Source organism: Chaetodon trifascialis, chromosome 6 (genome assembly GCF_039877785.1).
Source record: "Chaetodon trifascialis isolate fChaTrf1 chromosome 6, fChaTrf1.hap1, whole genome shotgun sequence".
Taxonomy (NCBI): domain Eukaryota; kingdom Metazoa; phylum Chordata; class Actinopteri; order Chaetodontiformes; family Chaetodontidae; genus Chaetodon; species Chaetodon trifascialis.
Window position 1 is genome coordinate 2,069,918 of NC_092061.1, and position 144,179 is coordinate 2,214,096.

Here is a 144,179-nt window from a genome sequence, read left to right on the forward strand (position 1 = left end):
CGGCGATCTGCTGAACTTTGTTGGCCCTCCTCTACCGCCCACCCAGTATCTGACCGTCTTCATTAACACCATTACAGCCAGCTGTGGGCTGCATGTAGAGCCCCTGTGTTAACGTCACGGCATCACGTTTATACACCATGAAAAGATGTGAGACTGAAACACTAACATGCATCACATTCATCCTCTGCAGCAGGTTTTGTAAATGTAGACATTAGAAACAGATTTTCTCCGTGTTGACTTCACTGACCCACTTTGCTCACTGCATTAAATTTTCTCTATTGTTTGGCCTTGAATGAGCAAAGGCACTGTACAAAATTATCTGAGTCAGGCCAACTCTTATATCTTAGATCATAAAAAAATCAAGGCCTCCCACAGCAGGATTAATACTTTCTTTGGATCCTCCATCTGATTTAGAAAATACTGCAATACCCTCCCCCAGTATGTCGAAATGATAAGCCAAATGACGACAAAACAGTCAAACTAAATGTCAAAAATCCTCATCGAGAGGTGTTCAAAAGAGGTTTCCAACACAAGCCACTCTGTGGTGCTTAAGACAACAGATCATGATATCTCTAACGTCCACCTTAAAAATCTGTTCCTCCTTTCAGGTTGTGGTCTCCGGTTGCACTTTTTGGTGCACTCAGATTGTTTTCAGCATCTTTCTGTGCAGCGTGGTGTGCCACAGGGTTCTGTTCTTGGTCCCATTTTATTCTGTCTGTACATGATTCTGTGAGGTCATGTCATCCAGATGAAATGCTGTTATTGTTAATGTTAATGTTGTTATTATTATTATTATTTTCATTGTTGCTGCGAAGTACTGTTTCCCAGTTCATTTGTCATTCAAATAACCTTCATTGTTACACAAAAAATGCTTATATTCACTTTTCAGTCTTACATCAAGTCATCAGTCAATTACAGCATAAGAAATACCTAAAAATACATGAAAATGTATCTTAAGTCTGTAAAAAGCTGCTAATTAGCAAATAATGTGATGGACTGGCTTTTTAAAAGCTACTGGCTTTTTGCTATGAAATAGTATTCGTGCAGAAAGCTGCTTTAGTTCCACAAAGCACCAAAGGAAGCAGGTTAGCAGTGAGCATGTTTGCTCTGAGGCACGGAGGGGCTGGTTGGGGGGCGGGGGCTGTTTTCAGCCATCTCCTTGATGGGTTTGCATTTCAAAAGACCTTGGTCCAATCCATTAGGGGTGTAGGAAAACAAGATGTTCCTCTCCAGTTGGACTAATTAGGTTTTTTTGAGGGAACCTTCCATATCCTTAAATTGCTGTGGGGATCCAGATGTGTAACTAGGCTAATGACTGACTGGCTAACAAAGAAAAATGGGCTTCAATCCTCGAGCAGCACAATAAGTCACCTTCTGTGAGGCAGTGAACAGTCACTGTCCATGCAGCGCCGCTCGCTCTGCCAACCTACAGCATGCAGCCAACCTTGATGTACTCTGGGGTCAAAGCATATGCGAGCTCCCCATTAGAAACACTCTAAATAGAGTGATTACAAGTCCATTTACATGTGACAACATCCTGCGCGCAGACACAGAGGAGATGAAAAGTGACCACGAGAGGATGGGAGTGGCCCGGGGGGTGAAGGGTGAGAAGGAGCGGCAGTGTTGTGCTCAAGCCGGGTGTCTGCTTTGAAGAGGAGTAGAGCTGACAGAGGCCACCTCAAGAGACTCTTCACTCTCCATCAAAGAGCTGAGAAGAAGAGGCAGGGTCTGTCAGGGGTTCCCAATTCCAACAGAGCACCCACATGCTGCACCTCCCACCCTAAACACCTTTAGTCAGTCTCGCAAAGCTCCTCACGCTGCCACAAGCCTCCAGACTCATTGGCAATGCATGACCAATCCCCAGCTCAACCACCCAAACATCAGCAGAGTTTAGCACTGAGAACATGACAGACAGGTCCGGGGGCTTCATTTCCACACAGTCTGCAGACACTGGGATCATATGTAGCTCAGCGTGCAGCATATGATAAAATCTTATTACAGGCAGCATCAGATAAAAGGCACAGTGGTGTTTCACAGCACAATTATCAAACAATATTATATTATATCTGATAGAAATCCTAAACTATTGAGACAACTACGATAAGATTTCTCCCAGTGGAAGCAGCGCGGCCATATCTGCACAACCAATTTGACTTGTTCCCCCTGCAAATTGAGATTCCTTCACCTCCCCACCCCCCTCTTGAAAAGGGGCCATCAGTTTTAATTTTCCAAACTTTCTCTTTTCCGTCAAAATTGGGTGGGAGGAGAAGGGGGAACGCAGAGGCAGAGACCACCATTCCAAGTTTTATCTGGTCTACAAAATGCCGTTATCTTAGCGCGGTGTCAAGAACTCTATCTCTTTTTTTCCAGGTGACAGGCACAGACGAGAGATAAGATTGGAAAAGAATCCCACTCCACTGAGTAAATAAATAATCAATACTCATCTAAATGTAAATGAGAAAGTAGCCCTCTTTGATAGGAGGGTTTTTATCAACCAACCAATTTTCTACAGGCACTCACTGGGCCTCAACCAAATCACCATCATTCAGCTCCCATGTAATGGATAAGAAAGGGGGGTGGGGGTGGGCTGTGGGGGGAGAGAAGAGGAAGGGTCATCTGAGATCAGCCACGTTCAGAGGGCTGCATCAATAGCACAGTCCCTCTGACTACTGTATGCAAGAGATCTCCACATCTGCAAGGATTTCTCTGCAAGGATCAGGAGACGATGCTAACGATGACAGAAATAAAAAGGAAGAAAAAGCTTTGGGTTGAATGTTTTTCTCTGATTGGACGTTTTTATTGCTAAAGGGCCAGAATCAGATAATCTGAAGTGACCTTCCTGGATATGTCATCAAGGTTAGATGAAACATTAAAGGCTTCTTTAGCTAAAAGCAGGAGACGCCGCATTAAGAAACAGCTTGATTATTTGACCTTTTATCAGATCTCCATTTGGATCATCTGTGAAACCTTATTTTCTCCATGTTTGCTGAAGCTAACAATCACATTCACATGTCAGGGTCCAGCTGAATTTCCCTAAAAAAAAACCTCTGCAGATTATTCTTTCTCACGCTCTGTGAACGTACCTCTGCACTTTTCTAACCTTCGTTGACGTCGTATACGCGGGACGATATTAGCATTTTATTGTCATCAGAACACACTGCTCTGACTTTAAATTGATCCAATAAAAACCCTCAAATACTATTTTCCTCATCCTCATTGCATTAGGTTTTATTTCATAACTCATAGATGTCAATAATGGAAACCATTATAAAGCAGTATACTCAATAACAGAATTTTCCTGCTTGAAATGCATGCAGTATTGATTTCATGTTTTTCTGGGTCCATGAGGGCAAGTAGCGTGGCGGAGGTTGTTTTACTGTACTCAGTCAGCAAAGCAGAAAACAACATGGAGAGCACAGCGAGAGCTTGGCTGCTAAAAAGAAGACGAAAATAAAAAGACATGCGCTAAATCAACTTTCATTTCCCTTTGTGTGTGAAATAGAGGACAATTCAGACATACTACCTTAAAATCTAGGTTTTCTGTGTTGTGCACACATCATGCATGGGAAATTCAACCCACTGCAACATCAAAATAATAGCAATCAAAATAATGATGTTACCTCAGATCTAACATCCAATCACATGCTGTTTAAACCACAAAGTTTAATATTTCTGCAAATGCAGAAAAAATGTGAGTTATGAGCTAAGAAAATGCTTATTTTCCAATGATAGTCGTTTGTTTTGTAAAGTGAAAAATGAAAGTGGACAGCGGCGTTCTGACGACAGCTGTGCAGCGTCTGAGGCTGGGCTGCGCCGTGCAGGGCTCCAGGTGAAGCTGCGGTCTGCGGCCAGGCTGCGTTTGATTTTTATTGTGCTGAATTGGAATGACAGAGCAAAGCATTTCACAGTGTGTCTTCCATTTCTTCCCTGGGATCCCTCCAAGCTAGCCTCGCGTGTCCCACGGGAAACAGACCCATCCAGCTAATGTGCCATAAGCTGACAGCCCTCCTCTGAAATGTGTGTTAAAGAGCCCGGTTTGGAAACATAAAGGCATTCTTCAGAAGCTGACGCAATTGCTTTGGAAAATCACACCTCTCAGTGCACGCAGGACGCTCGTCGCTCTGTTAATGCAGGACCGGGCTTCAGGCACGTCCACGTGCATGTAATACAACTGTCCGGATGGCGTGCACGTGCTTTTCTATTCTTAACAAATGATATCATGTTTGAGATGAACTGCTAAATTCAGCACAGAGGCAACAAAGTCGCTTTTAGTTAAGAAAAAAATGGCAAGAAAATGGACTTTACAGTATTATACAGCTCTGACTCGCTCATATCTGTGCTGTTTAGCAAGTACGTGAAATTGCCCCAAGTTTTCCAACCTCAGCTGTAATCCGCTCAGGGAGGATTTGCCGACTGTTCCTGCAAACCATTTTAAATCAGACAGAAATGCGAGGGTGAGAAATAACACTTTAAACGGAGATCTTGACGGGACGGCGCGACGTTAACATTACACCACAGCTGCCTTTGTTTAAATCCAGCGCATTCACACCTCTTAAAATATTGCATCACTGCTGGTTTATAATCTGTGCGCAATTTCACTCTTTGATGGTCTTAAAGAATAAAAGTGCCGCTTCCTGACTTATTTCCAGAAGAATTACAGATACCTAACGTGAGCGTTTATCACGCCACACAGGCCAAGCTGAGCTGAACACTCAGACTACATCCACACCTACTGAGACTGTGCCGTTATTCAATTTACACAAAATATTAAAGCCAGAACTTTAAGTACAAGGGGCAATATTGCTGTTTCATAGAGCAATCTTTCACCAGCACATTGTTCAACAACAGAAGCAGCCTCCGTTTAAAGACCAATACCAGAGACCATAACGCCTTTATAGCTGGTGTTGTCAACTCAATTTTCAAATTCCACCCCACACTCTGGCTCTTCTATTGAAGTGTCATCTGATCTGCTGAATTACTGACAAGGCCACAGTCATCACCGCGTCGCTCTGCCTTTCTCTCCACCAACAGCCATCAGCGGCTGCATTACATTCACCTTAAAGCAGGGAAATAACAGCTCGGCGGGGAGAAAAAAAGCTGCTCGGCGCCGTCGTGCCATCAAACTCTACCAGCGCCGGTGTCTTTTATCTGAAGGAGAGCGTTTCTACCTACTGTTGTACGTGTTTCTTCCTGTGCTGCAGCTCACAGTATAAAGATTAAATTTATTTAGAGGCGAAATCAAGTAGATGACAGTGGCAGCCAATCAGCGCAGATAATGACAAACTACCGTAACAACCAGCAAGCTTCAGAGGGAAGACCTTTAAAAATAATCTAAAATAAAACGTGATTCACTGTTTTAAGCATTTCTGTTAAGATTACATTTGAAATGTTCTTTTTCTGCCTTTATTAATGTAAACTGATGTATTCTGAGGTCACAGTTTGTGCAGTTGCAGTTTATTGAAAGGCGTTCCTAATAGAGGCCTGTGGTATTGCAGTATATAGTACTGTACAGGTGTATTTTACTGCACATCAAGCACGTCTGTATATAAACAGAGATGAGCTGTGCAGGTAAATAATCACTGTCTACCACTGCTAAATGACATGTTTTTTAACTTATAGGTCACAGGGATGAGATGACTTTTGCAGCACTGAGACCAGGACGGCCCATAACTTATCACCTCACACTGAAAGGCTCGGCCGGCTCGCCTCAGACTTTGGTCCCAGGGGCGGCAGAAGGACTGAGGGAGGTCCTCCGGGAAAATATCGAGCTCACTACCAAACAAAAACTCAAGGACGGTGAGCGTGGAGAGGAAAGTTTGCCAATATGACCACTGGGGTGGAGGAGCGACGCAGTCAGAGCAAAGAGAGGAGGCTCCACGAGCTGGCAGCGCCCTCACTTCTCATTGGTGAGGCTGTCAAGCACTCGCTGGGATTCAGCTTGTGACAAGGACACTGGGACACTCGTGTTTTTGTGGGTCAGTGATAGTGACTGTTTGTCCTGCAGTGGGTTACTATAACGCTGCTTCTTATCATGCAAGAGAGCACTGCCACCTTCAGAACAGGTGCTTCCAGGTAAGAGCACCCAAAGACGGTGTGAAACAGTGTGAAGCTAGCTTTCAGTGGACGGGACACTTCCTCGTTACTCTCCATTTTATTATTAAGATTTCCACTTGCCACATCCGGTGGGTGAAGAAGCATCGTGAGCTACAGCCAGTTTCCACTGTGGAAATCAGATTTAAGTGATGTAGTCTCAGTTAGTTTGAGTGGAACTTTCAGACTCCTCAGCTCACTGAAGAAACAACATCCAGGACTTATCCTCTCAAATTCAACTGTTTCTCCGCCGCCATCATCCCAATGAAACATCTAAATATGATCTCCTGCAGATTAGGAAGCCCCTCTGTGCTTGTTTTTCTTCTTCTTTTTCAAGTAATTGCATTTTCTGCCTCAGGCACCATCGCATTACAGGTCATGAGAGACCTATGTAACCGTTTCATAGACTTAAGCCCCTTGAAGACTGTCAGCACCTCTATTATTCATCATCAAATGGCCGAGCTGATGCACTCATGCTGAGAGAGGGTAAAGAAGACTTTTTGACCTGCAATATGGAGAACCAAAATAAATGTCCTAAATACTGTACATGCAGTAGAGCTGTGTTTTTTAGTCATTTACATGTACTGCAGGAAACCGAGTTGCTGTCTATTTGCTGGTGGGCTGTTCAAGATATATCTGCATGATTTTTATAAGAAATCTATGAATGTTTAGTTTAAAATAACAGAAAGCACATTTAATAATCTCTGACAATAATCCCAGGTACAGTCCTCTTAGAAATACTCTTCTCAGTACACTGCTAAAGGACCTGGTGGAGTTCAGACTACAGTGTTAGTGAGGTGAAATGTTTTCATGAGTTGGCCCCTCTTTGTTTGCATTAAGCACTGAGGACAGCACACAGTGGTTGGACAGATGGTTAGAAAATGTAATGTTAGGTCTCGTTTTGGCAAGAAACACTGCATGTTGTTCACAAGAAAGTCCAAACTCACACCTGTAATATTCTTAAAGGGTCCGTTTGTCATCTAACCACGCAGACAGTTTGGGTCGCTGAGGTTTATCCTTCAATGAGACTTCAGACTTCCCCTGTTTGAACCAACATCTCCCATTTTAATGTCACTATTCTAATTTAAATTTCATTTGTTTTACCGGACGTGTGAAACACAGCTGACAGTGAGCTCTGTGTGTGGTGAATTCAGTCTGAGCCTAGAAATGAGATTCCATTCAGCTCCATTGTATTACTGCGCTGGGAGAAGACTGCGGCAGCGATCTGAAAACCTCGGCTAATGCGGCTGACATTATCTACATGGCTGCTAGCAGAAGGGGTAATTGAGGAAATATGGGCTGTTTTTTGTGATTTCAGTGAACTGACCCTTTAAGTCGTCTGTGTGTATGGAGCTCGTTTTACAAGCCGGTCCTCCTCTACACATCTGCTCCTGTGATGCCGCCTCCTCGCAGCATTCCTGATGCTCAGGTGAGTGTTCTCCTGGTGTGAATTGCAGACCTTGTGCTGAACATTGATGCACTGCCTCCATTACCGCCCTGCCTCCTTCCGAGGAGTCGACGCTATTGTTTATGACACTGACACATGCAGTAATGGGTATTTCACTTCTGCACCTATACTGAGCGCGTGTTGAAACTGGAAACACAGATAAATATGGTGCGTATCCACAACATCAGTAAATTTCTATTTCATCAACTGAAGCATTAGACTGATCACTGGAAAAGCGCGGTGCAGCGGCAGCATTCCTCACCGCGCACGCCGCTATTAGAAACTGAAATCAGAACGTTGCCTTAAAAGAGCAGAAATAATCCCAGGGGTGAAACAGTTGCTTCTACAAATTCGCCATCACTCTGTGTTTGGTCTCTCTGTTATAAACGTTCGGGGAATTCGAGGCGCAAAACTTCTGAAAAGATTTAACTGGAAGCTCTCTTCAGGAAAATCATCAAACATGTAAAGATGCGTCTCGGGGGATTTGAGGAGCTTCAGACGTACTGTATCCTGCACTACAGTGCGTCCCTGCAGACCGAGGAACATGGCAGCTGTCACTAACAAGGAGAGTCACATGCCACTCTTCTCCTTTATATTCAAATACAAACACAGACTCTGGAGTATTAGCGCCAGATATTTTCAATTATCTCGTGTCAACCTTTATCTCTTCACATTTACTGCCGCTCAGCCGGATTGATGCCTTCCTCTTTTCATATTTCAAGCACTGTTGTACTTCAGAGGAGAAGATCACAACAGTTCCATCCAACTTTTATGTAGGTCCTTCAGATTGTGCTAGCCTCGGGGTGTACGGCGCACGCTGTAAAATTCTTTAACAATGCTTTTAGCCGAGCAGTGACTGTAAACAAACACGAAGGCTCCCAGGAAATGTTTGTCTTGAAGAAATCTTGTTCTACAAACAGGTCATTCATTTCAAACGCAGGAATTATCAGTGCAGATGAAAGAGTCTGCAGATGCACAAAAAAATCCAGCGCAGTCGCGGTGCTGATGGTATATATTTGTACTGCAGTGTGGAACGCAGCATGGTTTTACATCTCCTCAGTAGTTTTCTATTACAGTACAACAAAAAGCCTTTTCTGTTTACACAGCCAGCTTGCATCAAATGGAGGATTGTGCACATACAATTACAATAATAGGCAGCCGCCGAGTTCGCTAATGTGCTTCTCCGGATGAGAGGGCGTGCAGAGGCTTGCTGAGGAGCAGACGACGAGGCACAAACAGAAAAGCCTTCAGTATATCCTCATTTTTCCAGGCCCTGTTTAGGACATGGGTGTGCAGCCACCCCAGGAGCAGAGAGGTTACCCCACATCTGGAGAAATGAGTTTGACCCTCTCAAAGGGCACAGGAAGTTGCCCCTGAAAGCTGCAAACAAAAGCAGCAGTGGCGAGCAGGAGCCCAGAGCGCCATTCATCGCGGCTAATGACTTGTTCATTAAGAGTGATGATGGATAAAGACTTCTCACGCTGAGATGAAATCAAGATTTATATGCGTTGTTTCCTCACCCAACTTGTGGGAAGATCATCATCATTTAATTCTATCTCTGCGGCCGGTGATGGGCATCCAGAGAGCGGGCTATCAAACGGTGCAGTCAGCTGGCAAAATCCAAAACGTGCCGTTGGCACATCTGGAGCTTGCCGTCGCAGCTGAGGGTGAGCAATGGCTGCTGGCGGGTGGCCAAATTACAGGCAGAGACGCTTCAGGACTCCACAGCCTCCACCCTGGCTTCTCCTCGTTTAGATCATCATCATTATTTATTTGCTTATTTATTATTTTTTCCATTATGTGTGCTGTGTTGCATTTCAACAGCACTTTTATTTTTTCCTCAGCATCAGCGTATTATCACACTGCTCGAGACCCTCGACCCACCTCTCTCTGTAGGTTCTTATCTCTAGCTGGAAATAGGCCCCAAGACACTTCATCAGTGTCCTTCACCCAGCTATCTGCTGCTCCCAACTTTTATTAAAACTTCAGCCTTTATCAGCTCCTGGGTAATTCAGGCATGACAAATTGGGCACCAGATGCCACCTCCATTTGAGGCCGCTGTACATCTCGTGCTCCCCTATCAAGACAATGGGAGGTGGCGGGCTGCGGCATTGTGGGATATCCACCTTCAGCCCACCGCATCAGGTTACTTCCACAAACTTCCTGCATCCATCTGAGCGCTGACAACAGCGTGCCATCGTCTTTAGGATGCACCTCCTCGACGTCAGCGCAGTGCCACATTTAAAGGAGAATTACTCAACGCTCGACGTGTTTCAATAACCACGAGCCAAACTAAGATTTGAAGAAAAGTAAAAACCATCTGAAGTGTCTTCTCACTGTTTCATTTTCTTGTATCAGGCATCAGACGCAGTATTACTTACATACTGTAAATATAAATTACAAAGATTTACACGTGTTTTTCACATACTGATGCAAGGCTACGTCATACATCCACGGCCAACCTAAATGAAGGTGTTATCATAGTGTATTATTTATAAGTTAATACGTCCACCTCTATGATTTCTGCAGTGGATTTCCGGCTGAAGGGTGTCAGGTGACTGAGCCACGTCAAAGTCATTATTTCATGTTTGAGCGCCTGTGCATGGACTTCTTAGCATGAACCTATTTTTGCCTTGAGAACATGAGCTGTGCAATCATTAAAAACAACAAATAAATAAGAAATATTTATGGAGGGTTGTGTTTCTGGGCCAGAAATCCACAATTAGCTTTCCACGGCGCTTGGGGATGCACTCATCTTGATGACATGGACGAGGAGAGCACCGGACAGCTCATATTTACTGTCTCCTCCTCCTGCACATTTCATTTTGGGCATGTTTAAAGATAGGACATAATTTATGATGCATTTAAAAAGAGGGAATGTGCAGCAGAGTTGTACGCTCTGTTAAATAAAACCACAGCAGCTCCGGGATATAGAAAAAGAATCCGTCAATGCCATTAGTTCATTTATATTACAAAGATTAATAATCTGCGGGGTTTTCGCTGACTGTAGCTCCTGAGACAGACAATAGACGTCTACTCACATGTGACATAACCTCATTCTGGAGTGAAAAGGTTGTTAAGTTGACAGCAGTCATTGGCCGGCAGCTGGATAGGTTATCCAACTCCTGAGTGGGATTCATTGTGATAGGGACAGTATTCATGGGATATGGTCTCTACCTAGACCTGCACATCATCTGCTCCTCGGGGGATTCAGCGAGGGTCCTGCCTGTAAATAAGAATCCATGATAGAGGGGCAGCAGGCGTGAAGCATGAGATTGGAAACCAAAGGCATCACACTGGGCTGCTGGATCTTAGTGATGTTTAGCAACACATAACTCTGCACTCAGACCCTGAATTTGGCATGAGCTGGTACACACTCATGCACACAGGGGCAGCCATGCATGTGAGCACTCTCTCACACACTGCATTACAGTGCACTCCCTCTTTCACAAACGTATAATGTCTTTCAAATTAGTCTGAAATAATCAACGCCTGCTCTAGCAACGACTTGTTGGTTCAGACAGCGAATGTGCTGTGAATGAGAAGCGCACCAGCACCACAGCATAGATCCACTCTCATTATTCCAACTGGGTTCCATTTTAATTTCTCTCCAACATCCACGTTTGGTCCTTCCATGCCCAACACAGCAGTGCCGGCCAAGATGCCAGCTGTGTTTCAGGGCTAAAATGTGTTTTAAGAGCTGCTGCAGGATGGTAATGTGTTGTGCAACCTGCCAGCCCATGAGCATCCTGAGGCAAATGGGAGAAGCAGTGGTTAAAAAGCAGGCTTTTTTGGGCTGGAGCCAGGGAGTAATCTACCACATAAAGGCACGGCATAACCCGGGGCTATCATATGGGATATGTTTCCCAAAAGACACAATTTTTTTTAGGAGACCTCCCATTATTTGGTGCCAGTGGAACTTGGCACTGAAAGCCTCTTTTAGTCAATTAACATTTAAAATTAAAAAGCACTTTACATGGCCATGTTAAGTAAATTAGCAAACAATGGATTCATTTGTCAGAGCGGCTGCAGCCATCACAGAACCACCACGGAGAAACAGGAAATGGAGACCGACCTCGAGGGCGGGACTGGGATGTGCTCTTCTCCCCTCACATTTACCTATTGGTTTGAAAAATATACCAATTCCCTGGCTGAAAAGCCCTTCATTTTGGCAATTTGTTATGTCAAATAAGTTTGCTGGGTAAACTGGACTTGGGTACAGAAGCCTGTGATGAATAGTGTCCATTAAGCTGGAATCTCACAAACCTTAAAGTGAAAACATACCTAAAACAAGAGCATCATTAGGAAAATGAGCAAAGACCTGAACCTGGAGTGTTTCTGAGCGGAGATGAATGATGGCATCACACCTCGGTCCATTATAGACTCTATTTATACACAGGGACGCAGAGGAGCAACACTAGTTAGAGGCTTCTCTCCAATTAGGTTATTACTGGTCTGGGAGCCTTTCTACTCAAGGAAAATTCAGAATAGAAATTGTGTCTTTAATCAAGCATAAGGAAATCTGTCATGGAATAGCTCGTGTCTCTTGCAGTTTATTCTAGCTTCGAATCAAATTATGTGCTTCCCACTTCGCCGTAGAACTGATTATTTTCCAGTGTTAAATGAAAGCAAATATCCTACTGATTCAAACCACTTCCACGCTTTGATTATTTTCTTTAAAGTCGCTCTCAAAATGAGGAAAATGCACGGCTGGAACGTCATCCTTGGAGGATGCTGAAGAATAAAGACACAGAGGGATTATTGTTCTCCAGTTTCCAGAGATCACAGATCAATTAAAGAACGCTCAGCATCCTCAGGAATGACTTTCATACTGGACGATCAGCCAACGCAGGAAGCTGTATGCACTTTACACAGCGGGGCAGAGTAATGTGTTGAGGACCAGTGTGTCAGACTGTCACACATGAAGCCAAACAGCCACAAAACTACAATCAGCATTCAATGTTTTCAACCATAACCACCTTCCTTAAATCTAAAAACACTGTATAACCGTGCATTAAAAGTGTCTGACTGTGAGCAAGAGCATCAAAGAGGACATTTATTTACACCAAACCCACGAAGACGCAGATCTTCGTAGGAAACGGGTCACAAATACATGCTTTTATTTCTTAAGAAAGCCTCGTCGTTTCCTGGAACAGCTGGGGGGGCGTAGTTTTCCACAAACAACAGGATAAATAGCGTGTTTGCTGGGGACCGTTTTCAGCTGTGGATTAATATGCAGCAGCGGGTATTTACGGCGTTTATGTGGGATTGAGTCAAACAAATACAGTCTGCGTGTCCATGAGAGTGAAACATATCAGCATGTTTTTGTTTTGGTCTTTTTCTGGTATTTCTAATCAGGAAATATTTAACGCAGTCCATCACGGTCTCGTTTCGAGGGTTAAGAGCGCCGTTGTGTTGCCAATAAACCGGAGGCTAATGCGAGGTGCGGTGTGGTCCCCCGCACGCCGCCTGAGTGACAGGCCGGCGTGCAGCCCTGGAATTCCCCCGCGCTCCTCCTCATCGCAGGACATGGTGGCCTCACTTGAAGTCGAGCGAGGAATAAAGGATTGCCTTCTGTATTTTTTCATTAGACTTTTCTTTTGTTACTGAATACATAAATCCATTGTGGCAAGATGCAATATGTATCATGGCGCTCCACCTGCGGACGTCTCATAATGGCTGCCATGTCCCTCCAGTCAGGGATGATAAGTGAACCCCCCGTGAATGTTAATGATAGTGATCATTCTGAAGCAGCCCGCCTCTCCGTCTTCGCTCACAGCCCGGGTGTCACGCAGGGGGTGGCAAGGTTCAAGGGACTAAAATGAAAACAAACACTCAGGGAGATATATAAATAAATAAAGATGGAAATGAATGAATGAGGCTGAATGAGTGAATGTGCATAGCTGCACCCGAGAAAAAACAAGTGACCATGGGGTGCGTTCATTTTTTACATCACTTTTACTTTCTGAATGTTTTCCTTTATAATGCTGATTAATTATTGTGCCATTTAATTCAAACTCTGTGCTGCTGTAATATTTCTTAGGCTGTAATAGTAATATGCTGGACTTATTTCATTATTTACAGGGCCGGTAAACACTGGGGAGCAGGTGGGTTCAAACAGATGTGGCTGTTTACATGACCGCAATAGTCTGGGCATCATATCTGGTCATTGGCTGTAAACAGCTTTGACAACAGGCACACTTGCATGGCCAGACAAAGGCTTGACTCCGCTAATCAGAACTGACAATTCTGAAATCACAATGAGCCTTTTTCTATCAAGCACTACGAGTCAAATGGAAGATGAGCTTAAGTATCCCAGTAATCCTGAGCAGCACCCGTGCAGCAGAGATAACCTGGACAGTGGAAGGACTCTGCCGCCCGTTAGCAGCATTAGACAAACGTGTAACGGAAAGCTCGTTGAGTCGCACTTTCACCCCACGACTTTCTCCGCGTCTGCGTTGGGCAGATTGTTTTGACCAACGCAGCAGCCTCTCCAAGCAACACGCCCAGCTCGAGTAACAGGCAGGGGAGAAAGCAAACAGAGTCCATGCCAGCTCATCCCCCGCTCTGCATCTCACCGCTTCCTCCTTGTCTAACTTTGCCAAAGTCCTTGGAACTTGCCAAATCCGGTCATGCCTGCTTAGCTTGCTGGACTGATTGTGCCAGAAAAGAAAATAAGACACAGATGTATACAAACTCTTGGTGGTGCCAGTGGAGAGACAGCTAATGGCTTCATCTCGACCCTCCCATTGTATCCGGGCACAGGTGGGGATAATTAGAGATCTCTCTCCGCTCCCAGTCGATTCTTTTCCAGTTGTGACAACTGAAAGGAGGCTCGGATGCTCACATCATCAAGCTCCTTCCCCCCATCGCAGCCTTGGTAAGAACAACAAAACGTCACCCCTGCAGCTTCTCCTTTATAGTCAGTGACACCGCTGGACCCGACCTATACCGACGGTTTGTGTTGGCAACAATGGAGGAAAGTCTGAGTTTTCCAAAGAGACACCATGAAACATCCCGCTGGAAAAAAAGCCTCCTTCGCAGACCTTCTCCTGTCAGGCCGGGCTGTGTCACGGCAGTGGAAGAAGCGCAGCAAAAACCACATGCAGGAGGGACTCGGGGAGCGTTTCATAGCCAAAACTAATCTACTGCTCCAAACAGCTCAAGCTCGGTCGACATGAAACGCAAAGAAATGTCAGGAAATGTAATGTTTTTCAGCCTTTGGAAATCCAATACCTTCAAGTGTACCATGAAAAACAGTGAGGTGTCTCCATCCAGATTGCTGCCTCATTTAATAATTTATGTTCCTGAACTCCAGATGTTTGAATGAGCTCCAGAGTGTGACCTCTGTCCTCTCTCTGGGAGACTTGTAATGAAATAATCCCGCATGAGCAATTCCTGATGCAAAGCGGAGTGCGATCATATAGCTGCGCGCTTCAAAAGGCTCGAAAAGCCCTTTTTCCTCCGTTAGCCTGAGTGACAGCAGAGAGACATGTGTCTTCAGATGAGAGGAGGCGAGTCTCATTACGCCGTATTTGGTTGACACTGAGTGATTCAAGTGTTCCTGGACAATTCAGACACACTGATATAAAACACATTAAATGTCTTTCACAGCACTTTACCTGACACCGCTCATCTGTGCTCATCTGTTATCCCTGATGAGCCGACTTTTGTCGCCGCTTCACGCCTGGCATCGGGACTGCGGTGAGTAAAAAGGCGCTGCGATGAGATCCAAATGCTAAAAACAAGTCAGAATTTGAGATCTTAAGATATGAAAACTCAAATTTTCCTTTGAGCTGAGGTTTCAAAGACAATCTGCAACTTTTATCTTCCTCATTACCACAATATTGTTCCGTTCATAAGCATGATATCTCGATGCTATAATGCATAATTGGAAATAAACAGCAGGAACAAGCAGATACATACTTTGTCAAATTTGATAGACCGCATGCAGATACAATCAAAAACATCTTAGCTGATACATAAATGGGCGTGCGACAAGGTAAACCTTCCACAAAATGGTATTTGTAGCTGCACAGTCATCATATGTGACACACCATAACCTTATTTTGACATCCTGGTTTGACAAACACGAGCAGTAACACAGGCAGGCGTGGATATGATGCACAGCTCCTGCAGGAGTGACAGGCATGCAGACGTGATGACACAGTGAACTGAGCAACCTGAGAGACAGCCACTGTGACAATGACGGCGTGCAGCTCAGTCAGGACGAAGAGGAAGCTCCGTCTCCGACAGACGCGTCCAGCAGGACTCTGAATGAAAGTTGTCTGGCTAGCATCCAAGTATCGCACTGTGGCTACGCTGTACATGCAATCACAACAAAAACTATACCTCCAGAAAAAAGCCTGCACTCTCTCTGTGAGACACTTACGTTTAAAGTGAAGGTTTGTCACTTTGTCAGACTGGGAGAATTATCAAAAACCAACAAACCGAAGTCAGCACCCGGAACGATGCTTGTAAGTCCGCAGTCACAAATTGTTAGCTTGAGTCTCTCCTCTTTGACACCGAGGCGTTGATCCTCATTCTTGCTGCAGAGACTTTGAGGTGAGAGTGAGGCGAGGATAGAGATACGGCGGAGGCGGTGATAGGGCAGGTGAGCGGAGAGGATGCCAAGCCCAGTGGTCAGCGGGTAACAGAGAGAGGGCGGCTGTCACATCCTGCTGACTTAGCCAAGACAGATGAGACAATCAGCAGCCCAAGGCCCGGACAGTTCTTCAACCCTGCCTGCATCCTGTGTTTGAGGGCAGCTTTCCACAACATCTCAAAGCTGAACTCACCTTTCACTCTGCTGCTACGTAGAGGTGAGGCCACTGAACGTTCCTGAATTCTTATACATGATGTCGGTAAAGCTAACTCTTAAAGCCGCACACAGAAAATGATCAGCAGTCTGAGTTCCTCTCAGCTCATCTGGGGTTTTGCTGTTTCCAGCCACAGCAGGAGGCTGCCTTTATGCTGATAAACCCACTCTGAGCTACCTGCCCCGCACCAAACTGCTGACAGGAAACATTAGCGACTAGCATGGTGAACATAGTGAAGCATTTAGCAGCGCGGGAGCCGAATATTTGCTCTCAGGAGTCGGTGGAGGCCGACACACTAAAAGGAGTCATACTCTGACTGAATGAGCAATATTAATAGTTAATATTGCCCAGAAACACAACTCCAACTGCATGCTAATGTTGCTCCAGGTTTGCTGGATGTGTAAATGGGTCATTTGTTGGTAACATGTGGCCATTAATGGTGAATGTAAATATAAAGTTTTTTCTTTTGTCTCGCTCATGTTTGAACCTCGTCCATCACTTAAAGCCTCATAAGTCTTTGTGAACTAAACAATACACAGTAGGTCTCTGTATAAATACATATATGAAATGTCTTTCACAGTAAAATCTTGAGCCCTTTGTCGCTCTGAACACGAGGCAGTTGGTATTCAGGTTGAAATGTTGATGGCAACGTGTGGACCAGAGTGGAGGCTTTGTAAGAAAAGGGGTTTATGGGAGAATGTGGGCTTAATTTTGATTAACGCTAACATCAATAAAGGTGGTGCGGGACAGGGGCAACCAATCATGTGGACCGTTGTCTCATTTGTTTGTGGTAATTACACCAAGACGTCACATTTAATTTGACAATGACGTATTGATGTGTGAAAGCGCAGCACAGTGCACCTTTAAGCAGCGCTCCACACACGCCGCTGAGCGCGTGCTGGACAGTCAGTGTTACTGCTGCTAACGACCTCCATGTGTCTAAGACTTCAAAAAAAGAAAAAGTTTTGGACCGTGTGTGTGTGTGTGTGTGTGTGTGTGTGTGTGTGTGTGTGTGTGTGTGTGTGTGTGTGTGTGTGTGTGTGTGTGTGTGTGTCTGTGTGTGTCAAAAATTTCCTAAAGACCACGCTGGACCCCAGGCCAGCTTCCAGCCTCTCTCCTAATTGCATTGATTTTTAGCACAGTAAATCTCGCTGTGTCACAATCTGCACTCCCCAGGCGTGATGTACTGCTCCGACGCCAGCCTGCACGCCTGCTCCCAAATCTGCTGGCTTAAATTTTGAACAGTAATGGCGTGATTAATGGTTAAATTAATTAATTGCTAAATGTATGCTAATTGTTTAATTGGTTGCCTGATCTATATAAGATCATTTATAAATTAAATGAGTGATTTACAAAGTTTATTGATTAAATGTGACAATGAGTTATACGGCTGACTACCTGATTTGCAATTTTACCAATTAAATTCCCAAAGTGTGGTTTTGCAAAGTGTGCCCTATCCAAGTGATCTACACCAGACCTGACACCGCTGTACTTATTTATGAAATCAGACAGCTGATAATGATGCATTAATATTAATGCAAACTGTAAATTTTCGTATTGCTCTGCAGAAACCAATCCAAGAACGTTTGTCATTGTAAATCCATCTATAGTTCACATTTTTAATGCAAATTAAAGTGGAAGTCCTCAGTAAGGTTATGTCTCTGGGAGGAATCTGGTTTTTTGGTTCTACAGGTGAATTATCTTGGGAAGACGTGTGAAGGACAGTCTGGAGGAAATGTCCACGAATAAGCTGCAGATTCCTCTTTCATGGTAAAAAGTACAACACTAAGTAAACAAGGACACTCTTAACAGGCTGCTTCAGCATCTCCAGCACACTGAGAGCACGACGAGGAGCTTTCCAAAATGTCTAACTTCCCTTTAAACAAATCACTGATAACATACATCAGGACTGCGCTCTGGATTTGTTTACAAGGCCCAACAATGGCGGCTGTAAATTAGCCTGACTGCCACCTCAGCGCTGCTTTAAAAGACCTCCTTTAAGACACGACACAGCTCAGCTCTCAGCGTTTAGGTCCTCTCAATAAAATAAAAAAGCCACAGAAACAATCATTAAACTCCACTTCCTGTCTGTGAATTTCCATTTCTGCTGTTTCTCCCTTGTGGGCTGGAAAACAGGCAGGAATGATGGGAAATATTGCATTATGGCACCTTTAGGTGATGGAGAGGGGCTGTGTGGTGATACAGCTCATATATTATCACACAATAAGATCAAATGTGACTCTCAGCAGTGGTTCAGCACCAATGACAACACATAATGCAGCTGTAAGCAGATATGAGGACAGTTTTAAGTGTTTATTAATGTATCATTTAACAATTCTGGCTCCTATCTAACTACAATGATTCCTAGAAAGCAGGAAGCACGTTTAATTGTCCACTTATTGCATTATTAACTATCATGTTTAATTAATGACTACATCGATCGTGTTTATTATAAGTGACTGCATGTTGTAATTACATTTATTAATTAATTATTAACGACTACTTCACTCTCTTGACAACTGAGCAATGTGGCTGAAAGCTCCAGAAGAAATCTAGCAAGTGGACAATGAGTTTCTTTGCAAAGAATTATTTCCAAAACTGTGAAGCTCAACATGAATTCATGAGTTTCATGAGCACATAAATGCTAAATAATGCTACGAAGCTAATGGGCTGTGAGTCAGATAACAATCAGGTCTGAATTCACTGACTCGCCTGTTGATCTGTTGATATCTCCCTCAGCAGCAGCTGATCTTAAGTCTCAGGACAGATAAGATGAAGTCCCTCCTCTGCTGCTCGTCCTGAGCTTTCCTCCACTTTGTCCTCCTTAAAGGGATTTTTGGGGAGTTTTTCTGATCTGAATCGAGGGTCTGTGGACGGACGTGTCCATACTGTACAGACTGTAAAGCTCCCCGAGGCGCGCTGTGATTTGTGACGCTGGGCTATATAAATACAAACTGACTTGACTTGACTTGTCACTCTTTTGGTAATGGGCATCCCTGCCTGAAGTTGGGTTTGGCCATCAATACACGTCTGACAGATCATACTTTTTACGAATGTGCACTCATGTAAATATTCTACATAAATACTGTAGGTAATAAATTAGAAGCTGGTCCAATCTTGCTTGCTAAGCTCAGCGCGAGATTGATGGCGACGGTAATTTACAGTATTGAGCTACATGAAAACACTTTCAAATAAGCTCATGCACTTTGCGTGTCTGCCACAGCGTGCAGGGCGGCTGCTGTCTGCTGCTTGCCGTCTGGATGGGTTGGCGGCGTGACGGCACGGGGATGCAGAGACAGAGGCCGGAGCTGAAAGCAGCGAAGAGGCCTCATGGTTCTCAGGTGGTTTAAGCAAATTTCAGCACTTTTTCCCCTAAATGATGATTTATTGTACACTGTAACTGTACTACTGCATCTATCACAGTCTTAACAAGCACAATGATGATTTCCAAAACGTTTAGTCCAACATCACAGACGTCCTGACACACTGAATGAAATACATTTCTTAATGCATGTCTTTTTACCTTCATCCGCCATACTGACCAAAGCTGCAGCTGGCAGGAGCACCAAAGGTGATAAACCCAAAGAGAGACAGACACTCGGTCTGTCCATGACCAGTTTGGCTAATCTGTTTAAGTCTATGGCCAAAGCCTCTATTTATAAAGCGTGTTTGTCCTAACAAACACTGGAAGTCCTTTTCATGGAAACAGATGAATTCCAAAAATGAAATCCAGGTTTTTCACTGAATTCAGAACTGCCAAGAATCCTACCTTTCAGACACATTCATCTTCTTCTTTGTCTTGTCTCCCACCGTCTGTTTATTCTGGCATTCATCAGCGCCATTACTGCCATGCCCGTCAGATCCCTTCGAGGGAAATGAAAAACAGCAGTCATTTCAAGGTGCAGGCTAAGGGTTAGTTCATGTACCGGCCGTCTGGCACGTCGTGTTGTGTGTGCATCTTCCCATGCTGGTATATTCTGTATTGCGCCGTGCATACCAGAGCAAAATGTACAATGAGAGTTCATGAAATGTCTCTGGGTTTGGAAACGATAGTGGAAAGATGCAGCAGGAGTTCTGAAACTAACCGACACAATGGGTTTGATTTTACAGTCGGCAGGTTTAATTCTTACAATGACCAAAACAGTGAAAGAAAACACACAAAAAAAGTGTCAACTTTGTACTCGACACTTAGGAGGAGATTTAGTTTGTGGGAAGCCGTTCCATGAGAGAAAGTCATATTTTCCATCTCAAATGCCTCATTACATTAGATCCATCCCGCCGCGTAAATGAAGAGCAATTAGCGCCGTTAAATTCTCCGAAAGGCCACGATGGCAATAAAAAGGACTGATTGTACAGGTGGCAAACATCGCCTTGTCTTCAGGAGAGGAATGCACTTCGCTAATGTTGGTGCTGTTGGTCCAGAGCATTCACGGGTAGCTTGTGGTGAATTTTTTTTTTTTTTTTTTTTTTAGCTTTTTGTAGTTCCTCGGAGGTGATGAATGGCAATGGGTATAGTGCCAGTAGCGATGTCTCTAGAAGTAGCTTATTCTGTGCTGCCAAGCATGATTTATGACAAGAAGGGGAGGGGGGAATCTCTGACTTCACCATTTGCCCTCCTGCACTTTTCCATATTGTCCAAGAGGAGTTTGGGGGTATTGGATTGACACAGCAACTGCACACATCTGGTTTGGAGATACAGCCAGGTCCTTCTCCAGCCAACAGCCATTTAAAGGAAATAGGTGGAAATGGGAAAATGGAAATATGATGTGGCAAGAAAGGGAACAGTATCCACGACAAAGATTATTATTGCTTTTTTAAAGGCCCCACGTTGGTGGATTTCAGGATTTTGTTGTCAAGTCTTCTCTGACTTGGAATAGGAATAATGTGGCCGTGAGTTAAGATTACAGAGAGGACATGTCTCTAAAGCACAGAAACACTGGACGCCGGCCGGTGACTCGATAACGCTGCTGACTGCAGGTTTTCTGGAGGCTGTGCCAGTTGAAATATTACTGCAACCGGACAGACTGGAAGATTTAAGTCTGTTTTTACTGAGATGGAAATCAGGTCAAAACGTGATGCATTCATTAGCCGGAGCTAATCCAAATCAGCAGGACTTTGGGTTGTTTTTTAAAGAAAAGCCGTAACATCAACCTTCTTTTGTCATATATTTCATTTAAAGTTAAATAAAGTAAAATCGTACAATGAAACCATTCCCTCTTCTCTCTCAGTTCTCCTCTAAAGTCATCTCCTTCCCGCCCATTATGCAAGAAAAGTGACGGCCACTCAGACCACAGGACTTATCGATTAATCTAGGAAGTAATCAGCAGATCAATCGAATTTTAAAACATCATTTCATACAACTGGAAGTACAGTTTCTGATGCTTTAAGTACATTTTGCTGATCATACATCTCCACCTTTACCTTTGAATGAGGATTTTTCCGTATTGTTGGAGAAAGTTGACATTGTAGTAAATCTGTTTTCACATTTTCCACCACTGATAAATAAGTAAAAAAATGGCTGAAAACAACAACAACATCAGAAACCCTCCTCTAATGACTCAATCTGAACAGATTTCTTCCGCACAGAACTCAGATTTTCATGCTTTATTGTACATGAGAGAGAGACGATACTTCGGGTCAAGTACTGTATTCACACTGTAGAAATATGGTAAATATTATAACCCGTGATGCCACAGAGCTCCTTATCTGCCCCATAAACTTTGCACTTTAACAGATTTGTAGCATTAAAGGGGAACTCTGTGTCCCTGTAACCTCAGGCCATTAGTCCACTCAAACAGCAGCTCAGAATTTACTTTGGTTTGTTTTTCCCTTCGACCATAAAGCTCAAACCTCGAGCGACGGACCTCCAAACAATCCGCCATCACACACGGCAGCTATGATAAATTCAATGCTAATGATGCAACTTCAGTCTCAGGTGATTCTGCCTGAGCATTTTATTGTTCAGACACGCTTTTAAGGACCTCTGTCTTCCTAAATAACATTCATCTAAAATCAATGTGGTTAAAATGCTCAAGGAGGATTTTAGCACCATAAGGATGAATTAGACATTCAGAAACTCTATTAATTTCAGCAGAACGTGGCGTCATATTTAGATTTAATAGAAAGTTTTTAATGAAGCAGATTGGAAAAGGGATCCTTGCCTCCATTACTGGATGATGGATAACTGGGAAAGGTTAGCACCAACTCATTAACACTCTCTTAAATTACCAAAGTACTTGCCGCTTTTTTCCCCACCTTTCATTTTTTCCCTTAAATGAGATAAAATAATATTGAGAGGATGAGCGTTGAATCAAGTCCAGCCATAATTAAATACACTGATGGGGTTAAAGTGTTCTGCAGCGCTGCTGCTGTTTGAAAATGTTGCTGTGAGTTAAGATCATGTGAAGCACTTATGTGTCCGTCCACGCCGCTGTCTGCGGAGCGTAATGGAGACGAGCACGGTCAAATCTGAAATATGGTACAAAAGCACACACCTGTACGCGCTGCTAACCCTTTAATGACCTCGTTCTGGAAAAGAAATGTATGAATATGAACAGATTTTTTTCTTCAACATTTGACAAACATTTTTTATTATGGGCCTCTACTCAGTGATAAATATGTCAATTTACAGTAAAGGTAGAAGAAGTCTCACACTACTTCCATGTATGAGCCTCTTAAAGTTTGCCATTATCTTCAAATTATGGCACATCTCTTTTAAAAATAACTAGGAGTGATTGAGAATTAAGGTTTATCTGATGTGAATATCTGCTAAGATTTAACCCGCTGGTCCACCGTGTCGCTGTCACGTTTGGTGTTTCCTCGGCGTGAAAACATCATCTTCTCATTCTGTGGTCAAATTTCTAATAATAAATATGCAACGTCAAGTTAGACTTTCAAAATAAAGCTTACTGAGAAACATTTGGGTCACGGTTTGTTTGGTTTGGCACAAAAACTACTTGGTTTTACTCAAATGAAACGTGTCAATAACAGCTGAGACTTCATGGGTGAACTCTCAGAAAATGAATTATTCACAGAAGCATCACAACCATTAAATAACAGACATACTTTACAGCCTCTTCCTCCATCGAGTAGAATCACTCAGCTGACTGATGCACACAAACAGGGGTCTGATATGTTGATTGACAGTAAGGCAGACCAATCCCTGTGCAAGTTTCACTTAAAAACCGTGTTGCAGTTTGAGTCAGCCAACAGCCATCTGCTCCAAATTAATAAACACGCTAAAAAAACAGGACGAGGCTTAAATGTTTCCGATGTGTAAACTTTGGGAATATATACCGAGCATAAATTCTAACCTGTCAGATTTATTCTCACGGCAGGTTAAGAGCTACAGCGGATGCATGAGGAGGAGACGAGGGCAGCGGAGCATCTGATAAAAATAGAGGTCATAAGGTATTCTTCATTTCGCTGAGTGCTACAGAACTGGAACCACTTGGGATGCTGGTATATAGGACACCCGCTGCTAAAACACCGCCATGCAGCACCATGATTACGACTTGATCCTTCCTCCGCTGAAAGCTCATGCTGGCGGAAATCAAGTACCCCGAGGCTTACAGCGCGCAGCCCAAGGCCTAAAAGGTAATAGCATGAAATATAGATACGGAGGTGACAGATGTTTACAGTGCGTCGCGAGATGGCATTGAGACACAACACGGTGGCTCCCTCCATTGGAGAGGAACCTGATGAGCGTATAGCAGAGAGATGGAGTGATATAGGAGGTGCTCTGGCAGTGTTTGCAGGCAGATCATTAGGGCCCCTCTTTAACTCAACCCCCAGTGACAATCTATTGCTCTCCTCCCCTGTCAGCGAATCATTATGGTCTGATCATTAGTGACATCGCCACATGCCCATCACTCAGGCTGGTGCCATATTGGCAGATGAACAGCCTCTGCCCCGGGCCCACTAATCTAGAGACTTCAGACAGGGAGGATGAAGGAATGTTCGCCGAGCATCAAAGAGGCCGGACTGGCTCGTTTTATGGGATCAAACGTGGACTCCTCGGCCTCAGTGCGCGTACAGAGGAGCGACGGTAGCTGCCATGACGACATGGAGCAAAACCAAGTGCAGATAATTCTGACCTGGTTGTTTTGTTTGCTTTTTGTGAAGCGTCTGCAGAGATGACACGCAGGTACGCATCACATGACTGCATCTGTGCTAGCCTCCTGTGGCACCTTCATAAAGCGCCCGTCTCTCAGGTCAGCCTGACAACAGCAGACGAGAGATCGAACTCACAAACATCATCTGAGACAAACCGAGCTGATGAATCTGCTAAAACCCCTTCGTGACCCCACAACTGTATCCAAAATGCCAGAGGAGATTCACAGAGAGCAAGCTCTGCATGTCAGGCTTTAAATCTTTAAAATGATGCACAGGAACTCTGAGAGTGTTTCATTTGATGGAGCAGCCATAAAGCACATGAAGTCTTGGCTTTTGATGCGTTTCGCTCAGCGTAAACATCACGTAGCTTCAGTCAGGAGTTGATACAGAATATACACGCGTTGCTGTCACACATTGATTTTTCCAACTTTAAAGCTGCTTAGTGGGAAAGCTGTGCAGTTGTTTTAATCATTCTTTCTAACTCACAGCTCCATTTATCACTTAGGTTTCGGCAGGTTGAGCGTTAATCATTTTTCGTTTGTGCTGCATGAAGTCATGAGCAGCAACAGTTTTTATTTCAGAGAGTTCACCTGTTCAACACTGACTTTAGCTTCACTTTTTGGGAAGTCGCTCAAATTGAGCATCCACAGGGCAGGAACATGGATGAGAGGACGGTAAGACAGACCTGTGATCGGCCCAGCTGAGGAGATATTACCCTTCAATTCTACTGTTTGAAAAATGTCACCTTCAAGTGTACTTAAGTGTACTCAAGTAGTCCTTGAGTACCATGAGAGTATACTTATATATAATAGTATGCTAAACTTCTTACACGCTTCAAGCGTACTGAAGTACACCAGTGACTCAGCAGTCATGAGCCTTTAAAAACACACTTGCAGTACAATTGTATTATATCACCAGTGCGTTGGAAATATACTTAAATATACTTCAAATGCAGAGAAATTAAAGTACACTTTAATGAAGCATGCTGATAGTGTTTCACAAAGGACCTGAATATAAGTCTACTTTTCATAAGTACACGTTATTACTATTAGAAGCATTTGTAATTCAGTACACTTTAAAAGTACACTTAAGCACAATTTAAATTTGAAGTACTTTGAAATACCACTTTAAGCACTGCAGAATTAGCATATTCATTTTTAATAAGTTTAAGTAGAACTTAATGACATGTGTTTAGAAGTACATTGTGTAAAAGTACATGTCAGACATACTTTGAATTAAGCACAAACAGTAGGAGAGTACTCCTATTGACTTTTTTTTTTATACTTAAATTATATTTCTAATACACTAAAGTTTACCACAGTTTGACCTGGGCAGGCTGATTATGACAGAAACTGCCTTCATACATGTTTCTGCTGTTTGACGGACACACACACTGCACTTAAGATAAGATAACGTATAACTTTATTAATCCCCCGTCTGGGAAATTAGGGAAATGACACGATGCATCAGCGTGAACGCCGTCATACAGACAGCTGACTCATGTTCATCATGTCACTCTTCTTTTAGATTAGATTTTAGAATTAATGCACGTCAAAGCAAAAATAAATCCAGGTCAAACTACAGTTCATTTATTCTTCACCACCTTTGTAATAAAGGTTTAAAATGCACAGCTTCATTTATCTATGGATTTACTTTTTGCTGCCTCTTTCTTTGTATAATCAAACAGTCCCATCAGTAAAAAAGCAGACCATGCTCTCCAGTTGCACATGTGTACCAACACCAGCACAAACCAGTAACTGTGAACATAACACACACGTTCTGACTGATTTCATGAGCAGTCCACAGATCTCAGCTCGGTGCTGTTTTGAGATGGTGATGCAGTCAGAGCAGAAATGCTTGGCCTCTGCTCTGTGACCTGTAAATAATTGATAAATCAATTTTCTTGACTAGAACACCAAATAACGAAGCAATGCAATTCTTATCAATTACATTTTCGTCTTAATTGTTGACTTCACTTAGCGCGGAGCAGCACAGTGAAACACCACGCCATTTTTCAATTAAAAGGTCCAGATGTTTTTGGAGGCTTCAGTAGACACAGGCAGTTGTGAGAAATGCTTTATCTGCATTGTAATAATCACTAGAACATCAGCTCCAGGCTGCATTTACATACTCATGTTTTATTCCAGCCCTCTTTCTAATGCACCGCTTAATTATACTGAGCGCAGACAATGTCAGACCCCCATAGCCCCAAATTTATTATTGCACTGCGTGAAGCAGCAACCATCAAACCTAGTGCCCCTCATCCTCATCCCAACATACCACACTCATCACTGCTCTCACACTATGAAATACATATAATGCTCTCAGTGCTGAGTTCACATCAAAACGTCTTTAGATTTACTGAGTTACCTTCATAGAAAAAAAAAAAAAAAAAAATCACCTGTAATGTTAAAACACTTCATATGTACAGTATGTTAATATTATCAGTAATGTCTTTGTGAAGTGTCCAAACAGGATAATTCATGAATAAACCTGGAAGTCACATCATTTATTCATCTTTCGAGCCCTCAGATTTGGTGGATTATGAAACATGCAACCAGCAGCAGACCTGAGAGGCGTCAGAGCCGAGTGTTGGCGGTCAGCGTTGACCCAAACACGCTTCATGACGGCGAGCTGCATGCTCATTAACGTCTTCAGGGCGTCTAAATAATCACCACTGAGAGTTCGTATTGTTAACTGCGTGTGTTGTTTTTCATAAGAAAGATTACATTGTTCTGAGATTCATAATATAAATTGGATTCAAGATGTATAATCATGAGATCTAATTACTTTCAAAGGCCAAGCAGCAGTCCATCACGAGGACGGTCTGCCTCCAAACCGTGGTCTTTGTTTCAATCATTTCCTTTGATGGGGACATTTCTGTCAGCAGTGAACACAGACTGCACTTCATCATCAACGGGACACTTTCTGAGTCGCCTTCAAGGAGGAAATATTCACACAAGTCGCAGTAAAAACACTCATTAGAAGTCAAACTGCTGCACTGGAAATGTTTCTATTAGCGAACTGCATTTAAAGTCTCAACAGAGTTCCATTATTTCATATTATATTATTGGATTATTATTACTGATGCATTCATACGTAAGCAGCATTTTAAAGGTGTTAATATTTATGATGGAGCAAATTTCCACAACTTTAAATACTGTTGGGCTGTTTGATGCAAAACAATGGATCATAATTTAGAAATGTATCAGCTGTAGCATAAATATAGTGGTGCAAAAAGGTACAATACTTCTGTCTGCGGTGTGAAGAAGATGTACAAGGTAGTACAGAACGGAAACACTCAAGTAAAGTACTTCAAAATTGTACTAGTACAGAGCTTCAGTAAATGTAGTGAGTAATATTCAGGCACTGATCCTTCATATTTGGCATCTGTAATGTTGAAAATGTGTTTCAAGTAATCTTTAAACGGCCTCCTTTGTTGTTGTTGTTGGTAAACATTTACCTCAGGACATCAGGGGATTGTGATTTTACCTGGATTCACCTTCAGAGACATACTGTAAATCAAACAGACCGAGCAAACAAATAAAAAAAACCTACAAAGACGAAAAATAAAGCTCTCATCCGACGATAAGTGCAGTCATGGCAGTTTCTATAAAAGGCTGATCCGTGGATGAAGCAGACATCCTAAGTGCACAGCACATAAAAAACTGGTCTTACAGCCACACAAGCCCACATCTGGGGTGGGTAAGGTCACATAAGAGCGAGCAGCCCCCCCTCCACCGTCCCCCGTTCATCCAACAACTCAGCACTGCTGCACACCAATCCTTCTGAGGACAGCCAAGCATGGAAGAAATATTCCTATTTAGATGAGGGCTCTGTGAGGGGCAGAGTACGGGATAACAGAAGAAGAATACAATGTACTGTGGCGGCATTGAGAGCGACTCCAGCACAGCCCCTTTACAGAAGGCAATCAAATCTGGCAGTCAAGTGTAAAGATACTTATCTGCCTGGAGAGGATTTCAACACCATATTTCTGTGAGAAATGGAAATCAATGCTGACAGCAGCATGTCAGTGTTATATATTCAGAGCATCTGATCTCAATAGAGAAACTTCCTGGAGAAAAGGGAATAATGAAGAGATATTTGGTAGTGAAAGGTCAATCCTACATTGTGAATAAAGTTAAAACACAGAGCAGGAAAGACCTGCCGGAGCTGTGAGTATTCAGAGATATTTCAGGAAAGCTGATCCCACGTCCGACAGCTCCTCTTGTTTTTGGGTGAAATTTGCCATGTTACAAAGAAATGCTGAGATGATTTTCAGATATGTTGTTGTGCCGTGTTCCCCTGACATATCTGTGAATTTAGAGTCAAAAGCAAGCACAGTGTCGCCTTCTGGGGACTCATGAAATATGACAATACTCCAGCAAAGAGAGACTTTGGCATGGACAAAGGCACGTTTTATGAGCTGGTATTCCTGCAAATGTGGAATTATCGCCCAACCGGCGAAACGACTTCACAATTCCAGCAAGCGGCGTTAATCAGATTTTCCCTCCAGAGCTGTAGTTCATTGTCATTGCTAATGGAGCCTCCTCTGCAGGTTGTTGCTCTCCACTAAATTAGTGTGAAGTCTTATCCCAAAAACATTGACTAATACTGCAGTTAATCTTAGAAACTCTCAACTCCCGTGAAAAATCTCATCTGGAATGACACTGATGCATCGGAGCGTCGGCCCGCGTTACATTCATCATGTTCCTGACAAAATTAATCTTGATAGACTGAAACCAAATTACACCTGAGCTGACACCCATTGCTCACCACCACCACAGAATAAATATTTATTGATGATATGTGTAATTTCTGCTGCCTGTGGTGAAGTTGTTTAAGAAAATAAAGATGAAATAAGAAACTTTCAGAACAAAATGCTGAATATTTGCGCCGGCTGAACTCAGAAAACGACGCCGCTCGCAGGCCAAACGCAGAGAAGAGCCCAGGGCATTTCCTCCAGGTGGGAAACTTGAAAGACTTCAGTGAAGGTGAACTGAAACGGAACAATCAGACGCTCAAACGCTGCGCTGCGCCTCGACCAGACTGGATGCTGGAGTCGTTAATTATTCAAACACGAAGCGGCCTCTTCAGACGCTTTCTGCCTTGATGCTGCTCACTGTGGGAACAGAAAACTCTAAAAATGTAGAAATGTGTGCTGCGCTCGCAGATTAAGTCAACGACAGAAGCAAGTTAGCAAAATGATTACGGTCTGCTTTTTTTCACAGCACGGAGCCATTAACGAACGTTTTAATCAAGCAGCTTTGGACATGATTGCACATTATGCTCATATTTTCAGTTTTCAATAAATCCCTTCCTCAGACATTACTATTGTATTTGCAGCCGACTCTGTAATTGTATATTATTCTAAAAGATTATGAAACCATCAGCTTTCCCGTTGAAGTAGCTTCGTAAGATATGCAAATTGCGCCTCTCTCCCCTCTGTGAAAAACAGCCATCTTTAGCCCTGCCAACCAAAAACAGACATGCACAGCTCTCGTTATTTATCTTCCAAATGAACTCATTCTTCACTACTAATTAAAACATGTTGAGATGAGGAAGAACACGGAGGAAGGGGAGCATTTGTTTGAGAACTGCAGAGTCATTCGTTTCGACACGTATGTTTGGCTTCTGTTTAAAGGAAGCAAAGTGATGTACGAACACAGAGCGACTTGTTGTCACTAATAGCGAGCGGGAGTCGTTTGTATTGCTGCCGTGACGCTGACGCGCCAAACGGATTGACGGATCTTAAAAATATTGGGAGGTTTGCCAACCTTTTCAGCGGCCATGTTTTAAAATAGATCATCCCGTCGCTTCTTTAATGCACCTTAATCTATTAGGTGCACAGCAAACCAACAAGAATATTTTTAGATGACGGGTTTTATGGCTTTGTGTTTGTGATTAATTGAATAAAAAGACGGCATTTCACAAATCATCCCTTTAATTAGTCTGTGAGCGTTAGAGTGACACCGCCTCTGTCTAAAAATGAGGAGACGGGGCTGGAGGTACCAGCCAGAGCTCCAGCAGGGGCCGGGGGCGGTTAGGGGGCTTTGGGGGGGGGGGGGCGCGCTGGGGAGCGGTGGCGGTGGTGGGGGAGCCAGAGCAGCCCCAGGCAGCCTGTGCTGCACACCCAGGTGCTGTTGTCAGCTGGAGTCCTGCTCCAGCTGCTCGCCAAAGATTGATTTAATTATTTCCATTCCCTCTGTCCCCGTATTTCTTAAATTCTTTGTCTTCTACCTTGTTGCCATTTGGCTTCTCGCTCAGTCTTGACTGTGTGGTGATATGAAAAGCTAACGTCTATTGTTGTCAAAACAATACATCATATATATTCAAATCTACGCATTTAATTTCATTCAAACATAAAGCCCCCCACCCACACACCCACCCACCCCCATCGTGGTCCTCACGTTTCAAAGCAGCACACAGAACGCTAAATTGAAAAACACTTAATAACTCACATTTTCTAAGCCAAATTTTGACTCTGGTATCACTTAATCTACCTCCTTTCATTGGGTTCATTTTCACCCATAATGAGACAGATTCGTTCTATAATTACAGATGTTCTGTATTGTTACAGTCCATAAGTGCTGAAGGAGATTTAGGCTCCGCTCGCCGGGTTTGAGGTCGCACGACTCGTGTTATCAATTCTCAATGATTTAAATTAGCGAAGTTCTTTTTCTCTTATCTGATCTTTTAAAGGGCAATGAAAAGGCCCATCTTTTCACTGAAACCCGTCCTCAATCACTGTTAATGTTAACTCCATGTACATATAAGAGGGCTGATAAAGAATCATTAGTCTCCTTAATGGAATCACAGGTCCAATCCCTCTATCCTTTTCTATTGAAAAGCGCTCTTCATTTCAAAGTTGTTCTGCTTTATTAAAGCTCATTACCATTTCTCTTTTAATAAGCACTCTTTAAAGTCATTACCTGCAGTGGAGTTAAAGGCTCAGCTATTAAAAGGTTACTTTAATGTGAATAATGGCCTCCCGATATACTCAAGTTAATTACTATTGGATACTGGATCTAGTTTAATCTAATGCTTAAACCTTAATGAAAGATATGTCACAGTACAATGAAATGGCACGAGAAATTGTTCCCGATCAACAGAAGTATTTGTGCTATCTCTCCTCAAACAGGTAACGCTCCTCCATCTTCAGCTCCACAGCAGCTTTCCAATACTTTGCTCTGCAACGAGCACTATATCCTCAGAGCGTCCACAGACACATGGTTAGCATGGCTGATTGCAGCTGAAGTCCATCTTATTAACGCTGCCCTCATCAATCACTTTTTCTAACATTATGTTGCAGTTACCTCTATTTCCTTTTATTCCTCAGACAAAGACGTTTTATTTTTTCCCTTTTAAAAGCAATCAAGCTGACCGTGCTACAGTACGATGAAGCTGCAGGCGTGAACGCTGTGTTCAAAAGCACACAAGAGTTACTTCCTGTTTTCAAATATTTCAAAGGGTTTTTGTTGGTCTGGACTCAGGGTCCTGAATCCTTAAACTGCGTTAATGCCTACAAATTTGCAACACAGATCGAACAAAATATGTGTCATTTGATTTCCCGCATGTCTGCTCGCATGTAAACTTATAAGACTTTTTAAAGAGTATGTAGGCTAGAGATCGACCGATATGGATTTTTCAGGGCCGATACCGATAATTAATAATCGAGTGAAACCGATAGCCGATATTTAGAACCGATATTCGCTTGCAGCAAAAATTAAAATTTTGGTGTCAAAATTTAGATTAACACACCTGGGATTAGAATGAATACAGTATACTGTTTGTTTGTTTTGTGTAAAATAACACAAACACAAAATCTTCATTGAAATGCCTTTAAGTTTAATTATTAATAAAAAGTGCAGGGGCCTTCCAGCAGCATTTCTTAAAACTCACTCAAATGAATAAATAAATAAATAAATAAATAAATAAAATAGCTCCCTGAATTTTTGAAACATCAACAAAATAAACTGAACTGAACTGTTCTGAAATTTGGGTCTGAGTTAGTTCTCCCAATTCAGTAGCAGGAGACATGCCAGCGCCACAGTTTTCATATCTTCGAGCTTGGAAAAGCGTTTCATTACACACGTGAGTTGTAGACGCGACGGTAAATTTATTGATTGAAAATAAAACACACTAAGAATAATCTCCTCGACGTGTGCTCTCTGCCTCACTCATATCCCTGGGCGAAAAAAAAGGGCCTATATAATTATTGTGCATCTGACCACAGCTATAAAGCGGTTGCGGCAGGTATAACAAGGTGTCCATTATCAGAAATGAATGGACGACGCTGCGGCGTTAACCGTCCGACGTGAAGCGCTGGTTCAACCAGCGTTTAAGCCAGCGCGATAATTTAGAACAATCAGGCTATTTGACCGGAACTTTTTTATTGGTGTCCTAATAACGGACACCCTGCAGCCAATCAGAAGCGAGTATTCACCCAGACCATGGTATAAGCCTTGTTGAAGTTGTGAACAGTTTCATCTCCAGAGCCAAACAGCGGAATTCAGCAGGTTTTCCTCCCTTACACTTGCTGTAGTCTACCTACCAGTATGTCGTTATGTCTTTTTTTTATTAAGTCAGGAACTTCAGGTCACGTTCACTTGGTTACGTCTTTTTTTTTCGTCGTATGCTTGATGTGATTAGACAAGAAGATCGGTGAAATGTCAACTCTGGGCTTGCATGTTATCACTGAAATTTATCATGAGGTTGTAGTATTTTTAAAACTTCATCATAGAGGGTTTTTCTTGCAAATTCAACTGACTCTGTTGCCTTATCTCCGCTGGATCACCGGAGCAGTTGTCTGCTTCTCCTTGTCTGTGGCGCTGCATGTAGAGGCTTCAGTGTCGATTGGCTGTCACTGACTCACTTGTGCCATGTAGCCAATCAGTGAGAGCTGTGGGCGGGACATTGTTACACAGCCAAGAACGGTGACTTCAAGCAGAGAGACGGCTGCATCGGAGCCAACGGAGCAATTTCCACAGATATCGGTTATCTGTGGAAAAAACGGCCGATGCCGATGATCGAAAAAATGCCAAATATTGGCCGATATTATCGGCCAGGCCGATAATTGGTCGATCCCTAATGTAGGCACTCACAACAGTTTCCTAAAGTGGCTGTAATCAATATTTTTATGTTAGTGATGAATTACGTCTTTCAAACCCACAGAGACTCATCACTCTGCAGTCTCCCTCAGCTCTACAGAGATTTTTAGCGTCTCTCAGCTCAATGTTTTGCAGCTTTACTGTTTCAGTTCACTCTCAGTGTCACTTTCAGCCCTAAAAACTGACACAGCACCAAACCACATGCAGACAACATTAGCAACTAGCCAGTGAAGATAGCTATAACGCTAGATATTTCAGAGCCGGAAGTAGCAAAACAGAGCAAAAAGGAGAGTGAATATTATTGTTGTTCACTGGGAAAAAAAAGCATCCCACTGAATGTAATCCTGGCTGCAATGATGTTACTAGGAACAGAAATACATCATTTCTAGGGGACAAAGGAGAAAGAAAGGGCCATTGAACACACCAAATATTTGCACAGATTTGTAAGTAAAGCAGCCAAAACCCAGAGTGAGCACATCAAATTATTCAGCACTCCTAATCCTAGGCCTGACACACCTCTGAACTCTGGGTTGTCCTCCTGTTTGGGGGCGCCTGGTCAGACGAAGAAGGCCGACCTCGTCATTTCAAGCAGTTTTAATTCACACGTGAAAAGTCTAATTGCGGTGATCTGCACAGAAGGCCAGAGGTAAACGCTCCCGAGCAGCATTAACCTTGACAACTTTGTGCACAACAGGCAGCAGAGAAACTGTTTTGGTGCCGTGACTCGATGAAAACTGAGATGAAATGTAGAATAAATTTTACCTGAAACATTGAGTCAGGCTGATGTAACTCCACAACTTATCTCACAGCACTGTTAAATCACAAACCCAACAGATTTCTTCCAGCACATTCACAAACTTTCCACTGCCCGTCTAACACCACTGACACACACACACACACACAGAGTACAATTACCAAATTCCAAAATGCTCTCGCTGACACGTTGAAAACCTTTCAAATCAGCAATTTTCCCCTAATTTACATATCATGGCAAGAAAAATAATTATAGCCACGATGATATCACCAGTTAACAAATGACATGCAGACCTAATTGCAAAAGAGCAGATTCCCTTAATGTTTAAGATAGAGAGAAGAACGCATCACTCCAAAGCTCCATTTTTATTTTTCCTCAAGTGAAATATGTGTCGTATTCATGCACAGAATTAATGTGCACCAAATGTACCACATTAGCATTTTCCAGTGATACGTTTCCCTCTCTCTTAAGGTCATGTGGCTTTAACGGGAGGCTTAAGTAAGACTCATGTGCATGTGTATGACCCATTTCATAAATCCCATCGCCTCCTCGGCGAGATAGTGGATACTAAATGTCACAAACCAGTGGGTCATCTAATCCCTTTTCCTCCACAAACTGCTTTAAAACAATGATAAGGAATGAGCAGCGGTTGTGTTGGAGGGCCTCACCGTGCTAAAATGCTCTGATGACAACAAACATTTTCCATCATGTCAACAACAAACGCTGCATTCATGAATAGGTATGTTGAGACGTGGTGGACAGATGTTGTTGTAGTCATCGGTCTCCATGCTTGACAGATTATTTGCAGAACTTCAATGTATCTTTGAAGCCCAGGGGTCGCCCACTGCCAGCCAAACGAAATGGCACTGTCAGAGAAGGGATGGACAAGCGACTTCCAGCAAAGAACGGCATGATGAAAAGACACAACACTGATTCTTGATCAAGAGCGTGAGGCTTCTACTGCATTGGCTTTTAAGATCAAATATTTCAGCAGAGGATTGGCTGAAGCGCGGGCTGTACGGAGGTGCGCTTCATAAATATGGCACCGTATGTTTCACATGAATGCCTTGCTAACAAGACGAGCGGGACGCAGACAGACATATTCACCCGGAGACGTTTGAAGAAAGCTGACAATAAAAAGTATAATCTAGTGACTTCATAGAAGCTAAAAATAAAGACTTTTGCTTTTAGCATTTATTAAGATGCTCCTGATTACACAAACCAGGCTGACTGCTGAGATGCACGTGGTCTTTCTCTGGCTTTCTTTTTGTTTTCATTCTCCTTTCCTTTGAGCTCTTCCTAAGGACACTTAAGAGAAAAAAAGACAGCTATTGGTGAGTACGGTCACATTCGCACCGCGGCTTGTCAGCACTCCAACATTAATGAACTCACCGCTGAGTTGTTAGGTACAATAGGATTGTTTTCTGTCTGGTGTGTTTTCATGAGAAATAAAAGATGACAAATGTTTGGAGAGGGGAAAAACAACTGACTCCACTAGTGTCTGACATGTGTGTCAGCATGTCAGAATGAAATGTTAAAAGCAAACCTCCTTATTACTGGAGAAGGATACCGTGTGCTTATTTTATACCAGTTTGTACTTAGGAATGTGGAACAAGTTGTAAAAAAGGATTATTTCAAGGCAGCGCACAATCACTGGATGGCAGTTTGTGTGCAAAATCTGTTAAATTTAAAGGAATAGTTCAGGAAATACACACATTTATTGTCTTCTTGAGGGTTAAATGGGAAGAATAAGACTTTCTTGATCCCACAGCAGGGAAAATAAGTCATTACAGCCAGCAAATATTACAAAAAGCATAGATTAAAGATAAGAGTTTAAAAAAAGTGTAAAAGATACAGAATATAAAAACAACTATGTATATGTATATTATGTACAGATTATAAAAATACTAAATGCCATAAAAATCTTAACAGTACTAAGAAGTACTATTGCCAATATTCTTATCAGAATAACTGCTAATGTTATATGTTGAATTGAACTAAATACTAAGTCTATGCAAACACACAATATAAAGAGTTTCTAAAAATACTGCTGCCAGTATAACACATCACATCTGGTTTGATAAGGAAGGGAACTGAATACACAAATCTATTCTAAGCGTAGACTATGGGCTCTTTGGCACTAACAGCATGATGGTACGACAACACACACACCACTTGCTAGGCTAACAGCCGCCACACACACGCACGCGCGCACCAGCCCGCGGATGCCCCATCGAAAAACTTAATGTTGTGTATTTTCTTTCCCTCTATTGACACAAATGCTACCTTTGTGTTCGATTATAGACCGTTAGAAAGCGAAGATTCACGTGAATCGATTGTTGCTAACGTTTTTTTCAGGCTACAATCACAACAGGAAGCACAATAAATGCTAACAGCACACAAACAACCGTTTCTAAAAACTGACGGCGACTCACCCGTTAGGCCTCTCGGTGATCCACAGATCCATAACACGGACAAAAACGGTCTGATAACATCCACAAAGGTCCAGACGATCCACCACAGTAACAATAATTAGTCCAAAACATGATAATAATCCACAAAATTATGCTTTTTTTCCTTTCAAATTAGCAGCCGATGTGACCATTTTCCCTCCTAAAAAACATGCACAATCCACCACTTCTCGTCTGTTAGACTCTGGGGCGTTAAAGGTTTCAAATGACACCTCGCTTGACCAATCACTATCTGCTACATCAAGCCTAGCAGCCACAGCAGCCAATAACAGTCTTCATTGAACAGACGGGCCTTCTCCTTTCTCATGTGAAGATTTAGCCAATTGCAACCGAGTTTGCAGATGACTGACAGTTCGAATAGCTAATGAAATTCTGAACACGCTGATAAACCAGTTCAGTATCTTACTTAGAGCTCAGTCATCTGAATTCCAGGATTTCAGTGCTAACAGGGACATTACACACAGTTTGAGCCATGCATGAACTCCAAATGGGTCAAGAACAGCTTTACTTTGGTGTGCTTTGGATAGGTGTTTTAGACTTTTCTAATGTGCTGATATAGGGTTAAAATTGTTATTGCTGCATTAAATATTCTAAGCACCCACCAGTAGAGGGGGCTGCTACGGTGGCCGATAAGGGCGAATGTGCTGCAAAAGCCCAAAACATTTCTAAAAGGAGAAACATGCCTCATCTGCAGAAACAATGCCAGTTCAAAGACAAAAAGAGTACAACAATGAAAATGTGCTGCAAATGAAAAAAATGTGCAGCAGGAAGCTAAAATAAACACATGAAAATTAAATTGCAAATACAGAAAAGATGCAATGTCTAAAACACACAAAACAAATGCAAGAGAAACACTGCATTTCCAGACAACACAACAGAAGTGCTGCATACTACTACTAGTACTACTGCTGCTGCTGCTGCTGCTGCTGCTGCTGCTGCTGCTGTTCAGTAGTAAAGGAGGAGTCACCAGGTGACTGTGGTCCCCTAACCAGCACTGAGGAAGTGCACTCAACAAATGAATGATTTGTGTGTGCCAAAGGTTTTTTCAGTTAAACAAAGATAAAATTGAAATATCTTGAAGATGAACATTTAAAAGCCAGCGCTCAGCTTCAGCTGCTAACATTAAAGACCACAAAGCAGGCCAGACGTCTTGGTGTAGTCATGAACTCACAGCTAAACTTCCACAGCTTCGTCTTAACAAGACAACTGCAACGTCAGTCTGCTATCACACTATGAATATATAAGTTGGAGTTGGAAGACATACATATGTCTCCTATGTCTCACAAAAACTACATTTCTGCTGCTCTGGTATGAACCGCCCAGACTTCTCGGATCATCTGGGACACGTCCGCCTACCGTCCCCAGAGTCAAGACTGAACAAGGAGGAGCAGCATGCAGTTTTTATGCAGCACATATCTGGAACAAACGCCCAGAAAACTTGAGGTGTGCTCCAGCTCTCAGTTCCCTCAAATCAGGGCTTAAGGTTGTTTTTGTTTTTTTAATTAGCCTTTTTATTAAGCTGAATTTGGGACGACTCGTTCATATCATACACTGCACTGTAGCCGTGCTTCAAATGTTGTTGTCCTGCTATATTGCTATATTCCATATTGCTTATGTTTCTCTTCTTTATACATCTAATGTGAAGCACTTTGAATTGATTCATGGTTAAAAGGTGTTATACAAATAAACATGTCTTGTCTTGTCTAACTCTTGGCAAAAAGCAAAATGTTGAATTTTAATTGTGGGCTTTGTCACTGATGAAAACATTGTCAGGTTTTATGTACATGCAAAATATCCATTATGCCTCCTTTGGCTATTGTTAAATTGATTTTCTATCCAAAATGTGATGTTATTAGCACCCCACTATTCTTTCATGCACCAAAGATTTTCAATATAATGACAATTTTAGATAAGACAAGCTATTTCTGAACAATGCACAGTGTACTGCTGGCACTACTCTCTCCCTCAATTGAAAAAAAAAGATAGCAACACTGCACCTCCATAAGAGGCTCATAAAAATAATGAAACTCTGATGCTAGCTGCTCTCCCTGCTTCCAGCAACACTACATTTGAACTGCATGTCGACAAAGCAACAAAGTCATCACTATCTACAGCGAGCGCTTGCATTTTGCTGATGAATGGAGAGCCCTGCCAGATTACTTGATTTGATAAGCAGTACAACCCATCGGTAACATAATACATCACAAATTGTTTTGTCAACAATTTATGATACCATTTATCAAATGACCATCGCAGTGGGCTGAGTTATGGTGTCATAGCTGGCATAATGTCAATACTCAAGCTGAGTTGAGGGCAGTCTGGCCACAGTGATTTAGACGCGCTACACTCTGACCTCTTTGGAGATTTTCTCTTCATTACCAGACAAATTGATGTTGAAGGGAGAAAAAAGTTGTAAAATTTAATGTTTAAATCTTTACAATTAAATATATGAAGGAGATAAAGCCAGTGAGATAAAGTCCAAAGTCAATGTGCAGGGCCGCTGCACGTTGATGAAGAAGCATAGTTTATCTTAAATTTAAGTTTTGGCTTGAGAAATGAGGCAGATTATACTCAAAGGAAACTAACAATAAAAGATTTAATTAAACACTAGTTGATATTTATGGTTTGTATGAACATCTTAATGCTATCTGAAGATTTTTACATCCCTCCGTCCACTGTGCAGCAGCTGATCTGCATCAGCGTCACAGTGGCGAGCAGAGCGCCCCAAACATCCTCAACTCCAGCAGCTTTTGGTCACATAAAAGACATCAAATGAATGTGAGATTTGCAATGAAAGCACTGCAATCAAGGTCTGATTTTATTGAGTCTGAGGAGAATCAATTTGGGCTGCAGCTTGGATGACGATTAAAATGTAAGGCCTTAAATTGCCTCCTCAAGTCAATCCGTGTCTCTGGTATTGACCACAATATATGGCCCGTGTCCAAGCCACCACCACCACCACCCGCTAGCCAATCTTAAAGGTTACTGCAACCACTACATGTACCCACATTAGCAGGACACTCACCTCTCTGGGTTTATGGCCTGTGTAATAATTTTAAGCAAAGAGTGAAGTGCATTCAGTGGAGACAGTAACAGCGAGAGAGTCGAGGGAGGACAAGTATAGTATGATTGATCGTGGTGAGCAGTGTAGCTGTGTACCTCTCACCCCCCCACCCCCCGATTACTGCCTGCTCCTGATCTCTCACATCTGTCTTGACTTTAAAGAAACAGGTTCCTTAGATGTGATACTTTTCACTCTCGGGATTAAAACTTTGTCAAAAGGTTGAATTGTTAAGGAACGTCCTGCTTTACATCTGTGCCGTCCACCCAGGGATGCAGCAGCCGGGGTTCCAGTAGGTGCAGCGCGTGGATGGAGGGCATGCAGAGGTAGAGGAAACGTCTCCTTCTGGATGTTTGTCACCCCAAATTCTTTCCAGCCGGTCCGGACCAACGGACCGAAAACAAACCACAACGTCGCCGGCTGAATTCGCTCCTGTCCCACAAACATGTTGGAGATGTATCAACTCTCTAATTGTGCATTTAACATTCTGTTTAGCAGTTTATTAGTTTACCTCCCACACTTACACTTGAAATGATTTAATAAGTGCAGGGGGAGTTAACAGCACTCATTAGCACAGGCAATACTTCCTACATAGTTATCTTCCTTTCAAGCACACTACTGTATGTGCAATCTGTGGTGGGATGTACTTAAGTACAATTTTAAAGCTGCTTTACTATAGTACAAGTCAGAGGAAACTCCTGTGCTTCTTACTCCACTACATTTATGTGAAAGCTATAGTTTCTACTTTGCACATTAATATTTTGCACACAAAACACACGATCAGCTCATAGTATCTGACATGTTGCTGCAGATTAAACTACTCAGCAGTATGTAAAGAATTAAAAATGAGCTCTTTCTTTGCCCGATGGGTACTTTTACTTTTGATACTTTAAGTACATTTTGCTGATAATATTCCTGAACGCACTCTATTTGAAGTGTTTTATTAACACTGTGTTAATGCTGCTTTGTCTTAGGTTAATGATCTGAATTCCACGACTGTCAGCAAAACACCACATCTGATAGTTTGAACTTCGAGCTCTGAAACGCACGTCTGAATATTTAAAGGCACCATTCACTGGATATCACTTTCCTACACGACACCAAGGAGCAGATTCAACAAATGCTCATGCTCCCTCTCTCTGCTTTCACATGTGCAGCCCTAATGAAGACAAAGTGCATGCATACCAGCGACAAATACCAGGAAATAAATAAGAATAAAGTACCCAAACCAAATGAAAGACTGTTGATAATCGGGTTAGTAATGTCTCTGGCACCGTCTGCCCGGTCATTTCCTCCAATCTCCCCGAGCAGCAGGGGATCACAGAGGCGACGCTCAAACCAGGAGCGATGTCGCTGCCCTGCGACAGGCTGCCTTCACCGGGCTCCAGCATTCTTTCACCGTCTCCAGCGGCAGCTCTGACAGAAGAAAGCTCGGAGAAAAACCGGCTTCAGCTTCACATGTAAAACACGCAGCAGTTTCACAAATCTTTTAATGATTTGTGACCCCTTTGTGGACAGCGAAATTGTGAAATCATGCACCCATAACTTCTCACTTAATCTGTATTACTCTCATCACAACAGAGCAAGCCACTCTATCAGTAAATGCTAATCTCCTAATTAACAAGCTAATTAGGCAATTACAGCTTTGCAGAAGGATGCCTAAATGAAATATGACAACACAGTCACTTTCTACAGCACCTGTGGGTCTTTTCAGATGTCACAATGAGAAGCATGATGACAAAGTGTTGTCTCTGCACTCATAGGTGCTAATTCCTCTGCCTCGCTTAGCTCGTTTGTAAAAATATTGTCATTTTGTTTAACCTAATGCACACCGCATGTGGAAACAACTTGTCAAGCTACGTATAATTTATGTCTCTTCAAACCAACTGACCTGCAGCATTTTCCGGACACTTTTACAGCAGCGTGGCTTTAGAAATAAAGCGTGGAGAAAAGAGCGGGTAGCACAACCTCTTGGTTATGTAAACAAGGTTTTGTGAAGTAGCAGCGCCACAGCGTCTCACTGTAAGGAGCTGTCACATGCGGAAATGAATTATGTTGACATATGGCTGAAAACAACGGCGAATGGGCCTGCTATGCAATGCAATGAAGAATCATGCACTGCAACAGAGGAGAGGAGCTGGAGCTGTACCTTTGAGCCCTTCTTGACAGGTATGTAGTGTGACTTGACAGCTCAGTATTTCAATGATAAATGCAGTAGTCCTGGGACTCCCAGTCACTAAACTCCAGAGTGTGTTGCTCTGATACTTCAAGGTCAAATGAATGAGCAGAAGCACACAGACCCTCAAAGACAGTCACGATTTTCTGCCACATATTAAAATATTCAGTGATTAACACATGCAGCATGTAAACATTTTCACTGATAAAACAATATATATGAATCTATTTGGTTATTTCAGACTAAATGTACCACACTTACCGGATGCTCTTCATTCACTTCCGCCCACCTTTGACTCACCCTCACGCGGTGACTCAAAGGTGGCAGCAGACAGGTAACAGCAGGGTGATGTTCTTTTCCTTTTCTGGGAAGATAATCAGACATTATTTAAAGTAATGACTCACTGTATCTTGACCTCAGCTAAACTTCTTTTGGTAAAAGTTGCTTCCTCTTCTGAAGATTAATCTAGTCACTCAGCTCTGACTCATGAAGATGAATCATGATCTCTCTGCTGCTTTGAACTGAACAATAAGAACACACAGCATTTCAGAGGATCACTCACTAACACCAGCACTGTATTTCAACAGGGACACGTAAACCAGCGCTCTTAGGAATTAAAATGTTTGCAGAAATAATGGAAGTTAATAGAATTAGATGAAAACCGTGGTCCATTATCAGCCACATGTCTCACAGTTGGGGATTCTGTCCATCTGTTGCTGAGAAGAGTGGGTTAAAGTCTCACAGGGTTAACGAAATACCACGTGGATCCTTTTAATACTCACCATAAAGCAACGGTGAGCCAACGTCTTCAGCCCTGCTTCACTTCAGAGGCCGAGGAAAGTTCAGGCGCCCCACCCACAAGTTTTATCAGTCATTAAGATGACAGGGAAGCGACTAAAAAAAGGATCCAAGTGGAATTTCAGTGGAAAAAAGGTCAGCGGGATTCAGTTTCATTCCATATTTTCCTCTACGGCCCCAGTTTTACAACCCCTGCCATGAAGAAATAAGACCAAGAGCTTCAGTGTCAGAGAGTTTGTTGATGTTCGTCAAATTTAAAGCAACATTTTCCATAAAAGCTGCAGCTTTGTGTCACAAAGACGATGCTCCTTTTGCTCTTAACCTCAGCGTCACTGTGCAAATAAAGAGCGGTTTCAGGTCTTCTTTCAGATATTTTGTCTAACCTCACAAAGGTGTAACTGCTGTAAGTCTCCTCAGTCTGTGTTGTGTTATATATTATAGTATATTTATTCAAGTACTGTACTTTATTTGATATATTTAGCACATGTAGCTGCTGTACTTTTAGTAGCTTTAGTTACTCGTTGTCTTTGAAGTTCTGTCTTCCAGCAGGTCATCTTGTCAGGACTTCAGTCTCTGTGCGTGAGGCTGAAATTAAAACCAAAAAGTGGAAAGTGTTGCGGACAGTTAGCGGCTTCATTTTCCACCTGTCCACTGCACATTCCCTCTTCTCCTCAGGTAACTCCAGACTGCTCAGGAGCTGCAGTTTAACAGTTTATTGATTCTCTGATGGCTGGTTTTTGGGAGAAATGACATCCACAGTGGTTATTTTGGCTTCCTTATGTGTGCAATCAGTGCTGTGAAACTTTATTTCACAGACGTCATCAAACCCATATCAAACAAAGTGCAGTCAGAAGTTCAGTGAGTAGGCCTGATGCTGCAGATGTGCTGCTCACGCTCTTTATTCCTCCAGCAAAAGCAAACCTTTCTTTTTGTATACCTCCACACTCTGGATGCTTATCGTGGATGTTCTCTGTACATTTGCTGCCTTGCATCCAGCTCAACAACTCGTCTGCTGCCATAGCAACTGCGGAGGAGCACAGAGCAGCGCCGCCTGCTCGTGCAGCGGATGTCACTCGTAGCAACGACCAATCAGAAGTTCCCATCCTTTTGCACAAGCAGTGCGAAGATGGAGGGATGGAGTGGGTGGGCTCTCAGCATCATGCATCTGCCAGTAATAGGACACGCGGATCGTCAGTCTTCGTCACTCTGGCCTGTGATTGGTCGAGGAGCTTTACTTTCCAATAATATAAACATGTCTGCTGCTTGCCTGGCGTGAACCAAGGCGTACAGGGGACCATGCAGTTCTACATCAAACTGTATAAAAACTCTCATTATGTGTTTGCCTGTGTTGTTGCAGGACTAAATCTTTATTATTGGTAGAGAATATGCACATAGCTGCACGTGCGCGCGTGAGGAAACGAGGACACTCTTCCGCCGCCGCTGCAAGACAGAGAGAGGGGACAGCCGTGCCTTCATCATTATAATCACCGTCCTGAGTACTAGCTCTTAACATTTTGTTTTTCGGGGTTCAGGCGAGAAGTGACAAGAATATAGACCCCTCCTCTGCAGGGCGGAGCGTGCATTTTCATTCCGTATTTTGTATTTTTTTTATTTTTTTATTTTTTCTAGCCCTGTTCCCCGCTCTGACACGTCTGCACTGAGTGAGTGGCATTGGCACACTGTCAATCGCTCACTACCGCTGCCATCAAACAACATAAAACACACACAGGCTGAAGCTGGAGCTCATAAATTTCAGCAGGGCAAGATATTTTTTGCGCATCGCCTTCCTCCAGCGCTGCGTCCTCATTAATTTCTTCTCGTGGTTGTTTTTTTTTTCTAAACAGAAAATCTCCCAACTTTTTTTTTTTTTTTTTTTTTGTACATTTCATATTTTTATAGTCACATTTGGACACCTTCTGCCGCAGATTGTGTATTTTTTTAAATAGTGTCAGATGTCGCGGGAGTCATTTCTGCACATTTATAGTTGGTAACACCTGCAAGATTTTTTTGTTTACACGTTTCCACATTGGATATTTTGTCGCCGGTGCTTCGCGAGCAGGATTTGGACATTTTTGGAGAGGAAATGCGCCGAGGATCCCACGAAGAGCGCTAATAAATGAGAGATCACCAAGGAGCGTTTGTGTGTTCGCCGGCCGTCAAATCCCAGAGAAAAGACAGATTGGCATGAGGATTCGTGCGGGCTACGATGGACCTTCAATTCTGACAAAGAAGTGTTAAGAAGAAGAAAAGCGAATTATGCATTTTTCTACAAACACACGCACGCGTTGTGGCACTTTGGACCGCGCGTAAAAAAGCGAAAGGACGGCGACAACTTGGACACAAGATTTACGCTAGAAACACACCGACAGGCTTTTTTAACAAACGCGCGTGTGTGTGTGTGCTCGGTACCGGGAAGAATCTCTCAGCATCCCCCTTATCTGCGGCACATGTTGTAGCCCATTTCGTATATGAGTTTTTCAATTTGTGTGGCTCAGTGCACAGACTCTTTAGCGGCTACTATGGACGATCAAGCCCGGATCATGCAGTCGATCGGCGGTGTCAGTCTGGCTGGCCACTCGGTACAAGGAGGCATGGCACTGCCGCCTCCTCATGGACACGATGGGACAGACGGAGACGGAAGAAAACAAGACATTGGTGACATTCTCCATCAAATAATGACCATAACTGATCAAAGTCTGGACGAGGCGCAAGCAAAGTTGGTTGATTTATATGTTTTATTAACTTCGCCCCCCCTCAAAACGCTGAACGCACCATTATTGAGATGTGGCCCGCTTAACTCCCCCATGTGTAACAATAGGCTGGAGTGGCTTTAATGATAATCTCACACTGAGGTGTATTTACTGCCTCGCAAAGCTTTAACACAGGAGAAAGTTGTCACTGAGGGAACAACAGCATTTTATTTAAGCTGCCTGTGTGCCAACATGAGGCTGAATGAGCATGTTCAGAAAGTTTGTGCACACATGTCCTGCAGGAAACTGCTGCTGAAAAAATCTAATTCAAGCCAGAAGGCCCATTATATAAACTATATTAATAATGGAGCGTTAAATTAATCCAAACTAATGAACAAATAGTTTTTTTTTTTTTTTTTTTTACTTTGAGCAAATATTACTGCAGAGTAGTAAATGCTGACTTCTGAGAGACAGGATGCAGGTTGGGACACTGGAAGGCATGAGTGACCACTAAGCTTAATATCCTAAATAATCTGTTGCCTTGTTAATATCTAACATGTGATTTATCAGTGAATTTATTTCAGTATTATTTCTTGTCTTATACTGAAACAGGAAACATGGGCTGAACTGTCACAGAATGAAACCAGCACTCTTCAGCGTTCTCTGTGAAATCAAAGAAAAGACAGGTAAGATCTTTGTGTAAAAATACTCTCACATGAGAAATAATACCCGAGCCTCAGTGGGAGAGATTTTTTTACCTCCCAGCGACCCGATGGCAGCCTGCATCCAGGTTACAGGGGACCTCTGCCCCAATTAATCAATCACTTTTTTAAATATGCCACGCAGAAGCAGTCAGACGTAGATGCTTTCTGTCACTGAAGATGCTCTCACTCCTGCAGGAGCATCTCTTCCAGCACTGGTTGCTTGGATTTAAGCAGAGTGTGCGCCCCAGCTTTCACCCTGGCACTGAGCAGGATGGGGAACTCCCGCAGCATATGCTCCACATAGCTGAGATCACAGCGAATTCATGCTTTCTAACCTGACAACAACGCCACGTTTCCAGCCTATGGAGGCGACTGCACCGTCAGTCAGTAATTGTCTTACAGCTGCGTGCAGACTCCTGCAAATGTGGGCAGTTAAAGGTAGAAAGCAAACAATGGAATCAGCTTGAAGAAAATTACTGAAAAAATTAATTTTGAAAAGAAAAAATTCAAAAAGCTATTTTTGCTGCATGTTGCACATTTGCTCTTTCTGAGCATCAAGTCTGCAGATTTCTAAGGTTGAAAACTTGGTGTGTGCGCTCATATACACACATGTATGACAGACAGCAGAAATTATTCTTCATGTTTTCATGTCTCATAACTTCCTGTGGCTCAAACTGGGATATATTGCATTTAAAAAAAAAAGTCCCCATTGGACAGACAGGCTGCTGTTTCCAGTCTTTTCTACAGTGTTTATAGGACACATAACAAACTGCACCTCTTTGAATTCTTAAATGAAGACATAATTGATTTTTAGTTACAGCAGACCATGTTTAAAATTCCCTATATTCATGTGACTGCTGTGTTTTTGAAGGTAGAAACAAATTGAGCAGATATTCAAACTGCTGCTCGTCACTATTTATTTAATATTCATGTTTCTGGGTCAAAGCAAAAATAAGAACAGAAAGAAAACGGTGCTGTTGGGTTTTGGTGTAATTTACCAAAACTGATGACGTGTCAGATTTGTGACCTTTGTGCCGTTTATGAGGAAATTGGCTCGGGAGAGACCATAAAAGTTTATGAACTTCCCCAACACAGGTGGCGTCTGCAGGGGCAGGCTGAGGGTCCACAGTGTGGCCGAGATGCTCTGCTGCGTGTCAGCCTGTTGACTTTAGACTGCGAAAGAGATGGAGCCAGAAAGGATGCAGGTTACACATCACATGCACTTTTATCCGGCGTGCTGGCGTTGATTTGACGGGAAGGCGGTTTCCTGTGCATTGTTGCATCTGTTGAGCGTAGAAAAAAAACGGGCAGATAAGTGATTTTAGGTGATTTTACTGTCAAAGTGAAGTCATCTAAAAATCCTGCTCCGGTGTCAGGGCGGCTCTGCTCGTGACTTTAATCAGGTGTGTTGTGATCCGGTTGGGATGTGAGCTCTGAAGTTTAAATAAGCCGCTCAGAGACGCACCAAAGAGCAGATGAAGGTGACAAAATGTTTAAATAAATATATGCACGTGGGTGAAAGAGTGTGTGTGCTCTGTGGGATGAGTGTGTGTGGGAAAGAGATGAGCCAGAGGAGGAGAGGGGGAACGTGTGTGTGTGTGTGTGTGCGTGTGTGTGTGTGTGTGCGTGTGTGTGTGTGCATGGTTAACCTGTGGTTTGGAGTCACAGCCTCCCCCTCTTAGCCATTGACAGAGCTCAGCTGGTCTGGTGGCCTTGTTGACCGGCCTGTTTTTCCAGCACACAGTGAGCCTTTCACTGGCCGCTGCAGCATCGTTCACAGGGCTTCCTTGGCCCTTTCATGTCCGCTCAGATGGCACAGGGGCCGCTGTCTTTTAGCCATGGGATCCACCGCTGGCTGAAAACGACTTTTAATAATAAATCTGAAAGCGGTCCAAGAATCATGGGTGTAATTACTGCGCGCATGTATCATGTTATCCAGACTTATTGTCTAGCACTCAGATGAAAAGCCAGTCCAGGGTTCAGCTTCAAAGCTTCACGAGTGTTTATGATAAAAATATTATCTTGTGACGAGACCAAACCAAAGGGCTGAGACTGATCTTGATTTTCTTTGTCTTTTTGTGGAGGAGTGCTAAAGAAAGGCATTTTCTAGCAATAGCGAGATCATCTGAAGACTTTTCGGGGTGTTTGGAAGTTTCTGGCACTCTTCTGACTGTTATTGTAGAGCTGCAGCGTATTTCTGCATTGCTAATGCCCTAGAAGTATTAATTCACTTTGATATGCTAATTAGAGAGCATTATGCAAGAAATGAGATTAAGTGGCAGCATGAAGTCATTTGCCTGTCACTAAATTGAGTGTTTTTAGCAGGAGGGATTTTTCCCCCAAATTTTCTCGGTTTTGCATTTAGATAAGCTAAATGTGAGATTGGCTTGGCAAGTGGAGCTCTTTGTCCTTCAGTGTGTGATGTTTTTCTTTTGCTACATACGTAAAAAATGCCAATTAAAGTGTTTGGTTCCCTCGTGTTTCTGGCTGTTTCAGGACAAAGGACACATTCATGTTGTACCTTTTTCCCCGTGGGCTGCACGAGAGGACAATGAATGCATTGAGTGGAAATTGCCTGCGATTCAGATGAGTTTTGCAGTTATTCCTCTGTGCTGGGTTTGTTTTATCCTGCTGGCTACTCCCTTGTCTTGCTCTCATGCTTGGAAGAGAGGCTCACAGCAGCAGCAGCAGTGGGAGCGGCAAGAATAACAAAGGTGAAAGATTACCTCCATATGGTATTTCTGACCAGGAAAAGAGAGGTTCTGTAGCAAGACTCCTCTTTGATGTGAGGTTTAATCAATAGAAAGAGATTACAGAAAACTATTACAGGCTAAATCACGGAGTGCCACAGAGAGGCTTAGCCTTCTCCACAGCTCTCTCAGCTGCATGGCGCTTCTTTTGGCTGTGTATTGACTTGTTGTTTTCCTGACCTTTGACTCATCAGGTTCAGAAACAGGGGGTCTGGAGAGGCAGGGGAGGGAGAGAGAGGGAGCGAGCGTGGCAGATCCAGGCTGATAAATGCTGCGACCCAGTGTTTGTAGCAGTGGATCAGGGAGGGACTGCACTCACAGTCCGAGCCAATGTCGGCGTTTTGTTGCACATGTTTGATTTGGCTCCCGAAAACTGCTAAACACGCTTTCACGTGCAGCGTGTATATTGTTGTATCTGCGATATATGTAATGCTCAGCTAGGAAAGACTGTGTTAATTAAATACAGTTCAGGATGAGCCTGTAATTAACCACATGCAAGGCTGACTAAAAGCATTACCTGGAGTAAATAGAGTTAGGACTGAGGAGGTAAGCATTTCTGAATTCTGCAGGGAACATTAATTTCAATGTATCCTGACAAAGTTAATGACCCCTCTCGCTCCAATTGGGTTATTATTATTAATACAAATGTATTATTATTATTATTATTATTATTATTATTATTATTATTATTATTATTATTATTATTATTATTATTATTGTGGCTGCAGCTCCAATGAAAGAATGTTTCTTAGAAGCCAGGGAACAAAATCTATTTTATTTTATTTTATTTTATTTTATTTTTCTACCTTGTGAGGGGTTTTTTTTTCGTGCTGAAAAAGCTCCAGTAAATGCATGACAGAGAACAGAAAGCCATTCAGCAGCAGAGACAATTGACTTTGGCTGCTTTTTGTCTCAGAGAGCCCCAGTGATGCGGCTGCAGTGACTAGATAGTGTTGTGCCGAATAGCTCGCGCACAGCTGGGTTCCTGACTGGCTCAATGGCAGGGCCACTAGTGCTTCCTCCTCTAAAGCACAAGGGGGACCGGGGAAGATGTGGCTATTATCTAAGTAGCTCCCAAATACCCTCCATTTCCCCATCAGCAAAGATGAAAAGAAGGAGAGCCAGACAAAGAGGAAAGGGGAAAAACATGAGTGTACATATCAGTTTCATTTGGAGGGGAGGACGCCTTTGTGCTGTGGAGGAAGATGCCGGTGCTGCCTGCTGTCTGCACACTCGGCTCCTCAAATCTGCTTTTTCCTGCCATGATTCAGTGCTGTCCCTCCATCTGCACACACGAGCCCCCATCTTGCAAACGTCTCCCTCGCTCCCCCTCCGTGGCTCTGAGCGTTTTCTGCAGGCTCCTGTGCGATCAACAGCTCATAATTGTTTTTTGCACATACGTTATGCAAATGAGTCTTTATGGCAACTGGCATAACAATTAGCATCCTCCAACAATATTTTAGTAGGTTAATTGCGAAATTTTTGAATTGTACATCTGAGTTGTTAATTAGGCATGACAGAGGTGGTGAAATAGTTATCTTCAGGCGGTGGCAGCCAGCAGAGGCTGCTTGGGATGCAAAAAGGAAGGATTGATTGAAATTAGTTTGCAGCAGTAGGAGCGTGGCTGGTGGAGACTCAGCGTTCCTCCGTCTGTGGCTGAATGTGAAGGAGTGACGCTGAAGCAGGGAGGGAGACGCCATGACCCCCCGCAGAAAGAGACTGCACCTTTGTGTCCGTTTGAGGGAATTATGTAAATAGAGACGTGAGCGATACAACTTGTTGCCAGCGTGAGTTAGCACAGATTTCCTTTTTGTGTGCATCACGGGGCTGCGCTCCTGTCAAAACAGCAGCAGACCTTTGAACCGCCAGGCGCACTTAAACCAAATCTGCCTTTTTTACAGGCTGCGGTGTGGAGTTTTCACTGCTTTCAATAAAGTTAGCATTTCTCACTTTGCACCTTTTCAGGCAGAATTGCAAAAAAGGTCAAATTTGTGTTTTTTTTTAAGTATTTTTTCGCAACAGAAAAAAAAAAATCCATTAACCTGTTTTAAGTAAAAACCTTTGATGCACACTTGATTATTCAGTTTGGTTGTTTGATAGCTGCGGCTGCGTACTTTCAGCTTTCAGTAATAAGTTAAGTATGAAATCCCATTTATTTATGTCTAAAAAAAGAAATGAAGTCCTCCCTGAGCGCCTGGTGTCGTGATGTTCACACAGTGTCACTGGATGGCCGAGGCAGAGCTGGTTATTAGTGTAAAAAGGGTTAGAGTGAAAGACTGGTGCAAAGCAAGTCCTCTCTCAGTAATGACTCTGCTATTTATAGGTCCCTATTTCATTAGCTCTAGTGTTTCAGGGAAGAGTTTTCCTCATGGGACAATAGACACCATGATGTTCATTTACTCTGTACACATTACATGTGGACAACTAAATGACCTCTCATTTGTGGGTGCAGGAACGCTGAAAAAAATCCTGCTTTTCTCACTATTTTTGCTCAGTTAACCTTAATATTTCTGATAGGTGTAATGTTACTTCTACATTTTTTTAGCAGTTAAATGCCTGAATGCAGTGTGTGTGTGTGTGTGTGTGTGTGTGTGTGTGTGTGTGTGTGTGTGTGTGTGTGTGTGTGTGTGTGTGTGTGTGTGTGTGTGTGTGTGTGTGTGTGTGTGTGTGTGTGTGTGTGTGTGTGCGTGCACACGTGTGCACATCATGCTCCTACAGGTGATGACTTCTCTCGATAAAGTGATGAAGGCATCAGTAAATGCACACGTTTTAAACGTGTCTGTGATGCTGTGACGCTGCAGCAGGCTCAGGCTTGTTACCTGACAGAAGCAGAGTGAAACTGGTGTCACCCCTCTTTCCTTCACACAGGATTGTTTCCAAAAGAAGGAAAAAAAGGAATCTGTGCTGACTTTTCCTCATTTACGAGCTCGAAAATGAAGCCCCTCTTCCCATTGTTCCATATGCCATTGTTCCACGTGTTTCATGCATTAGAATGATATATTGAAGGCAGAAATGGGAAAAAGACTGCAATGCAATGAAATTTTAATCAGCGTCTTCTGCTGCTTTAATAAGGCAAATAATTCTTATTGGCTGCTGTGTTAAGATTTCTAATATTTAATTCATACAAACCTTGCATTATTCTGCTTCAGCCCTAAGACAAGCTCCACTCTGCTGCCTGCCAAAAGGCAACTGTGGGGGAAAAGCGATGGAGAGGGGAGTGCACACTGAGCGTTTTTCTGATCAGTTGTGGCATAAAACTCGCAGTGTTTTCTCACTGTTTGTGAATTTAAACATGTTTTGGAAATAATTTTGGAGAATCGTGTTGTGATGATGGTGGAAGTGGACTGCTGCTGCTCATCTGTGCAAAACACTGGAAAATTCCCACATTTGTAAATCTGTCCGGAGAGCATGACCATCCACTGCCATCTTTTTATTTTCTTAAGTCCTTGAAGTTCATTTTTGTGCCTGAAGTAATGGAAAGATGGTGAGGGGCCAGCAGCTAGGTGCTGGCTCATGTTACAGTGAAGCGGCAGGCCCTGTTTTCGTCTCTCGGTGAAATGGCTTAATTGGTGTCAGAGCCCCAGGGATAAAGGCCTCTTGCTCTGAAACACAGCCACACAGGCCCTGTCTTCCCTCAAACCAGGAGGAACGGCCGGCGTCTGCTGGTGAATGAGGACTAAGCCGTGGCATAACAATACCAAATGATGTTTGGGATGACAGAAATTAATATGCGCTTGCTCCCAGAAAGCTATGATTAATGACGGCGAGCAGGGGAATGCTGTCCCTCCTTTCTGCTCCTCTTTGATGGGGATTGAAAAGCAAAAAAAAAAAAAAAGCTGGTTTCTCCTCTCTTTAGAAAGTGGAGGTCATCCAGAGTACATTACTGCTATTCTTCTCTTGATTTTTCCTCAAGCAGGAGGCAGGAGAGCGGCGAGCGCTGGTAATGAATTTTGGGATGATTCACTAACACGGCGAGCCGGCGGATTGTCCCACGGCGTGCGGCTCAGACGGACGCGTACCTGTGCACCTTTGAGAAGACGTTCCCACGCTGCTCTCACGTTTAGCTGCAATAATTAATCGGCTCTGATAATCACAGGTGTGTTTTTTAATAACTCGTCATCCGCTGTGATCATTCGGAGCAAAAAGAAGCAGCTGTAATTTTAATAATGGACGTAAGAAGGAGTGTTCTGACGTGGACTTTCATGCGCACGCGTTGATTCAGAGCCAAGCGTGTGAACAAAATGGTGGTGTGCTGTTGCCATGATAATGATCTGTATCTGTTGTGTCCTAGGAGGAGACACATGAATATTTAATTGTGTCTGCTGGAGAGATCCCCAGACCCTTCTGTTCATTTCTTACTTTCTCTAATGTGTTTCCACCCGCCCAGGTACTTCCTCTCTAAGTAATGGAGAATTAAAGCGTGCATTAAAATGATATAAATTGCAATGTAAGGGATTTCTAAGGACATTTGTCTCCACACAATATGCTTGAAAATTCAAATGGCAAGTTTTGACAACGGACATTCTGCTGACGCGGCGTATTTGCCTCACGTTGGCTCCTCAAATCAGCATTTCCTCTGTCAGAGTGATTGATATGTATTAAGTATGCACTTTTTACATCACGGTGCTCTGGAAGATGATGTGGGTGCGAGGATATGAGTTTTAAACAGTGAGCCAGCTCCCCTCGTATTGATCTATTTGTGTTGCCGGAGTGGCAGGTGCTATACGACGACTGTGTCAGCTTTGATTGTTTGTGTCAGTGATCCGAGCCGACACTGAGCTCTCTTACTGTTCGTCACTGCGCTTGCTTCCTCTTGATGAATGGCAGCGCGCTGCACAGATCCTCAGAAAACTCGTGTCTGCGCTGTCTCACCAGCCCTGTGAATCAGCACTGCTCTTCAGAGCTTATTTATCGCTCACGCACTTAAATTTCTTCATGCAAAATTGCGGGACACACCTGTATTCTCTGCAGGAGATGTCCCGAGGGTTGTTTCGGGGTCTTTTAATGCAATTATGTAAAAGCTTTCCACGTGAAAGTGAACATCAGTTGTGGAGAGACAGGAGGTGTGGTTCCTCTCCTTCTCTAAATATTCAAGATTAGCTGTTAACCCGTGTGTGTGTGTGTGTGTGTGTGCGTGCGTGCGTGTGTGTGTGTGCGTTGGCAGGCCTGCTAGGTTGTGGCGTGAAGGTGAGGTGCGTGACGCTCGAAGCCTCTGTAAGTATGCAGAGCACGGCGGGCCTCTCGCGGGTGCTGAAGGAGAGCATGGAGTGGCAGAGTTAATTTATTTAATGACTGAGCGTCTTATATCTCCCCAGCCCTGATTAGAATCCATGCTTGATGAGGGAAGCGATAGAGGGGTGTGCACTGCCCTCAGGCCCCAGCACGTACGCTCATGGTTTTCTTTCTCCAGTGCCCCCCCACCCCACCCCAACCCCCCCAGCCCCCCACTGGGTTCTGCATAAAAATAAAATAAAGAAAAAGCAAAAAACGCAGCTCGGATTGGGATAATTTTTGGGATATTTTGCACCTTCGTCTGCACGTGTGACCGACAGGAAATGCAGCTCTGCGGCTGATTAAATGTGTGTGTGCGTGCGTGTGTGTGTGTGTGTGTGTGTGTGTGTGTGTGTGTGTGTGTGTGTGTGGCGTGCTCCGTGATAAAGACGAAGTGCCGTGCAGCTCTATGAACGTGGGAAAGCCAAACAGAGTGTGTCACTTTGGCAGCGCGGGCTGTCAACGTCGGGGAGCTGCAGTTGTAAAAACCATGACCTTCCTCTTTGCCAGCATGTCTCTCGCAGAGCCAAAGCGCTGCCCTGTAGATCTGAGCTGGCTGTGGGAGGGAATACAAACACAGAGAAAGGCCAGACAATGGAAAAAACCGGTAAGAGCCATAATTGTGGGCGGAGGGGGGGGTGTTGGCGGGGTGGGTGTTTGAAGTAATGAAATACTTCTTGGAGCTATCATGACTGAGAAGGTGAGGGAGGGAAAGAGAGAGGAGCGGCGAAGAGGGAAAAAATACTCCTCGGCTTCTAACATTTCCATGAGCCATCATCAGTAATGCCGCAGCAGCCTCACAAACCAGAAATTATTTCTTCAGGCGTCGCTGTCAAGTGTTATTCAAATAACACCAGCCTCACATTTGAATAACAGCCGACATTTTGAATTAATTAATCAGACAAGATAGTCCGGGCCTTTTCTCATTAGTCTGCAGGTCAGGCTCGGGAAGATATATGCGCTGGTGATGATATACTTGTCTTTAATAGTGATTTATGGAGATTTGGGATTGTACTCGATTTGTCAAAGGGCCCGGCAGCAGAAAAATAGGACAGTGCATATTTCATTACCTCATCTTTGATACGTTCCACGATGCTAAAAGACGCGGTCCTGTTGTTCGGATGCACAGGAAGCTGGTTTACGTTGGCTGTTCCTGGGTGAAGAGCCACACACACACACACACACACACACACACACACACACACACACACACACACACACACGTTTAATCTCCTCTCATAGACCTCTCCCATTTTACTTTTCCTATGCAATTAAGCGAGGGCTGTAAATTATAACTGTGTCGTACTTTAATTATCATGGTGTAAAAATAGAGTTCCTGTCTTTGAGAGGATTTCATTAACTTACTCAATATTCCATGTCAGCTCAGAGAATCACACGATCACAGCCAGGCTCGCGCTGAACATGCTTCGAATAAAGGCTGCTATTTATTTGGATCTTATTTAAACTCTGCAGAAAGAGAAAAATAAAATAAGTCGCTCCACGCGCACATGCAGGATGTGTTTTTCCGTGGCTGTTTGTGGATCCGCCTCGCTGCAGCCTGCTCGCCGGCTCGTGTCACATCTCTCATCGGGTTCGTGCAGGCTAGTGTGTGTGGTCATGGAGGTGTAAATGAAAATGTATATTTTTAAAAGCAGAACGAGTGCTAACGACGTGCTCTCACCTGCTTTATTGGGTGTTAAATATTAATGAACACATTCAGTTTACCTATTTTTATTTTTGTGCATGCACAGGTTTTAATTATCCGGAGCAGATCTGCAGCTCGTGCAGTCTGCATCTGTGATTTTGTGCTAGTCCAGCTGTGTGTGTGTTACAGAGTGTGTGTGTGTGTGTGTGTGTGCACAAGTGTCAGGATGCTACGAGCTGTTGCCATTCCGGTGAGCAGCCCACACAAAATGCACCAACACCAGTGTGACAAAACATTCAAATAAATTGCTGTCAGGCTGCCGAAACACCAAGTGCAGCGATTTTTATCTGACATGTGGAAGACCCAGACATGCAGTCCTGACAAGTAGCGCCGGAGCACCTGTGAGAGACGGGCGATAAAAATCAGGATACGCCTGATCCTCGGCATAACAATACCTATCATTACTCGATATTATTACTCTTCTTTAAGAGAGAGCTCAAGATGGAAAGATAGCGTGCACGTGTTGGCTTCCTTTAAAGCTAATAAATGATGTGAGGCCGGCGTTTGCACAGATGCACTTAAAACGTACAGTGAAATTAAATTATGCAGCCTGATGGCATATCAACAAGTCCTGAAATGGCTTTTATATTCATGCAGAATTGTTTATTACTGGGAGCAAACTGCCATGTTTATTTGTCTGCCGGTTCACTGCAAACAAAGTCCAAGGTTAGGACATTTATTTATTCTGGTCCAGCATCAGTGTTCACAAGTGTATTATTCAGAGGACGCAGGGAGATTCACATGTACGCTAACTGTGAGGGATTGCAAGATTTTTTTCCCGAATGACAAAACTTTTAATTCGTATTTTTTGCTGCATGTTTAGCAGCTTTGAGGAAAACACGATGGTAAATTCTACTTTGTTCTTCTTAAAATAGAATTAAGTCCAAATTCAATTCCACTCATGCGCCTGACTTTGTTTTACGTTTTGAAGCAGCGTGGAGGCGCAGATAAACACGAGGAGAGCCTGTGTTGCTTCGCTTATTCTCATCGAGTCCACAGAATTGACTCAGTAATTCTTAAATCCAATTGAGGAGCGTAAAAAATGCTTTTGAGAAACTCAGAGACAAAGGACTCACTGTGGAATGTGCCATCCATTCTCTACTGTATTGTTATTTTCTCCCTTATAGGTTACTAATGAGGAATCGGCCCTCATTATGATTTTAAGGATGAGAGAGGAAAGCTTTTAATTAATGATATGTAAATGGTTCTGAATTGATTATGTTAGAATATCAAGAGAGATGGGTAGAAGCTGTGGTGTAATATATTTTAATTAAGAATTAATTAAAAATGATGGCAATTTTATAGAGGCTCACAGAAAATAGAAGAATTTATTCTCTGTCACAAGTAAATCAGCCCTTGATTAAATAAACAGACACATGCTGTATTCATTGAAGAGTTATGTTTATGCTTTGCCAGGAAGAATTATCCCGATTATTAAAAAAAAAGGTCAGTGCGGTATGTCAGTGGTCGACCACAAGCTGGGTTCTCCGGGGTTAATGGTGATTTATCTCATTCCTAATTCATGAGATCCTCCTGGTCTGTGTTAGCGGATCAATAAAGCTGCGTTTCCTTTTTGAATTCAGTGTCTACAATTAGATTTGCAACGTGGAACACAATTAGAAGTAAGACATGAATGCGTGTTTTTATCACTTGTGGCAAATGGATGTGCGCCCCCAAAAGATATCAATCTGTTTATGAGCTAAAAGGATTTGTGTGAAAAAGATGAGTTGTGACTAGACGTGGACCCTAGTTAACCTTTTTAATTGCTATCTGCTTTCTTTCATTCATTCTTCGGGGCGGAGGGAAGCAGAAGACGTTAGCTGCATTAACGGCGTGCGCCACTATTAAAGGGAGAGAGGTCTTTGTTTTCTGCTAACGGTGGCATGCGTGCTCTGTGCTAAACTCCGCGATCAATGGCAGAGAGGCTGCTATCACAGCACTCGGAGCAGGCGTAGCTCAGGGGGGAGGGAAGGGGGGGTCCCTGGTGGTTCATTTTGATTGGAGCGCAGAGTTTTGTGTTGAAAGGCGAGGGAGAGACAGGCTGTTGGAAGCAAATCCCCCCGGATCAGTTAGAGCTTTGCAACAAAAACACCTTGATATTCCTGGGAACATTTGCTTAGGAAAAAGAATGAATTTAAATAAACGGGCAACGGGAGAACGAAATGATCTAAAGCATTTCTGAAGGTTCGTGTGTTCAGAGAACGCTTGTGCATCTCAGGCTTGGAATTAATTTAGAAACCACGTTTAAAATCACAGTAAATCACCGCAGTGTGAAAAGGGAAGATCGATGCAAGTGCACGCTGTCGATATGGTGGTCCATACTTCCTGAAGAGCTTTTCTAAATGAATTAAAATGTTTGTTGGAAGAGGCTGTGATTGTACTGTAGCTGGACCGGCAGACAGAGGCAGTGTGCGAGCCTTTATGAGCTAACCAATCTGTTATGGGCGGCAGGGAGGATGTGCTGCTTGAGAAGGAGGGAGTGTTGAATGGATTATTAGTCAGAGTCCCCCCATAGCAGGTCACATGTTAAGGCTTAGATGCATCATGAACATGTGCACGCACACACATCAAACATCTGCGAGTGCACACAGCCGTGTACGCATACACGACGCGCAGAGGGACGCGCATTCAGAAAAACATGCAGGGGCACAGACGTGTGCATGCATGCATATATGCAGTGCATGCACGCCAATGGCTGGCAGAGCATCTTCTCTCTGACACCTGCAACTAGTTGCAATACATCACTGTCAGGATCGCTTTCTCCACCTATCCGCATTTGTGCGTTAGTTATCCGCGGAGGCCTTCGTCAAAAAGTTGAGCGGTCTTGACATCAGCTCCCCAGTGGGAATGGAAAAGGTGAAGTTGTGCTGGGAGGTGCCACGGCGGGTGTCTTCGCCGGCTGTACTCTCTGCACCCAACAGCATCCTAATGACAGCTGAAGAGAGATATGATGGTTCAACATCCGAACGCTGTGCCACGATTAATCCTGTAATCGACACGTGAAGAGAAAAGCAAATATCTGGCTTCCTGTTTATCGCCAGTTGCGTGTGCACAAGGCCCAGGAGTGACGTAACGGGGATCCAGGTTGAGCCTTATTTTGTTCTGGCCTCTTGTGGTGAATGTATGTGCTTATGTAATGACAGCGAGCGTAGCTGCCGAGGAGGGCACGGCGCCTCCTGTGCGAGCTCGCTGTGGAGATGAGGAGAGTCTGCCAGTGGCGCTGCTAGTGGTGAGCACCAACAGCTCCGGCCACGACAGCAGAGAGGAGGTGGGGGAGTAAAAGGGGAGGGGGGGGGTCAGTGTCTGAACCGGCTGATGGGAGCCAGAACATGAAACAATGCCGGGGGAACGTCTGGTGGGTTCGCTGCACAGAATTACAAGCGAGGGAGCAGGCCTGCTGAGGCAATTACAGCTTAATGGGGTCATTTGGAAGGCAATTGCCAGGGGTTAATGTAGTATGGAGAGATGAGGTGAGATTGAAGTGAAATTTTTGGCTAGAAAATGTGTTCAAATGAAAAGGGAGCAGGCAGACAAGTTGTGCACTGATGGGGTGGGAGGTTGATTGGGGGAACTGGAATGTAGGCTTTCGCCGCCACACAGATAGACGCGAGGCCCGGCCGCTCGCTCGCTCGTACGCACGCCACCGCGGGCGATCGCAGGTGAGCGTGTCCACACAGGTGCTTTCTCCTCTCCGCTCCTTCGGCCGAGCCCGTGCACACTCACCTGGCCTAACACGAGCGCCGCCGTCCTCACGCACACTCCCAACGCTGGTTGGCTTTTGTCGTGAATTACCTGTGATGTCACTTCCTGTATTGCCAACCAGCAGCACACAAAATGGAAAGCAAAGCTGTTTTTAAGCGATGCGTAGAAAGACGTGTCAGAGAAACAACAAGAGGCACCTCAGAGGACGAGGATAAAAAGGATCATTATGCGTTGTTACGTTAGCCAGTTCATTACCTTAATTGCCCAACATAATCCGATGTTGGAAGGGTGCACTGGGGCTTTGGGAAGTCTTTGCCAGGACCTCCTAGCCCAGGTCTCATCTCCCTGATCCCCTGATCTGTAGCAAGCAGACTGATCGTGCTAAACTTTGATCAAAGCCAAACTTATTTAAGGTCAGCCATGTGAAATCCCCTGGGAGCCGCCGTGTTCGCCGAAGCGGACTGCAGTATAGGAAGTAGTACAGCGCTGTGCCTTGCTGCTGCTGCCTGTGACCGTGCTGGATCACTGGACAGCAATAGCATTATCATCAGCCCTTTCAAGTCTTCAGCATTTTTTCGCGATTATGCTCAACAGTGGAACTTAACATCATCCATGGGTGGAGATTCCTTGAGAGCTCGCTCGCTCTCTCCCTCTTACCCTTCTCCGTCTGTCTGTCTCTCGCCCCCTCTCTCGCTTTCTGTCATCTCTGTGAAGTCTGTGCCCCCCCTCCCCTTCCCCTCTACACAGGGTTTTGGCCAAGAGCCGGCCACTTCACTGAGGCAGATTTTCCCAGGCTCCCCAAAGGCTATTTTACCAGGATTCCCATTAGGTCTTTAGCCATTACCAATGTTCCAAATCATTTACAGGAGAATCTATTTACTTTATGTGGTAATGGATTCATTTGACATGCCTTGCTCTGAAGAAATTCTGCCTTTAACATGCACTTTCCTCCAATTGAATATCTTTGTTTGTGCCTTTGGTTTATTTTTATCTGTTACAGTGGCCATTGTCTCGTCCCCACGCTGCGCCTTCAATCACCGTGCAGTGCTGCACAGCGTAGAGGTGGTGGAGCATTGTGTCAGTGCTGCAGGAAAAACAAGTATGATGCAACTCTGTTGTCATTTAAGAGTGACAAATAGACAGTGGCAGACCATCAGAAAGGGGGAGAGAGGGGAATGGTGTCGCTGACAAATTGCTATGACCTTTGGGTCCTCTGGCCTCCAGAGTGCAAGGCACATACAGTGTTTACCTCAGGTCAGCAGCAGCGCCAACACGCCGGCCCCCCTGTTGCACTCATCACATCTGAATCATCAAAATCAATAGTCAGAAATCTGCAGCCCAACTGGATGCATGAGCCTGGAGTTAGATAAAATGGAGGACGCCGTCTTTTTCCGTTTTCAAACGCTGTTCATCGGCCGTGCTAAATCATACTTAATTCAAAAACGGTCCATAAAGCAAAGCCTGCACAACGGCAAGAGAAGCACAGCGCCTAAAGCCAGTGCACACTTCTCCTGCCTCCATTCCATGTCACCAAAGCATCCCATCAAAGCCTGCCTCCTTCCTGTTGTAAGGTAGGAAAAAAAAATCAATGCTGCAATCTTTTCTTTTTGCCTCCTCCAATCCGTAATTGAAATGGAAAATCAAATGAACGGCAAGCAGATAATTGTTTTATCAATATTCCCTGCCTGCCCTACAAGGGTCAGTGCAGAATGATCATGAGTCGGGGATATGACGAGGACAAAATGTGAAATTGAACAGCTAGGAGGCAATAAATCAGCCTTGACAACTAAGAGTGACCAGCATGTAGCTGCAGCAGGCAGCTCTCCCTTCAGAATTTGTCCTAAAGCTGTCGACGCTAAATGGGGAATATTCGTCTCATTATTGTTGCACTTAATATTGCTATCAAATATTATTCTCAGAGTCCAGACGGGAAGTCAAGGTCACTCGTGCTATTATTGTTGTCATTGTTAGTGTGTGATATTGAGAGTATAATAGAGGGCAAAGCCATATGGTCTGCTGGGCTTATGAAGAGGCAAAGAATAAATTAAGCCATTTGTTAGAGTTGAGGGAAGAAGTGATGCTGTCTGGTTTCCTTTTGCACAACGACTGGCGCTGCGTGGAAAGAGCCATGAAACCGGCAAAGTGTCCAAAAAGGCTCGAGCATCAGCAGCAACGTTAGCATCGTCGTCAGTAAGTCCGGTTTCTGTCGTTGGAGAGTTGATGCAGCTGTTTCACTGTCGAACTGTTGATGTTCGCTTCAGTGAGACTCAATGGATTCAGATCGAAAACAAATAAGTGACATGAAAGCTTTGATAAGCAACAAACGGCCCTCTGAGGTTTGATGGTTGCAGATATTTGTGTCGTGTTCCAGCTAATCATTTTTTTCATCACCCATTAATGCTGATTAGTTTCCATTAGTCACCATAAAATGTCAGAAAAGTGTGAAGAGGGCTTGTTTTATTGGACCATCAGTCCAAATGTAACAAAGTCTCCATATTTCATGATCATAAACAGTCAACAAACAGTGAATAAAAGCTTTAAAACACACTATAATGCAGTGCTCATCAATGTATTTGTTATTGATTATACCTCCAGCAGTGGAGGCTGGTGTGTGCACAGATGATGAATGACAACAAAGCAAAACACAGCTGTAACATTTAAAATCTGTCTTCATCAGAGACGTTGTAGTTGTTGACAAACACTGTAGATTCACAAACACCTAAAATGTTCTTATATGTGCTCACTACATTATAGTGTGTTATAAACCCGTCATTAAGTCTGTACGCTGCTTATGAATGCTTATTTACTAAGATAAAAGACAAAGAAGCAGTGTTCATAGTTTACTTCTGCTTAAAAAAAAAATCACTTATATAGTGAAACAGTTGCCTTTTGATTTGCTGTTGATCCACTAATTGATTGACAACCAACTGCTGGTACAATAATGCCATCTTTCCTCGCCTGCCCTCCTTCATATGTCTTTAAATAAACCCGTTGTGCCACCGTTCCACGTCTTGTAAAAACTGCAGATAAAACTGTTGCCAGAAAATCGACATCCTAAATCATGTGACGTCCCTTCCCATCTGGCTCATCCAGTTGCAAGGCATTGACAAAAATATGAAATTGATTTGGTTGAAGGGTGTTAAAGAGCCGACAGGAGAATGTCACAAACAATGAATGGTCACAGCTTGGAGGAAAATCAATGGCGGAGGTTGAAGCCAGTCTAGAGTGCTACTTGGCAGCGTTGCACTCTTCCTGGAAAAGAGCTGTCTTCTGGCCTGTCTGATCAAAAGGAAAACTTGATAGGTTTAATGAAGGAGGCTGACACATGAAATATAGACGTTGAGGCAAAGATTGTTTGACTTGGGCGTGGGTGGCGGCTGTGCCCTCTTTGAGATTCATTTTTAATGTTCTGCTCACTTCCTGCGTCCACAGCTCATGTGTATATGCAGGACTGTAATGGAGAATCGCTGCGACTCCCTGGTAGCTTGTAGGGCAGCAGTTGTCACCTTGTAAAGCCTTTATGTATTATAATGTGTACATATCATTATAGTGTTTGCAGCAACGTTTTGGAGAGCAGCATTGCCACATAAATCACGCTGGCCCGGAGTCAACAGATGAGAAAAATGTCTGTATTTTACACAAGTTATGTTAATTTTACTGTGCAGATTATGATCCTTGGAAGGAGAGGAGAAAAAATGAATTGGCAGAGTGTCTTTCAAGTGGACAAAGTGATGAAAATCCCCCCTACTTTGTTGGGATTGCAGTTGTAAGCTTTGCACCATATGCTACTTTCCTCTTTAGCTGGGATTATGCCATCATTATTGCTGATAAAAGCTGTTTACTGCCTTGGCTCCAAATCGATGCTCGGGGCGCTCTGAAACTGGCATTCCCTCTCCAGAAGAGTTCATTCCATGCCAGCTGCTCAGGATTCAACCCCCTTTGTTTAAGATTTCACAGTTTTTGTAATGTTTATTTTCTATTTAGTTTCTACCCCCCTTCCCTCACACATGAGCTTTTTCCTGCATTAGCATATGTTTGCAACAATTTGACATTCACATTTGATTTGCTTACAGCAGATTGGAGGTGTCTCAGACATGCTTATACAATACTCTTGGAGCTACAGTGCTAGTTAACGCTGCAGAGACTAGAAAATACAAATATTAAGGCCTGTTTTGAGATGTTTTTGGTACCAAAATGCAGTCGTGGTATTGAAAAGGCTGTGCGGTATCCCAAAGGCTCCCTGCTCGCAGTGTTACCAATCAATGGCCTAATCAGTCAATGCAGATTCAGGCCGACAGCTGTGTTAAGATAACAACTGGTTCTCATGACTATAGCGGCCCCGGTGACCTTGTGTGCCTCAAATTAATAATGTAAAATCAACAGAAGACAACCACCCCCCTGGTTCCCATGCAGACAGTGATGAACTACCTTTTCTCCCCACCATCAAAGGCCACTCAGAGTAAGCCATGTTTCAAGGCATAGACCATAATGCTAGTTTTTTTTTGTTTTTTTTTTCAACTTGGGCTCCATGTCCCTTAAATAATGTCTCTCAGTCTTCCTCTACAGCTCCTCAGTACCCAGGGAAATCACACTGATCAATATTTCCCATTTTAGAGGAACTGCAGCAAACATTCACAAAGGATTTACTGTAGCTCTCTGTTACACCGTAATCAAGCTATAATTTAGATCCTACAAACAAAAGATTTGGTTGAAAATAGGCGCAAAGTCTATTTGCAATTTTTTTTTGTCCCTCTTATTTTTTATCCTCGTAGATGATATTTGATTGTATTTTTTATCTGTCTGTCTTTTAACGTTTGCTTATTTTTCAGCGTGTGTGTGTCAGTGTTCATGCGTGTGCTCGCATGCATTCATAATGTCTTCACAGGGCATAAATCAGAACATGCTATCGCAGTGCTTCTTTATATTGGTCAAGGGCCATTGAGCAAAACAGCTTAATGCGCCCTTAACCATTTCAGTGGCGGCAGGAAGTGGAAAGACTGCTGACTGGGTGACACCCTCTGCAGTCTGTTTTTGTTTAACAAAATGTGTCGGGTTTCCTGAAAAATGCTCCAGACTGACAGTTGTTGAGGAGTTTAAAACGGAGTGGATGGAAATGAAAAATGAGTTTTATTTTTAGCAGGCTAGCAGTTTCTGCTCGCTAGCAGTCGTAGCTCGCTGACGTACTTTGGGAAGGCAATGACGTAAACACAGATTTACACACATTTAGTCTAAATGCAACTAGCTAAGCTAATGCTAATACTGATTTAACAACAAAACATAACTTCAGCTGTGGCCTTTCATCATATCAAGGGTTACTGCTGCCATTAAAACTGTAAACAGTGCAAAGTCTATGACACAATCTGTCATAACCTGCAAGAAAATGAACCTAAAAGAGAGAAAGCAATGATGAATGAAGTGTTTATCTGGTCTTCTAATGCCGAGGTCTTGGCAGTTCATATTCCTTCCATACCTCTTGGGTGTTGTGCAGCAGCTCCTCGTTCATGCATGACTGTCGGCACACAAACTCGAGCTTTAACCCGATCAAGGGAGCGCTCCCAGAGCTCCCAAAGGTTTGGTGAGCTCAGATAGGAGCTGAGGCAAATCCATACAGTCACAATTTCATGGGACGTATACGGTACCTGTGCATCTGCAGAGGACGTGCAGGAGTGGGGAGGCGTGAAGCATGAGGTGCATGATGTGCTGCAGCTTTTGCTTAAGTTATCACGCTGTGCATGCTGTTTAAAGCGCAGGACATTTGGCTCTGCTCTGATATCTACTTGAACTCGACGATAACTGGATGTCCAGAGTGCAGACTGCTGCTGACTGTCGTCCATGGCAGGTGGTGACAAAGCATGTGTGGTCCCCATCACAGGTGTGTGCAATTAGCCTGACAGCTAGCCCTGGACTGCCGTGAAATAAGACCTTCAACTGTTTATGTGACTGTGTGTGTGTGTGTGTGTGTGTGTGTGTGTGTGTGTGTGTGTGTGTGTGTGTGTGTGGTGGTGGTCTGCTCTTGTGTGCATGCTAGTGACCAGCAAGCTGCTGAACGTCCACAGCGCTGCAGCAGTGTTGCACGGTGCTGTGGAGTACATGGTGGAGATCCAAACTGTCTGGTTGTTGTTGTGAGGGAGGAGGATCTGTGTGTCATTTATTCAGCCCCCTGTAATGGGGAATGGGCTTGGAAGAGAAGAGAGGGTAATGTATTGGAAAATATCCCTTTCAGCACCTCAGCATTACTTGTCATAGGTCAGGCTTAAAACGTAGCTTGATACAGTTATTAACTCTAATCCGGGCATAAACACAAATCCTCAAGCACCAGCCCAATTAATAATTTGCATAATTAACATGCATTTTAAATAGAGGCTGGTGCTGTCGTTGCCAAAGCAGGGATGGGGGTAATTAGGGCTAACGGAGCAGTGCTTAGGGCCCTCGCCTGCAGACGTGCTGCACTCGTTTCCAGCGAAGGGATTGACAACTGCAAGACAAGCTCTCTCGGCTTAGAGCGAAACCCCCTTTGACAGAATTAATAGTTGACAAACTGCTCCTAAAGCCCTGGCATTGTTTCTGTCAGTTGTTTGGTTTGATGTCACTGTTAGACATTATAAATCAATAGTGTCAGGATTTAGTAATGTTTATCGCCATCCGTGGTTTATTATTTCATGTGACTGTCATGGACAAATAGTATTTATCATAGCCGTCTATAAATTACTGCAGACAGACTGTTGGTTTACCCAAACCCACTGTGCTCTTACAGGGCCCATTCCAACGTCCACTTACATATTTAGAGTAATTTATTTTCTCAGCCGTAGGCCCACATTAACCCTCTGCGTTCTCCCTCTCCTCTGAGACTTATTGTTGCTTGATTGCTGCGCCTCCGCTGACACATTAACACATCAAAAAAGCTGATCAAAGCTTGTTCAAAACAGCTTGTCGCATCTATTTCAAGAACATATTTTATCTGCGAGTTTGTTTACGGAAGGTCTTAAATTACGGCTAGCGAAATCGACAGCGACTTCTTTTCATGTTTTTACAGTACGCGCTGCCATTGGCTGGTCCGTCGCAGCCACAGCGTGGAGATTATAGAGTCGGTTTATTCAGAAATAAGTCACTCTTAAGCGTTTGTTGTGAGGGTCCAGTCCTGCTCCATCACTGTCACACTTTTACCCAACAAATTTATAATGCATTCATTCGAGCAGCCGGCTTTCAATGCAACAAAATGGTCTTAACCTTTGCATCAGTGCCACACTCATCAAAAACAATTAGAATCATCGGTTCTAATGAGATGATTGATTAGTCAGCTCTCGCAACACTTCGTCAACGCCGAGCAAGAGCCCGATCGCCGCGCTCGGTGATTGATGCTATCAGGTAACATTACTTACATTAACACATGGATTTGTCTTGTTTACATTCTCCATCATAATGAATATGTAACAATGAGACGTTATTGACCGCCGCGCTTTGTGCCCGGCCGCCACCGTTCAGGTGTATTGATGACTTTCAAGCTTTGGAACGTGCACGCGTACGATGAGCAGGTTTAATTTCGTATTAAACTGTCTTTGATATCTTTTCTAAGGCTGCGAGAGGATTTCAGTGAAGACTAAAAAGAGAGGGTAAGCTGGGCTTAGGCGGCGGTATTGATCAGCTGCGCCATGGATTATAAGGTCCACTTTCAGCAGGGAGGTCATTAGTTACTCCTGTGTGCTAATTCATCCCCGGGTTGAGGCGTATCCGTTAGAATGCTAATTCACTACTATGATCTGACAGCTGGGGTAAAGAAAGGGGCAGACGGGGGGGGGCTGCAGCGGCCTAGTGGTCTGCTCTTGTGTTTGGGTAGAGAGAAGGACCTCTGTGCATGGAAAAAGGGGTGCAGAACTGACCCCTGCTGTCTTTGCCCCCCAGCACTAATGATGTAAAAGAAAGATGACATTTGGTGTCCACATTTAACTTGCATTTGCAGTCCACTTGAGAGGTCCAGTATGCGTGACCTACCTTGATTAAGCCTGGGGCTTCCCAGGACTGTACCCTTTAGACTGAAACAAAAAGTGGAAGCTCACAGGAGAAAGCTGAGCCTGTATAATTGGGCCAAGTAGAGCTGCGGGAGGCAGCCAGTCTCCGCTTTGCCTTTTGTATATTCATGACCCCCTCGACTTGATTGATGGAAGGATAGCATTTGGTGACACTGTCATTTGCAAGTTGAAAAGGTAGTGCAGTGGCTGGAGCGGCGCTGTGGCTGTGCCTTAGAAGGGGCATGGAGAGGAGGCTCATTTCTATGCTGATGATATCCAGCCCCCTCTCATTTTCTTTGTCTCCGTTAGAAGGACATCTGCTGACAACACAGAGTTTAAAAAGAACCAAGTTGAAAATGAAAAGGGGGAGAGGAACATACAGCTGTGTGTTTGCATGTGAAAAGCTCACGGTGGAAGCGCCATTTTAGTCGGGGTAGAAGTTTGCTGTTTGATATCTGCCTGATTGTGTCTCACGTTTCAGTGAAATGGAGCATTGTGAAGCAGGTGGCTTAAGGAAAATATTATATACTAATGAGAAGACTCAATGAGAAGACTCTTTGATGTTTGGGCTTTGAACTCGTGTTATTTTACCTGTCAGGGGATCTAATCACCGAGCATTTAGAGCTGACAGCTTCGGCTTTGACACATAAAAATCATTTTCTCTCTCAGCAGCTTTGTGCTCCACCCATTTCTCCATGTTGAGTCCTGCACGGTTCTGCCTATTGTGTTATTATTAGGCTTTTGTGCCTTTAAGATAATTAATGACAGCTGATTTAATCTTCTGTTTGCACTCACAGGCTGCGTTTTATAAGACCTTAAATACCTGAAAAGTAGAATGAAGGAGATCTGTGCCTTCATGTTTGGCCTTTCAATAATAATAATACGATCATATTTATTACCTTAAAACAGAGTAACATTGATGCATGAGTGATATAATGATGCATGATTATTCATAGTATTATTATTATTAAAGGTTGCAGTCACCTTCAGTTCCCTGTTGTTGGTCCTGATCATGTCATAATCTTCACATCATCACCCTGTGGCTGATCGCTCGTCTTCTCATCAGTGCAGCAATAAATTGATTGATTGATTTCATTGCATCCAAATGGGAATTTGCTGTAAAGTTACTGTACAATATGCACAATGGAGGCAAGTCATCTGTTATTTTAGGGGTTGCAGGCTTCTGTGAGTAATTGCACGCAACAAATTTCTAAATACGTGTTTGATTTAATATTATTCTGTTTGAGTGAAGTAGCTGCAGATCTGATAGAAATGCACAATAGTATATCCTCATTTAACCCTGAATAGAATCAGCCTCATGTCTTCACAATTAAGTCTAAAACTCCGTCTTGAAATAGTAACTGTGACATTTGACATCCAGGAGTAACTGAAACTTTCAAAGGCAGACCATGCAAAGATGTCTTAAGCTGTCCAAACATTTTTCAAGCTGTACTGCGCTTTGAATGTGTAAAGAAGGACGAGGGCTGGTGTCAGAAATATCAGTTTCCAAGAGACACTTCTGCTATCCCCTCAGCACTACAACCCACACTTACCGCAGCACAATTTATAGCTGCAGTGTGAAGTGTTCGCCTGCAACTCCCATCTTTGTATTTACACCAATTAGCACATAAACTCTAATTACCGAGATCAAGGCAGCCGGGAGTCCATAAATGCAAAGCGACACGGAGAACCGAGTCAGCTGACGGAGAGGGAAGGTGACAATAAATAGGGAAGTATCAATTAGGCATCAATGACGCCACGATGCATGTGCGTGTGGGGAGGTGTCACGCAGAGGGAGGTGGGAGTGTGAAATGCGTGGGGGCAGCAGGGTCCACAGAAAGCTGCACAGGCTGTGGGGTCTTGTAACTCAGAGGCTGACACGCAGCGCGGCGACACGTCGACTGTGCAACACGTTTCTGTATTAACACCACGGCACAATGAGGCACTTCTCCTGTGAAAAGTAGCATTTATCACAGCGCTGCACGATGGAAGGTAACAATTAACACACACTCACTGAAGGGGCACGCTGCAAAGTCACAAGGCACAAAAGTTAGTTCAAAATAAGAAGAAATTAACATGCTGCAGCAAAGGGTCATTAGAGAACCGTCATCATCGGAGGACAGATTTGACACTTTAAACTTGTGGGTAATTATAAGGACCAGAAACTCAAGCACAGCTGGAGAAAACAGAGTTCTTATAATGACTTCAAATGCATCATAGGCCGCGCTCCAATCTCAGGTTAATCCCAATAAACTGAACTTGATCAAAGACTATAGCAGTAAAAAAGTACGGCTGTGCACATTAATCTAACAAACACATAAAATGGGACCGGCTCGGCTCTATAAATTAAACTCTGGCTGCAGTAATGCTGATCTGGGGAAATTCTGCCAGCATTGGCTCAAGCCGCCTCTGAATGTCTGAAGTCTTGTTATCCCCTTGTCTTGATGTGGAATGGTGTTATCTGTTCCCTCTCCTTGTGCAGCTTGGATTTTTTTTTTTTTTGCAGGATGGCCCAGTGATGGATTTGCAAAGAGGCTGTTTACAAGAGAGTGTGGAACATTAAAGAGCTGCCAGAAGGTCCATTAACATAAATGTTTAAATCAGACGAACAAACTTATGCACCCAAAATGAAGATGTTTCCTGCATTAGTCTGCCACAGCTGCCTTTGGTCCAACAATTAGTCCCCTCCAGCTCTCACTCAGTGACCGGCGTCACAGAAACAAAGACACCGAGTCGCAGATCTGCGGTTTGCGTCGTCACTGCTGAGGCGGCAGCTTCCACGGAGCCCGCCGCGAATCAGAGAATAATCGTCAGTCTTGTGCGTTATGATGGAGTCTGTGGCGTTTCTGTGAGGCCTCGCATGCCTGGCTTGAAGCACCAGACGAGTTTACTTCTGCTTTTTTCTCCCTCTATCAACACATGGCTCCACTGCTGATTTAAAGCCTTGTAAAAATGTCTCATTTTAAATACTGTTTGCATGCGGCCCCTGGAAGACATTTCATACTCAGCAGATTTACATTAGAGCCATTATTATGATTTTATGACGCTGAAGCCTGAAAAACTATTTCCCCAAAAATGCTTGGGAAGTGTTGGTGAGTGTAAATATTTGCCTGCACTATGTGAGAAAGGTCCCGGACGTCACGAAGAGATAAAAGCTTCTCCCAGGGGGACGGCTTAATGACATGTTTGTCCTTGACCCAGAATCAGTCTCTCAGGTTTGAGCAGGGTTCCCAGAATTTAGAGAAACAATGAAAAATAAAGTGCCACGTGAACAGATTTCCACCGGTTTTCACAGAATGACCTTAATAAGGACGGATTCTGCTGGAGTTTCATGTTCCTGTGATAGCAGGTCAAATGGATTCTCATGCTGCTGAGAGTGAGGATGAGATGACAGGAGCCGATTAGAATTAGCCTTCGCGTATCCGCATCCCGTCCGCTATCTGTTTGGAGACACCGCCGCCTTTTCATGAAACTTTATAGACATTTTTCTCTGCCTGCTTCCGCCTCGGAGATCCTGGAAGCGCTACTGGAGGCAACCGAATGTATCTGCGACGAATAAAGCATGTGAATTGATTCCTCCATCACCTGGATAGGCTGTTGATTTTGGGGAGAGTTATCGCTGTTTTCCTAAGTGTGGCGTGGAGATTTGCTGGAGGGCTGAGTGATCGATTCAGCAGCCTGGAGCATCCTAGTGTGTTTATACATGGCTTGTATGGCAGCTTTCATAAGACATTTACCCCATGATTTGCGATGAGCTTATGTGTGAATAATTAATGGCAATTAATCCTTAATTACAGTAATTAGGCAAGTCACAGGAAATTAGGCTGCAGCTGGAGAAGCCCGTGCCTCGGAAAGGGAGGACTGGGGCTGAGAGAACGTGCCATTTAGTGACAGTGGAGCCGATGATTGTGTGGCAGGTCTGCAGCAGTGTGCTCGCTTGCCAGCAGAGATAAGAGTGCAGGAAGACACAGATGCTGCCGGCCAGTGAGCCCTTCAGAGCCCGGCCTGGGAAGCAGTCAGGCACCAGCACACCCAATAAAACCTGCCCATAAAAGTCCCAGCAAGGTGACCTCTGACCTCAGCGCTGCGTAGATTTCTTAGTTTGCTCAGAATTACATGCTAAGAGGTGGTGAGCCGCTTCAACAGGTTGTGACTGATGAGCTAACAGTAATTGGTTTGTGCTGCACACGGAGCTCCTTTTCTCTCACTTTTATACAACTAGATTTACCACTTATTGAGGCCCCCGAGGCTCCAGACTTTAGCACCCAATGTGCTGTTAACACCAAGTTTATGAATCCGCCATGGCCGGAAGGAGAGACGGTCCAAGAAATATTTATTTGTACCTCGAATAAAACAATTAGCCTGCTGCGAATTATTAAAGGAAACTACTGCAGGCAGAGTTGTTTGCTTGCTGATTCCATTGTTTGGTAATGGTTGGAGAGATTAGGTGGAGCCGTTCTGGGCGAAGAGGGAGCAGAAGAAAAGGGACGAGGCTCTCCGTGTCTCGCTCGGAACTCATTTGTGCTTTTCCATGCTTGCCTTGATGAATTTCCGCTTCTTTCTGCTCCTGTTGCTTTCAATTACACTCTTATTCACAATCCTAATTGATATGCCAGTCTCAGTAGATGAACCATGGACTTTTTACAGTCCATTTTTCTATTCTTAGACTAACGTTTCCCCATGACAAAATGGGACGATGGAAAATCACAGATGTGAATTTCGGAGTCTTTTGTTTTGGTTTTACAGCGTTATAATGACGCATTGCTTGATTGAAAACATTTCAGTCTGATTTGCTTTAGTCTATCAGACCTTTTCTCTTTCGGAGTGACGCGCTGGGACTCTCTTTGGGCCTTTTGCCGTTATGGACTCCCACAATCGTCACCTCCTTTCATGCATCGCGTACTTCTTCTTTTTTCACATAAGGACTTTTAAGCTAACAGGGAATGTAAGTGAGTTGAGGAGGCATCCGACTGTGATATTACATTAACCCATAGTGCTTGGCCATGTCTGTCAGTGCCTGCAGAATAAAGAGAACATGCTCTGCTCTACTCTTTAGCCTTCACAACTGCTATTAGAAATAATGAGGATTTATAGTGAGATAAGAGACGCCCTCCTTCCCCCTGAATCCTGAACAGCCGCTCATATTCCAACACCAAAAGCTAAATAAGCCTCACAGGATGCACAACTGCAGTAATATGATTAGTGCTGGCGTTATATTATATATCGCCTCTCATTTCTCTTGTATTCACAAACATGTTCAAACCCAGATATTGCCTTTTGCTGTTCCATGCAGTTGTGTAATAAAATCTTTTAATCAGAGCTCAATGGGCATGTTGTGCTGCTCCGCCGTTCAATAAGCAACTGCTCTGCTGTCACGCTCACGGGCCCTTAGTTTATGCATAACACAGGCAGGAAACACAGTATGGTGGAGTAACAGCACCTGAACGCCAGCGAGGTTCCTCAGCAGCACGGGGAGACGCTGCTAACAGTGACAAGGTCAGCATGTTCTACAGGCCCTGCACATACATTCCTCACTATAAGTAATATAAATGAGGCTGTGTTAGCTGTAAACTCACAGCGTGTTGCCTGTAAGCTAAAGGGTAACTGCACAAGAGCAACGCCTCCAAATCTCCTCCTGAGCAGCCCTGGCTGTACGTGCAGAGCGCAGAGTGAAGGATTGAGCCACCTGCTCGGGCTGCATCTCCAGCGTGAAGGTTTCGACAGAAATGAGCAAATCGCAGCCGCTCCGAGGAGGTTTCGTCAAACGCGGTTAAATTGCAAAGCTGAATCTATGCACAGACGCTACGGCTGGATTTATTCTCCATGATAAATGTGACAGAATACAGTTTATATGCAGCATTAGCATGTGGGTGGAAGCTCATCCGAATTTGTTGAGCGTACAGCTTTAAGTGGGAGCAGCAGTTTGTGTTGTTAGGGGCATTCTTGTATCTACAGTGGTGTTTACTCACATTGGCAATTAATTATTAATGCAGAAGCTCTGAGAGGTTACAGCGATATGGCGCTCAGGCTTTCCAAGCACTGTCTACATATGAACAGTCAACATAGTGAGAGGTTCAAAGAAGCCCTCTGAAACGTTTCAGACTCTCGTGGAGAAAGCTTATTACAGTTGAAATGTTTTTCTAGGAGCCCCAGATATTCTTTGTGAATGCTGGAAAATATGGGGTATTTTTGTTTGTCTATATCAAGAGACGTGTGAACAAAGAGACAGTCAGCACTTGCAGCTCACTTGGCGTGAGTACTGCAGTTCACAAGCGAGAACTTGTTTGTGCAAAAAAAAATTGTTTGCCGAAAAACTGTGAAGATTTGACGTAGTGCAAAGATGTAGGATTTCGTTTACCAGTCCAAGAATATTCAATATTTTTCCTAATGCAGCAGACATGACATGTGCGCAGTGCAAGGCCAATCAATTTTTCCCATTAATATCAGAGAGTGTGAGGGTTTTAATAATGAGTCCAGAGATAAACATCAGTTGGCAATCTGCTCTTTTGGAGGTGTCTTTGTTGCCTGCGGAGCCCTCCTGGTGACACCTCCGTGGATCTGCTAATGGAGGAGGACCTGTAAGGCTATCCGCTGGCCTTTGTCTGACCCCTTTGTGGAGCTGAATTCTTCAGATGTTTGCAGGATCAAGTCACTTAATCTGCAGCACAGACTAGGGCCAGAAAAAAGAGGACAGGGAGAGCATTGGAGAGGGAGGCGGGCGGGTGTGTGTGTGTGGGGGGGGGGGGTAGCAGACAAGCGCCTCACTCTGTCTGAGGGCAGAGCGTTCGGCACTGGGTAAAGAACTGCAAATGTCTGCCTGCTCTGTTATGCACCATTGTTTCATACAGAGCTGGAAATAGACAGAAGCAGCGTAGCAGACGAGCTCTGGCAGGCGCTGCGTTTTATTACCAGCAGACCAGAGACTCAGACATTAGCGAATATGGCTCATTAAATGGCATCCAATGTTACCATTTTACATAATTCCTCCTGTATCGTTGTTGTAAATGAAATCCTGTTTCTGTCTCTCACTGCACTCCAGTCACTCAACAGCCATTACGGCTTTCCCATCAGACCCCAGCACTCCTTGAAAGCAGCTATCTATAATTTCAGGTCTGTGTCACACACAGAAAAGCGCGCGCTACAAGCCTAATGGTTTGGCGTGCTTGATGTGGAAAGGATATAGTGCAAATAGGAGGAAATCTGAAGAAATATTTGAGAATTAGGCAATGATGTATTCAGATGACTGGGGAGACTAGGGTGGGCAACAAATATAAATAATGTATGTGGCAGGGCTCCTAAACATAAGCTGGAATTTGCCGCCGCACTTTTTGTTCTCAATCACCTTGATGAAACAATCCCGAAGCAATGGCTGCGTGAATGAGACCACTGACAAGCTGATTTTCCACCCCGGGCGTGAGGCTGCTTTCTCCACTTAATGTTCTCCGATAAAGTGTTGCACAGAAGTAAACTAGAAGAGCCTCCACTCCTGACACATGTGACAGTATTTGCATCAATTATGCAGTCTGCGGCAGGAGGGAGCGGGAGAGAGGGGAGGAGATAGGAGAGAAAAGGGTTTGTGACAAGATGCAGAGGCAGAAATGAGAATTTCTCTTTAAAATGCATTCTTTAGAAAATAACATTCAAGATCATTTACATGAAAGCGGCTGCAGCGGTGAGCTCGACAAAGCAGCGACAAAGTCTGTGGAGCGTTTTGACACTAAAGACTTTGGCAAACAGAGTACAGTATAATGGAGAGTTCTTTGTCTCCTCTGTATTCACTGTACGCCGAATATCCACCCTGAAGAGTAGTGGAGGAGACAGCGAAATGAGGAGGGAGACCGGGCTCGAGCTGAGGAGGAGGCTTGAGTTCCTTATTGCTAAGTTCAGCCGAAGGAGCTGGGTGTGGAGGGCCAAATAAGACAAATAAACAGAGGTCTGCAAGGGCTGCACTTGGACTGGCTGAGAGAACACACACACACGCGCACACACACACACACACACACACACACACACACACACACACACACACACACACACACAGTGTAATGATCTTGTAAAATAAGGTGTTTTTTAGCATCTAGAATCCAAATCCAAAAGAAAACAGTGCTAAAATAAAGCGCTGGGATTTCACTTGAAGATCTCGTGTCGCGCTGGCTAACAACAATTTCCAGAAATGCGTGTGACAAACAATATTAGCAAATCCATGCTGCTGTGATTCCCTAAAAGCCGCAGCAGCAGAGGGAGATGCCTGCTTATTGGCAGAGGGAATAACTTTTAAACCGTGTCCCAGTTTCAACAGACTCCAGCACAGCACTTTATGTCACTGTGTCCAACCCTATTTCACATCCTAGTTAAGTACACTTACAAATCTGCTGTGCCATGGTTTCTAACCTCTCATACACACCAGCGCGCTCGCACGTGCACGTGTAGCGTCCCCGCACACACACGCAGCGGCATCACCAGGCCTGTCACTGCCTTTTATCCGTCGTCAACCTTCAGCTGTGCGGTTTATCCGTAGTGACACTATAGCAAAGTGCTTGACTGCTTTTTGCCAACAGACTGCAACACTTTAACTGTACTTAGTCATGCATCATTATGGCAGACTCAAAGCGGTGTGTCTGGGAACGCCTGCAGATGGCGGAGGCTGAACCATTTGGAAAGGAAGCCTCTGTGACAATGATGCTTATTGCATGAGTAAGTGTGTGTGGACACAGGAGTGTATCGGTGCTGAGGAGAGGGGAAAGGAGCAGCGTAAATAAAACGGGCCGCTGCTGCTAATTCAACAGGCCTGAGAAAACACTGTCTGCCTGTGAGATATATGAAATCTACATGTAAGTCTTTGTTAGGAGCATCCTTTTATGTGCGTATTGATCAGTCATTGTTTACTCCAATCGATGCTGACTCTGTGGAGTGCGCCCTCCTCTCTGTTCTTCATAGAGATTTAACCCTCCTCGCGTTGCATCGTGCCGCTTTGTTCTCCTCTTCAAACCTTCCTCCAGCTGAAAATGTGATAGCGTTACTGTCACTTGTCACTTTCTCTTTATTTCAACAGATGACAAAGCTTTTACACTCGCTATTCTGCTCCACACGTGGGTATTTTCAACAGATCTCTGCTGCTATTGAAAGATAAATGTTCACTTCATTCAATAGAAACCTCATTCAAGGTTCATTCAAAGCTGACTTCTTTATTCTTTAAGGAAATGAAGAAACCATTAGCCAAATATTCACTCACGGAGAAAGAGAATCTTATCTTTATTCCGCATGACCATGCAGAGCCGTATTCCTTTTGACATCATTATGTAAAACCAATTTCTCTTTCATATCATTTCCGCTGTGCTGCATTACCACATCCATACACTCGCTGTTCTTTATTACAAAGTAGGTGGCCTGGAGGAAAATATATGCATTCGTTCCCTATGGCATAAAATATGCATATAGGTGCCTCATTTCATCTCCAATCTGTGTTATTCCTTTAAAAATTCACCGCTGCCTGCAGTCCCTCTTTAATATTTAATTTGACAACTTTTTAATCTGTCTTTATGCGATGATGAAGTAATCGTCAGCTGTCACCGAAATGATTGAATTATACAATGGGACTGAAGTGACTCATAGGTTGTAGGCTTCATTGTTTGTTTTGCTTCAGCTGTAACGTGAGCTTGAGGGAAAGAATATCCTCTCACACGCTAATTTGTCTTCCATCTTTATTCGTCTTTCCTCTGCGGCCCCCCACACAAAGCAGGGCGATGTGTGACGTTCATGCATCATTCATACTTTTGTTTACTAGGTTTTACTCTGAAGCAGATAAAAAATACTACAGCCTGTCGGCGTTTAAGAGACGGGCCGGTTAATTGTGTGTACATGCTACTCGCTGCTTTTCGCTTATTAGTGGGAACCACAGAGCAATGATAATTACTCCCAATCTTTTCTTAGCTCTTCTGATCTTTAATGATCACAGATTATCCATCACGCCGGCTAAATAATTAGCGGGGACGTCTCGTGAACCAGCCGCCGACAGATGCTCCAACACCCACAAGGTGAGCGTGGGTGCAGCGGTGAGGCAACCAGAGAAGAATCGTTTGGGAAGCAAAACAAATAGATAATGGAGGAACTTAAGTGAGCGGTGCAGCAGATGAATGATCAGCTCCTGCCTGCTCTGTAGCACCACCTCTGCCGGCCTCGCTGGCAATCTGGCCATGTTGGGCCCCCACTGTGGAGCAGCATGGCACTGGGAGTTGTGGTAGCCAGTCCCCCCATAGCCCCAGGCTGCCTCTACCTTTGGTATGCTGCTCAAGGTTAAAGGGATCCCAGTTGGGTGTTTAACAGCGTTGCGCTCGGATCCGAATGGCTTTTTCTTCCCTTTATTTGACACTATCTGCACCGAGGAGAGCGACCCTGCAGAACCAGACAGATCTGTTCGTCGCTGGAGCCTTTCTGCGTCCACGCTGTGGATCCCAGTTCATTCTTCCTGCTGTAGTATTTCCACAGCAGACCTCGAAATCCCCGCGCCGCTGTAATACTCGTATGAAGTAGCAGGGCCAAGTGATTTGAACTGTTTTACTGTGAGGATCTGCGGTTTGCCATCCACGTGCAGCTTTTGCTGACATTCATTTTGAAAGCACTCGCAGCTCTCGGAGTAACAATGCTGAGGGAAAAGTGCCTGCCGAGCTCTACAGTGAATATACCTCTGACCCAGGCCGAGGAGAGGGAGATTTATGAAATCCACATGTTTAATACATTTCATTTTGTCCAAGGGATTTGTATTGCTTACCACAGTATTTTAGGGTTGAAACATTCTGTATAGTCACAGCTTGTATTGTCTGAGGAGAATAAACCCTGTCCGATCGCGGCTGCTGGAGATTTGTTTTACAGCGCCTCCTTTTGCCTCGCGCACATCGGCCATGCGCTCTCTGAGCTATTGCATTTTGTTGTGCTGAGGTGTTAGGTACACACACCCTTAATCTTTAATGCATAATCCCTTGAAAATCCGCTACGTAAATGAAAAAGATAACCCTCATATCAGCGTGGTGACAGAAAAGAAGATAGCTGGGTAATTTAATAAAGGATTGACGCTGGCCCCGCTGTGATACGCTGTGTGACCTCTGTGTATTCATTGTGCAGCGTGGAGCAGGTGAGCCACTGCTTGCAGAGGAGCGGCTCTTCCTTTTCTGAAAAAACCCATCCTGGGAGTGCAGCATCCGCGGTGACAAACTGAATGCACCATATGGATTAAAGCGCAAGGAGGGCAGTCACTGAAATATTTGCTTTCCCAAAGTGTTGACACACTATGAAAAAAAGCAGAACCTGGCTGCGCCTTGCCGCTGTAATCAGGCAGCAGTTATCGCAGTGAAGTGTTTGCCTACCTAATGGTGTTTCCATTTTGTGCGACTCTGTGTCATCGGCTTCCCATTCCGAGCAGAGGCAGGAAGGATCTGCCTTCTCGTAAAGTGAATCCCGGCCTGCCGAGGCTCCGCGGGCACTGTTTGCTCTGCCTGCGAGAATCAACACAAAGACCAACTGACGAATGGAGTGAGGAAGAGGAGACTTTTAAAAACGTCATAACCCTGGTCAGCGTCTCGCAGCTGACCGCGCCGGCTCATAAATAGTCTCCCCGGGAACGCTTGCTTTACATCTAAAATGCACTTGAGTGGGATATTGACAGATATAGCTTGTGACGAGTGATAGTCAGAATGTATGAGCGGCCATTATGCCGCTGTCAACCTCTGGTGCCAGACTGAAAATAAGCAGTTCACCTCTGTTTTCATTCAGCAGAGTGCAGCAGACAGCGCCGGCTTCCCCGCTGTATTTATTGACTTGTTTTACTAGCCTGAAACAGGGTGCTTTTATACGGGCCTGCTCAGTCTTAAGGCTCTCCAGACATTTACATTATTCCTGACTGAGTTACACACACGTATAAAGGAGCACGTCCGCAGGCTGGGTTAGATATATGCTCCCCCTCCACCTCTCTTACATTCATACACACTCATGCACCATTTTATTACCCCACCATTTTAGATATTGTTACACTCCACTTTTCTTCTATTACCGCCTCGTGTCCCCAGCACTGAATGATTTTTGGTTGTGTTTGGTCTAATTAGTTGGCTCAAATGTGTGTAAAAACTAGCATTCTGTTTTCCAGCCTTGATAAATTCTCTATATTTGAACGCTGCATTAAAAAAAAACGTCTTTTTCTGTTTACGCCGAGGCCGATTCAGTCGTATAAAAGCGTAGATTTCACGAGGCTCTAAAAATCATCTTTCGCTGACTAATCTGCACGACTGCAGCGGAAGATAATGAATGCAACACCAGAGTCAGAGCCGACACTGTGATCCCCCACCCAGCCTAAACCTCCCGCAGTATTTAGATGATATTTCATTTTAGAATAAACCTCTTTTCTCTCCCACTGTGAAGATATTGAACTCTTTCACACAGATGTCATCTTAACCAAAGCTTATTAAAAAGATGGACATCAAAGTTGTGGGTGCCCATTTATCTTATAGCGCTCTAATTGGCCACCACAGGCAAGAGAACAACTAACTCCAAAATAGGAGGCGTTGAGTGGTCGGGCTAAAGAAGAGGATGTCTAAAGACCTCTCAGTGGATTCGTTGCCTATAAATCCTCGGGAATGAAAGCGAGGCTTTTCTAGGGGGTCTGGAACTTCGCAAATACATTCTGAAACCTGATAGGCTGAACTAAGCGAACGCTCTTGGCCGCGGGGTTCGGTTCCTTTGTTCTGGCGTGTTTTCGTGGCCACGCTGTCCTGCGCCTGACCTACAGCTTCCACGCTGGCTTGACGTGAACCACGAGGCAATGCGCTCTGAAAAGGTCAAGCGGCGCCGAAGCCGAGCGAGATTTCATTTCGCAAACTCCACACGGCACTCTGCATGGTCGTGAAGTAACCGTTCAGCACGGTGAGCGGGACCGATTCTTTAGCCAGAGTCGCTGCTACTCCATCAAACGCCACACACGGGCCTGAGGTGAGTAATGTATTATGTTTTCCACTCAAGTGGGCAATAAAAACACAAAAACAAAGTCATTAATTGCCCACATACAGTAACCAAATGCCATCAAGAGCCTGTGCTCTCATTAACCTGGCACCTAATTATCTGCCTCCAGTCTGAGTCCTGACAAGCCCCACCGCCTGAACCCTCAGCCTGGTTGTGTTGTGTTGTGTTGTGTCAGCACTCGCCAACCGCAGCCAAGGCACCATTAGGTACAGAGAAGACAAAAGCTTCTTGCAGCAAAGGTTCCCTCTGCACGCGCCGCCACAATGTTCCTCCTGTTAATGCCTTCCCTTCCAATTAAATCTGCAACTGTTAATTATTGTAATTATGAGAGCGAGCTCCCAGCTCTGCACCCCCTTCAACCCCTCCCTCGCCGGTGTGCAGAGACGCTACGGGAGCTGTTGTGTTGCTTCAGTGGCGCCTCGTCTCTGCTCCAGTGAAGCCCTAGCAGGGAATTGGATGCGGAGGGGGACTCGGTACACATGACAGGGGTGACGTGAGGGAGATTGCACGGTTCATCTTGGATAACTGGGCGAGCAAGTCGCAGCCGATGGCCGTGCCTCCCAGTCTAACTCATTAAATGGTGTGTAAAGTACATGCTGGGAATAATTAGCGCCAAGTAACCTTTTTTGCTACCTTGTTCGCAGGGTGGCGCACAACAAAAAAAGGTGGAGTATCATCTGTAGGTGCACAGTAAGTCGATTCGGCGGGTCGAATGAAATGAGGGAGATTATATTCTCCCAGCACTCGTTCACTCATTTGCTTTGAAAACTCCGCAGTTATTTCGCTCCTTTCTTATGCTAATGTGAGAGTCTGTTGTTCCTGTTCTTTGACAGACACTTGCGATGGATCCGAAGTGATGTGTTGAGTATAAGGAGAGCTGAAAAAGAGTGGATGGCAGGCCGGCTGCCTGTTAAGTCTCTGCGTGTCTCAGCATCCTCTTTGGCCTGCTTCTGTCACAAGCTGTTGTTTGGCCTGGACCTGATCTGCCCATCCACTCCTCGCACTGCACTCTGCAAACCTAGCAGTAACCTGCAACATCAGGCTGGGGATGCTTGCAGAAAGAGCGTCCTTGTTCAGGTGCGTGCGAGCCAAGACGCTGGAGGTGGATGTGTTTTTGTGAGCTTTATCAGTCCTCACCAAGAGGCGCTCTGAGAATCAGCACGTCTTATTCCGGAGTCATAACCTCGTCCTCACACGCTAGCACAGCTAGCAAAGGATTCTGGCTTTACAATTTGGAGCTGAATTCTCTTCTATAAAAGACACTGAAGGAAAGAGCAGCTCCTTCTGCTTCAGGCAATGCAGCCTTTTCGTGGATACACTGCAAAATCTAAATGATGGACTGTCAACTCTCTTGCAGAAATGCCACTGCAAAGAATAATCTCTCTGGCAGTGGATCATGGTTGGCTGTATGCTACCAATGCCGTTTCTTTGTTTATGCGAGCATGTAGCCTTCACACGCACACATGCAGACATGAGTGCATGCACAGACACACACACACACACACGCACACACAAATACACAACACATACACAAAATGCTTCAAGCCTAAATCCTTTCTTTGGGAGCAGTGAAATATATGGGATTAATAACCTGAATAGCATTATTTTTTCACCTCTAGCCTTTAAAATAATGCATGCTTGGCTTGGTGTCTGGATGAAGTTTGCCTGCATATTTGCCTGGTTATCGGTGTGTACAAGACCTGCTGTGTGACCTGGTTTCATGCAATCTCCATCTTCTAATTAGGAGGCTGCAGAAAGGCTGGAACGAGAGGAGGAGTGATTAGTTGCCTTTGGGTATTTCATAAGTGGCTTTCAGTGCCACATTTGCATTATTTGCTTGGGGTCTGAATAACAAATCAGCCTACCTTTGCACCAAATTGAGGCTAGCAGCTAGACCATCAATACATGAAATACAAAATGAAAGTGAAGAAAAGAAATAAGCAAAACGCGCTAACACAATATAGGAGGATGAAATGAAATATTGAAACACAGGACACAATAAGATGGTGTAAACCGGGAGTCGACTGACAGTGCAGATATTCAGACGTTCTTCGACTCTTCGAGTGTGTTTTCCTTGATGTTGGTCTCCATAATAACACACGAGCGTGTCCGTGATGGCGGCTCATTCTGCGACCAGCGGACCATGTGAACCGTGCGAGCCCGACGTCGCAGCCCCATGCTGTATGTGCTGTGTGGGGTCAGGCAGTGTGCTGATCTGTAGCGGAGGTCCTGTCCACTCATTTGGCCGGTCTCCCCAACCGCTGCGTGCGGCTGCCACCGCCAGGCCTGGTCAGCCATCACTGCGCCACTTGGCCGTTTGCCCACGTCGAGTCTTAGAGGGCGGGAAACAAAGCGGGCGCTCGCACACACACACACACGCACGCTCGTCCACGTATAAACACACATCACACACACATGATGGCGGCGAGTGACAGTGGCTCTTGTTTACCCAGCCCTCCCACCCTCCCTCGCTCTCCTTTCATCCTCTCCCTCGAGTCTGTCATGTTGTGTGTCACTTCCCACAAATGTCAGTGCCACCGTGGGACAGTGATTAATTTTGGTGTGCTTGGCAAAATGTCTTCAAGATGTTTGTTTGGGTTGTCTTTTCCCACCCCCTCGCCCACCCCCGCTTCTTGGAGTCATGGGTCGAGAGTGGCAAGACCCCCTCCTCCCCTCACGCCCCTCGCCCCCGCTGTGGCGGCCTCCTCCTCCTCCTCCCTCGGGAGGGGAGGGGGCTCATCATCGTCGAGGGACAAAGGCTACCTGAACTGACAGAGATCTTCTTTTCTGACCAGAACCACTTTTTGTCAACCCCCCCCCCCCCCCACCACCACCACCACCTCCATGCGCTGTCTGTTTAGTGTGTGCTGCTGGTGTATGATGGGAGAAGTCTTGACCCAGCACTGAGGGGCTGTAACACTTCACTGTCAGCGCGGCTGATTAGCTTATCACTCACCGCACTGGGAGGAAATACATCATCATTCTAGACAGGGATTCCCCAGTTTCAGGCCCATTCGCTGCCTGCTCTTACTCCACATTTAATCACCAGACCCTCCACTACTCCAGCCTCACCTCTGAAGCCCGTCCTCGGAGGTTTCCGATGAGAGCAGCTGTATTAGCGTGGAAAGCTTCTGCTCATCTGCTCACTTCTCGGGTTCGATTGCCGCGGCAGACACGTGCACGGACGCTGAAGTGAAGATGGCAGAACGAGCCAAGTTCCTCTTTTGAGCTCGCTCGACAAAGAAAGTGAAACACAAAGTGGCAAATGTGCTTTGGCTTCCCCACAGTGTGGTATCAGGTATGGTAATTACTCTGCCATTAACATTGGGAATAGTTAATGTGTATTAATGTGTTAATGGCATGTTAATTACTGTACATGCTAGAGAGAGCCCGCAGGCATTCTCTCAGATTCTTTGTGCCATGTGGATGTAGGCCAAGCTTAAAAAAGCCTTTAAGAACATCGATGAAAGAGGATCCTTATGTTTCATTTGTCAGAACAAAAGATTTTCAATGGTAATTTGATCCAGCTCCCCGCTTCTGGAGCTGAAAGTCACTGATCCAGGCGCCACGACAAAGGAGATGATATGAAGTCAAAGGAGACGTGGGACGCGGCTGTAGTGACACTGGCCTCTTTGTGAAATGGATACTCTAAGCCCTCTGTAGTCTCTAGTGTGTTGCTTTGGCAGCGGGTTTTAATAACACGGTGGATTAGAGGCCTTGGATCGTGAGTGCCAAGCCAGAGTTAAAGCTCACCTTGGACGAGCATCAGTAACAGGCTAGATGCCACGGTCCTCCTCCTCCTCCTCCTCCTCCTCCTCCGAGCCGCCTCTCTGCTCACGCCATCCACTCCGCGGCTTTAAGAGAGATGACCTTTGCAAATATTGACAGAAAATAAATTCTGTTTCGATTAGTTAGCTTTGGGAGACCTTTGCGGATCAATGCAATTAGATGAACAGAGTGTCGATTCGTGGCCGGAGCCGTTCACCGGAGGCGCTGGCGAGGAGAGGAGCAGCAGGAGGTCAGGGTTACGTGTAATGAACAGGATGTTTTGGAAACATTGGTGGAAGGGGAGTCACGGCGTGCATCAGTGTTTAAACACACGGGCGTGACGGCTTTGCTGCAAGCAGCAACGCAAGAGTTAATGCAAAAAAATTGCATAAAAAGAGAAATGTCTGGCTTGCTCTTCCAGTGTATTGTCTGGCGTCTGACAGTGCAGTCAGTGCAGCAGAATGAGGTGGAGAAGCCCTGAGCCACCCCTTCCCTCTTCAGCAGGCCACATTAACCCAGCAGGGCTCTGCCTTTATGGCTCTCCTGCTCACACTTCAGTGATGAGAGTAAACAAGCAGCGGGCCAAAGGTCAGCTAAGCCCACAGAATAAAAGAGGGCACAGGGGGAAAAGAGGTGGGAGGAAAGGAGAGCGGCCCGAGGCAGTGCTCAGATCACTGTCAGGGCTTCAAGCAGGGAATGATGTACGAGACAACAGCCCAGGACCGGAAATGATTATAAACAGAGAACAGGGGAGAGTATATGAGAGAAAAGGGCTGCATTGTCTTTATCTGTCAAATTTGTTACTTCCTGGGATCTGATAGCGACGGTGAAACCTGTAAAAAATGAAAAGGAGAACCACCCCTGACTGATAGGGATGGATTAATCACAGCGTCTCCTTTTGTCTCCGTCACAGAGGAGAAATGAGGAACAATCATATAGGCAAGCGCTTTCTCCCCGGCTCCTCCACCTGTATTGTTGAATGACAAATGAGGCAGATTAAGGACATGTTACGGTATTATTGCAGTTTCAGATTTTTTCTTTTACATCATTAAATTCACTCTGCTAATTAAGTGAGCCAGCATCATCAGAGTCGTGTGAAGTAACTCCACCACATATAGATTTTTCATTCTTAAGTTCCTGCTGCTGCCGGGCTTCACCAAGGTGACACGACTCCCGCACTTTCCCTTTGCACTGAGATTAATTCCACTTTAACTGTGGAGGTGGATTAGAGCTAAACTCGGGTGCCCAAACTTGTTTTAATACCCATATCATCAGACAAAAACAGGATAAGGATTTGAGCAGGCGAGCAGCATTGCGCTGCTAGAATGTGACTGTGGCTTTGCAAGTTACTATACAGATTTGTCAACCACACAGCAAATTAAAGATATTATCTCGCTGCAGCCTATTTTGTGGAAGTTGTGCGATGATGCCGAGCTTAGACAGTGAATCCACAATCTTTGCTCCTCCAACAAAAGGTTCAGGGAAGACAGCGAGGCAGAGATACAGTGCACCTGTTTTTCCAAATGGTTTTTTTCTGCAGGCTATGTGCTTATTTTTCTTTAATTTTTAGCATTTATGTGCTCGAGACGGACGCGCCCCCCCCCAGCACGCGTGTGTTATGAATGGCTGGCCGTAGCCGCTGTGGCACAAATACACCCTGGTGGACTCCTGCAGGGCTGTGTGTTTCTCAGGGCAGCGCAGTAATCATTTTTATCCTGCTGATTTCCCAAATAGAAATGGACACGTATGATAAAAATGTCACGGCCACTCCACATGTCAGCGGACTAACAGGATTACATGTCACTTTCTAATGTCTCGCTCTGTTTTCCTTTGCTGTGAATGGCCACATTATTGCACACAGGAACTTTGTGGTAATATATGGTAAGAGACTGGTAGCTGTTTATGGCCTGTGATTATTTAGTTTGAATGAAACCAGTGATTTATGCCCATTTAGCTGAAAAGCCCTGTAAATTCCCCCAGCTGCATTTCCCCTGGATATAGAGTGAGTGGAGTGAAAGTGACAACTGGGTTTGGTGGGGAAATGTACGCTGCGTCCCAGAGTTATATTTAATATACCTGACATGAAAAACATGCCTACCTACTCGCCACCACCCGCAGCACAAAGGAAAGTGCAGCCTGCTGAGCTCGCGTTGAATCGGAGAGTGGGAGTAAATACTGAATTAGGAAAATATGAGCTGTAGTGGCAGACAAACCACCAGCTATTAGAGCATGTTGAGATATGTAGCCGGGCATCTGGTCAGTCAACATTTGAATCATGTGCCGTTTTGTTTCATGCTGCACAAACTGGAAGAGAAACAGCCGAGCCGGTCCAGAACGAGAGCTCTGGGTGGAGTTGTGCAGATGCAGCGTGATGTGGATGAGGGTTAGTGGAGCAGTGGCATATTGTCCACATGGATGGCTTGGCTCTGCAAGCCTGATGGAGCCTTGTCCAGCATCTCAATGTCTCCAACACAAATAGCCACATTCATCCACTCCTCTCACACCATTACACCTAAAAGACTCAAAGCCAGCCGATCCATAAATAGAGGCAAATTTGTTTTTCAGCGGCGCTGCAGCCGAACAAAACACCAACAGGGGTGAAGGAATCAGAGGAGTGGCCGCGGTATGATGTGTTTCCTGATTTTTGTTTTTCAGGAATGTGTTTGGAAGAAAGACAGGCAGGAGAGAAGGAGTGTTTTCTCTCCAGCGTGTCCTCCTGTGGATGGTGTGCAGGGTCAGTCGGTCAAAGCGTGGTGAAAGGGCTCCTCTGATTGCATGCCTACTGGCTGACACAATAGAGCCACTAATCTTCTTATTTAGAATCCAGAGGCTGGCCATATCTTAATGAAGCTGTAATGAGCTGTTGAAAATCCCTGAATTGCGGGAGGGATTATTGAATTGAAACAACTCTGGTAATCATAACGTTCGAGTAGCCACTCAGTATTTACTGCCCATTGAGCCACATTTATATCCACTTATTAGGCTGGATCGCTCCAGCTTGTTTTCGTTGTAAACCCGCAGTCTTTTTTTGTTTATTTGTTCTTTGCAAATCCTGGCATTGTGGCTGCATTGCCAATGCATCAAGGTGTGCACGCATGCTATCTGCGCCCTGATTACGACGTGCTGACAGAAAACCAGAGGAAATAAACAGCAGGGTCTGAGAGCAAAAACACAACTCACCAATGAGCATTAAATTGACTCTGCGCTCATTTTGCCGTATTTAGATTCTAACTTCACCAGCTCGTTTTTTAGCACTTCTTTGAACGTTGCAAAAGGGTTGTGAAATAATGCGAGATTCAAACCTTGCAAGCAAACAGAAGGAGCAGAGCAGGAGTTGCTTCCCAGCGTGTCAAAGACGGAGACACTTACTCGAGGTATAGTTTTCTGTTTAGCATTCTTTCACAGAGTAGAAGTGCCACTTCACCATTGAGCATTTGTCAGTTTATGGATGTTGCTGTCATGTCAGCCTTCCCGTACACACAGTGTGCAGCGCAGTGTGTAAATAAAAGAGAACAGGCATAGACATGGGCGACAGGAACACAGCACATACGCAGGAGGCACCCGGCTCGTACCTGCAGGGGAAACATCACACTGAGGCAGACTACGCAGACGTGAAGCTTTTGATTGCAGCGGTTCAGCCTGGGCCCATTTCAGCTGCTTTGTTTTTCATTATGAGGACGATGTTTGTCTCCGGATGGCGTCGGCTGACCCGCTGTCTCTTGTTTGTGTCGCTGCAGGTCTCAGCATCCGTGGTGCTCAGGAGGAGGACCCCCCAGACCCCCAGCTCATGCGTTTAGACAACATGCTGCTGGCGGAGGGCGTGGCGGGACCAGAGAAAGGCGGCGGATCCGCGGCCGCCGCAGCTGCAGCCGCGGCCTCGGGCGGGGCGGCCGACAACTCCATCGAACATTCCGACTACAGAGCCAAACTCACCCAGATCAGACAGATCTACCACACGGAGCTGGAGAAATACGAGCAGGTGAGGACGAATCGTTCGGGATTCAGCTTGTTGCTTGAAATAAAACACCTCTTCGCCACGTGACCACCTGCTAGCCAAAATATCAGTGTGTCTTCACGTTGAGTTGTGCTTCATAGCTCACGTCACTCGTCTGCACACAGAGCAGCGTTAGCCAGGAAACTGCAGGGAGTATGCATGACGTGGGAGAAAAAATGGCTGTATTATTCACTGCGTTGGAGCTGATTATAGAGATCCGAAGGAGCATCTTAGTCATCTGTGTTAAATGAAAGTATGATCATCTCCTTCACCTCGCACTTTGAGCCTGCCATTAAACACAGAGGCATTATGGGTGAAAATAGAAGGTGTAACAGTGATGCCTCAGCAAGCCAGTGAGGTAAATTAGACTAATTTACTCGCTGCTCTCTGAGAGAGGAGGTGGGTATGCGGGGGCACACAACACTTCGCCTGGAGTAAATGCATCTTTCTTAAGGGTGTTTCCAGGTTTTAATTATCTAAATGTAAATACTTAACGAATTTTACTCAGAGTAATGAGCTAAAGTGTGCACTACGTAAATGAGTTATTCTAATTAATCATGTATGAACTACTGGTTTAACGAAAAGCTGTTTAAATTCGCTCCGCATTAGGGCCGAGCCAAATTGCAAATCTGCATTTATATTCAAAGATGACTTCACCTATTATGTCATCAAAGTAATGTATAAACAGTTCGCTCTGCTGAAGCTTTTGATAAAAGGAGCTCGTGCGTAATGAACTCATTTCCTGTATGAAAAACATGCACGACTTCAGCATCAGTCAGAGAGATTTTGTGATTTTAAGACGCTCTCTGCTGTGATCAGAGACGATTCCTGATCTCACTTTGGCTGCTTCCTGTCGCTCGGCAGGCGTGTAACGAATTCACCACCCATGTGATGAACCTGCTGAGGGAACAGTCTCGCACGCGGCCCATCTCCCCCAAAGAGATCGAGCGCATGGTGGGAATCATCCACCGTAAGTTCAGCTCCATCCAGATGCAGCTGAAGCAGAGCACCTGCGAGGCCGTCATGATCCTGCGCTCCAGATTCCTCGATGCCAGGTCAGTGGATCGTGTGTGTGTGTGTGTGTGTGTGTGTGTGTGTGTGTGTGTGTGTGTGTGTGTGTGTGTGTGTGTGTGTTTGGTATCCAGAAGCTTTCGTTGCTTCCGTATGACCCACATAAGCAAATCCAGTGGGCGAGGTCATTTTTAGACTGCGTGCAGGCCTGAAGTTTGTTCCTTCTCCCACTTTTCTGGCACAGCACACAGTGTGAGCTCTGCAGAGATGCATGATTTTAATTGTGTCCATGTTCCATGCATTATCCATTTTCGAGACAATCATGCCCCACACCTGAGAGCAGTTAAGACCAAATGAAACGGGGACCGAGTCATGTGTAATGGATGGAGGGGAGGTCATCAGCAGGTGTTGTGGATTACTCTAATCACTAACAGTGTGGTGCTGTGTGGAGCTCTGTGGAGAGCGGCACAAGTTTGGGCCAAACAAGCCAAGTGGAAGCACATTTGCTGCCCACTGCCTGTGTGAAGCGCGGTAAACAAGGCAAAATAAGCAAATGCTCAACAACATGATAAGTAGTGCCCTTGGGAGGCAAGGGGACCCAGATCTAGTTAGAGTTTGCTTGTTTCTGCTGGAGATCCCTGGGGCTGTGGCACTTCAGGAACAATGCTCAACTGTGCATGCCGTGATTTCTATAATGTACCGAGATGCACTCCGACTGGGCTGCGCGCTGCATCACAAAGCCCACCCATCCGCTGCACTAAACTCCACACATTACACGCTTGGACTGGAGATTGGAGACCAACAGACCAAATTAAACATTGTATGTGTTTTGTGACTGTGTTTGTTTGCGTGTGTGTGTGTGTGTGTGTGTGCTGTCAGTTTATTGGTTGGAGTCTGGTCTTCTGTGTGTTGACGAGGCTCTTGGAGCAGGACACGATATCCTGCTCCTGAGGGCCCTTAGAGCCCATTCCTCATTATTTTCACCATTTATGTGTGAGATTGATTGTGCAATTTGTGCAATCCAAATGGATGAGTTAATGCTGGTCCCACTAATAGGCTTGCTCGGCCTTTCTCTCATTTTGCTCCCCACTCAGGCGGAAAAGGAGAAACTTCAGCAAGCAGGCGACGGAAATTTTGAACGAATATTTCTACTCGCACCTCAGCAACCCGTATCCCAGCGAGGAGGCTAAAGAAGAGCTGGCCAAGAAGTGCAGCATCACAGTTTCCCAGGTGGGTAGTGCTCATCTAACAGTAGCTGGTGGGTAATCAGGGTGGGAAAGGCTAAAGCCTAGAGGGATAGTTACCGTAGGTCACACCACCAAGACACAATGTCCTTAGCTAACCTTGACATTGTGGCTGCCTAATGATGCTTCAGTCAAGGCTGGTCCCAGTCAGTCAGAGCAGGGCCACAGGGAGGGGAGGCCTATATCATCTTGGCCTCAATCAAAGCACTATGCTGTCCTTCCTTAGCCGCCCCAGCGCTGGGTCCCCTGCCATTCCCCCCTCTCATTCCCATCCGCCATGTGTGCTCCCTGTGTTGCCCGGTCAGTCGCTCAGGTCATAAGCTGGGAAGAAAAATGGCATCATCCATTACTTTAAGAAAAGCAGTTAAAGTGCGGCGCCTGAGAACACCCGATGATGCCGGGTATTTATCTGTATGTTTGCTGTTCAAGTGACCTTGCAGGACTCTGCTAATTCACAGTTATATTTCAGAGCTAAAGATGCGACTTTCCCACTTTATATATAGCCTCGCCTGCTTGTTGGGTAAACCTGAAGGCAATATCTCTCACACCTACCCCCACATCCAAAGTATTATTATCCTGTGCTCGCTTTTTTCTGCTATGACTGTGACTACTATCTAGATTTTTTGATACTCTATTGTTCTATGGTTGTCCTCATGAGACACAATATCAGAGAAACATGAATCTATACAATAATCTGCAGTGTTTTTTTCTGTGTGGGGAGGGGGTGTTGAGGGGTATATTGAGTGTAGTCATGAAGAGTCAGATACTGTAAAAGCCCATTCTTTTTTGCCTTCAGGGGGTGGGAAGCACCATCACAGTATCACAGGTATGTCATAACTTCTCCTGATCCTGTTTTCATTTTTTTGTACCTCCTTTGTTTCTGTATGTAACAGCCTCACAGTTTTCCACTGCACAGAACCCCCCTCCCTCACACTACTGGATCAATGCTAATGCTATCATGAATTACAGTATTTCAAGCTTGAATTTACATTTTTTTACAAGAGTGGATGAGAATTTCAAGCATTTCCATCCCACCTGTAGGGACCACAGACTCTTTTCGACTCATACTTTGAAGCTACACTCATGTTATCACCATATTCTGTGTGTACAAATGTGTCACATGAATTTTTCCTTTTTGGCTTTTGTTTACCACCTTATTATTATTATTTTTTTTGTTTGTTGTAGAGCGTCGACTAATTGTGTGGTCTTTTGAATCCTCAAACCTCGCTCTGGGTTTATCCACCCCCCCACCCCCCCACGCCGACGCCTTCGCGGCAGTTAAAGAAATGGCCGGCGACCCTCACAAATGGAGCTCCTCTCTGTTTTCTGAGTGCCTGGCAAAACAGGCCGCCGTACGAGCTCCCACGAGAGCGAATCGGTCTGTGCAGAAATTAGAGGGCTTTTAAAAATTCACTTGAGCTCATCTCAGGCCCCATTAGTGGCGAACTCCTCGACAAGCGGAGGCCACGGCAGACGTTCTTATTGACTTATTCTTAGTGCTTTGGCTCATTTTAAGTGAGTAACAAAGTCGGAGGCTCGACGTGATGCCGAGTGCGCCCTAAGTGCGTTATCCCTCACCGTGTCCCAGCGAGGGCTCGCCTAAGTAATTTTTCAGACACCCCCAAAATACATTTTGCGGGCTTTGTTGATTGCACAAACAGTTCATTAAGTAAAAACCATCCGTCGTGAACGGTAAGCCAATATGGGTCCGCGGCCTCGCTCGATACATCACCGCTGACGAAACGCCCTGCATCATTTCAGCGGGGGTCATTTCAAATGCAAGTCATGCACAGTTGTCTTCCCTGAGAGCAGAGCCTCTTTACCTCAGGAGAGTCCTGCAGTCCAAATCCAGCTTTTTATTTTTATTTTTTTATTTCCATCAAAACGCCGCAGAGATAAGTTTGAAGGAGCAAAAAGAAGAGAGATCTTGAATGCGTTCGTTAGCTGACGATGTGGGCTCGTCTGGTCGGACTGACGCTGAATCCTGCTTGTTTGCAGGCAGCAGCTTAGGTACCATGAGCCGTCTGACGCCCTCTGTCACTTTGCATGCGCTCTGCTGGGATCCAGAACGAAGGCACGGGATTGGACGGCTGTGGTTTGTGTCGGGGTTTACGGAGGCTGTATTTGATATAATCTGTGTCATTTAAGGCAGCGCAAAGACTCCTCTATATTACTGACATTTCTCTTCAGAGTGGCACTTTTCAATATTTCAGATCATAGTGAATTTAGAGAAGCCAAGACTTGAGTTCTTATTCATTATTAATGCGTGCTGTATAATTGATGGTATCACAGCTAGTGAGACCACCTTTGTCTTAGTGTTTAAGACTGAGGGCATTGTACCCTCAGATATATTCACATCATAGACAGATCAGGCATTGCCTTGCATTGACCAGCGAGGAGTATTGACCTGAAAGGGGGTGAAATAGTTTGAATTATTAACAACAGCTCCACGGCCTCTCTAGTGGGCAGCACTGAAGGCAACAGTATCGTGTTCTTGCAAGGAGTGTGCATGGTCATTATACAATCGCTGCCTTTGAGGCTGCTGATGTCAGGTAATTCAATCTCACAACCTGGTTCTCACCACACATAGGAGTCAATTGAATGCATGGCCTGCCACAAGATAAAAGGGAATTAGTTCTGTAGATTGGGTTGTGCTCCACACCTTACAGTGCAGTGCATTTGCTCAATATTTAGCTGAACCCGAGAATCACTAAAGCCAGAGTTCAGTGGGCAGGAGAGAAATGTGTGTGCAGGACGCAGAAGGGTGGTGTAGAGTCCAGAGGATTTAATGCCAGCGCTGCTGAGTCTGTCCAGGCTTGTGACACCATGCAGTGGCAGAATACAGTCATAACACACTTCATCATGAAGGACAGGAGTCACGTCATTAAAGTTTGTGTTGCCAACTTATGAAATAATCCCATTTTAATGTAAAACTGTGGAATTACCGCCGATTCCTGCCGTGCTGGTGTGGTAAAAAGTAAACTTGTGTTATCTTCTGCTGTCAACTTTCAGGCTTAATGATACAAATGTGTCTTCATGTGCAAATACCACAGCTGACACTTTAATAAATGCAGTTCTGTTAAATCCACTGTTTGCATGAACATTTTGTTAAATTAAACAAACTGGTGGGCTTTAGAGCACATTTTCTGTGATTTCCTGGGGTTTGCAGGCACTTTGCGAGCTGTCGAAAAGAGTGAGAATATTGCATCGTCTCTGGCTCCACAATCTACTATAAGCAGGTTAAGTAAAAAGGATGATGGCCAGGGCTTTCATTGCTTCCAATTAAACCTTGCTTGTTAGTTTAACCTCTAGGTAAACCCATCAAACAATTGATGTCAAGGAAACCCTGCCAACAGTGGGCCTCGCCTGAATGGTCATTAATTTTAATTGCCTAGATATTAAAGATTTAGAGCACAAAGACGTGCAGGATAGAAATGATCTGATGTCCTGCAAATCCAGTCAGTTTTTACGCCACAGCATTGGCGGGCTGCTGGGGATATTAAAATTTAAGCACATGGGTGGAAATTAAATAAAGCGTCATTAGGGGCAGCTGCTCTTTGGCTGGTCCAGCCGTGGGCTGCAGGGCCTGAGAGGGGGGCAACAGCACAGCGACAAGACACTCTAATTTATAGAACCATTAAAAACAAGCATCATCTCATTATTATTCCACAGTTATTGCAGAGCCAGCATTCGCACATAAGGTTCAGCACTCGCACAACTTTTCAGCGTCTGACTGATGTTGGATGTCATCGCTTCAATTCAACCAAATGAGCGTTTCCAAGTGCTCTAAGTGTGAATATACCAGTTTCAGATATCCATTACGCTCCGTGCTTCCTTGTGGCTCTACGCTTTCGTTCCACTTTGGTGGAATATTTCTGTTTTATTTTAACATATCAATTAACACTGACGGCCTGATAATCTGAGTTTACTGCTTCACGTGTCTGCAGGTCTTTACCCTCTAACTCCTGTTTTTGATAAGAGCACACAAAAGTTGAGAATCGCTGAGCATGCACGCACACGCACGCACACACACACACACACACACACACACACACACACACACACACACACACACTGCTGTGTTAATGCTTAAATCTGAAAAATTGAAGCGCTTAGCTAGCCAGGCCTCAGGTCGACTGTGTGAGTCTGAGGTGGTGCGCATGCTTTAATAAAAATTATTGCATATGAACATTTAACATGTGTGAAAATGTTTTCCATTTTTCTTTTGATGTTAAATTTGACACACATGTCTCACATATAGTAAACAACTCTTGGTTGCGTTTGCTACTCTGTCCTATGATATTTGATAATTTGTATGCATTTACATAAAGTGTCAGTCACGTAGACTCACTGATCTGGAATCAGCGAGTATTCTTTGGAGGGTAAAATAGGAGCATTCATAATTTCACTGAGGGATTTGTATCTTTAACAATCAGCCATGATATGAGGGATATATATAATGCGTTGACTTCAGTGTCTGTGCAGCAGGAGCCCCTTGTGTTTTAGCTTCGTCGTCAGGAGACGGATCTGAGAGCGTGTCATGCTCCCATCCATGAGAAGACACAAGTGGCTCCTTATTATGGCTTAATTAGCTTGTGTACCCGGCGGACATTACTGCAGGGGCTGGGAATTGGGTACTTGATGGACCCAAACATGACATCTTGAAACAATCACACTGCTCAGTGCACGGTGCTGTGGCTGCTTGACGTCTGACTCCTCTGCTCCTCCTCCTTCTGCTCTTCCTCACAGGTATCCAACTGGTTTGGCAACAAAAGGATCCGGTACAAGAAAAATATCGGCAAGTTTCAGGAAGAGGCCAACCTGTATGCCGCCAAGACTGCTGTAAATGCAGCACACGCTGCAGCCGCTGCAGTGCAGAACAGCCAGGCCAACTCCCCTACCACACCTAACTCCGGTAGGCACTCCTGCATTTAGACAACAAAGATGCGCCCTCCTCAGCCCTGAACCTGCTGCCTACCTGCCTCGCTCTCTCATGCACGATCCTCACAGGCGAGAGTGACAGGCTCTGCTCCCAGCTCGGGGATCACAGTGTCTCCTGTCTATAAGACAGTTGATGCCAAGCAAACTCATGCATAAAGAGAGCGTTCCTGACTTGTGAACCGAGAACACATGTATTTTTGGCAAAATAAAAAAACACTCAGAAGGATGCCGTGGGATTTGTTTCCCCTTGACTTTCTGTCAACTTCCTGTCATTTGTAATGTAATGGTATGTAGTCGCACTGAGTGGAGCTGCTTTTCTTTGCTAAATAAAGAGACGTAATTGCTGGGAGCATTTTAACCTACAGTAATAGTATCATGTCAAAATGGCATTATGTGCAGCTGATGTTGAACAGGAGTCATGTAGAAACAGGGAGCCTAAAAGGGCATGCTTAGTCCGGTTTGTTGAGTGATGTAATGCTGAGTTTGGACTAGCTTGACCTGCGTCGGGATGTGGTAAGCTTATGAAGTGGTCCCTTTTTCTTGCACCCAGGATTCCAGATGAAAGATGAAGAGTTTCAGCTGGATTCTGCAGAGAGCAAAAACACTCTTTTAACCAACATGTTTACTGGTACTGGTCTTTTCATAAGCTTCTTATTGTCCTTGTCATTTACCATGTGATACCTCCTTGCCAACGTTAGATTGGAAGTAGGTGATGTGGAACAATTGGGAGCTTAAGCGACCAACCGCATATAGAACCGGCCCCCTTGTGTCATGTGATTTTCATTTCATCTGTGTCCACCGCATCTGTGAAACGACCCCCTCGAGTCCCTCTGCATATCGTCCTCTTCTGTTTGTTTCCTCTCCTTCCTTCACCCCTGTAGTTGCTTGCTTTATGGGAGTCTTTCTTCAGTGTATTTCTCTGCCTGAGTTGGGTCTGTGTTTGCGGACACGTGTGTGTGTCTGCGTTATTTGTGTGTGTGTGCGTGTCTGTGCTTTCCCTTTATAGCCTTCTCATGTATTCAGCTACTTACATCCTCCCTTTCCAGGTTCTTCAGGTTCTTTTAACCTCCCAAACTCTGGGGACATGTTCTTGAGCATGCAGAGTCTGAATGGGGATTCTTACCAAGGGGCACAAGTCGGAGCCAATGTACAGTCACAGGTAGGATCAACAATCGGGGACAGTTCCTGACTACCGGTGCAGAGAGCTGTCCTTGTCTTGCCTGTGTACTGAGCCATCCACAGTGCAGTCTGAAGCACAACCAAAAACAGAAAATAAGGAAAGCACGCTGCTCTGAAGGCGAGGGCAGTTCAAATTAGCACAGCGAGGCCTCCTGGAACCTCCGATTGACTAACGTGTTGACTGACTCTTTCGCTTTGGATGGAATATTTTGGCAACCAAAATATAATCCCACCCCACTACTATCATGCCACAATTTACTGGTTACTCTTCCAAACATCTTGAGTAAAGATTTTGTGAATGCATTTGGCTTTGACTTGAACTCTTGGGTTGGTATTGGGTTTTTGGTACTGTGTTCTCCCTTTGTGTCCTCTGTTCTATATTGCTATCTTCCTGTCTCATCTTGTTATTGTGTGTTGTTGACGTCCTCCATTCTGTAAGTTTAACGCAGCTTCACAACCGGCACACAGCCGCTACCATGCACAAAAAATCTATGCTTATTCATGATTGAGGTAAAAAGCTAATTTAAAGCAGCTGTAGTGTATTTGTTAGATTATTGTCACTTTTGTTTTTGTTTACTGTCCCATAGCCTCCATAGAAGCAGCAGTAGATCTGAGCATGCTCGTAGTGTCAGTATGCCTTTTTTCATTAGACAAGCTTTTAGCTCTGTTACAAATCTGGTTAGTACATTTGCTGTCTCAGGAGTCCCTTTGTGATTTCACACTAGTCACTATCTGTTGCTTCACTGAGCATGTTTGCAGTTAGTGTTGGCCTGCTCTGAGACACTGAGGTGACCGGCTTGTCCACCTTGTCTGTCCCCTCAGGTGGATACCCTGCGCCATGTTATCAGTCAGACGGCAGGATACAATGATGCTCTCGGGGGAAACACGATGTATAGTCCACATGGCTTGAATGTAAGTAGAGGTTTTATTGGTTGCTCGTGCAGATTGTTGGGGCGAAGGCGGCTTTGGTTATGTTAAATGAAGACAGACACAGCCTTCCTGTTTTAGAGCATGTGCTGCTGCGTGTTAGACATATGTTGTCCCTTTGTCACCTGATATGAATAAAAGTTGTATTTAATAAAACACAATACGCAGCAGGGGAATAAAATCTGCAGCTTTACTTTAATAAACGTCCTTTAATACTTTGTTTGAGATGAAAAAAGGCGTTTCGCTGCACGCCATCCGTCGCATTTAGCTGTTTTGAAATGCTTCACAGAATTTTCCAGAGCCTTATCTTCATGATAAAATGTGAACATGTGATCGCCTGCAGCCCTTTCCAGACATGAATTCCATCTTCCTTGATGAGGTTTGATATGGCGCCTTTTTGTAAAGGAGCGCATAATCTGAAGCTATCAGAGTAAAGATTAATTTTGTTGATGAGAGGATGAAGAGGGAGGGAGAGAGAGAGGAGTGCTCTCAGACAGCTCTCTCTGTCTGCAGTGTATCAGAGCCTCAGCACTTCCTCTTTGTATTCTCATGCCTGTTGGGTAAAACGCGCGCATATTTAATATTATTTAAAGCTTAAACATCAAAAGTAAGGTATATTCTTCAGAGCAGTTTTAGTGGAAATGAAAGAAAAACTGCTTTCTGTGACAAAAATGAGCACACTGGGTGTAAACAAACGGTGGGGGCTGTCGCCAGCGTTCACTGCTTTCGGTGTCATTTTGGCTTTGCTGAAGCCTCGTTGCTATAAGCTCTTTAGACGTGTCACCTCCTACCAGGATCAAGTGTTTTTCACTTTCTCACAAGGTTTCTCACTTCCATGTGAGTGCAGACCTGTGCCTACTGGCTCACCAGAGCTCAGCGCGATCCCCCACGAAAACAGCAACTGATGGCACCGAGCGGGCCAATCAGAGCGGAGCGGCGCCGTAATAAAACCGTTTGAACGAGTCAAATTGCGGCACAGCTCCTGTTTTGTTGTAGCAACAGCCCTGAAAGTGCCTTATAGATACATTAGCATAGACTAACCTTTAGCTCTGTTGCCGGTGACGTCGGAGGATCCAGTAAAGGCTAGGTCGCGCCTGGAGCGAAGCAGAGTCAGGCTGGCTAAGACTGGCTCTCTGGGAGAGGCCCTGCCCTGTCACTTCCACTCAGCTCTCCCCACCTCACCCGGCCCGAGCCCTCCCTCTTCTTGACTGACAGGAGAATATGTAGCGACAAGCTGTCGGCCGCTGCTGAAATCTGCTTAGACACTGATTTCAGGGACTGCTCCCATTGGTCGGGACACGAGACAAATTTGTTTCCAAGAGTCTCTTTGCTGATGCTACTGTAATGCAGAGGACGCTGGACTAATCACAGAGCATCAGTGTGTGTCAAACAGCGTAACATCAGCTGACACGAGCAGAGAATACCAGTCTCATTTCCATATTCGGAGTGTTGTGTTACATTTTGGGAATGCACCACGCTCGTGTTGCACAGAACGTGTTTGTAATCTCAGCCTTTCCCATGTGTGTCCCAGGCTAATGGGGGATGGCAAGATGCAACGACTCCGTCTTCTGTGATATCTCCGACAGAGGGACCAGGAAGCGTGCACTCCGATACCTCGAATTGATCCGCCATTAATGCATCTTCGCCTCACACCGGGCATGGACTCCTTCGACCGGCTGGCCAGCAGCAGAGGACATACAAAAACTTCTCACAGCAGATTGGTTTTCCCGTACCTTCAAATTTCCCGTGACCACGCCACACGCAAAGCGACATCCTCCGTCATTCTCGGCCAGTGTTTCCTGATCGTTCCGTGTTTTCTTTCCGTCTTCATGACTCGACTTTAACGCCACGCTCTTATTGTTTGTCGTAGGGGTAAGCACACACACGTACGAACAGAAAACAGCCCTCACACGTAAAACTTTCAGGATCTGACCTTAAAATACCGGATGACACTCGTTTCTTTCACCACATTTTAAACGGCCATTTGTTCAGATTCCTGATTTAATTACTACTTTCCATTCTGATGATTGAGCTCTCCTTCACTTCATGCGACACATAGATTAAAGCAGCTGTTTCTTTGACTGTAATGTGCTCACGATCTTGTCCGGCAACTCAACAATGCTACCGTTGACAGCTCAATGGCAGCTTTGTAGTTACTTTCAAGATTTATTTTTGCCTTCCAGCCGTATACATTAGCAGAAGGAAACGACTCCTCAAACTCTGGAGCATAAAGAAGTGTAATTGATTGCTTGACTATAACATGACACCACTTCCATATTTTATAATTTGATGTTTAGTATGTACATATGTAAACATTTTTTTTTTTTTTGTACTGCTTATCAACAAATCCCCCACAGTAGATCATTCCTTCCTGGCACACAGAGCGGGCCCCCGTTACACAGGAAAAGTTGTACATAATATAGCTTAAGAGTAATTATACATCCCACCAATCAATACGCAGCTTTATTACCTCATTGAGATTCACACAAACCAATAATTTCCAACATTTCTGTAGCTTAGAGTGCTCACTTACTACCTCTAAACAATATCACCACCATCGTTTCTTTTGCCCTTATTTAATGTTTTTATGTAGTTATTTCCACTTCATCTTGTAACACTGTACACTCTCCATCCTCTATGTAATCTAATGTATATTTTAATCTTTTAATAAAATGCTGTTGCTGTACCGCAACTGAAAATGACAAAAATAAAAAATGAAAATGATAACGATATTAATACCACGACAAGCGGATGGGGTGGGGGGGGGTGGGGTGGGGGGGGAGTTGTTGGTCTGTGGCTTTTACGACGGGGGTGCGATGAACATTGTTGATAAATTAACACCAAACAGTAAAACTGTTGTAAATACTGAAAAGAAAAAAAGGAAAAAAAACATTTTGAATGTTGCTCATCTTGTTACTAAATCATGCAAAAAAAGAAAAGGAAAAAATGACTATAAAAAGTGTAATGCATAGAGGTTTCAGTATTCAGAACTGTACATTTCCAGCTCTGTTCAACAGGGTTCAAACTTGTTTTCTCTTTTTTCTATTGTATGTGATTCTGAAACTGAAAAGTCATGACAAATGATTTGTGGCAGTGATTCTAATGTATTAAAGATGTTTAGTGTTTCTTTCTAACCAGACTACACCCTGGACTGAAAAGTCTTCCTTGTGGTAGTTGTGTGATTTCAAACATGAATAAACCTTTTGCTTTCATGACAGCAAGTCGTGCTTTCTTTCGGGGGGGGGGGGGTCCTCCGCCTTCCTCCGTCACGTCGGCCTGTGCATCCGCTGCCTCCTGTGACTTCCGCTTCCTCTCACCTTGGTGTATTTTCAGGTTTTTAAGCAGCACTCATTCACAGAAATCACCATTCGTCACTCTGCACGTCAGCTCTGTGGAGGACCCTCGCTCCTGCTCCACGCGGTGGGTAGAAGAAGACTTAACCCGGTTTGCAGCTTCTGTGGGGCTGACGTGGTTAGTGCAATTAACTGAAATGTCAGCCACTTCTAATTCAGGCTGTTTTGTGTGTCTGCTGTGGAAAGGCTGCCTTAATGGATCATTGGTTACCAATTCCACATGGAGATTGACATCCATTTATCCTCATTTTCTCCTCACCCTCGTCTTCCTCCTGTGCTCGTGTCCAGCAGTGTGGACCCTCCTGGGTTTTGACTGTCTCCTCTCCTGAGGAGCAGCTCATGTGCGACTTTCCCGTGTGTGCGCGCTCGTTTGGCGTTTGCTTTGATTTCCACGCAGACAGGAAAGACAAAAGAGATGTAACAGCATATCTGCAGTTTAATTCAAGCGCAAAGCACAGACGGTTTCCCGGGAGAGCATATTTGTCCACTCAACCAGTGCAGAACTTATTGAACACCTTTCTCTGGAAATCACATCTTTATCCTGATATCACACACCCATGACACAGATTTCCAAACGCTTGAGGGAGATTTTGGAACATTTAATGTGAGTTTTCCTCAGACAAAGCTGCTTAAGACCTTTTTTTCTAAAGACATGGAGTGTGCACGTGCACGAGTTATGAAAGTCTACATCTATTTGCTCATTCATCCTTTACAAATACATACGTTTTCTTCCTCGGGACTTCAGCTATTGGATTTTAAGTACTGCACTCAGCAAAACTGGCCTCAGAACCTTTTACATAAAGAAGTTACATTTTCTGAGATTATGCCTATTAGAGATTTTTCCAAGGTTCATTAAAGACGACATTTTCTAAGTAAAATTCACCATGAAAAGCATGCATCATTAAATATGGAAATCCAGAGTTATATTAGCAATATGCACATAGCCAGTGCCAATTAAATTAGAGAAAGATATCATTTATATTATTAAGGTAGAGTTCATATTAGATTAAGTCTAAAATGTAATTTTTTCACGGTTTGATTTATAGCTCATAGAGCATTGTTCACAGACCCATGTTACACTGGATTTCAATACAGAGATTGTTTATATTAAAATGTAAAACGCTGTAATTTCATCACACCACTGCTAAATCGAATTGGTCGGAGCTTCAAACAGAATCCATGAGCGCATATCTATTTTTCACTCTTAACTGTGGCTGTGCAGAGCAGTGCACACACCGAGCCGAGCCAGCGACTTCGTTCTTCACTTTAGATTTGGTTTGAGTGATTCCTGCTTTCTGAAAGCTTTACGGACGTGACCTGAGAAGAAAACATGTTGTCTGAGTCCAAACATGCAACATGTTGCAGCTTTGATCCTTGATCAAAGGTCAGGATCTGAGGAAGCCCTCACAGATCTTAATTCATCAGTTGTGCTCCAGACAGCAGGTTATTGTGAAAGCTGATATCAGCTAATTTGCAGCAGCTGATAAATTTGATGTACTTTTCCAAATCGGCTAACGCGATGACACGAGCATCCACGAGCAAAACGCTTAAAGCTCGTGACTTTAAAACACAGACATGAATCACACCTGAAGGTCTGAAGAGACTCAGCTCGTGTAGAGTAGTGTAGTGTAGAGTCAGATGTGACTGCAGGTTTCATTTCAGCGTAATGGAGTGTTTGGTTTTTATTCTCCCTGTTCAGCATTTATAAGCACAGTTTATACCTTTAATGAATGCTTAATAACACACTATGATGGAGTTATATGTATATTTATTTCAATGATATCTTCTCCTGAGACACACTGTATATTATCACAGCTGTGTTTTATCCTCCACTTCCTGTACGGGTGCCCGCAGGAGGACACACACATTAATAAACACGCATGTGTGTTTACAACTAGACCTTTTATTAAGTGGTTATACGCTCCTCATATAAACATGAAGTGACTTAAGTAAACCCGTAACCCCTCAGTTTTTAAGCTTATTCAGCCTATAGAGCATTTGAAATGGAGTTAATGGTGAACATACAGTACAGTGAAATCATAGATTTTATTTGAATTAAAAAGGTTTTACACAGACACAAACACGCAGGACGACTTCAGACTGAAAAATCTGCCTTTTCCCTTCATCTCAGCGTTAACACATCTGGTTAAGTTTCTCTGTCACGTCTCCTGGAATATCAGCCCTGGATAATGGTTTTGCTTTGTTAGAGCTCGCTTCATGAGATGCTCATAAAGCCTGAGAGCAGCGTACAGCAGTTTGATTTACGGAGCAGGACCATAATGGACCAGAGACTTCCTGCTCTGATCTCTTCAGCAGCACTGACTTCTATTACGAGATGAGTCCTGAGTGGCCTTTGAGCTTAAAACAGTGGAGTTAATTAACACTTGATCCTAGCTCTCCTTACATCTTTAGAAGTTCATTTTCAATTTCATTTCAGCCCATTCACCCATTTTGCTGCGTGAAGATTGCTTTACGATCACACGACGAGGCCTCATCTCTGAACCGATGGGGGCTTATCAGAGTTTGTTGGGCAAAAGCAGGCGTGTGAAGGCTTGTGACAGGAGACAGATGTTTGCCTTACCTCTTAGCAGACGCGTGTCAGCAAGCAAAGGCTGCCTTTGTGCTGCTCAAATATACTGACACCCAGTCAAAAAAAGGAAAGAGCAGAGAAACAGACCCTGTATCTGTCTCTGCTCCCTCTCACACTTACAGGCGTAGCACAGTAAAATTTCCACCACATCACCGGATCAATCAGCTGCACTTATTTGAGGTTTGGACTTTTCTAATTTGGCTTCATTTTGAGCATCCAGCATTTACTGAAGTGCACAACTTAGAAATCAGGTGCAAGTCACCGAGGCAGATGATAGATGTGACCTGCGGAGCGCTGTTTCATGTAAAGCCACCAAAGGTTCAAGTGCCGTAATCTAAAACTGATTACGGTGACAGCTCTTAAATTCATTTGATCTATAGAGGAGCAGCATCTGCTTTTCATTAAAGTTTGTCCTTCGTGGCCTCGTCCGTGGTTAGTCTTGACTGCTTTTTGAGAAAATGTTCCTTGTTTCTGCAAATAAACAAACGATAGGTGTGTTTCAGAGGCAGGGATGTCGTCCATCTGCACGTCTGCACAGCGGTGCACGTTATCGATAAATGGAAATGAATCCCAATAATCATCCACAAACTTTGCATTAAAATCTTGTTATTATTCGTTTGTTTCAGAACAAACTTCCATGTTTCAGACATTAACCAGGACTAACTGAATCTCCGCACGCTCACCAGGCTCTGTGTGTCTTCTGCAGTGTTTTCTGAAGAAAAGTCAAGGGCAGCTTTTCTGTTGTGAATTTTCTGATATTGGTGAATAGTACGTAAGAGTATGAGTTGGCAGGGCATGGCCATGGGCAATTGTATAACTGTTAAGGCTGATGGAAAAATTTGATTCAATTGGCAGAGCGCCGTAAAATGAGGGTGCGCCCTAAACTTGTGCCTGGGCATGAAAAATGGTCCTGAGACGACAGAAGAATGGGACACAGATATCTGAGCGGTGAGGGAGCTTTTACTGGAGGAAAACCTGTGAACGTGGCTGCTGCTGTCTTCATTCCTGGGGACGTTTCGTCCTCCTGCAGGACTTCTACAGGATATGTCAGGACAAATATTCCAGTACTTTAAAATTCTTTAACTCGTGGCATGTTGTGCTAAAATGTTATTCTGCGAGTGGCTTAAAGATCTAAAGTATAATATGTAAATTCAGTGTTCAAATACCATCCAGGGTTTTGTCTCATGTCTTCTCCGTCTCTCCCAGAGTGTCTCATCTCTGTCTCCCTGTCTTTCCTTGGATATATATCCTGACACCCCAAAACAAACGATCCTGTTGTCAACTTCTGGAAAAAAGATAAAGCAGCTGAACCAATTTGTTATCCAAGATTAGGCAAGTGGGTCATTGAATCAGTGCACCAGACAACAGACTAAATCATTTACAAGCTTTAAAAAAGGCAGAAAGTGACAGGTCCACCTTAAGTGACAACACGGCCTCTGATGTGTTTTTTTCCCAAAACATAAAATGACTCTTTAAATATGCTTTGCTGCATTTTCTCAAGCTGGAGGTGATTCAAAGACGGATGACACCATGCTGGGAAAGATCATCAAAAGCTTCTGCAAGTATTCAGAGCGGCTTCTCTGAAGGAGCTCAGCAGTTAGATTTGAGTGGGCTGACCTGGATGAACCTCACTGCCCCCCCTCATCAGCACAGGAGGCGTCCCAGCAGGAAGTTTACCGAGAGGCCGCAGTCGTCAGAGGACCGACGCTGCAGCGAACGCATCGCCTCAGCTTCCGTCCAGCAGCGCAGACGCAGATCACTGCTCGCAGTGCGTTCTTCTTCTTCTCCTGCGACTCTTTGTCTTTGTGCTGCGGCGCGTCAGCCGTGGAGGCCTCATCAGATCATGACGACTGTCACTTCAGTTTAGTGTAAAGAGGCAGACGGTGAGAAATGAGTGTTGCTCGTCCGCCTTGTTTCAGCTCAGAACTCGCTGTGTGTTCAGAACATTGACGGGATGTAAAGACGGATGACGCGACACCGCCGCACAGGTGAAACTAAAACACGCTGATCGCCCCCTGGTGGCTGACTGCAGATCGTGAACCGCCTCGTTCATGTTTGCGTATGGGAAGAAACTGACAAATCAAAATGCACAGCGAACACACTTTTACAGATGGTTTCTGGTTTTTCTCATGAATCACATCATGACGGATTCTTTCGCCTCACAGTCATCAGAGTATTTACTGGACTCAGTTTTGAGACCTGTCTCTTAGCAACACAAGACATTTTATTCAAAGACGTTCACAATATTCAATACAATACAATATTCTCTCAGTTTGAATCTGACGTTGTGTTGTTTTGACATCCGTCAACAGGACGTTCACTTCCAACGCTTCCGACGGCGCCCACTCAGCACACATCAGGTGTGTTTCATAGTGATGGCAGCACGTTCACACTGTTTGATTTTGCATACAAAGTTAGCATCATGGCATCACCTGTTTCACCTCTGTTTATGCTAAGCTAAGCTAACCTGCTGCTGGCTGGTCTCCTCACGCAAAAACACACATTTCACCAAATATTTAACTGTCGTGACGCACTGAGACTCATTTCATCAGGATGAGTCTGAGCTCACATCAGTCAAAATGCCTTGAAACAGAATCTTACTGAAATATGTGCAAACCTGAAATCCACCACCCGGCCGCTTTGATTCTGCTAATTATGTGAAATAACTAATTTTTGCGGCAGGCTTTCCCTCCTCCATGCAGCGGTGCAGTGTGGCTATAGGCTACACTGTGTAATGGGAAGTCATTAGCTTCTGGTCTGATGCAGTTTGTTCTCAGTCCCTCGCTGCTACATTTATATTTCATATCTTATGTTTCACACTGTATTAACAGCTGTGGCTTGTTTTTGCCATCTGCAGACAATTACTTTAGTTTACTTGGCTTTGTAATAATAACATGTTTTCTTCTTGCAACTCTCTCAATAGACAACATACTGCAAATTCTTGACAGGTGCTGAGGCATTTGCTCGGGAGACATGGTGAGGAGGATTATTACTGCATTATTTAGTTCTCCTGAAATAAACAAACACATTCCCTTCCTGGCATCATGTGCGACTAGCAAGTCAGCATTGTGTTGTGTTGCATCGCTCCAGCTCAGAGCAGCCAATTATAATTTACGTCGACTAGCAGGAACCTCGGTGCCCCTTTTCACTACCAACAAGACCCACTTAGTGTCGAATATTTCCCTCCCATACCCTCTCATTTGCTCAGTATCTCCTCCTTTTATGACCTTTTTACATTCACCTTGCCTTGTTTCACCTACTTGCGATCACCACAGTGGCTCAGGTTCCGCTCCACAGTCTAGTTTCAGTATAATAACTTGACACTTCACATTGCATTAGTCTTAGTCCCGACAACAAGGTTATGTGACCTATAGTGTCAGAGAGCATACACCATACTTGCCTGGAGTAGCTATTTATCAAGACAGCTTTGGGCCACCTATGATTCAGAGCAGAACAAATACAGATGTGAGGCGGTTACACCGAGGACGTATTCGTCCAGAGTTTTAGCTAGCAAACACCATCAAGCTGTTTGCTCTCACGGGGACTTGAACGGGACATTTAATCCCTTATAAGACATCAGGATTCATGTTATTATTAGTTAACATAATAAAAGCATGAATATCACTCAGTGTGTGTGAGCTATGGAGGCTGAAGAGGAAATGTTCCTTTCAGCTGCTTCATGAATGTGAAGGTTTTTATTCTCAGCTATTGATTAAGAACAAGCAGCAGCAGAGAGGCTGCAGCTAAGTGTTGACGGGCACGCAGCCGGTGGACGGGGGCTCAGGGCTGCAGAGAAGGAGGCCGGCTCTGAACCCCGAGGAAGTCATTAGGAGACCAGCGACTGGCGCAGCGCTCAGAAAAGCTGCCCACTGGCATGATGTCATATTTTACATGCCATCAGTCATCGGACCACCCCCGGCCATCAAACCTGACGAGCATACAGATATTGACCACTTGACATCACGGGGAAGAAGGAGCTCGTGTTTATGTGGACGCTCGGCTTTTATCACTGCAGATTACTTTTGGGCTTTTTGTCACTTTAATCCAGTGATGTGCAAACATCGAGCCCTGGGCGGCTTCCTCCAACACACTCCTTCCTGCACATGTGGCCCTCGTAACAGTCTCGCACATTATGAGTGAAGTTACAGGCCGACAGATTTTAAAGTCGCAGCTTTATTGTCTGTGTTCACGCAGAGACGAACGCTCTGGACTTTGACCCTGCGCTGGCTTTGGGTTCACAAAATGTGTTTGTGTATTTAACCCTCACCGCTGCTGTTCTCCTCAGCACACAACGTATGATCAGACGTGTGAGGCGTTTATATTTTTAAAAACATATTTTTCAGAGATCATCAGCCACAGTGGACACAAGTGGTAATTACAGGATAATTACATTTCCCCTGATTCTGCCGCTTTCTAATTGTGTCTCTGCGTATTTCCAATCATCTGGAGATCTGGATGAAGGTGTGGCGGGCAGGTAAGCTCATTAAAGGGGAGCATCATGGGAAGTGTAGGCAACATCGGGTTTATGCTTGAATTGCACTGTGGGTGATTTTAAAGGCAACGCGTCTGGAAAAAAATATGCTTAAATGGGATTTGTAGAGATGAACCACTGATGCTGAATGGTTGCAACAATACATGTTTTCTTCCATACAATCGATTCATAGACATAATCTCTACATGCACTGTGCACAGCGAGTCACACGTTTTCTTTGCGCTCTTCAGCATTTCCCTGCACACTGGTCAGTGCACTTACATGAAACTGGACTTCCAGCAGCTGTAAGTTAAGCAGCGGTACATAACAAACCCGCAGATCTTTGATTAACGGACGCTGCCTTATCACGATTAAACCAAAGAACAATCAGGTAGCAGCATTCAAACAACACGGTGTGCATTCACATTCATCAGCATCCCCCGAGACGCCTCACATGCCTCGGCATTAAGCTTTCAGAGCGGCCTGAGAAGGCAGAGTGGCCACTATGTTGATCTGTCCTACAATCTGCACCACTGTGCTGCATAATTTATTTTATTGCACAAGAAGTAAAGCCCTATCACTCTTCACACAATCGCAGCCTTAGTAAATGTGTTTATCTTGTTTATTCCTCTCTCTCTCTGGGTCTCTGGGGCCTGTGTGGCCCCTGTCTGCTTCCTGGTGGTGTCTGGGAGCCCAGGTCTATGAGGCACCGGGATCATTTTCCCTCTGTAGCTGTTGTCACTAGCATGGACCCAACTAATTCATCTTGCTAATGGCAGGTGAGTCAGTTGAGCGCAATAATTGTGATTTCCGCTTTTTTCCCTCCTCTCTTTTTTTGTGGCTGTAGTTCCTTGATCTAATAACCAGCTTTAAAAGACGACAGCTCGGCCCGCCGTCAACGCGTCCGCGCTCTGTTTTACCAAGATAAGCAAATTCAACTCAATATTTTCAGCCAAAAAATCAAAGTTCAGTGTTTTCAAACGCCACACTCATCTGGTTGATTAACCGTAAAGACTTTCATTCTAAACTGAAACACACATTTTGTTCAAAAATAAAAAGAGAGTTGTACCAAATTAGGTTTGGATTTTAGGTCATTTAAGCCCTTGAGTGGCACTTAGATTGTGTCTGCTCTGCAGAACCAACCGCTGGTCATAAAGTGAATTTCCTCAGAATGGATATAATGAAGTCTATGCTTTTTAAAGAGTTAACAGTTTTTTTTTTCCCTCTCAGAGTTACCAGAATGAAGTCAGCAGTCAGTTGGAGTCGCTGGGGCATGAATCTCCAGAGAGCGGTGGACATGGAATGAGCTCGGGCTGATTTCAGTCAGGAGGAAGGTCGTCACCACACAAATGAAAAACATGAGAAGTGGTTCAAGGTCTAATCAAGTCCTCAGACTGCGCTCACTGGGAGCAATTAAGTGCCTCCCTCTCCCTCAGCATAGGTAACCAGATCCTCCTATTGACATTCTCAATAAAAGGTCATTTACTGTATGGATAAAATGATCAGCCTCCATTGCCTGGGAACCTTATAGCATAAAATGAACTTGAAAATCGTGGTCACAGCTATGACCAAAAATAGCCCGTTATTTACAAAACTGACAAGGACGTGAAATCGATGAAATGATCCACATAAAAGAACAAGAGGAGTACATCTAATACAATAAATGCTCGTGCCGTGTGTTCGGAATCTACATGCAGGATCTTCACTGCATGAATTTCAAGAGCTTGGCACCGAGTCCAACCCAACCGCAGGAATTCATTACCATCATTGCTAGTCTGACACAAATTAAGTCCTGGTACTTTCTGCCTTGCCTCTCAGACCACAATACTTCATCATAAGTCATCCTTAATTTGTATGGTTGTCGCAGGCACTTGTTGTCAAGTCAGTTAGCTCGCAGCTCCCTTTGTCAAAGCCTGTCAGGACTGCACAGACTGGCGGCGAGAGAGACGACGTTTTCACACTCTGATCCCACCTAGAATGCCTAAAAAACTCTTGTTTGCCTCTGAGCCAAAATATAAAATATAGTCCTTGAAAGTGCTTGTTGCGCTGTCTGCCTTCATAAACACAGGAAGTGTGAAGTCATAGGGGGAAGACTGTATATGATACCACTATAGACAGAAATCTACACAGTCCAAGCTGTAAGATGATACAGTTTGCCTTTAAAACCCTTTTCCAAATCAGGATTTTACTCGTGGTGAGAGCATGTTTCCGATCTCCATTTCTCGTCCCCAGGAGGAATCAACCTGTCTCTGTTTCTTCTCCGAGCATCTGGCTTTTACAGCACATCCCTAAATGAAATGCAACTCCGATGCTTACCGAGTAAAACTGAATCAGGGGTGAAAATGCTAAATGTTACTATCAGGGCTGACAGAAGTAAAGGTTTCAGCCACAGGAAGACACAGATTTAGGTGGCTAATGAGTCGGACTCTCTCTTCCCTTTGCCGGGTAATAACGAGCAGCTATAAAGCTCATTGTCTCGGTCATCTTTAACACTGTGAAACATATTATGGCCTTTCTTGTGAGCAGCTCTTGAGGGTGAACAGCGTCATGTCCCCAGTTCAGCGTGCATGACGGAAATCCTCGTCTGCATTCTGACCAACACTTAACATTCACAGAAGAGTCCTGTGGAATAAAAATACTGCACACTCCAGGACAACATTGAGATGAAACAAAAATAGCAGCAGAGATGAAAAATTAAAATGTCTGATAGCGGGGGAGTCAGCCGTCATTTCACTTGAAATGCCACCCCACCATCTCTGGTAATTACCTCCACAGCGATCCACGTATTCCCCTGGGCTCTTCACCAAAAAGCAATAAACACTGTATCACACTGACTCACCAATTGGTAAACAACTGGAAAAGAAACGAGAATACATGTAACCAATTAAACAGGAAAGCCATTTGCACTGATGGGTAAAACTTTAACTTTTCAGAATCAGAAACGCTTTACTGCCAAGCATCAGCGTACAGGGACTTTTCCCCAGAGTCAGACTAATGAAAGCCAAGAGTCAAAAATATAGAATAGAAACAGAAATTCATATATTATAAAATGCAGAGCTGACTGAAGAGGAAGGAGTGTGCAAAACACTGACTAAAGAATGGAAAAATGTGTTAAAGCACAGAAAAATAGAAAAAATCTGCGTATTTTATTCTATTTCTGACCTCAAGACGCCATAAAAATGCACTTCTTCATTCTCATATTGCAAAATATTATATACTAATGAAAACAGCTTCAATAGCAGTTTAGGAGTTTATAATACAACAGATGAGGCTACCATGAGCTACGCCAGTTAGCTTAGCTTAGCATAAAGACTGGAAAAGGCTAGCCTGGCTCTGTATGCAGGTAAAAAATCCACCTCCCAGCGATCATGTGAAACTCTAAAACCACGGCTTGTTGTTTTTCCACGTTGGTTTTAGTATTAATTAAACAAAAAGCTGTAAATATGTTAATTAGTGCGGCACAGACGGGCTCGCTGTTCGCTTCAGACAGAGCCAGGTTAGCTGCTTCCTGTTATTACTGGTCTTTGTGCTAAGCTAAGCTAACTGCTATCTGCTGGCTGTCGCCTCAGACACATGAACAGTGGTATCAATCATCTCATCTAAAGAACAACATCTGCATTTTATATCCGTTATTACTCCAGAGCTCTGCAGTTTATTCTGAGCTCAGAGGCTGTTTCTCCTCTTATGACGACTGCTTCCTCTTTCAGCAACACATTATAAATAGTCTGAACTTTACTTATCAGGCATGTAACCAAGTCTAAAACCCGCAGCGGATAATTGCCACGTTCTCTATAAAGAGACTGCTCAAGCTCTCGTTTGAGATGATTCAGTTTCTTCACATCTTCTGGCTGCTGTTTTGTCTTAGATTCAGGTAATTTAATACAGAGGCAATAGAAAAAAACATGAAATTCATTTTTTACAGAGCATTACACATTTTGGCACTCTGACTCTATTGCAATGTGCAAAATCTCATGAAGCATTTATTACATTAGAGAGGAAATTGTTTCCAGAGCAGTACGACAAATTCAATGTTGCATGCATCTGCCTTCACTTGTTGAATTATTGTTTTATGTTGTTTGGAAACAGTTCATCATTTGCTTATTTTTACAGCGTTCACCTGCATGCACGCGCGCTTTATTTCACCAATTAGAAATGCAGCCATGTGAAATGAGAGCCTGGAAGGTGGCGGCGCCTAAATGGCCGATTTTCTTCATTGTTTTCTGTCGTTTGAAAACACGAGCGGCAGCGCAGCAGGCGGCGTTGAGACTAATACAGAGAATATTGTGTACTTTGGTCTGCGGTGGATTTGGTTCAGCTTCAACACGCAGCACGCCGCGCTCTGCCTGCGTTTCCTGTGGTACCACTGCAGCACTGGAGTAAATGCCAAGCAGTCTGTTTCCCAGTCAGCACTCACATTCAGTTTGATCAACATTTAAAAGCATGATGACTGTGCGCGGGGTGCAGAGGAAGGTCACGATGGAGTCATGAGGGTCGTTTTTGTAATTGAACACTTTGAGAACAGGGCCTTTGGTAAATGTTAGCTTCTACCAAACATTTTCTGACATATCATATATTCATTTTGTTTTATAATACATATGAAAATGTAAATATTGTGATTTTAAGGGGAGTCTGATATCTTGGTCTGGGAGCAGTGATTCTCTGGAGCTTCCCCTGCAAACCTCACAGTGATAACCATGTTTGGTGCCTTTAGAAGAGCCAGGCTAGCAGTTTCCCCTTGTTCCCACTATTTCTAGCTAAGCTAAACTGGCTGCAGCTCTCTGTTCTGTTCTCATCTAGCATTTAGCACGAGCGTGAATGAGTATTTCCACAGACACATCTTAAGCTATTACTTCATTGAACACGGTTTCATAAGTGTTGATGGTACCGCAGTGCGTGCAGTATTCAGCAGAGGAAACAGTGCAGCTGAGTCTTTTGAATAAGTAAAGAGACATGATTACAAACACATTCATGTTGGCACTATCAGCAATGAATCACTGATGTGGTGAAGGGCTGCATTTATCTGAAAGCAGGACAGAGACTGAGGAGGGTTATCAACAGTTTCACACATCCGCTGATCCCCTGTGAGTGAGACGTGCCACAGACCTGGACCAGCATCTCCCAGACAGGCCGGCTAACTCGCCATCCGCTAATTATTTATGGAGCGCAGCATTTAAAGTAATTACATTGTGAGTTCCCACCAAACAAGCCAGGTCTTCATATTTTTAACTGGTTTGTTCTGACTGGCTGTAATGGAAAAGCACATTTCAGCAGAAGGTGTCACGCTCATACATCTTGTTACGTGGTCATAGTGCTTACTTGCAAAGTGCCATTCTTATTCATGTCTGAGCGGGCATATGCCACACAGAGCGGGAGCTCCAGTGCACGAGCAGAGCGGGAGCAAAGTAGCTGCACTGATGCGTCGACGTGACATCAAAGCAAACCTCGACATCAACACGTAGCTGGCTATCTTTGGAAAGTGATGATGATCTTCGCCGTGCTTCTCATCAACACTGAGAAAGATTGCAATGTACAGCTGTCTGCACGCTGCATCCATCTGACATGTTGACACAGTGGCTCCTTAAAAGTGCATGTGTCAGGAACACGGGACTAATAGCGCAATGTCTAACTTCAGAAGATTAGCCAAGCAATGACATAAGCTGTGGCCGCTCCGGTGTTGAGAAGCCGTTTTTGAAAAATGTGTGGCACTCGAACGTGAGGAGAGAGAAATGAAGGCGGCGGGAAAGGCTCTGCAAGAGTGGAGAATAAGTGAAATGTAAGTCACAGGTAGCAATATTTTGATAAAGTAATCATGCTTCAGGAGCAGAGCTCGGACTCTGATATCAGCCGTTGGTGATTCGGCGGAGCTCCTGCGAACATGGCAGCATCAGATTTACAAATTGAAAATCATTAATAATTCTAACCAGGATGTGATAAATCTGGAATCACTCCCGATGAACCTGGACACACTTTCATAAATCATAAAGATTACTTGGAAATTTTTTAAAATCTGATGTCAAAGTGTCAGGCTTACTAATGGTTTTTGTAGATCCCTCGCCGTGATATATCATTAATCTGAGATGCATTTGAAGTGTGTCACAGGGGCAATATGTGATCCCTCTAATATTTGGAATATGCTGCTCTGTGTCAATACAGGAGACAGAAAGGATAAGAGCGGGTGGAGGTGCTGGGGAGAAAGTTGCCGTGGGTTACATTTTGATAAGGCGGTTCAATGAATATTTCAAATGACCGTACACAGCGGGAAGTGAATATCCTTAAATCTGAATGCAACAACAGCACTGCTGCTGCTGCTGCTGCTGCTGCTGCTTGTGCATCATCATAATAGTGATAATGATGATGATCACGCTCTGCAATCCAAACAGACCTACTGTACAAACGATGATGGCACCTCTTGTATTTTAACGCAGCGCCTCCTAAATCCTCAGAATATCCACGCAGTAAACTCTGTATCCCCGAAATCCACATCACTGCTGAAATACCTTCTTTATTCTGAGAGCAGCGCCGCGGAGACTTCGGAGTGCTATTGTGAAGAGGGAGGTATTGACCGTGATGGTGAACAGGGCACCTCTGTAATCTAAATGTCATTCCCTGAAAGGCATCTCCCACACAGCCAATGGCTTTCATCTGAATGTGCCTCCAAAAGATTCAATTACTTTTTCTCTCCTTCTATTTCTTTCACCCTCTGATCTCCACCCTCCTTCCCATGCACTAGTTGCTTATCTGCTGTGATTATAGTCATTATGAAGCAGCCGTGTCTGTAGTGAGATTTCATCAGGAGCAGACATGCTCAGCCAGCTGCCTCTGCAACCAGGTCCCGTTTAGTAAAGGAGCTGTACAAAGAGCTGCTGGCTGGAGATGTAATTCTGGATATTTCAGCTGCACTCGCCGCCTTAGCAAAGAGCCTAGCAGCGCTGGCATAACACAGGAGTAAATTATTATTAAATGTGTATCCTGTGCTGTATATTCTGCTCACATTAGCATGAGCGGCTCCACGTATAGAAAGGTTACGCACAGCTCTGCCTGTGTTTTCTATTCTGGTGAGGCGAGGGGAGAAGTATGGCAGCCCGAGGATAAAGGGCTGTATCAGACAACACAGCTGCTCTTTTCATGTTGGAAATCTGTTTCTCGCACGTCTCCGTCTAGGTTTCAGCGGAGGGGGTGGAGTTTAAATGTGATGGAACAAAACTCATTTTTTGACAATGACATCAAAGGATGGCTGCTTTTGTGTTTGAAGTGCAGCATGTTTGAAGTGTTCTGAAGACAGTGGAGTGGTAGGGCAAGTTCATTGTTGCTTCGCTCTGGGGATGATTATCGGCTGCTATCGGCGCGGATCTCTGAAACAACTGTCAGCATGACATGTGAATAATGATCTGCCTTTTTCACCTGCTGACGCCTAACCAACTCTGACACCTAAATACCTACAGTACCAATACCTACCAGTTCTCACGTCTTCCCTCGTCTGTGCTTGCAGTTTTAGTCAATTCTTGGAAATTATTGGAAATTTTGGCAAAAGCCACCCTCCTACTTAAGCACTAAAGAGACGATTCATACAGGATTTTATAACACATTATAATGCAGTTATAAGCAGATATAAGGATGTTTTTAAGTATTCATTAATGTCTTATAATTCTGATTATAATTGATGCATAAACAGTCAATAACATAGTTGTTATCACATAGAGTCATATATCTTCAGTAGTTTTAACCACATATGTACACAGTTAATAAATGATTCATAACACTGTTTAATTGTTGTAAGTCAGTATGTGAATATATCTATATCTTCTAATTATTATCAATTAGAAACAATTTCAAGCTCTAACTTTTCACATGTGCATGTCCTGATATCTGCTGCTCCAAATATCTCCGTAATGCTGATTCATGCACTAATAAACTCTTGGCATAGCTGTTAACTATCTAACCTAATCTGAAGTGTGCACTAGCTGTAAATTACCTGTCAGAAGTGTGCAATTGTACACTGAAGTTTATAAAAAGATGTTTTTACTGAGCAGGAAGCTGCATCTTGTTCAGAGCTCTCTGCAGAACGATGGAAGCATCTTTATCATGTTAGTGCATTCACCAGTTAAAATTATTACTGTGGCATAAACATGTTAAGAGACTTAAAGTTACATGAAACCATATGGAATTTAAAACTGAATGTTAATGGTGATGTGCCACAAATGCATTGTATCTGAAACATAAAAGCATAGCTGCCATAAAAGACTTAATTTACACAAACAGCAGGTTATGAGCTACTGTGTTATTCTGCATTAGCTGCTGATTTACCAGTTATAGATGCTTCATAGAGTCATTAACAAAGACTCTAACAACCCTAAAAATGTCCTTACATGTCTTTTAAACTGTTTATATAATGCTTTTAGATAAATTGCTTCAGTCATGATCATGTCTGATGACAGCTCTGTTATTCTGTGTCATCATCTTACATTACGTTAATAAACAGGTAAAATGTCCTTAAATTTGCTTACAGCTGCATTTAATAACTTATAAACCATTTATTCAGTGTGTTACTGCCTCTCAGTGTGAATCTATATCTAGTATTATTATTCAAAGAGTATGTATTAAGGACAAACACCTCCACTGTAAACATAAATGCTACCTGTGTTTACGCAGGAAGCAGCGTGTGCTCGTCTCCTCTGTGCCATGGCGTGAGTCAGAGAGCAATGGCCGACACTGCCCTTAAATATAAAGCAGTCTTTAATATTAGCAACTATCACATAACTGTGTGCCCTTAATGGTTACATTAACCGAGTAAAATAGACAAGTTAACAGTCCTCCCGAAGCATGCGGTGAGCTCGAGATTTAGCTGGGCCTCTAAAACCCTCCTCCACTAACTATTATTGTACACGGGTTGGCAGTCTATAGTCCAGCCTGTAAAATCTTTCAGGAAGGGTCATTAAGGATATTTCATTATCTCCATATTGCCAAGGTCAGGTTGTCCATATATCCACTTTACGGCTGCTAGGGGAATATGCTGCGACTGTAGTATAATAGACCAGAAAATGTCCACACCAGGAATGATGGGAAATCAATATTGGGCTCAGCTCATCAATACAAACCCCATTTTCACAAGCAGGAAGAAGGTACTCTGGAAAAAAATATTGAGGAAAATAGATTGAATCAGGGAAAATAAAATAAAGCAATGTTTTATTGTTAATAAAATGTTTGTTTTTTCGGTGTACAGTATGCTGCGAGACTCGTCACAGAAGAGGTTTAAACCGGTTTGGCTTGATTTTGTTTTAATCTGCCAGCACTGGATCAGGCAGTCCATAAATGTCCCGGCACAGCCGTGTAACCACGTTAAAGGAGAAAGAAACATGGGTTGTGACAATGATTTGCCCCATTTGTTACAGCAGTGGCAGGGGCCTCAATCTGCCTTTGGTTTGTTAGAGGGATGTTGATGCCTTGGGTTTATTGCAGGGTAATGGCGAGAAGAAATGTAGGATGCCGACAAACAAAGGAACGCTTATATCATTACAACTTAGAGGGGAAGCGTAGTGTGAACCGTTCAATCATCACCAAAACAATTCCACATCACACTCTGACGATAATCGACAGCGTTTTTTCAAGTTAAAATAATTAAAGCCGGAGCATAAAACATGCACGGCTCTCTTCTGAGGTGTAAACAGTGTAAGGTGAAATTGTCAGGACGTGTAGGCTATTTGTTAAATAAACGTAGCAGAGCATGTTGTGGTCCAACAAGGAATTTTCAATGTGCTATGGTGGAGAAGAGAAAACAGCCTGTGGTTGTTTAACCAGCCAGTGGTAGCCTTGGGCGTTGTTTGTTTATGCAGCACAGCTTCCAACAAATGAATATCACACTGGCAAACTGATGTTGGAGAAGAAGAAAAAAAAGGACTCTGCATACAAAAGCTCGTGCCTTCCTTTCCAAACGACTGCGAGCATCAAAACAATTCAAAAGCCTTCAAGTGGCTGTTGTTCGGTCTCTCCCTCCACTCTGTAAAATGTACGTTTGTGCTCTGAATGATGGCACTGACTCAATCCTGCTACTGTACAGTAGACACACCGTCTTTGTGTGGACGTTATATTGTCTGCTGCATGTTAATGGCTTATTGACCATGTATGGTGTAATGAGACCTTGGGTGCAGGGGCAGCCATGATATATGAGGGTGAAAATTGGCCTCTGCTGCACTGATGACCTAATTTCAATATTCAGGGACTTGGGGATGGAAATGACACTTTTCACATTTAAGTGCTTTGTATTAGCCCCTGGCTTACTGTACCTCTGCCTAATCCCAGCCCACAGACAGAACCACACACTGCACAGAGAGCGCCACGGCTGGTTTGGACCCACCAAATCACAACCATTCATTGCAGACGCAGCGAGGTGCACGCCCTGCAACCGCCAGGCTGCGTGCATGGAGAGAGGGAGCGTTTGACTTGTTCTAGGAGTCACCTTCATCTTTTCCGTTCAGCTGACTTGATGCATGCATTCAAGAAAATAAAGCAGAGGCAGATTCCAAAAGGGCTCTGTCTTCAGAGATAACCTTGAGGATGTATGGCATTTAGCATTCCGCTCAACCCCGGTCATGGCTTCCTGAAAGCGGTCATGGCTCCCCTTAAGCACATATTTTGATCCCTAGCCTTATGTAGAGAAACATTAATACCTTTTCATGCTAAACCGGAGAGTTTCCTATATTTATTTTTCTCAGGGAAGTGGCTTCAAACAGGAATTTAAAGACTGTCATCGCATGTTAGGGCAAAAGGGGGATGAAGCTCAATGACCTATTTGCATTTCTGTGCAGGAGAGGAGAAGAACAGGAGGGTGAGGTGCACAGAGGAAGGTTGTGAAAACGCAGACTTATTTATCATTCATCCTTTATTTCTCTTGTATTAGTGAGTGGAGGTGTCATGTTTGGCACATCGAAACTCTGCGTTCTGCCAAAGAGATGTGACGCCAAGAAAAAGAGGTGTTGTTTTAACCTTGAGCCTGATTTAAGGAAACATGAATATATTACATGCAGTATCCCTCAAGCCCCAGCTGACGCGCTCGCACTGTATTCCCGCCATGCTACTGTATATTAAGTGCAGTTTTTACTGCAGACAGGAATGCGAGGTGTCAGCTTGTGCACAAAGGACAGGTGAACCACAGCTTGACAGCTTTGCTCTCTACCTTGACAAGAGGAAAAAAATCCATGAAAGATGCTCTGTAAGCTATTACACACAGATAGATAGATAGATAGATAGATAGATAGATAGATAGATAGATAGATAGATAGATAGATAGATAGATAGATAGATAGATAGATAGATAGATAGATAGATAGATAGATAGATAGATAGATAGATAGATAGAGAATTTGTTTTTCCATGCACTGGAGATCAGAGCAGATGGGACAGTGTGCTAGCCTACTGCTATGTAAAGAGTGTTTGCAGTGTGTGTGTGTGTGTGTGTGTGTTTGTGTATTTTGCGTGCCATGGGGACAGCGCAGTAGCTCATGGTGCTCCGACAGGTCCACCGTGTGTGGTGTTCTGCAGCATCAGCAGCCGGACAGGGGCCAGACGGTGGATTTATGATGCCAGCGAGCGGAAATGACCTGCTTCTGTCATTGGGTGTGTGCCCCATCACGAGAGGCCCTAAACTATATTGGCACAGCGCTGACAGACATGTTTGTCATCCAGTCAGTTTTGAAGATACCAAGCAAGGGGTATTAGTCCTTTGACAAGCCCTTCCACTCAATCTGTGTGTGCGTCGTGTCTGTCTCCTCTGCTCTGTCTACTCCTTCTCTGCTCTCTTTGCTTTCACAGCTGATCTGTCACGTCAGCCATTTGTTTGTCAGATTACACACAAAAAGTCATTTCGAAACAGTAACACGTATACAGAGGACGTCATAGTGCATCATAGTGTCAGTTTGGACAATTACACTCTTTAATCTGTTACTGTTTTAAGATACTGTGAATGTATAATTGAGTAATCTCAGAGTAATGTATCAATAACACTGAATATTGCGTTAAAAACTGCTCAGTTTAAATGAAAATCATGCAGGATGGCGCTTCAACTTTCCAGGGTTAAGTGAGGAGGTGTTGCATGAACAGTGACACCTTCTGGCATTCAGAAAAGGCCAACGACGGCTGGATTTAAGATTTCACTCACTGCCTGCTTCACCTTGAAAACACACAGTGGCCACACAAGCGGAATTTTCATTAGGACGACAAAGTGGTGATTGGCAGCAAATGCTCTGCCTGCATCTTCTGTGCAAGCAGCCGCTCACATGTTTCAGTTACAGCTGCATGCAAGAGAAGAGAAGAGAAGAGAAGAGAAGAGAAGAGAAGAGAAGAGAAGAGAAGAGAAGAGAAGAGAAGAGAAGAGAGACCTTGATTTTTCCAGAGGGAAACTGTTGTGCAGCAGTTGCAGCACAAAGCATTATGTAAGTGCACTTCCTTAAGTTCAGCTGAGGAAACCCTCAGAAAGAACCAGGAGCACATTTTGTCATTCTTTGCTTTGAAAAGCATCAGCATCATTCGCTAGTTGAGCTACATAAAGCTAAATTTATGTGTGTCTGGGTGCACAAACTGGCTATCAACATAAAGCCACATGCTGTTGGGACTAAGAACACCTTTTATGTAAACATGCATCTTAAAAACAGCTCTTTTTAATTGATTGATATTGATTGATGAGTCAGGGTGTCAGAACATGCCTTCAGCACATCATGCACAGCCGTGCTACGCTAACTTTAAGCTGTCCATATCTTCGTCAGAGGTGCGCTGTGCCTGCACATCCCTGCCAGCAGCGTGCACTCCTGAGAGGACACCAGCTAATTGCCTTAGCGTTTGAGTTTAAAACCTCATTACTCACCATTCATTTTGTCGGCCAATTATCAGATCAACAACCCGTACTGAGCCAGTTCAGTAATGTTTATTTTTGTGCACTATAGAGTAAAGAGGAGCTGCTCTAACTGGAAATGTGTGATCATTGCAGGACGTCACCACGTGGTTAAAACCTTGGAGAGCATAAAGAAGGCCTCAGCTAACACTGGCAGCACCGACCATAGACTGCCAAGTGAGTAATAAAGGATCCAGCTGTAATTTAATCACGATCATATCTTAAATCAATCTTTTGTCTGTGTAAAATGGATGAAAGATGCTGTAACAAAAGCCATCTCACAACAGTAAATCACTCGATCAGCTCATTTACTAGATGCACACCATTTATTAAAAGAGTGAAAAAAAGCCCTTCATTAAACACTTTGCACCGCGGCTTTAATCACAGCGCAAAACTCCAGCTGATTTTTAGCCGTTTTGGCATTAAAACGTCTGACCTACTTATGTGATTTACACAGCAGACACCGAATTCTTTCTCTATCCACTTGAACTTCCAAAGATTTCCTCCATCACCAAGCAACCATCTACAGAGCCTTGCCTCACCCATCCATTCCAATGAATATTTTATAAAGATGCAAAGATTTCCTCCTTCTCAGTGTGTAATCAAATGCACACAGTGCTGCAGGGATTTAAAGAAGAGATATAAAGTCGCATCTTAAGGAAGAAATCCATTTTTCTCTAGCCTTGCATTCATTTAGGAATCAATGCGCCTCTCAGGAGACCGGCTATTTGACTCGCACACGCATACGCACACACAATTGGAAACCTTTTTGTTATTATTCTGATCTTCTGGGCTTGAAATGCTTCCAGACAGCACGCATTAATGGACTGCCGACGCTCAGCAATCACAGGGTTATCATGTAATGGTGCTTAATATGAAACATGTTAATTAGCAGAGAAAATAAGGTCAAAGCAGTGAAGTCAATACAATAATATATTCAGCGTGCATTCACACTCACAGTCAGTGAGTTGCAGCCTGTTGTTGTGAGGCTCCCATCACTTGATAAATCCAGCCATGACTTCTGAGCTTTAAGTGACTAATGCAATAACTTTCCTCATTCTTGCTCAGAGCTGATGTTTGTGAGTGAATAATTTGTTTTCATTTTACAGACGCCATTAGTGAAACACAGACAAAAGGAAAACACAGAGACGTGATTAATTTAATACACATATATTTTTCTATAATTATACACTTTTTTCTGCTCAGCTACATTTCCATTAGAGTGAATTCGATGCCCTTTGAATATCTCATACAGTGTTTTTCTTGGAACTATTGGCACAGTGTGCAATCCATTTGGGTCCTCTTGTTATTTTTATTGTCATGTTTGAAATGCTGTAAAGCTGAACTGTTTTAATTAGTACTCTGCACTTTATGGAGATCATTGTTCACGCTTGCCTAATTATGTTTAGATGGCCCAAATCTCCATCAAAGGAAACCATTATCCTACATCGATGGTAAAGCGACGGGATTCCATCTTCGCCCCCTAGACAAGGCTATTACTGCTGTGCCTTGGCTTGGACACGCTAAATAAACACATCAATTTCATAGGTCTGCAAAGTTAGAGATAGTTGTTATCAGCTGCATATGGTTGATGATACAGACGCTGTACTGTACATCACAAGTGGATGGACGGACCAGCGCGGGCCTCTCTTTAACCTGTTTGACCACAAAGCCTCTCTGACGGGAAACCAGTAGAAAGAAATGAAATGCTACGCTTCCATTGCTCACATATTCCTTTGTAATGTAATGCTGGTATTTAAGAGCAGCGGGGGAGGGGTATGATTGGTAGTCTTTTTTTTTTCTTTTTGCATGCATCCTTGCCTGAGAGCCCAGTGAATGTGATGGTTTCAGATTTGATTAGGCAGCCCAGGGGCCTCAGCAGTCCAGCCCTGCAATAGGCCAGCAGGGGCCTTGTACAGGCGTCTCATTGCTCACCATGCCTCAGTGGTGATGTACACATCGAGTGTGACCGCCCGCTTGATTTAAACAGCAGTCCAGCCACGATGTGGGAGCGCGCTCACTCAGTGCAGTATTGTGGCCCATTCATCCAGTGACCACTGGACATTGGTCTCTGCCAAATACGTCGGGCTTGCCACCACATTTGTGTTCGGAGTGAGAGAATCGATGGTGCACGAGCGCCGTGAGACTACACGCCTGTGTGCCATGTTCCCTCAGCGCTGCATGAAACACATTTCAACACGTATTGACGCGAGCAGAGTCAGAGCAGCGTCGCAGCCTTCAATCCAATGAATTAATGCTTTGTTTGAATATCAGCTTGCCCTCTGTCTCTCTGCTACCTGGATCGCCGGTGCAGCGTAAAGTATGCAGGGCTATAGTGAAGGAAATGTGAAATGAATTCACAAGCTATGAACCTCTGCTCTCTCCAGTACTGTCAGGAGTTTAGCCGCTATGGCCTTGCTTTGTCTGGTGTGACCAGGAGAGCATGGCGGCTAATATTAGCAAACGTTAGCTAGCTTCAGATAGACATCGCAGCTTATTTACATCACTGAGTCAGTTTGCTGGCTCTACTCGTGCAACATTTTCACCACGATTTTAGGATTTTGCTTTACTTATGCCTTTGTCCAGTTGAATAGCTTTAATGTTAGCAATAGTTCAGCAAATAGTTGCATTAAAAAATAGTTGTGTTACAATGCATTGCTTTGTTACGTGTTGTGTTAGAATAAAAAGAAGATTAGGGCTGTAAATATACACAGATCCCTGTTTCTACTTGGTTGGCATGAAGTTTGGTTTATGATTTAGAACAATATATCTTCAGAATAACAGCTAAGAGCCTGAGAGCGCCTCGTATTTCCATTTTCTGTAACATTCAACCTAATAAAAGTGTTTCAGACATTAGAATAAAAACTCAGCCTGACCCATTTCTCTAAATCCTCTGTGGATACAGATATAAGCAAAAAAAAAACCCTTCAATAAGAAGACGCTCTAAAAATATGGTGAATTGTTCTCTTTACAATGCACACACTTGTACTGAACAGTGCAATACATTAGATTTCACAATATGTCCTCGTGTCCCTGCAGTCCACACAAAACGAGTTTCACTGCTCGCTCGTGTCAGAGAGATCCTTTTGCATCAGGGATTATGGCAGCTGCTTCGGTAATACAGCACAAGTTCCTTCTGCTGAGTAAAACCAGAGCTGTTTTATAGAAAATGACTGCGGTGATGTTTCACTGACTGACTGATATGAGCTACAGATGCAGTTTCCCACTGTGGGCGCCCACAAGCTCCGTCCAACGGGCTGAGCAGCTGAAAGCTCTTTGGGGTGAGGTCAGCCGAGCTTCCAGCACTGCACAGCTCACACGTGCAGCCACACAGCAGCAGAAAGCATAATGAGGAAATGCACAATGAAGCTTTTTTTAGCTTTTGATTTAACCCTGGTATTCATTGCTCTGCACCAAACAATGATTCTATTTACAATTTAGTGGCTTGTAAACTAGCCCATCACACCCTTTCTGTATGTTAGAGCGGAGCGGCCTGTGAACACTGAAGTTATATTTAGACACTCAATTCTTTACTCCGACCCTCAGCCTTAAGGCCTTTGCTTTGCACAAAATGAGCAAAGTTATTTTCATTTCCTAATGGTCACCACAGCCGAGCAGTAATGAGCAGGGCCAAGGAGGATTGTTATTTTCTTAAGGACCAAATTAAAAAAAGGAAGAAAGAGAGAAAAAAGAAAATCCTGAGTAGTTCTATCATTAGATAGGGAAGCCTGGAGGAGAGTTTCGAGTTCATTAGTCTACACGCTTGGTCCTCCTGGTCCTACAGGGTGAGGGAATATGGCTGATAAATTGTGCATCCATTCACTTCCACAGTGTAAGATGTCATTAAAGGCCCAATCTGGAATTGGAATATAGTGCCACCTTTGAGATCCACCTGCTGCTGTAGCTGTGTTTGTATTTATTTTGTAGGGCGGGAGACTTTTATAACTCCCAGGGAGAACGACTGAGTTCCTGAAATAAGGACTAGCAGGTATGTAGTAGACTTTAAACGCATTTTGAGGGCAGAATGATTTAGCTTTGTAAAGTTTATAAACAGGAGGAAAAATGGACCTGGGCTCTCTGTTCCTAATGTTCTTTATGGAAGCGTTAAAGGCGGTTTTCTTTATATCAACCAGACCCCCAGGTGATATTTTCGGCTCTTCAAAGTCCTAAAGCCCGAAATCTGCAGAAGTGCAGTTAAAGAAGCTGCATCGTGACAAAGAATGTGTTCATTTCAGATACAAATGGATTGCTTTGAATGAAAGTGTGACGCACCGCTAAACCTGGCTGTCCGTCTGAGCTGGGCGTGTCCCTGCACTCACCTGGCTCCGCCCTGTCAGCAGCACACCTGGCGGGCATCAGACCGATGAGGGCGCAGCATAAAAGGGAAGCTCCCTTCGTTACCTGTGGCCAGATTGTCCTGATTTCCTCATGGCTTCCTAATTCTTGCTCCTTTTGAGTGCGCTTTGTGTCTTCGTTATCTCTGGTCTGCTTCCTTGAGTCCAAAACAGAAACTTCAGGCTCTGCCTCACAGAAAGAGCGTTGATATAACTGTGGTTTTAGTTGAAAGACATGATGATCTTGGTGTAACTGCCACAATTAAATTTTCATAATTAAGAGTTACCTGTCCGCACACCGAGATTCTGACTGTTGAAAGACCAGTAAAGACAGAACATTTGAGATTCAGATGGGAATTTTTCATTGAACTCTAAAGATTTAAATGAAATCGTTAACAGCAGGACTCACTTTGCTGAAAACTGTTCGTGCAACCAAAGCTCCTTTTTGGAGATTTTAGTCTGTTTTTGTTTTGATAGCAGGCTGATGATCGTCACTTAAAAGTCATTTTGGAATCTCACGCCAGTCATGCATCCAGCATCAAAGTGCTTTAAGAAATTAGCTGATGAGAATAAACAGGATTATTTTAGCCTGATAGCAGCATGTTAGCCTGAAGTCACATTTGAAGACCTGGGAATGATGCACTCTTCAAGGAAACCTCTGCACTGCATGTTTACATCCTTACTTTACATTTCACTGCTGGCTTTTGTTCAGTGCAGCTTGCTCATCGTTTGCAGACGCGGCAGCACAGGTGATGCTCGTCTGCTGTACATCAAATAGAGTCAAAGCTGTCAGGTAAACAGTGTAGTTTTTCCACTTTTGGACTCTTCACTGAGCCGCTGTGATGAAGGCTGACATGTGAAGTATGACATCATGCCAGTGGGCAGCTTTTTTGAGCTCTCCACCAGTGAGGTCACTGGTCTCCTAATGACTTCCTCGGGGTTCATAGCCGGCCTCCTTCTCTGCAGCCCACGGGGTCTCCCCCTCCACCCAGTGCACAGCTCGCCCAACGCGGGCAGCTCAACGCTTGGCTAGCCTCTCCGCTCATTGTTCTTAATCAAGAAATGCGAGGCATAAAGATGCAGCAAGTCAGTTCATGCATGCCCGGTGGGGTCCTTTTTGTCAGACAGTCAGATGAAGCCAAGTGGAAAAAGCCTCATACTGTACACACACACATAGAGGGGAGTCGTGGAGGGAAATGATGGCGACTACAGGCTGCTCTGCACGTGAGACGATCACATTTTGAGTTGTCAACATAAGCTCTTGCACATGGTCTTGTACTGGATACACTGGTTTGTGCTTTGTGAGATAACAACAGTACGTCCTCAGATCTTCAAAGCAATGCATTTTCCTCACACCATATATTTATTCTTGGTCCAACTAATGGACCACAGGCCTAGAGTGATTTTTTTTCTGCATCTAAAGGCAGGATGAGAGGCATGTAAATCAGGCAGCCCATGTACTTCTTTAATATTTAACATAGGTTATTAGACAGGGCAAAGATTTGACCCCCGAGCGCTTCTGCACATCACATGAATAACTAATGTTGGCTGATTATGTTAATCAGTAGTACTAGGCAGTGATGACCAGGAACGCAGCACCAGTGCTGCAGGAGAGAGCTATAATCTCAGACGCATCACAAAAACACAGCCCGAGCCCATCATTAGCTCTGAAACACAGCCACTGCATACTGTGTGCAGCACAGGGTGATTTACACTTCACATGCTCAGCTTGAATTTCCTTTAATATGTATACTGGAGATAAACATGCTGCATTTGTGAAGCTACTCGCTGTGATCTTCCTTAACAGATAATCAAATATTTGCATAATGATAAGGACACTGAAGCTGCACCAGGCGACTCTGCATGACGGCAGCTCCAAATGGCAGCAACTGCAAATGCTGAACTTTCATATCTGGAAATCATGTAATGTGACTGCAGCTCAAACACTCACAGCTTATATTACCAGCCAGGCTTGATGCCAGAGTATAGCAAAGACACAACAACAACAACAAGATGATCGCAGGGTCCAACACTTGGAAGAGGTCTATATTTCACTCATAAGTTTATATTTGTGAATGTATGCAGACAGGCTGAACCTCAGCGGGAATTTTTTAAGGAAAAAACTGCAGATTGACGGTGAATTAGCACAATTAATGCTATCGATAGGAGCGTTCTGCAGGAAAATTCTTCGGTGTGAGTCCATGTGCATTCAACAGCTACGCCAGCACTGACATTTTTATCATATGAGTGAGTGAACTTCAGGTGAGCTCGATGAAAACGCCTACAATTTTATTTTTTTCCAAACACAACAGCGCTGATTTTAAAAGCTTATTGCTGCGTCATAAAGCAAGTGCCTGTCTTCTCCCCTGTTTGTTTTGAGCCAAAGATAAAAACATACTCTTGGAAAGCCATTTAGAGGCAGAAGCGGGTTGATCGTGGCTATATTCCATCCCCATCACCAGACTTCTTTGGCCTCCACCATAAAGAATTCCAACGAGACAATTTTGCGCAGTGTGGGGTGAGCTGACAGGGAGTGTTATTAAAGCACAGGGTGCTGACCGCTCTCAAAGTTATTAAAGTGCTGTGAGATTGTGTCTGTGATAGCCCTGCCGGTCAGGATGTCCTTCACACACACAGGTACATTACAGCGGGGATGCGGTCATCGCAGGGAGACGGGGGTGAGGAGGGGGGAGTAGACGCACCAGGACCCACTATGGAGGACTGTCATTGTCTTCATTCCTCCATTAACGATAATCGTAGTTAACCCCTGGCTGGACATTCCCTCTCAGTGTAAATAATTCAGAATTATAGCGTCCTAACTTGCTCAAAGTTGGACGCTCAGTGGTTCTGGAGGACATGCAGAGACAAACAACTAAAATGTAGTTTACTCAGTTAAATTATTTCAGATTTTATGGCACTGTTTATCATTGCAGGAAATGCTGAGTTGCAGGATTTTGAATTTGAAATGCAAGAAATGAGAAGCTCGGCACCACTCTTTGATATTACCCCTAACAGCCAGCTAGCTTGACTTAGCATGAATAAACAGAAGGAAAAAGCTAAGCTAGCACTGCCAAAAGGTAATAAAATCTACCTATGAACACGTCCAAAGCTTGCCGGTGTTATTTCTTCGTTTAATCTCATTTTTTGTAATTAGCATTAAGCAAACAAAGCTGCATTACAGGAGGAATGGTTGCCATGCTCATAGAGGTCAAGCTCAGCTAGCAGGCTATGAAAACGTGGCTAAGCTAGCTCTAATTCCCTGCAAGCGTTGAGGAAGCAGCACTGGGTGGTCAAGCTTAACTGGCTGGTTTCTTTGCAAATGCACCTGGAATAAAGAAGCAGAGAGAATGATGAATGGAAAGATATTTTGCTGCCTTTTCTTCTCAGTAGTTCAGATCAGGTGGCTAAAAATAAAGTAATTCACTGTGCCGCTCAAAAGCTCCCGCCAGCTACCGGCAGCTTTTAAGGTGGAATGTTTTATTGCGTGTTACTCAGCGCATGAGTTGATGTCGTGAATGCATCAACACACTTTAAACGTCAATATGACAAATTTGGCCATTCCATTTGTTTTTATTGGCTGTTTTATTTCCTCACATCTCTCATGTATGACCCCATTCTGGCTATTGCTACGCTAGCAGCTAGGCTAGTAAATTCTTCTTGGTGATTTTTTATAAGGATGATTTTACATTAAAATGTTGCAATTATTACTTAAGAAGTGTAAAAATAAAATAAAAAAGCTGAGAGTGATATTCAGACTGGAGCTGAAGGCTGATCTGCTCTGCTGCACGTCTTTGGTTCAGCCCCTGGGTGAGTCTCAGATTTGAATGTGGGGGCAGCTGCCTGTGTAAAATGATAGGCAAATGGGAGGAGGGCTAATGGACTGATTCTGTGGGTTTTAGAGGAGAGGGAAGAAGCCCAGAACATCAATCTACTGTCAGCTGCCTCTCAATCTGTTTCAGCTCCACTCTGACATGACAGCATGGGGGACTACAGCCCTCGATTCATCACCGGGTCTGGAAATAACAGGACACCTCCAGTTTGTCATACTAGATTAGTCTGTGGCCCGTAACCACTGTCCTTAATAGAGTCTCCAGCGTTTCATCTGCGGTGTCCACTAGACCACCACTGTAGACCTCAGGGGGAACACAGAGGGTGTATCGACATCCCCTGTACTGGCTTACATGCAGAGACCGCTGTAGTGGATTTCGCTTCTATTGTGTAACTGAACACATTCATTCACAGCTTCTGCCATTAAAAAATCTGCTTTTTTTCTTTATTATGAGTATTTGCATGGATCACCAATTGCCAAAACTCAGCTGCATGCTGCACATTTCAAGCCCACAGAGAAACTCTGAAGCTTGAGGCTCAATTCTCCGAGGCCCATAAGTCTGTATCTTGCACGTAAAATCAATTGATTGTAATCTATAATATTTCTTAATTGGTGATTAGCTGTTACTTTGTGGATCACAGGTCCTGGCACTGGAATTAGCCTCAGTCTTTAATAATCACTTGACCAGCCAGTGGGGAAATGTAATGGACAGAGCAGGGCTAGGCCAGGACTGTGATACAGTAGCTCCTCACTGCTTCCCCTCCTGACCTTGACTGGCAGTATGGCTCTTTGAAAATCTAAGTGCCCATCTTACAGTATGCCTGAAGCAATTTAGAAGTCCATACACATTCATATAAGTCCTGCTTATTGATTCTTTTGCTGCTGTTCCCACACAGTCTGGCAATGTAGAGTTTCAATTATCACTATGTGACCTGCCATTGTCTGGGAAAAATGTGATCTATAGCCAGGGAACACGAAATTTCACAGAAAAAAACAAAGAAAATCTGTGAAACATCGACAGCACCGGCGTGTATTCGATAAAGAGACGTTTTAGACAAATGTAAAAATTGCCTGAAACTTCTCAGAGTGATGTCCAGGCGCCCACACAATGGACACTTTAACCCTCCAACTGGACAAAAAGACCAGTTCATGCATCAACGACTCAATGATTTCTTCATGTGACTATTGTCAATTTTGTCTGCAGACATGCACAGCAGAGGCAAGAGAGCCAGGCGTCCTGATGGATACAGGACTGCTGGGGGGTTGCTTATTTAGTCTGGGATGATGTGTGCTGTCTCCGGCTCCAGAGGCTGCCCCTCTTCCTGTTTACCTGGGAGTCCTTTGGGGTGAGGTTGAGCTGAAAAGCCCAGTCGGAGCCAGTCAAAGGGAGCGTGGCGCAGTCTTGACCCTGGCGCTCCACTCATTGTGTAGTGCAGCGGTGTAATGAGGCCCTGTGTGGATATTGATATGACAGAACAAAAGGCCAAGGTGCAGTAAGGACAGCAATCCACACGTTTCACACCATTTGTTTTTCACACCGTATCCATCACATTAATGGGTCACCTTTCTGTGACAGCTCATGATTACCTGCTTACCCATGGAGAGAAAAGGGGGTGAGGGAGAGAGAGAGAGAGAGCTCTGCAAGTGCAGAGAGAGAGAGAGATAGGCAAGAAGATAGGGAGCGAGGGTGCTCCAGTGCTGAGGGTAAAGGGTGAGTTGGGGTTGGAAGGAGGCTCGGGGAGTGGGGGGATGGGAACCCAGTGGCATTTTTTTATTCTCTCTCTCTCTCTCTCTTTTTTTATTCTTTCATGAAGATTGGCTCCAGCCCTGTCATCATCCCCACAGAGTGAATTTATGACAGGTCAGCTCTCCATGTAGTCACCTGATGGATGGAGAACATCCAAGTTTATTTGGGGCATGGTGGAAATGGCCCAACAATTCCCTAAAGCACCAACAGATTTTTCCAAAGCGAGGGGAACGCTTACATCCACCAGCACAGTTACCGACACAAAACACTGACAATTGTAATTAAGCGTCGTCTCATTTTTTACCTATTTCACCTTCCGAGAGCAGCTTTTTTAATTCTAAGAGCACGATGCATCTATGATGCTCGGTAAGTGAATAATCATTGACAATAAAATACTAGAGAGCAAAGCTTTTCTCCCATTGATCACATCTCTTGATATGAAGTGCAATGAAATATGAATATTTGCTGTGTTTTCTCTCCATCTCGCTGTTGATTATTGCCCATGCATGGCTCGTTTGCTCTAATGTCCGGCAGTTTCAAATGCTGAAACTCTTGACTGGGATGTATTTTATTGCTGCAACAATGAGTCTGCTGCTGATACTTTGGAAGGAAGATTTATGCAGAATATCATTTTTTCTAATGAAACCTGCTCTGACACTCGCTCCGGTCTCGCTTGGACATTACTAACTAATGCAGAGGTAGGCTTATGTTTGATTTAATGGAGCTTTTGTTCTCACCTATGCGCTGCTTTATCCAGTTGCTGCTTTGCTTGGATCTTGCAAAAATGCTCAAGCTCAACAAATATCGATGGCTTCCATTCCCAAAGCACCACCGCCGCTGTCATCTGTGAAAATCTTAAGTCACTTAAGATGAGCGTTTCAACTTCAAGTCATTGGAGGGAAATGGCAAGATCCCATTTTATGATAAAATAAGACTACAGCTATCTTTAGAAAGGCCTGAGCTCAGCATATCAGGTGAGAGGCAGGGGAGGATGAAAGGGGAGGGAGAGAGATCACTTTGTCCCAAATTAAAAGTCAGAGTGTCATCTTTCGGTCTAATTGCCTGGAACCATTATTGGACACGGCAAAAAATAGTGTCTGCATATGCATTTATTTTGTAATCCATTGATGTACTTCAGTCTACAGGGACCAAACCCCGGCATGCAAACATGCTCTTTTGGTATGAATGGGGGAAGGATTGCAGCCCATACTGCAGAGAGACAGTTTGCCGTATGTCATAGCACCCAGCAGATATGAGGCGATGGTGTCAATACATCTTGCGTCTGCCCAGTGGAGGCTCACTCTGCATTACACTAAAACATGAATTATATGAGTGGAACAACGCTGTGTTGGGCCGGGACGTAAATCAGAAGGGAGAGAAATTGCTGACAAGTTTTGCTATTAAAAGATAATTGTAATCAAGGTGCAAGACGAGCAATGAAGTGGTGATAGCAGATAGATAGACAGCTGCAAAAGATGGATTGTTTTAATTTGCACCAATTAAATTGAAGTTCACTGGATCATCTTCCTCAATCTTCATGAATACTTGATTTTCTGGCCGCTACAAAGCTATTAAAAAGAGTGATTGGACTCTAACACTTGGTATACCATATTTTATGCTATACTTTTATTAACCCTTTGTAATACTTTCTTTTTTTAATAAGAGGAACTTAAAGACACACCACTAAGAACACTATGCAGATCATACACTGCTTTGCACCAACTCATGAGCGCAGCTGAAGGCTGAAACATGGAGGTGGTCCCTCCTTCTTCTTTCATATTAAACATAAACCCTCCCTGTGTCTCATGTCCACCTCGATTATCAGTTTTTAACACATGACTTCTACTTTTGCTCAAAGTCTCGGTTAATATTGTTGAAATTCAGGTTCATGAAGGAGCTTATTGCCAACAAATCTCCTAAAAATGCCCAAATCACCAATGCTTTCGTCCATCTATCAGTCCTTTTTGACTCCAGTCTGTCTATAGCAGCGAATCACTGACACAACACAATCATTCATCACTCACTGTCACTACAACATGAATACACGCACACTGTGCATGCACACTATATATTGTTTATTTTATATTTTTGCAGTACTTAACTCATTGTTCAGTGTTTGGCCAAAAAAAGCCAATTCTGACTGATAAATACTTAAAATGAGATTTCAATTTCATGTTCATGTCATTTTACATAGAAAACACTGTAGTTTTTTGCAGAGATTACTCAAACCAGAGTAAATTGTGCATTTTTTGGGAACTGTTTGGCATGCTGGTGAGTATCTACAGCAGAATTGACTTAAAAGAAACTACACTCGCTCATTGTTGTATCTTTGACACATTTTGGGAATCAATGGAGCTCTATGACGCACAGGAACAAAGGATATCAAGGTCTGACAAGGCGATGCTTATCAATGAGACCGGTTCATTGATGGTTTCGTCGACGGTAAGATAAATATATCTCAGCCTGGCGCTTTAACGACAAGCAGGTCAGGTGTGTCAAGGTTTGTGTTTCTTTGTTTCTTAACAACATACTGAACAAATTACAAAGCTCATCAGTCGTTAGGAGCGCAGCTAGAGGGTGAACATAAGTGGCCTTTATAATACCTTCCTTATGGTTATCCCACGGATGAGAAGAGAGCGACTTGGTGCTGCACGCACACGCACACGCACACACACACACACACACACACACACACACACACACACACACACACACACACACACACACACACACACGTGCACGTATAAAAACACATGTATGCACATTATACGTCAGTGAGCCAAACGTCTTATTCTGGGTGAGCACATTTTTTATGGTCAGTTTAAAGAGAATCCAAACAGAGTAACGGACATGTGTGGCTTTCCCCGTCTGAAATGTTTCACTGTTAATTGACGCTGATCCTCTCTTTAATGCTAATGTTGTAATTCCTAAAGGTCAGCGGTCTCCATGTTTGTTTGAGTCTGAAACAGGATACGCTCACGGTGTGTTTTCGGCAGCCTCGGAGGGAGAACGCCGGCCCTTTGGAGCAGAAACTTCATGTATTTAAGGAAAAGTTATTTGGTATTGGCAGATGTAAATTGATGTTGTAAATCACAATTTCATACACAGCAAAGGCACCGAGCGCGGCTGTGTGTGTGGTGAGGCATTGCAGCGGGGGCTGGGAGCGATGTTCCACAGTGTTCGCTTCTGAGCCAGACTCGCTCCGAGGCAGGGGTGATTAGTGCTCGTTGGTAATTTGGCAACCTTGACCATGTAACCTTGCTAAAGCTGGATTAACATTTTACCCTGGAAAAGCCAGAGATGCCTTAAAACATGTTCCATTTTTCTGCTGCTTATTATGATACAACAGCCTACAGAGGCTATTCAAATAAGTGCCCATAGCACGCTGCATGAGCACTCAAGGAGAAACTCTTATTAGACTTAAGCATGCTAAGTGTCAGAAAAATGTTGACATATCCATCTGATCACTCACTGAAAACATCACATGCGTATCGCTTTACATATTGCGAGCATGTGAATCCCAGGGGTCAACAGCCCGGACTAATACACAACTTAAAGATGCGTTCAGGAACCAGCAGGAATGATAATTTCTTATCAGTGTTTCTGCACAGAAACAATGGCCTCCCCAATATTTCTAATATTTCCTTTGGACCCTCTCCTTGACTTTGAAACTAATGTAATAAAACCTGATTCAACAGAAGAGGAAATTTCCCAAATTATTGCAAATATAACAATGCATTCGCCTCTTAAGATGCAGAATGAAACGCAGGCGGACGCTGCCAAAGGATGGTGACAAATGACGAGCTCCCTGGAGAGATAGCCTCCAATCGCCAAGACCCTCCCCCACTCTCCCAAAAAATGGCGACTCCCACCCTTAATAATGTTCATATGGTCCCTTAAGTGGCCAGTTTCACATCAGCCCTTCATATTAATTGTTCTCCGTTTTGCTCAAAGCCCTCTTTTTCATCATAATACAAGGTTGTTTGCTCTAAGTGCACCTCCTGTTTATGTGACATTGGTGTATCTGAGGTAGGTGGTGCACTGCCCTCCTACAAAAAGCTCAGGCTTATTATTGAGCCTCTTTATCTTTACTGTAGCTAAGTTGTTAATTAGCTAGACCTTGAATTAGATTATTTGCATGTCTGAACAAGGGCTAAGGTATTAATGCTCCCTTAGGACAAACTGTAATAACCTCTTCGGTGGCTCCAAGATCCCTGTGGAGGGGGCTGCATGGACGCTAGCCCCTGGAAGGAGGGAGAGAGCGCAGCCATTTCATCCAATTAGCTGTGGATTATACTGCTCCTCTCCCTTTGAATCCTATTTGCTGTGATAAGGTGTTCTCCTACAGGGACAGAGCTGAGCTTTGCTATCAGGAAAAATGATTAATTCACAACCCAATATTAAAATGCAGTGCCTTCCATTTCACACTGTCTGACATAGGAGGAAGAAACAGCTCAGAAATCAATACAGGCACTAAACAACCACACAGGAGAAAGAGAGCTCGGCCAAGTAAGAAAACACCTCGAAGAATCTCAGAAGCAAGCTGCATTTCATTCTACACATCACGTTTATACGGCCCTCCATGGCACGCTGTGTCCTTGAATTATTCAGGGCCCGCTAAACCGTGGGAATGGCTTTAAGACTAATGTGGCACAATATCATGGTCGCTATTGTTATTGCATTGTACTGTGCAATTTTCACAAATATTTATCTCTTTCTTCTGATCTTCCCAAGGGCGTGTGTTTTAATTCTACAATCCCACGCTCCTCGCACCCTTTGAATAAACGCCGCGGTCACACACGGGACGGAGTCGAAGCGACGTTTTTACACATTTCCATGTCCTTCCTGGTCTGTAACTGGGATAAGTGTGGAGAATCCAGAGTCCAGATTTATATTTTCCAAGCCCTCCGACGCCGCACAAATGATGTTTAAACACCCAGCACCTAGGGTTTAATTAAGTCCCTCTAATCGTGTTCCAATCAGAAGCTTGGACTGATGGGCTGGAATTCCTGATGTGCATTTCTGTCAGTCTTAATTGGATAATTGATTGCCAATTTGAACCTGGCCACACACTGCATACACAATAAAGCGCCTGGCCATGTTCCTTGAGGATTCATTTTCCATCTGAATAAAGATGCTGCTTCGATAGGCAGAACTCCAACTATTGGTCTTGCTGAAAAATAAGCCCTGGCTGCCGATGTAGATTGGAAGTCCACTTATGAATGCCTTTTGAATTTTTAGTGCAGCTTTTGTTTGTGCCGGTGCATTTGTATTGTCTTCTGGCTCTTTGTGTTTCCACTTGCTGTGCTTATAAAGATGTGGGCAGCTTTTTTTTCTGTTTGCGAACAGCCACCTCACACAGACTCTTTTTACCTGCTTGTTTGTTTGCATCCTCGTTTCAGACGCAATCTGAAAATGCAATGAAACTTATTTAAATGTCAATCTAAGCTACACCTTTTGTACAAAATGACGCATATTCAGCACAACATTGATCTCTTTTTCAAGATGCTGAAATATCTCAAAGCCAAATTAGAGGTTTCCTGTTTCTTCATACCTCTGACCAGTTTACTCCGTATTTGTAAATGAAGGAGAAAAATCCTCAGAAACGCTTTGAAAATGAGCGAGTTACATAAAACTACATCACCAAACAGAGCCTCAGACTGTCCTGTGGAGTCGAGCCGACACACGCTTAAAGCAGGGAAGCATCCTTTGCAGGACCTCTGCATTGCACTGCATTGCATCATAACAGGTGTTTCTATTTTTTTGCTCGGTGTGTTTTGTGGTTGTATTTGTGTGTTTTGTTAACGCAGCAATGGCTCGGAAACAATCAAAAGGTGATGCTGAAAGGGTGAAAGGGTCATAAAGAAAGACGAGGGGAGTATTAATATTTATGAGGTGAGGCATGAGATGGCTGTGAAGGGTTCATGGATACAGACGTGGATGCATCGTCTCTACAGGCAGACTTTCTGTGTATCCCAGCTGCACATGCACCTCTACCTGATGCACAGTGTGGATCTGCAGCACACCTGGAGGACGCACACTGCTGAACTGGAAGATCTCTGCAGCACAGCTGAACCTCAGGTGATTAGAAGAAAATGTGTTCAAAAAGTTCCAATTTTCTCGTTCTGAATTTTGAGTTTTCAGTGTTTTTCAGCAAAACACAAAGATAATTTCTTTCGTGTGCTGATGAAATAAACTGGGCTCTTTGCAGGGTATTGATAATTTCAGGTTAACGTTCAGGTCTCTGAGCATAAACAATCTGTTTCCCATCAAAGCGCTGCGGGCTGATGGGAAACAGATTTGAGGGGTGGCTGCAGCGCCGAGCTGGTCACCTCTGATCTGGCTCATCAGTGACCACGCCGCTCTCCTCTGGGGCGACGCTGCATTTGCTTCCATTTAACCTTCCCGGCTGAATTGCGCGTTTGATGGCGTCCTTCGCTTTCAAAGTGTCACCAAACACACCAGCATTTAATAATTTGTAAGAATAACATTTTCTCAACTTTTCACTGCAGAGTGAAATTCTTTAAGATGAAGGTGCCAAAATGTTTTGACACGCCAAGGCGAAAGACTCCGGAGGCCTAATTTTGTTTGGACAACCACGACTGCCTATGAGTCCCACTCTGGGTGGGCTTGCACTGCCTTATTTAGTCTCTCTCATCCACTCTACATTTCCTGCACTGTTTTCTCACAAGAAATTGCTTTTTCTCTCTGAATAAGAATTCTTCCAAGCAGCCAAACGGCGAAGAGAGAATTCTCCTATTATAAATGGCCTTTCTCAGCCCTGTAACCTCGCTACAAGTTTTAGCTCTCGAGTGCAACCCTTGGTGGGATTAGATATTTTGGCCACCATTTGTACAGAGTGAAGTTTCTTTGGAGTCTCCTTGAGACAAGTGACCAGTGCAGGGCTAAGTGAAGGCCTTATCAGTCACCCCACAATGGTGCCACCCCATGAATTATATTAGGGACGGATGTGGCTCGCCAAGCCGCTGCATTGTGGACCATCTGGGTGACAATAAACATGTCGCCACATGGTTTCCTCCATCACTCAAGTCTAGATAGCAGATCTGGACCTTAACTATAGCTCACTATCTCCTGGATCTCGGCGTGACCTGTTAGAGAGATGGAGGTGAGGCTCAAGGATATCTCTCAGAGAGTCTGCTCCAACACCAGGAGGTTATTATAGCCGTGGTGGGGGCAGGCAGTCCGTCTGTCTCGTGTGCTGCTCGCTCTCTCGCTCTCGCTCTCTGTGTGTGTCTATACGTTACACACCGAGGGGAAGATAGCGAGAGAAAAATGTTTTAAGACACACATGTAAACACGTCTAAATAGAAATAGAAAAGGAGTATTTCTGGGTTCTGCTCGCCGTCTCTTCATGTGAAACCACTGATATTTCAATATCTGAATTTCTTTCTGTTGGTGCACACAATCAGTCAGATTTCTGGCACCAAAAAACAAGTGATTCAAAAGCAAATTATTCAAAATTAAACTGGTAATAACTGATTTTTTGTCCAGTACTCACTCTCCTTTTAGCTCTGTTTTGTTCTCCACCAATTCCTGAAAGAAATATCTGACTTTCTGAGGCTGACTTGTCCATTGTGTCCACTAGCTAGCTGCTTTTTATTTTAGTTGCAGTTGTTTGCCGCTGGCCGAGTAGCAAAGTAGCACAGCCAAAGCAATTAGCTGAAAGACACTATGATGCTCCATAGAGCTGAAAAAAACTGAAAAAATCTGCAATTTTTGCTGTTGGTTCATCACGAAGAGCGAGCCCTGTTACATACCGCGATCATGTGATCGATTGTTAATATAAAACATTGATTAGAGCTGCTTTAAGGTACATCAGCCCTTTCTTTCCAGGTTTATTATGTGCTTGGAAACTTTCATTTTCATTACGTAGATTTAAGCTGTAAACAAGTTTTCTTTAGCATTTAGCTTAAAAAGCACATTTTGATGAAGGTTTTCTGACGTAGAATTAAACAGTGATTGGTCAGATCTGCGATGGAGCGAAGCTGTAAATGTTCGTTTGATTTGCGTACATTTCATTTGACTCTATCAGCGCACCACTGTGGCTGCTTTGAGCCACACGTCAAAAATACTGGTGTAAGTCCTCATTTCCTCTCCACTCTGAAGCTGTCAAGCCAACAACTGGATTGTTCTGCAGGCTTAAAAGAACAGAAACTTTATTAGTGCCAGTTTTTTTGCTTTGGTAAATCCACCTGGTTCAGCAAATGGGTGAGCTGGTTATTCTCTGCTGTTGTTGCTGATAGAGAACCACACAAATTAATCATTGACGAGGAAAAGGATTCAGTCGGCTAATAAAAATGCGGGGTTCCACAAATCTGGCATGAGGAAAAATTGGCTAATTTGACTTAACATGCTAATGCCTTGATGATGAAACCTGAAGTGAGACTTAAATGAAGCGTGCTAAGGGCAGGCAACAAAAAAACAGCAAAAGACCAATGAGGAAGTGAAAAGTGAGGCATAAACAATGGCATTTAATACGATTTCATAAAACCACTTACAGCACATGACAGGGGCTCACATGTAATCACTGTAAGTGGAGACGAGGACGGGGGCTGCGGTGTCGTCGTCAGGATGCCAGGACACTTCTCCATGACACGTCCCCTGCTTCTTCTCATTAATCCCCTAAGCTACATTCATTAACGGTCACTCCCTCCGCTCTGCCAGCCTGCACACCCCAGTGGAGTCACACTAGCCATCACAAAAATAACCTGCTGTTGAAATGCAAAAGGATAATTTGTTATAGCTTTCCAATTTTAATACTTCCATTTTAATTAATTAGTACACACTGCTACTTTATTCATTATTGTGAGATTTAAATGGAAAAGGGTATTATGCATGGCTTGGATCCAGGTCAGATCAGAACAAGTACGTTCAGGCGAGCGTTGGGGAAGAAACGTGCGTCCCCGCGATTCGGCAGACAAACAGCGAAATCAGCTGACACTGAAGGACAGCTGTGCGAGGACGGCAGTCAGGGGGGAGAGGTACAAGAGGAGATGATAAATACGAGAGATTTACAGGTCCTGGGAGTGTCAGATCCACTGTGAAAATAGTGCTGGGTGTGCTGTTATCTAGATGGGCCAGTTAGTGGCTTTTGGAGGATCCCTGTTCTGAACAGGGCTGTAGTTTCAGAGGGCAGCCTTTATGGCTCACCAGTGCACTGACCACAGCCCATTAACTCAAAGAGCCTCCACAGGAGCACTGGAGCAGGGAAAGGGGCCGTGACCTGCCTGAGACCATCTTATTACTTTAACACATTATGTCTCCCACTGCGATCTTTTTATTTAAGTGACTTCAGCAGAACGCATCATCTCGGGCCAAGTCGGGGACAGACAGGGGCTCCTAGACGAGAGGCGAGAGGAGGGGTCAAATGATTTATTGGAAACGTCTGCTATTGGGTGCTGCGGGAAGGGAGTGCGAGGATGGACAGTGAGCAAAAGTGTGGGGGGAAACAGTTAGTGATGAACCTGACTGAAAGCTGTTTATGGCGTGGAGGGGCCGAGCTGACCTCAGAACAGCTCCTCGGAGGATTTTCAAGTCCTCACTGATGAGCTTTTGCAGCCCTCTGACGGCCACGCGGCCCAGACAGTAAGGAGCAGAGGGGGGTGGGGGTGAGGGGTGCCGAGGGGGGGGTCGGGGGAGTGATTTATTTTAGCACCATGTCACCCTTTATGGGCCACACCACTAGAGATGGCCTCAAATGTTACTGTCCTCAGGAGGAAGATCAGCACGCTTTGCCTAAGTGTTACAGCAGCTCAGACAGACTTACTCACCTAATGTGAGCTCCTCCTGGCTCTGGACGTTTGCATCAGCCACAGTTCACCATGCCAGGGCAGCTGACACAGTGTGTGTCCTCAGGATGCACGAAGGGAGTCAGAGGTTAAATTACAGCGCCGCATTTAAATCTTGAAATCTTTCGTCATCGCAAAGACGGGGGGCACAGCAGACGCGGCGCAGCGGTATTTAACATCAGGTTATTGATTCTGAAATACTGCAGGACAAACGCACCACAACAAATGCACAAAAACATCAGTAACAACACAAAAGAGAAGTTATGCATCATTTATTATGCTGCTGTTAACTCTTTAAACAGTCACTTTGATTTCTAATTCCTTCAGCTACATATCAAATCTCTGGTTTTCTGAAGTGTAGCAGCAGTTTTCTAGCTAGCAGTGTGAGCTCGAGAGATGAACTTCTTCCCAGCAACCACCAGAGGGAAGATTAAGAGTCTTAGCCAAAAGAACAATCAGATAAATGACCCTAAAAGCAAATATTTCAGTTGTCTAACACTAGTCATACATTCCCCATCATGTATTCTCCACAGCCAAATGTTCCCAAACTTTATAGTGGTCCTTCTTTCAGTCCAGGTTGTGCAGTTGAATACTTCAGTCAACGCTCCTTTGAAGCTTTTTTGTCAGAAATACAATAAAACTAATGGATGGATCTGTTTACAGTGCAGCCAAACACGTTCCATTAAAGACGTCAGTCAGAAATAACAGTAACCACGATCTGACTTCAGCAGGTCAAACTCCTCTGAGAGCTCACTGAAGTTGTCCCAAGATGCAATGCTGCAATATTCAGAACTGATCAGCTGTTAAAAATCATCCACTGTCTTGTTTTGAGGACACATTTTGGATGAACAATCAAGCGTCCTGTGACTCCTTCAAAATAAAAGCTGCCTCGTGTGTCACCAGTTTAACATGAAGCCGGAGCAGCAGGAAATGTTTGCATTAGGTACAGATGCAGAAAACAAGTCACTGTTCTGGTCTGGTGAAAACACTGAAATCCACATTGCATGAGGGTCAGAGAAAACCAGGTACGCACTACAATGAGTTGTCTAAAACATGAAAATGAATATTTACTCCAGTTGTGTTCAGTCCTAGAGTGCGTAGTCGCCAGCAGACCCACCGACACATTTTCCTTTTCAGAATCTTAGGAGGCCCCGCAGGTTCATGACATGGGTCACGGACGTTCCAGCATGGCTGATTTATTTCAAGCCATTAGGATTACAGAGACAAATCTGCATTCCTCCCATTTTCAGAGGCTGTCCCCTCTTTTCCAGCCAGCCTTCGCAGACAACCCACACATCAAAACTACCATTACGTTCTTGTTAGTTCACACTGTCGATTAGAGAAGGGCAACGTAGATTCATGCCAAGGGCTAAATGTGTTTATTCTAATTCCTCCCCCGTCTCGGCTTTGTCAGAGACAGACACCCACAAACACAGAACATCTGAGCGGCTCCAACAGCTCACATCAGAAGGACTCAATCCTTCAGGAAGTGGAAGTAACCGATTAGATTATGTCATTGCCACAATCTGTTACGAAAAATAAACACTGGGCCTTTTCATTAACCTAATGAAGACGAAGCACGTTGATGAGCTCTTAAGTCAATTAACGATATTTAAAAACAGGCGGTGCAGCCCCAAGGTAAATTAGCATGCAGAGAGTGAGGAGGACCCAGGTTCAAACAAATTGTGCGTGGAACCCTCTGGTTCAAGCCGCTTGACTCTCTCTCCCCTAATGTACACCCCTCCTCTTCTGCTCAAACAAGCTTTCATTAGCCATAATTAACTGCATGCTTTCTGTCTCTGCAATACCAAGAGAGTTCAAGTTGAGACCGAGGGTAAGGATGTGGAGGAGCGGGCGAAAGTCTGCTGAGACGCCCTTTTTAGGGGACGTGTTGTGTCTTTTGCGTGCACAAATTCTTCGTTTTCAGCCAAAAATCGCCACATACACTTTTTTTTTTTTGAATGCAAGCGCACTGAGGTCATGTGACAAGAATGAACCAATGAGCTCCACAGGAAGACGAACTGAACACGTCTGATCATAGGGATACCTGGAGCTGTCTGACCTGTTGAGCTCTGTCCCATTTTCATGCTATTAGATGCTAATTTCTGGCAATTCCAACAGCGGTGACGCTAGCAAACCCTCCCAAGCACCTTGGATGAAGCGATGAAAGCGGCACGGTTGGCGTTTTCCATCTGAACGAGCCCTTTTCTACTCCTCAGCCTTTGCACAGTTTGATGAGAGAATGATGCAATTGAAGAATAATGTATGAGACCACAAAGAAAGCACATTGCGGCTGAAATAAGAGCATCTCCACTCAGAAGTCTGCTTGCTTTGTTTTCGTGGCTTTGCTCTCTCCTGCTTTTTTTCCAGTAAACTTATTTGAAATCCTCCAGGGTTTAACCCCCCCACCCCCCACCCCCCCACCTTCTCTCTCTGGTCTCTTGGCTGCAACAAGGTCTGAAAAGATTGCAGTTCATTTCGACCCACAGTGGATGGAGGCCTCATTTAGTGGCTGCTGGCAACTCAATCAGCCTGCCTCACACTGATGAGTGAGTGACTACTTTCAGAGCACCAGTCAATATGTGTCTGCTGTGATAGAATGTCAGCACCCATGCCCTGTGTTCTCCTGACCCAATGTTATGGCTTTTTTATTTTGTCTAATCAATGATATATGAAACAACACAGACACATTTGAACAATAGATCTTTTTCTTTTTCTTTTTTTCCTCGCTCTGCACATGCCGCCGCTCGGCGCCGTTTCTGGTAACGCAGCCGCTGTGATGTTCGGGATTGAATAAGCAGTTTACATTTTTTGTAGCTTTTTCTTTGGCTGTCTGGATTCAGGCAGAATTCAATATAAATGGAAAACAAGCAATAAAGAGTGCGCTAAGAGTGATCCAAATAAATGAAAACACTTGCCTTCTTTCAGTCGACTTGCTTAGCAGCGGTGGCTCTGAAGCTGCCGCCTTCTGCTGCACAGCTTCAGCTATTTTTGAAGAAGGCACTATTGTAATATAACAATAAGTATTGCACGTCCTTAATGCTTCAAAGCCCTGAGCGAGAACAGCGTCTGCGCCGTGTTCTCAGTGTGTAGATCTTTCTTCTCGGGTTTGTTTGGTCTGTTTTCTGTGCTGTGAGTTAAGAGCAGCCCATATTTTGAGGCAGGCGAGATGAGCCGAGCTCGCTGTCCCCCGTGTCCTTTATTTCACACAGCCCACTGCACATGCTCTGCAGTCTGCCGACCTCTTGACCCGCCTGTCACTGTGATGGCCTCTGTTATCTGGAAGTAGTGATTTCATAGAGATGGTCTCCTTAACTGCTGCTCTTTTATTGAAAATAATCATTAGAGAGATTACCCAGGAGGAGTTTGAGAAACTGACTTTCAAGTAATATTTGATTTAACGTAAAGGATTTTTAGTGTCTATACAT

The 144,179-nt window shown here is 44.1% G+C and overlaps 1 protein-coding gene across 9 annotated transcripts; it reads left to right on the top strand.

Annotated features, from left to right (window-relative positions):
- Window positions 1–44,113: 44,113 nt before the first annotated feature.
- On the top strand, window positions 44,114–100,665 carry pbx3b (pre-B-cell leukemia homeobox 3b). 9 transcript variants are annotated; one of them, XM_070964530.1, is made up of 11 exons: window positions 44,114–45,557; window positions 46,144–46,217; window positions 88,180–88,421; window positions 89,301–89,491; window positions 90,542–90,677; window positions 91,488–91,517; window positions 95,441–95,606; window positions 96,183–96,260; window positions 96,679–96,791; window positions 97,634–97,723; window positions 99,270–100,441. In XM_070964530.1, the coding sequence occupies exons 1-11, from the start codon at window positions 45,310–45,312 to the stop codon at window positions 99,360–99,362; spliced, it is 1,461 nt and encodes a 486-aa protein (XP_070820631.1). In that variant the 5' UTR covers window positions 44,114–45,309; the 3' UTR covers window positions 99,363–100,441. The 9 variants fall into 9 exon arrangements, with proteins under 9 accessions (XP_070820631.1, XP_070820635.1, XP_070820633.1 ...); XM_070964529.1 differs by having other exon boundaries at window positions 45,231–45,557; window positions 46,138–46,217; XM_070964534.1 differs by lacking the exon at window positions 96,679–96,791 and having other exon boundaries at window positions 99,270–100,665.
- The last annotated feature ends 43,514 nt before the right edge of the window (window positions 100,666–144,179 follow it).

Excerpts from the sequence above, each read along its gene's own strand:
- pbx3b (XM_070964529.1), top strand. The coding sequence starts at position 45,310 with ATGAGTTTTTCAATTTGTGTGGCTCAGTGCACAGACTCTTTAGCGGCT. Across the intron at positions 91,518-95,440 it reads GCACCATCACAGTATCACAG|GTATCCAACTGGTTTGGCAA; the intron begins GTATGTCATAAC and ends TCTTCCTCACAG. Across the intron at positions 97,724-99,269 it reads ATAGTCCACATGGCTTGAAT|GCTAATGGGGGATGGCAAGA; the intron begins GTAAGTAGAGGT and ends TGTGTGTCCCAG.